At 42.1% G+C, this 144179-nt stretch overlaps 2 protein-coding genes, 1 non-coding gene and 2 pseudogenes across 3 annotated transcripts; 4 read left to right on the top strand and 1 right to left on the bottom strand.

Annotated features, from left to right (window-relative positions):
- Positions 1–2455: 2455 nt before the first annotated feature.
- LOC101424602 (uncharacterized protein CXorf49 homolog) lies at positions 2456–6241 on the bottom strand. Its single transcript, XM_023583892.2, has 6 exons — positions 5036–6241; positions 4322–4478; positions 3808–3884; positions 3475–3552; positions 2748–2789; positions 2456–2638 (listed from the first exon to the last, which is right to left on the bottom strand). Exons 1-6 carry the CDS (start codon positions 6239–6241, stop codon positions 2606–2608), a joined length of 1593 nt encoding a protein of 530 aa, XP_023439660.1. The 3' UTR covers positions 2456–2605.
- Positions 6242–34920: 28679 nt separating this feature from the next.
- Positions 34921–35052, top strand: LOC111759791 (small nucleolar RNA SNORA38). Its single transcript, XR_002793680.1, has one exon. It is a non-coding gene; the product is annotated as a small nucleolar RNA SNORA38 (small nucleolar RNA).
- A 6286-nt stretch (positions 35053–41338) lies between these two features.
- LOC139437992 (phosphatidate phosphatase LPIN2 pseudogene) lies at positions 41339–51241 on the top strand (annotated as a pseudogene).
- Positions 51242–58675: 7434 nt separating this feature from the next.
- Positions 58676–108939, top strand: LOC131277126 (phosphatidate phosphatase LPIN2 pseudogene; annotated as a pseudogene).
- A 6536-nt stretch (positions 108940–115475) lies between these two features.
- Positions 115476–117528, top strand: LOC101425960 (uncharacterized protein CXorf49 homolog). The gene is made up of 3 exons (XM_058291097.1): positions 115476–116684; positions 117216–117372; positions 117473–117528. The coding sequence occupies exons 1-3, from the start codon at positions 115476–115478 to the stop codon at positions 117526–117528; spliced, it is 1422 nt and encodes a 473-aa protein (XP_058147080.1).
- The last annotated feature ends 26651 nt before the right edge of the window (positions 117529–144179 follow it).

Below are 144179 nucleotides of genomic sequence, written 5' to 3' on the forward strand. Positions count from 1 at the left end.
TAGGTGGAAAAAGCAGAGAGAGAGTATTGCAAGCTAAGCCTTACCAAATATAAAAAGGAAAACACATATCACATGACTAAATTGGATTTATCCCAGGAATACAAATTTAACTTTTAATATCAGAAAAGTAAGTAATATAATTATGCACATTAATGTAATAGAAGAGAAAAATCTTATGCATAAGAAGTATTTAGTAAAATTCAACATCCAGGCAATTCCACACATGTACATGACTGTTTAGTAATAAAATAAAAATACATATATTTAAAAACGTGGGGCAAAACAACTTTCAGAACTTATTTAGAGGCAGCAGAACCTAATTTTATTACCTCAACTGTGGTATCTTGTATTATGTACCCCAGGAAAAAAACATATTTTTAATCTTAACCCAGTCACATGGGTGTGAATTCATTTAAAATAGGATCTTTTGAAGATGTTGTCCTTAGTTAAGGTGGAACCCAGGTGGATGAAGTTGGGTCTTAATCCTATTACTGGAGGCTTTATGAAGAGAAAGTCACTTGGAATATAAGCAGGAAGTCAACATAACCCAGAGCAAAAAGGAAAAGATATTGCCAAGTGATGGGAAAGCAAAGGAATCCAATTGCCAACCAGCCCAAATACTATGGATCCCAGAAGGAAGCAAGCTTTCAAGCCTCTGAAACAATGAGACAATAAATTTCTGTTGTTAAGGCAACCCCCCCCCAAATTCAACATCTATTTGTGAAGTATTTTTAAAGTTTTTATGAACGCATACTGTTGTGTAACCACCACTATAAGCAAAATATAAAACATTTGCCTCAGCCCTCAAATTCCTTAATGCCCCAAGGAGCACATAAACTACCCCAAAAGTAAATAATGGAGCATCAGTTGTAACAAACGTACCGCTCTAAAGCAAGATGTTAGTAATAGGGGAAACTTTAAGTGGGGAGAGAAGGGATATATGGGAAATCCCTGTACTATCTGCTCAATTTTCTGTAGACCTAAAAACTGCTTTAAAATATAAAGTCTGTTAATTAAAAAAAATAATGGTAATAGAACTGAACTGTATTATATCAAAGGACCATTGTCTGGGGAGACAATATGGTATAAGAAGCCAGGTTCATATTCTGCCACTCTATCACTTCCCAGTTATGCGATCTTTGACAAGTGGTTCATATTTCTGGATGCCTGTTTTACCAACTTAAATGAAAATAACAATAGTACCTACCCCAAAGGGTTGTTGTAAATGTTGCATGAGTTAATGTTTTATAGTCTTAGAATAATGACACACAGTGCTCAATAAGTTAGACATTATTTCTTACATATTTCTGTGATGAACCGAATGAAGGTACTCAGGATGTGTGATTTGTAAGGGACATCAACTTAATATGGACTGTAATGTTCTGAACAGGAGTACATTTCAAAATCCCTTTGATTCCATTTCACAAACATTTTTGAAAACCCAACTGTGTAACCAGGTACTATACGGTGGTTTGCAGTAGATATATGACTAAGTTACACAAACTTCCTATGAAGAAATCTGTTTCTGTCCGCAAAGATGTTGCAGAGATGTATACTAAAACCTGGTGGGAAAAAAAGAGTAGTTAAACCCTTCTCCAAACCCCCACACCCTGGCAAACACTGATCCCTATAGTTTTGCCTTTGCCAGAATGTAATATAAATACAATCATATAGTATGCGGTCTTTGAGTAAGGGGTTTTTTATTAGATGGCAATTTTTAATCCCTGAAAAGACAAAGTGATTATTAGAAATGTTAGGATAGCAGTTACTTCCTGAGGAGTAGAGAGGAGGGTATGTTTGGAGTAGGGTAAACTGGAGGGTTTTTACAGTACTGGCAAAATTCTATGACTTTTCTTTTCAGGTACTGGGACTGGGAATTGAACCTGGGACCTCATATATGGGAGGCCAGGGCTCAACCACTGAGCTACAATGGCTCCCAAAGTCCTATGTCTTAATCTGAGTGGTGGTTATGAGGACTTCAACACTGCACAACCACAGGGGCACCCTTCACTCTGTAATCACGCAAATGGTGCACCCTGGAATCATGCAGGTATAGTTCACATGGCCAATCCTGGAAGCCCCTAGATACCTGGCTGTATCTGGCACAATGAGGACAGGTAAGAGGGATCAGACTCTGGAGGGCAGTAATTAATTCCTGTTGAAAGGGAAGAGGAATAGCAGTGATGAACAGGAACTAAGAAAACAAAAGAAGAGGAGATTAGGAAAGACCATGAAGAGGTAAGGGAAAGGAAGGAAATGCTAATGGGCAGGGCACAACCTACATGGTGCGGAGATCCAGGGAGCTACGGTGAACCTGACCGCAGGGCCCCTGATAGAAGCTGGCCTGGCTCCCCCAGAGAGAAGGCAGAACACGGAATGCAAGAGGCACTTTATACTTTAAAACAGCATATCCCTACACCATTCCTGTCCCCCAACACAAAGAGGGCAGACCATGGAATATGAGAGGTACTTTAATTTGAAACTGCTGTGATCTGGGGTGGGAGGAGTGGGGGGAGAAAAATGACGGGAAAGAGAGAAAAATCCAGTGGTGGTAGAACAGGAGGAAACCAGCTTGGCCATAGTTCCTGGGCTTGAAAGGTACCAGCTACTCCTCTGGCTTGGGGATGCTGGGTTCAACCTGTCAAACAGAAGAGAGTCAGGGAAAAGGCACAAGCCAGCCCGAGCCAGCCCATAGGCCCCCTGAATCACCAAGCCTGAGGAAGGGGTATGGTATGTGTAACACTCACGTCAAAGGGTCTGGAACTTGTCAGTGAGGCTCTGCAAGGCCGCTGAAACAGAGAAAGGCATAACCAGGCACTCTAGACATAGGAGTATGGAAACCCTTCTCCTGGTTCCTGTGGGGAAGAGCTGAACCCTGCAACTTGAAACCCCCTCCAAGCCCTATCCAAACAGCCTTGGGACTGACTCACCAACCCATCACCTGAATTAAGTGCAGAAATATTTCCTAAATGGGAACATAATGTACCAGTGGATCTCACACTTTGGTGTGTATCACAGCAATTCAGAACTAATTAAAAAACAAAACAAAAAGACCACAGGACTATACAGCACAAAAAGGGAACCCTAATGTAAACCATGGACTATAGTTAATAGTACAATAATAGTATTTCATCAATTGTAACAGATATATCACACTAATAATGGAGAGGGGTAAAAGGGAACTCTGTATACTCTATTTTTAAAATGCATACCCCACACCAAGTGACAGTTAAAGGGAAAATAAATGAGGTTATCTTCAAACGTCCTAAGGGAAGAAGACCTTTAGACTGTGCAGTGTTGGCAAAGTGTACCTGTACTTCTGAGAAACCATTCCTATTCATACACCTACCTAGACACAAATGTAGAGGAAGCTCCAGGTCAGGCCTGTGAGGTCCTACACCCACAGGAATGTTGGTCTCTGTGAGGCAACCTGCACCAGCAACCCATCCCATCCCTGTGTTCTGCACTACATACCCTAGTTGGCCCCTGGCAGAGGTTCATCATACCAAGTTGATGTTTAAGGTCATCAATTTCTTTCTGTCGCATGAGGCACTAGTCCAGTACATACCAGAGAAAGAGAAAGTATTAGTATTTTCCTGCCAACTCTCTCCCTTCTAACCGTACTTCCCAAAGCCCAGTGGCTAGGCTGGAGTGAAATCCTCAGTGGAAAGCAGGTGCTCTCCTCCCATGGGGTGGGGGAAGCAGGATGGGTAGCAGTGGGGCAGGGTGGATAAGTCAGTTTAATCTGGACTCACATCCCACCATCTAGATTGGAGTTGGGTTTCTAGGAACCAGAGAGAACTTTACCCCAGGGCAGCCCTGTGCTCCAGGTGGTTGCTGTTGCCTTTCCTGTCTTGGGGGAAGGTCAAGGGGCTCCTGGTGACCTGAAAGAGAACATAAAATCCAGCTGCTAGGCCTAAGAGTGAGGTAGAAAGGACTTAGCGGAATCTAAAGTGAGGCAGCACCACCCTCTACTGGCAGTAAGTTGCCCTTGCTCTGTCCAGCAGTTGCAGCCTTCCCTCTGGGCCTGCCCTCCCTGTTGTCCAGTCTCGGATCATCAGAGACTGTGGCCCCAGCCACTCCCTGGGATGAGCAGTTTCTAAACAGGCTCTAACACAACTCACCCCCACTGGCCAGACACTATACAGAGGACAATTTGGCTTAAGGTCAAATTGTCTATACCTTGTTTCTTGCGGTAGAGCTAATGGGTAGGCAAAGAGGACTGAGATCAGGGCTGAGGAGCCAGGACTGATAGAGCCAGAATTTACTCTTTGCATCACCTTTACTTACATACCCTACATACCAAACCCACCAGACTCACCTGAGTGTGCAGGCCCTCTGGGACTCATGCCTCCGTGGCTCAGGGCCAAGGACTGTGAGCCTCCTGGAACTTGGGGTCTCCTGGTCTTGGGGTCTACACTGCTGAATTCGCCATGATGCATGGACAGGCAAGATATGCCTGGCCTTTTTGTTGGAAGCTAAAAAAAATTTTTTTTTAACTATTTGGGATATATTTGTGTATGTGTACAAGTATGCAAGGGCTAGGATGAGGCAAGAAAACAGTGAGGAATTAAGAGTCTAATCTCCTTACCATTTTCTTCCTCAGTCAGCCTCGGACCAGGAGGCAGAGCTGAGCAAGAAAGAACAGAGTGGGAGTAAGAAAGCTTAGGCTCCTTCAAGAAAGGCTTGGAAAACAGCTTGGAAGTAGGAATTAGGGAGCTGATGAACTTGAACACTAAAGCCTGCAGCTCATCCTCTAAGGGGTTGGCCAATCAAAGGCATTTAACAGCACTACCTTCTTTCCCAGCCACTCTCTGGAGAGAAGGCCAAAAATGTGCAGTGTTCAGAAGAGTGCCTGGCACATATTCAGTGCTCTCTTCATATTTTCTCCTACTAAAATGATTTGGCATCCTAATAACTCCAGGCAACGAATGCCAACAGCTGAGGAAAGAGAAGAGGGTATATGTATGAAGATGCATATGTTGAAGGTGTGGATGGGGGTGAGGGGGTGAAAGGAGTAGGATGGCTCACTCACTTGGCCCCTTGGGACTGGATCTCTGCTTTGGTCATTATCTTCTCCTGTTACCAGCTCAGAATTCCTTGGCCTGCATACCACAGGTTTCTTCCCAGCATTACCATGTTTGGACTGTTTGGTTCCCGAATGGACCAAGGAGTATTTCCTGGATCTCCCAAGCATTGGAAGACCAGAGATTGGGGGGAAGGTGGCTGGAGCCAGGATGCCTCCTGAGACTCTCTGCCCCCATGTAGGAAAGGCCTGGGATTTTCTCCCCAGGGTAACTTTGGAGGTACCACTGCTGGATTTCTTCTCCTGGGCCACCTTCCTCTTAGGGGTGGCACGGGGCAGGCTGCCTGCAACAGCAGCTCCTGGATGGCTGGGCCTGCTGCCTGTCTTTGCAGAGACCACACTATGCATTTTCTTAGATGAAGAGAGCTCAAGCTCCCCAACAGGCTGCCACTCAGTGGCCAGCACCAACCCACGAGAAATAGAAGCCTGGAAAGAGCTTGGCACATGAAAGATGTTCTTCCTGACTTGCGGCTTCAAGTGTCTGGATGTGTCCCCAGGATCCTCCAGGTTGCTGGGCACTGTTTGGCTGCCTTCTTTGGGGTAAATGTTCACCTTCATCATCTGCATCTCACTGAATTCATCTGATGACTCAGTGTGGTAAAGGGCGCTGGCCATGCCTTCTGTTGAGGGCCGCAGGAGATCTTCAGGGATATTAAGCTGACTCTTCGGGCCTTTTCTAGAGTTTCCCCAGGACCGGCCTCCTGGAGAAGCCTGCTGCAATTCCTCACAGCTAGGGGAAGGTGCGCTTCTACCACTGGGACTTTCGTCTAGGTCTGCCCACATGCTGGACATATGAAGGGCCCTGTTTTTCTGGGATGGGTTTCTCCCAACCCCCAGTGCCTCTTGATCAGTCAACTGCTTCCCGATACCCGCAGTCTCCTCAGCAAGACGGGGCGTGTAGTCCAGAGCATCCTCCTGCTCATCAGCCGGCGAGCCAGGTCGGCCTTCCCGGCCCCACAGCACTGCCCCTGCCCCTTCCATCACTTCTCGTTCAGCCTCGAGCCCCTCGGAGACCGGGAGCCCACCCTCCCCCTCGCCACTCCTCGGAGCCCCCACATCAAGGCCGTGTCCCGGTTCCCGGCTGACCTCGCCACGCTCCCCGCCCTCTGGGCAGAGACCTGGTTCCCAAACAGAGTCCTCATCAGGCGAGCTCATGTTGCCAGGGGGCGGCCACAGTAGGGGGATGAAGAATGTCCTTTGCACGCCAGAGAGGCAGAGGCTCCCGAAGAAGCCAGGCGGTCCTATAGTACACAATAACCGCTACTGCTGCACGGGAGCACCACAAATAACGCGAGACCACTTCCGCGAGCCTTCGAGGCTCCTCCCCTAGCCAACCAGCACGCTCCTTGTTGACCAGCCCCACAAGGTCCTCTCCAATAAGCACAAGCGCTATTGGTTGCTTCCAAAGTCCATTGTTTGCCCGAAGCCAATCCAGTGGCTGCATCCCCCTTTCTTGGCTGTGATCCCACTGCTTTTTGCCGTTCCTTCCCTGGGCACGAATCGTCCTTCAAATTGTAATGGCGTCTCTGATCACTACAGTTACCCCTCTGCAAAGGCAGGAGATAACTCTACCAATCTGGTCGGGTTGGGAGAAGGGATTGTAGTGAAGGTTGTCTCAGGGTTCTGAGGCAGAAAGTACCTGCAAGCTAATATTCCAAACTGAGATGCACGACCCGGTAGGGAAATGGGCAAAGGACACCAACAGTTAGTAGTTAGGGGTTGGGATACCTTTTGTGTAAAGGGCCAGATAGGAAACGATTTAGATTTACGTATGGTCTCATGGCAACTGCTCAACTCGGTCTTGTTGCCGAAAGCAGTCACAGAGGATGGGTAAACAAATGGGCCTGGTGGTGTACCAGTGCAACATTATTGCCAGGAGGGTTTGGCTGGCAGGATGACGTATATCCTGTGCACACCACTTTCTTCTCCCCTTCCCAAAGGTAATTAAAAGGAGAGGGAATCCACATGGCCAATGGACATGCCAAGAGATGCTCACCATCACTGATAACAGAGATGCAAACTGAAACTGAAAATCCGTATTCACACACACCACAGTAGGGTGTATATACTATTATTATGCCCATTGTGGGAAAGGGTTACGTTTGTGGAAGCCAGAGCCAGCTGTGCCAGTTGAGGAAGGAGGGAAGGGATTCTAGCGGCTTTGGCACACCAGGAATTTGGAAAGTGGCACCCAAACGAGGGCGGGGGGCACTGGTGAGTGCTGGGGGTGGGGCCAGAGAAGGGCCAATGGTGAGAAGTGGGGGTGGGGCCAATAGTGAAAATGGTGCCAAATTTGAAAAGTGCACCAGGAATGAAAGCAGCACGCAGCCCACTCAGCCACCAGGGTGTAGAGAGCACGGGAGCAGCCACTGAGAGTGAGAACAGGAAACTTGGATGCCTTGGATAGGCTGTAACCTCTGAAGTACCTAATCAATGGGGAACAGGGGAGGGACCTGTGTGTTAGGTTTAGGGTATAAAGGTCAGTATTTCTTGCTGTTTGGGGTGCCGTCTATTTTATCCCGGTTGTGCACCCGTTCTTGCAAGATAGTTAATAAAATTCTTTTCTCCCCACAATCGGGTGAGCTTTTGTTTTGTTACAGGTGTAGCTTTCTTTCTAACAATCTTGGTGGCTCATCCAGGATCCAAAGCTTCGGAGGGGGACCCCTGGGGTGAACGAGGGGAAGGGGCACCCCGCTGATTGAGCTGTCTCAGACTTTGCCGTTGGGGGCCCGCCTCTGACAGTTGGAAGAACCTGAGATCATACGCTTAGATCTGCTGATTGTGGATGAGAAAAGGGGAAGAGAAAACGTGCCTCTCACTGACCAGGTAAGCCTGTATATGGGGCCAAGGTAAGAAAAGGGACTGTTAAGTATTGCCTTGGTGGTGGGGAAATTCTGATGAGTCTGGGCTTGAAAGAAGCCCGGACAAGACTCAGAATGGGGAATAGAGGCAGTCGGCCGACTGGGGTGGGGTTATCTGTAAGATCCCCCAGGGACAATCCTCCAGTTAGTCCATTAGGAAGGATGTTGGAACATTGGACTGATAATGATCAGACCAAGGGAAAGGAAATGACTGCCCGATGTATTCTGGCCAAACTATGGGGCAAATGAGGATTGGTTCTGTGCCAACCTTGCTTTCATAATTCTTTTTGTGTTTTTCTGTTTGTTCAGTGTATGTTTTAATACTTTTGGGTGGCAATATTAAGTTGACAATGAAAATTCTTAAAAGAGCTCTATTCAAATGGCTAAAAATAAAAAAGGAACTTACCTTAATAAATAAAGTATGGAAATCTTGAAATGCCTAAATTGAGAAGAATGGTTTATTATTTTTTCACAGAACAGAATGAGGGATATGAGACTTAAGTAGATATAGAAAGGCATAAAAGGTTTGTGGGAGTGCTGAATAAAATTTGATAAGTTTGTTTAAAAGAATATGTTTTTTCCTAAGATAAGATAGCTGGTTTTCATAAAATCAGGGTGGAAGCATATAGGACAGAACTTGAATGCATATGGCAAGTTGTAGAAGGTATTGCAGAAGGAAGCATTAAACAAGGGAATGTGTTTTGTGAAGGCGGAATTTGTCTTGAGATGAAGCAACTATTGTCTATGTGGTTATGGATGGTTATAAGAAGTTTGTAGAAGGACTGTTTAAACCAAAATGTTTGAATGTCATTATTAAACAGAAACTGAATTGGTTTTAATAACAAAAAGTAGCTTCAAAACAGGAAAAACCAGCAGAGGCCAACTCAATGTGCATATTAAAGTGGTGGTAAAGGAAGATAATCTTGATTCCATTGGACATCTGTATTGCTGAAGTAAAATACTTGTTAATTAATGTCATCATGGTGAAGGCGTAGAAGTAAAAAATCTCCATGATGATGAAGGACGCTATGCATCAAGTCAGTGGAATACTAGATCCTACCATCCTAGCTTTTATCTAGGGTCAACGGTACTGCAGCATGCTGGCTGTGTGAAGGACATGCTAAATGGAGCAGTGATTACTGGAAAGCTGTGAGTAGAACTTAAACATAATTAGTATCATGGCCTGTAGAGACAACTTGTATGGTGTTGCAAGCCTGGAGCTTAGATCTATTAATTGCAACTCAAAAAGAAACTTATGCATTTATGAGTGCATTGATTGTTATTAAGTACTGTACCTATATCTCTCCTGTTCTAGATATATGCTTGATGATTATGGTGATATCTTTTTTAGATCATATGCAGAGGGATATTGAACATGTTAAAAGGTCTTGGTAAACTTCATTTTCTAAGTAGTTAATGAACATGCTTAATCCAAGTCTCCCTCCTAGCTCATATTCTAAAACCTGAGGAGGACTAGCAAACCTACATGCCGTCCTGCCAGGACTAAGCATTTTCCCACCAGGAAGGAAACAGTAAACGAGGTGGCTGGGATCCACTTCAGCTAAACCCCTTCAAGATGGTCTTTGGGTAACCTTTCCTCACCCAGGACCTGGAAACCAGTTTCTGATGAAAACTTGCAAAATAAAGCCCATCAACTTTAAGAAGTTGCAGCCTTTAGGCACCTGGCCTTTTCTATTTTTGTGGCCCAGTATCCTTTCAATGATACCTTATATCTTCAAAATTCTAATTAAGTTTATTTCTTCCATCTTCTTAGCCATACAGGGATTTCAGCCAGTTTCACCCGGGGTCTCATAGTCATCTTCCTCCAACCATGATAGAACAGCAAGAGGGTTTCACACCTTGCCAGGTAAGTCCCACTGCTCCTGACCAGCAGGAAGCAGTTACAAAAGAGTGACCATCGTCCTTCAGCATCCTTTTAAGAATGAAGGTGTAAGCTGTCAGGGGGAGATAGAGGTTTAAGAGGGACTCAAACGGGCACTGGTGCAGACCCTTGTTCTAGCCGTCCCTTCCCTTGAGAAACATTCCCATCTGTTTGTTACAGTGATAAAGAGACAGCCTTAGGGGTTCTGACCCAAGTCTAGGGAAGTCAAAGGAGACCTGTAGCCTTCCTTTCCAAAATCCTAGATCCTCTCTCCAGGGGATGGCCCAGATGCATTCAAGCTGTGGTGGCAACCACTTTCCTGGTAGAAGAGAGCAGGAAGCTGATTTTCAGAGGAGCCTTAGTCGTTAGCACTCCTCATCAGGTCACAACTATTCTGTCTCAGAAAGCGGGAAGGTGGTTGACTGATTCCTGAATTCTGAACTACAAGGCTATCCTAATGGAAAAAAATGACTTGGTATTGACAACAGACCATAGCCTAAACCGGCCTCCTTCCTTTGGAAGGGATCTGACCAAATGGAGGCCCCTGAGCATGATTTTTTAGACCTGATTGAGTTCGATCTGACCTTGGGGACCTTTCCCTGCACTTGGGGAAAAAATTCATAGATGGGTTCTCCAGGGTCCTGGAAGGAAGGAGCACAATGGCTATGCAATTGGAAAAGGATAGTACAGTCTACACTGACTCCAAGTACACCTATGGGGTAGTCCACACCTTTAGAAAAATTTGGGAAGAAAGGGGATTGATTAACAGCAAAGAAAAAGGGCTCATCCACAGGAAATTAATAAAACAAGTATTGGAAAATCTACTTTTATCAGGGAAATATCAGTGGTGCATATAAATGGACACCAGAAAGGTCATACGTTTGAAGCAAAGGGCAATAGGTTAGCAGATGAAGAGACTAGGAAACCTCCCTTAGTTCCCCCTTTGAAGTTGATGATCCTGATACCCCCATTGCCGAAGAGTTCAGGGTCCCCACATTCTCTGAAAAGGAGGTGAAAGAGCTGGAGCAGTTAGGAGTGACCCTGGATGATCAAGAGAGGTGGCTCCTCCTGGATGGTAGGCAAATGTTGAATAAACAAGTGATAAGAGAGGTATTAGTAGTCTAACACCAAGGGAGTTACTAGGGGTACAGGCTATGTGTGATCTGGTTCTTAAGTATTTTGGATGCATGGGCCTTCATACTGTAGCTAAACAATAAGTGAACAATGTATAATTTGGCAAAAGTTCAATAAGAAAGTCTTAAGGAAGTGAGAACAAGGGGGACAGGAGCTGGGCCTCAGGCTATTCCAAAGTATTCAGATTGATTACACTGAAATGCCCCCAATGGGTCAGCCAAAGTATATTTTGGTTATTGTAGATCATTTGACAGGGTAGGTAGAGGCATATTCTCTGGTCAGCTACAGCATCAGGAATTTCTAAAATTATCCTCGAACAAATCATTCCTTATTATGGGTTAGTGGAAAATATAGACCCAGACAATGGTAGCCACTTTACCTCCCATGTACTCCAGAATATTATGAAAAGACTAGGTGTCACATGGAAATTCCATACACCTGGGCACCTGCTGTCTTCAGGGAGAGTGGACAGAATGAATCAAACTTTAAAGAAGCATCTTTCTTTTTTTTTTTTTTTTTTGATTTTTTTTATTGACTTTGTAATAATATTACATTAAAAATATATATGTGAGGTCCCATTCAACCCCACCCCCCCACCCCCCCTCTCCCCCCCCAACAACACTCGTTCCCATCGTCATGACACATCCATTGGATTTGGTAAGTACATCTTTGGGCACCTCTGCACCTCATAGTCAATCGTCCACATCATGGCCCATACTCTCCTCCATTCCATCCAGTGGGCCCTGTGAGGATCCACGATGTCCGGTGATCACCCCCGAGGCGCCATCCAGGGCAGCTCCACGTCCCAAATACGCCCCCACCTCTCATCTCTTCCTGCCCTTCCCCATACCCATCGTCCACCATGTCCACTTTTCCCAATCCAATGCCACCTCTTCTATGTGGACATTGGATTGGTTGTGTCCATTGCACCTCTATGTCGAGAGGAGGCTCAGATTCCACATGGATGTTGGCTGCCATCCTCCCATTTTCAGTTGTAATCACTCTAGGCTCCATGGTGTGGTGATTGTCCTTCTTTAACTCCATCTTAGCTGAGTGTGGTAAGTCCAATAAATCAGATTGTAGGTGCTGGAGTCTGTTGAGGCTTAGGACCTGGCTATCACATTATCAGTCCAGAGATTCAAATCCCCTAACTATATCTTAAACCCCAACGTTAACTGCACCTCCAGCAGATTAGTATGAAAGTCTTATGAAGGGAGATCCCATCTGAGTCCAGATTCATCACACATAAACACCATTTCCAGAGAGGGGCCATCTGCCCTGGTAGTAAACCCCATCGGCCATGACCATAACTCTCATGGGTCTCTTTAGCCAAGAAGCATCTTTCTAAGTTAGTCTTAGAAACAAATTTACCCTGGATTAAGTGCTTACTCATAGCCCTATTGAGAACCAGAACTGCCCTTAGTAAAGAATTGGTAATCTCTCTTTATGAAATGCTTTTTAGCTTGCCTTTTCCTAGGAGGACTGGAGACCTCCCTTCCTTAGAGTTGCAGGATCGCTTCCTTAAGAATTATATACTGGCTTTGTCCTCTACTTTATCATCACTCAGGCTTCGTGGCTTGCTGGCCCAGACCCTGCCTCTCAAATTCACTACCCATCAATACCAACCCGGCAGTTGGATCCTAATCAAGTCATGGAAGGAGTCCAAACTTCAGCCAACCTGGGAAGGACCCTATCAAGTTTTGTTGACAACTGAAACTGCAGTCCAGACAGCAGAAAAAGGTTGGACCCACTACTCTCTAGTAAAAGGACCAGTACCTGAACCGGATGAAGTACCCAACAACACCATCCAAGTCCAGGGAAATAACTCCAGCTTTGGATCCCTTAAGGATCACTCTTAGAAGGCAATAATCGGGAGGGCATATCAGAAAGCAGGAGGGACTGCTCAGATTCTATATCAGTGAACTTTGTGGGAAGATATCCCTCCACTTAGAGGGAAGGCTATTATCTATATTCACCTTGTCTAGTGCCTTAAGAGACTAGCAGATGAAGGATTTAATGTTCCTTAAAATGAGAATAATTATACTGACTATGATGTTTCAGATTCAGATCATGACAAATCCCATTAAATTGATGGTAAATATAACTGAGGGTCTAGAGTCCCAGACTGTGCAGTTAGATGCCTGTCAAGTAATAGACTGTGGGAATTTGGAGCACAAGTGATGGCTGAGTGGGGAAAATAAATACCTATGCCCAGAGTTAGTGGGGAGTGGTTACAGACAAGCCCTGCCCCCCCTTGTCCCTCCATGGATGATGTATGGCAGACTATCCAGTATAAGGGGTGGACCGTGAATATGGGATGGGTCTCACCAAGTTTGAGGCCATTAAAGGGTAAAAATATTCTTTTATAAAGGTAATACCCCACCAGACTGCAAAAGTTTTCAGTAGTAATAACTTTTACTAGTTGTAATAGTTATCCAGTAGTAATAACTATCAAGAAGGCAGACTAATTAGAAACTGGGAGCATTACCAGGGACCAAGTAGTCGATAGAGTATATGGAATGTGGTGGACATTACAGGTAAAGATCCTCTGGGGAGTTTCCATATTCGAGTCCTTCCTCCTCCTGTAGATATGACATCAACAACGCCCTCTCCAGATAACCCTTTAGAGATACCAAGGGTAAACCCACCAAAGGTCAGTTTGCTGATGCAGAATGATCCCAAAGCACTCAGGATACTTAAGGCAGAATATTTAAAGCAGGCCATAGAAATAGAGACAGGATATGGGGATGCAAATGCCTGGGTAGAATGGGTCAAATATACAGTCCAGAGTCTGAACAAAAGCAACTGTTATGCTTGTGCAACAGGCCGACCCACAGCTCATATTGTACCCTTTCCAATAGGCATGGAAAAGCATGAAAGGGAGTTTAAATGCATAGTGCTCCTCTTCCAGAATACTACTCCTGGTGAAAATTGTAGTACATGTCCTCTCTCTTCCCTCCTGTCAAAAAGGGAAACACCAAAGCTGAACTGGCATCCTGCCTTGGTCCAGGAAGTTACTCTGCCTGTTTCTCTAGATGGGGAAAAGGGCTCCAGGACCTTGGGACCATGGCCTTGTATATACGAGTATGCAATGTTAGTGAGGATAGTATTAGCAATTTCTCCAGTTTGGCCATACCCTGAGCAGGCCTTTGGTGGTACTGTGGAAAAGGCATCCCCTGAACAGTGTTACCTGAGAAGTGTGGAGGAACCTGAGCTCTGGTTCAATTGGCCATCCCATTTACCGTGGCATTTGAAAAAGAAGAAGAAACACAAAACCAGGGAAAGAGAACAAAAAGAAATTTACTTGGTTCCTTTGATGACCGAATTTATCTAGGTAGTATAGGAGTTCCCCAGGGAGTCCCTAATGAATTTAAAGCTAGAAATTAGGTTGCTGCAGGATTTGAGTCATTCTTGTTCTGGTGGGTCACTGTTAACAAAAATGTGGATTGGATTAACTATGTATGTTATAATCAACAAAGATTTATCAGTTATACTAGGGATGCAGTTAAAGGAATAGCAGAACAGTTTGATGCTACTAGCCAAATGGTCTGGGAAAATAGTATAGCCCTAGACATGATGCTAGCAGAAAAAGGAGGCATCTGTGTTATGATTGGAGGTATTCGCTGTACCTTCATCCCCAATAATACAGCCCCAGATGGGACTATCACTAAGGTCTTGCAAGGCTTAACAGCCTTATCTGAAGAGTTAATAGAAAATTCTGGTGTTGACAACCCACTCACAGGATGGTTAGAGAGCTGGTTTGGAAAATGAAAGGAGTGGCACTGTCTGTTCTGACTTCCCTTATCATTGTGGCTGGGATACTCACAGCAGCTGGATATTGCATCATCCCATGTGCTCAAGGGTTAGCTCAGAACTCATTGAAATGGCCCTAACCAAACAGAAGCCCATACAGTACAAGCCAAACAACTTGTACCCCCTTAAAGAGGAAGATCTCTATGATGAAGAATGTGAGGAAGCTCTTAGCAGATTTGAGAAACTAATTACGAAAACTAAAAGAGTTTAAAAGAGAGAGGGGGGATTTGTGGGAAAGGGTTATGTTTAAATTTTCACAAAGTGGAAGCGAGAGCCAGCTCTCCTGCTCGAGCAGGGAGGGGAAGGGTTTCTAGCGGCTTTGGCGTGCCAGGAATTTGAAAAGTGGTGCCCAAACGAGGGGGGGGGGGAATGGTGAATGCTGGAGGCAGGGCCAGAGTGAGAAGGGCCAATGGTGAGAAGTGGGGGCAGGGCCAAAAGCAAAAATGGTGTCAAATTTGAAAAGTGCACCAGGAATGAAAGCAGCTCGCAGCCCACTCAGCCACCAGGGTGTAGAGAGCACAGGAGCAGCCACTGAGAGCGGGAACGGGGAACTTAGTTAGACACCTCAGATAGGCTGTAACCCGTGAAGTACCCAATCAGTGGGGATTAGGGGAGGGAACTGCGTGTTAGGTTTAGGGTATAAATGTCAGTGTTTCTTGCTGTTTGGGGTGCTGGCCATTTTATCCAGGTCGTGCACCCATTCTTGCAAGATTGTTAATAAAATTCTTTTCTTCTCCACAATCGGGTGAGCTTTTGTTTTGTTACAGGTGCAGCTTTCTTTCTAACACCCATATACTATTATTATGCCCCAATACTTTTCCTAAGAGACTTTCTGACATTTACTTTCTGACATATACTGGAGAATCGGGGCTATACCCTGATATTTCAAGGCCTATTGGAAACAAAGTTTGTGGTGACATTGATCTTATAAGAACAATGTGTGATGATGGTGACTCCTCAGAGTGGGGACATATGAGGCCAAGGTAATAAGTGAAGTCAGGGCTAGAGTCAGGCTGACAGTGAGCCAACTGTTTACTTGGGCTTACACAGTGGACATTTCTTCAGTTCCTATGTGACTAATTGTAACTGATATACCAGGCAGTTTGTTAATTTCCCCCAAACTGGAGCACTGGCTTGTATAGAATAGTAATTTTCTAGGGCTTCTGTAACAAAGTATCAAACTGAATGGCTTAAAACAATAGAAATCTATTCTGTGACAGGAAGATAGAAGCCCAAAATCATGGTTTCAGCAAAGCCATACTCCCTCTGAGAGCGTAAGGAAGAATATCTACCATTCTTCTCTCCTAGTATCTGGTGGCTACAGCAAATATAGCATGCTAACCATTGTGCAAATAAAATACATTATCTATTTGTACATGCTGGGATATGCATGCAATAACTTTGGAAGGATATATAAAAAACAATTAATGACCTGGAAAAAAAGGATTGAAGTCCAAGGGTAAAGAAACTTACTTTTTAGGGGAAGCAGATTTGGCCCGCCTACCACATGGGAGGTCCAGGGTTCAAACCCAGGGCCTCCTGACCCATGTGATGAGCTGGTCCACACGCAGTGCTGATGCACACAAGGAGTGACATGCCATGCAGGGGTGTCCCCCACGTAGGGGAGCCCCACATGCAAGGAGTGCACCTGTAAGGAGAGCCACCCAGCACGAATAAAGTGTAGCCTATCCAGGAGTGGTACCACACACGCAGAGAGCTGATGCAGCAAGATGATGCAACAACAACAACAACAACAACAAAAAGACACAGATTCCAGGTGCCACTGACAAGAATACAAGCAGACACAGAAGAACACACAGTGAATGGACACAGAGAAGCAGACAACTTCGGGGGGGGGGGCGGTGAAGGGGAAAGAAATAAGTAAAAAATAAATCTTAAAAAAAACTTTTAAAAAAATTTAATTTAATTGCCTTTTTAAAAAAGTTACATAGATCACAAAAAATGTTACATTAGGGAAGTGGCTGTGGCTCAATCAGATGGGCTCCCGTCTACCATATGGGAGGCCCTGTGTTTGTGTCCCAGGCCCTCCTTGTGAGGGCAGTCTTGCCCACACGCTGTGGAGAGCCGCTGGCCTGCAAGCGCCGTGGAGAGCTGACTCAGCAAGGTGACGCAACAAAAAGGGAAACAAGCAAAAACGCAGAAGAACATGCAGCAAATGGACACAGAGAGCAGAGAGCAGAGAGCAAGCAAGCCACAAGGGGAAGGGGAAATAATAAAAATAAAAAAATACAGACACAGAATAATGAACAGTGAATGGACACAAAATGCAGAGAGCAAGCAAAAAAAAAAAGGTGCAAAGGGTGGGGGGTGTTACATTAAAAAATAGAAGAGGTTCTCATATACCCCTCACTGCACCCCTCCCCTCCCCTCGCATCAACAACCTTTTCCATCCTTGTGGCACATTCGTTGGATTTGGTGAATGCATTTTGGAGCCCTGCTGAACCACATGGACTATAGTTTACATTGTAGTTTACACTCTCCCCCAGTCCATTCAGTGGGTTATGGCAGGATATATAATGTCCAGCATCTGTCCATGCAATATCAATTAGGACAACCCCAAGTCCCAAAAATGCCCCTCATCACATCTCTTCTTCCCTCTCCCTGCCCTCAGCAACTACCGTGGCCACTGTCTCCACATCAATGATACAACTTTTGCAATTGCTAGAGTCACAATAGTTCTATAGTAGAATACCAGTAAGTCCACTCTAATCCATATTTTATTCCTCCATCCTGTGGACCCTGGGACGGTGATGTCCACTCCACCTCTAAATCGAGAGGGTGCTTAGATCCCACATGATTGATGGATGTGATTTTCCTGCTTGCAGTTGTAGGTATTCTTGGTTCTCTGGTGTGGTGGTTGATTGTCTTCACCTCCCTGTTAGCTGACCAATGTAAGTCCCATGAACCGGAGAGTAGGAATTGCAACTCTGCTGAGGCTCAGAGCCCAGGTGGCACATGGACAGTCCAGAGATTCAAGTCTCCTGAGCATACACAAACCCCAGCCCCAATCACAGGTTCAGTAAAAGTGACAGAAGAGGCATGTGTAGAGAGGTCACATCTGACTCCAACTCCATCACACATAGGAGCACAAATTCCAAAGTAGGGCCCACTGGCAAGGCAATGGACTCCAGAGTCATCTGTCATGACCAGAGAACCTGTGTGTCTCCATGGCCCTCAGGAGCACCAATAGCTGGGGTTGTATCTACTTTGGCTTTCTGTGGGATCCTGCTGAGACATGATAAGCGCAAACCCTCTGATGACCTCCTGACTCATTTTGAAGTCTCCTAGCCATATATACTCACTTGTCTTTACCATTTCTCCCTTTTATTCAAGGTCTTTTTCTAGTTGCATCACCAGCTGGTGATGGTAGTAATACATTGGCATCAGGGAGGCTCATCCCCAGGAGTCCCACGTTGGGAGGGGAAGGTAATGCTGAACTTACTTTTCATTATATGTCCTTATGTACTGTGTGACCATGTGCCTATGTTATACCATAAAAAGTAAAAATTACACCACTATTCTATTTTTAAAGTGGAGGGAAAAAGTATCTTGTTAATGGGAGAGGCTAAATACACAGGAGAGAGCCAGGTAATAGAGAGTGTATAGCTCCTGAGAAGGCAGCAGGAGATGGGGGTGAAAACCCAGGGACAGGATCAGCCTGGGATACAAAGGCACAGGTCTTCTCAGGGAATGGAAAGGAAGGGGAGAGGATGGAGCAGGGACAGAAGGTGTGTACATGGTCTGTCAGGGAGATGAGTGAGTTCCTGCCTGACACCCTTTCCTCTGGGAAATGAGAAGCAAGTTCTGCTGAGTGAGGGGAGTTGGAGGTAGCAGATACCCAAGGATGAAGAGAGTGAAGAAGGTGTGGGAAAACCCTCGGCATTCTCTCTGTGGTGCAGGGAGGGAGGAAGGGAATGGAATTGGTAAACTGGAGCCTTCAACTTCATCGCTCAGTAACGTTTCTCAACAGGGCTGGTGCATACAGGAGACTTTGCTATAATTTGTTACACCTTCCATGTCTGAAGGGCTGTACCATTCTTTTAAAACAAATCAATTTTATTGGTACACATTAATACAGCATAAATCCATCCAAAGTGTACAATCAGTGGTATTTGGTATAATCACATAGTTGTGCATTCATCACTTCAATCATTATTAGAGCATTTTCATTAATCCAATAATAATGATTTAAAAAGCAAAGAACAGACAAATAAACTAACAAAAAACACTCATCACCTCTCAATCTCTCTATGCTTCCCCTGCCATACATAGCTGCTATTCTGTTTCCATCTCTCCGGTTTATTTGTACTTATATTTTGTAAAAGAGTCATACCCGTTGTAGCAGTTTGATATGGTTATGAATTCCAAAAATAGATATTAGATTATGTTTGTAATCTGGTCTGTACCTGGGCATAATTAAGTTATGATTAGGGCTTTGATTGGGCCACATCATTAGGGTGCTGAGTCCCCACCCCTTGGTGGGTGGAAACTCACAGATAAAAGCCATGGCAAAGGACAGAGTTGAGGGTTTCTGATGTTGGAGTTTGATGCTGAAGCTTAAACTGGAGTCCAGAGAGAAGCAAGACCCTGGAATGGAGGAACCCAGCAAGCCTGAACTGTCGCAGATGTTGGCAGCCATCTTGCTCCAACATGTGAAAATAGACTTTGATGAGGGAAGTAACTTATGCTTTATGTCCTGTTATCTGTAAGCTCCTACCCCAAATAAATCCCTTTATAAAAAACAACCAATTTCTGGTATTTTACATTAGCATCCCTTTGGCTGACTAATACACCAATATAATAGCTCTGCTACTTACAAACAACATGATGTAATTTCCTCATTTCTAATCATTTTCAAAGATTTACAAACGCCCTTTTTACCAATTCTGCACAGATTAACCCTCAGCTTTCCATTCTCTACCCTCATTCTATTTTCTGATGACCTATATTCTAGTTATTAACTCCATGAGTTTACATAATATATTTAGTTCATAATAGCACAATCATACAGTATCTGTCCTTTTGTGTCTGGCTCACTTCACTCCACATAATGTCCTCCAGGTTTACCCATGTTGTCATATGCTTTGCAACTTCATTTCTTCTTACAACTGTATGCTAATCCATTGTGTGCATACACCACAGTTTGTTTATCCATTCATCGCTTGATGGACTCCTGGGTTGTTTCCATCTTTTGATAATTGTGAATAATGCTGCTCTGAACATTGCTGTGCAGATGTCTGTTTGTGTCACTGCTCTCAGTTCTTCTGGGTATATTCCTAGTAGTGGTATTGCCAGGTCACATGGCAAGTCTATATTCAACTTCTTAGGAACTGCCAAACAGTCCTCCACAGTAGCTGTACCATTCTTAATTCCCATCAACAGTGAATAACTGTTCCTATCTCTCCACATCCTCTCCAACACTGAAATGATATATTATTGTAGTTTTGATTTGCATTTCCCTAATTGCTGGTGAGGCTGAACATTTTTTCATTTGTTTTTTCACCATTTGTATTTCTTCTTTGGACAAATGTCTATTCAAATCTTTTGCCCATATTTTAATCAGGTGGTTTGTCTTTTTATTGCCAAGCTGTAATCTCTCTCTCTTTTTTAAAAGATTTGTTTTTATTTATTTCTCTCCCCTTCCTGCCCCCCCCCCAGTTGTCTGTTCTCTGTGTCCATTTGCTGCGTCTTCTTCTTTGTCCACTTCTGTTGTCAGCGGCATGGAAATCTGTTTCTTTTTGCTGCATCATCTTGCTGTGTCAGCTCTCCGTGTGTGCGGCGCCATTCTTGGGCAGGCTGAACTTTCTTTTGCGATGGGCAGCTCTCCTACGGGGTGCACTCCTTGCTTGTGGGGCTCCCCTGTGCAGGGGGCACCCCTGCATGGCATGGCACTGCTTGCGCACATCAGCACTGCGGGTGGGCTAGCTCCACACGGGTCAAGGAGGCCCCAGGTTTAAACCATGGACCTCCCATGTGGTAGGTGGACGGTCTTTCTATTGGGCCAAGTCCGCTTCCCTGTAATATCTCTTTATATATAATAGATATTAAACCCTTATTGGATATGTGATTTCCAAATATTTTCTCCCATCGAGTCAGCTGCCTTTTCACTCTTTTGACAAAATCCTTTGAGGTGCAAAAGTGTTTAATTTTGAGGAGGTTCTATTTATCTATTTTTCCTTTTGTTGCTCATGCTTTATGTGGAAGGTTTAAGAAACTATCACCTACCACAAGATCTTGAAGATGTTTTCCTACATTTTCCTCTAGAAGTTTTATGGCTCTTGGTTTTATATTTAGGTCCTTGATTCATTTTGAGTTAATTTTTGTATTAGATGTGAGATAGGGGTCTTCTTTCTTTCTTTTGGATATGGCTATCCAGTTCTCCCAGCACCATTTGTTCAATAGACTGTTCTGCCAGTGAGGAGGGTTTGACAGCCTTGTCAAAAATCACATGAATGTAGATGTGAGGATTTATTTCTGAGTTCTTGATTAGGTTCCACTGGTCAATCTTTCTGTCTTTGTGCCAGTACCATGCTCTTTTTACCACTGTAGCTAAGTAATGTGTTTTCAGGCCAGGAAGTGAGAGTCCTCCAACTTCATTCTTCTTTCTTTAAAAAAAATAATTTAAAAAAATTTTTTGAAATACATCACACATACATAAACAATAAGTGTATAGTAATAGTTGTGAACTTACAAAACATACATACATAACATTATACAGAGCTCTCTTACCGCACCCTACCACCAATACCTTGCATTGTTATGGAACAATTTTAACTAATGATTAGAGAGCATCCTCAAAATATTACTTCTAACCAAAGTATCTTTCATTTGGTGTATTTTCCCCCAATCTATCCTATTATTTTTTTTTATATCATTTATACAAGAACATGCATAAACAATAAGTGTATAGTAAAAGTTGTGAGCTTATAAGGCAAACATGCATAACATCATACTGGGGTCCCATACATCAACCCACCAGCAATACCTTGCATTGTTGTGAGACATTTGTTACAAATTTTGAAAGAATATTGTCAAAATCTTACTACTAACTATAATCCTTACCTTTTTTCCCTCCCAAATCACCCTATTATTATTTTTAAATATATTTTTATGACAGAAGTTGTAAACTTACCAAAAAAATCATGCACATGTGTATAATTCCCACAAAACACCCCTCTATCAACACACCATACCATGGTGGAAAATTTGTTACGGATTATGAGATAATATCATCAGACTATTACCAGGTCCATAGTGTGCATTTGGCACACTTTTTCCATACTTCCCCATTATCAACACAGTACACCTTTGGCATAGATGCATGTATATTACATTATTACTGTTGACCACAGTCCATAGGTCACTCCATTTGTATTTTTTCTCATGCTTCTCCACATTCCCACCACCCTGCGATAGTGATGAACATCTGCTCTAGCTAGCAAAGGACACTCTTGCATCTGTATCATCAACCACAATTCTCATCTACCTCTTGGTTTACTGTGCTACTCAGTTCCTAGATTATTCTCTAGCTATCTTTCAATTGGCATTTACATCCCTAGACTACCCTTTTCAGCCACATTCCCATTTATAAACCAACTATTACTATAATGTGTTACCATCAACTCTATATATTTTCCCACTTTTACAGTAAAGTTAATTAAAACTTCTACATACATTAAGCATCAATAGTCCATCTCAGTCTTCCTCTTATCTTCTTTAAGAATCCACAACCTACCACCAGGTCTTGAAGATATTTTCCTAGAATTTCTTCCAGAAGATTTACAGTTCTTACTTTTATCTTTAGGTTTCTGATCCATTTTGTGTAAGGTATGAGATAGGGGTCCTCTTTCTTTTGTCTATGGATATCCAGTTCTCCCAGCACCATTTGTTGAATACACTGTTCTGGTTAGTGAGGAGGGTTTGAAAGCCTTATCAAAAAATCACATGACTGTAGATGTGAGGATCTATTTCTTCTGAGTTCTTGGTTCAGTTCCATTGGTCAATCTTTCTATCTTTATGCCTTTATACCGGTACCATGCTGTTTTTACCACTGTAGCTAAGTAATATGCTTTCAAGTCAGGAAGTGAGAGCCCTCCAACTTCATTCTTCTTTCTATTTATTTATTTATTTATGTATGTATGTATTTATTTATTTTAAAGATTTTATTTTTTATTTATTTCTCTCCCTTCCCCCCGCCCTAGTTGTCTGCTCTCTGTGCCCATTCGCTGTGTGTTCTTCTGTGTCCACTTGTATTCTTGTCAGCAGCACCAGGAATCTGTGTCTCTTTTTGTTGTATCATTTTGGTGTGTCAGCTCTCCGTGTGTGCAGCGCCACTCTTGGGCAGGCTGCACTTTTTTCCATGTGGGGTGGCTCTCCTTAAGGGGTGCACTCCTCATGCGTGGGACTCCCCTATGCAGGGGACACCCCTGCGTGGCACAGCACTCCTTGCACACATCAGTACTGTGTGTGGGCCAGCTCAGGTTAGGAGGCCCTGGGTTTGGACCCTGGACCTCCCATGTGGTAGGTGGACACTCTATCGGTTGAGCCAAATCCGCTTTCCTCATTCTTCTTTTTAAAGAGCCCCTAACCCTTTCATATAAATTTGATAATTGGCTTTTCCATTTCTGCAAAAAAGGTGTTGGGATTTTAATTGGGATTGTGTTGAATCTAATGTCATTTTGGGTGGAATTGATATCTTAATGATATTTAAGTCCAGAACGTGGAATGTCCTTCCATTTATTTAAGTCTTTTTTGGTTTCTCTTAGCAATGTTTTATAGTTTTCTGAATACAGGTCCTTTATGTCCTTGGTTAAACTTATTCCAAAATATCTGATTATTTTATTCACTATTATAAATTGATTTTTTTCTGATTTCCTCCTCAGATTACTCATCACTTGTGTATAGAAACGCTATAGAGTTTTGCATATTAATCTTGTACCCTGCCACTTTGCTGAACTCATTTATTAGATCTAGTATCTTTGTTGTGAATTTTTCAGGATTTATTATACATAGGATCAAACCATCAGCATATAGTGAAAGTGTTATTTCTTCCTTTCCTATTTGGGTGCCTTTTTATTTCTTTATCTTGCCTAATTGCTCTAGCTAGAACTTCTAGCAAAATATTGAATAATAAGAGTGACAGTAGGCATCCTTGTCTTGTTCCTGATCTCAGCAGGAAAGCTCTCAGTCTCTCACCTTTAAGTACAATGCTGGCTGTGAGTTTTTCATATATACACATTACCATGTTGAGAAAGCTTCCTTCTATTCTTATCTTTTGGGGGTGCTGTCTTTTTTTAATCAAGAAAGGATGCTGTATTTTGTCAAGTGCCTTTTCTGCATTGGTCGAGAGGATTATGTGATTTTTCTTCTTCAAGTTACTAATGTGGTTTATTACATTATTTCATTTTCTTGTGTTGAACTATCCTTGCATATCTGGGATAAAACCCACTTGATCATGTTGTATAATTTTTAAAATGTGCTTTTGGATTCAGTTTGCAATTATTTTGTTGAGGAATTTTGAATTTATATTCATTAGAGATATTGGTCTGTAATTTCCCTTTTTCATGGTATCTTTATCTGGTTTTAGTATTAGAGTGATGTTGGCTTCACAGAATGAGTTTGGTAGCATTCTTTCCCGTTCAAATTTTTTTTAGAACTTTATTTATTTATTTGTTTGTTTATTTATTATTTATCTCCCCTTCCCCACCCTCTGCCCCAGTTGTCTGTTCTCTGTGTCCATTCACTGTGTGTTCTTCTGTGTCCGCTTCTATTGTTGTATTGTTGTCAGCAGCACCAGGAATCTGTCTCCTTTTGTTGCATCAGCTCTCTGTGTGTGTGGTGCCATTCCTGGGCAGGCTGAACTTTCTTTCGTTTGGGGCGGCTCTCCTTACGGGGCATACTCCTTGCGTGTGGGGCTCCCCTATGCAGGGGACACCCCTGCGTGGCACGGCACTCCTTGTGCATATCAGCACTGCGCATGGGCCAGCTCCACATGGGTCAATGAGGCCCTGGGTTTGAACTGCGGACCTCCCATGTGGTACGCGGACACCCTATCCATTGGGCCAAGTTGAGCAAGATTGTTATTAGCATCTTCGAATGACTGGTAGAATTCACCTGTGAAGCCATCTGGTCCTGGGTTTTTTATCTTTGGGAGATCTTTGCTGACTATTTCCATCTCTTCCCTTGTGATTGGTTTGTTGAGGTCTTCTCTTTCTTTTAGGGTCAGTGTAGGTTTCTTTTGTGTTTCTAGGAATTTGTCCATCTGCTCTAAATTATCTATTTTTTTTTTTTTTGGCATACAGTTGTGAATAGTATCCTCTTATGATGTGTCTTATTTCTGTGAGGTCAGTGGTTATGTCCCCTGACTCCTTTCTGATTTTATTTATTTGGGTCTTCTCTCTTTTTTTCTTTGTCAGTCTACATAAGGGCTTCTCAATATTGTCGTTGATCTTCTTGAAGAACAAACTTTTGGTTTTGTTATTCTATTGTTTTGTTGTTGTTGTTGATATTGTTCTTATTTCTTTTATTTTCACTCCGATCTTTACTATTTCTTTCCCTCAGCTTGGGTTGGGATTAGTTTGCTGTTCTTTTTCTAGTTCCTCCAGGTGTGCAGTTAGACCTGCAATTTTAGCTCTTTCTTCTTTTTTACTGTAAACACTGAGGCCTATAAGTTTCCCTCTCAGCACTGCCTTTGCAGTGTCCTATAGGTTTTGATATGATGTGTTCTCATTTTCATTCATTTCAAGATATTTTCTGAATTCTCTTGCAATTTCTTCTTTGACCCACTGATTGTTTGAGTGTGTTGTTTAATTTCTATATATTTATGAATTTCCCCTTTTTCTGTCCAGTGTTTATTTCCAGCTTCATTCCCTTGTGATAAGATATGGTGTTTTGTATAATTTCAATCCTTTTAAATTTATTGAGACGTGTCTTGTGACCAACCATATGTTCTATCCTGGAGAAGGATCCATAAGCACTTGAGAAGAATGTATATGCTGCTGTTTTGGGGTGTAATGCTCTATAAATGTCTGTTAGGTCTACTTTATTTATCATCAAGCTCTCTGTTTCTTTGGCCTCTGTCCAGATGTTGTATCCAATCCTAAGAGTGGTGTATTGAAGTCTCCAGCTATTGTTTTAGAGACTTCTATTTCTCCCTTCAGTTTTGCCGGTGTGTGCTTCATGTAGCTTGTGGCACCCAGGGTAGGTGCATAAATATTTATTATAGTTATTTCTTCTTGGTGAATTGCTCCTTTTATTAATATATAATGACCTTCTTCATACCTTAAAACAATTTTATATTTAAGGTCTATTTTGTCTGATATTAGTATCACTACTCCAGCTCTTTTTTGTTTCCTATTTGTGTGGAATATCTTTTTCCAACCTTTCACTTTCAACCTGGTTGTGTCCTTCTGAGGTGAGTCTCTTGTAGATAGCATATAGATGGTTTATTATTTTTTAATCCATTCTATCATTCTATGTCTTATGTGTGGGGAGTTCAAGCCATTAACATTCAATGTTACTACTGTAAAGGCATTACTTTTCCCTTTTTATCCTTTGGCTTTCTATTGTCGTATCTTACTATTGTCTGTCTTTTTATCCTTTAATTTACCCTTCTTGTTTTTTTCCTTTCAGGCTGCAGAACTCCCTTTAGTAACTGCAACTCAGTTTATACAGACTCAAAATGCTTTTGAAATCTATGTTAACACAACCTTATTGGTTCCTTGGGACTGCCTTATTGCAATCTATGGTGGAATATGCCACATTGTATTCATCTGTTTCCTTGCTGGTGGGAATTTGAATCCTCCCAGTGTTTCCAGTTACCAATATCCTTGCTCCTCTGTCCTTATACACACAACACCAGTGTTTCTCCAGAAGATGTGCCCCACAGTGGATATGCTGGGTCATAGGGGGAATGGATGTTTTCAGTTCTAATGCTTTCAGTTTAGAGCTCAGACTCTGGAGCCACACTGCCTGGCTTCAGTCCTGCCGTGATTCTGACAAGTTGAAGGACCTTGGGCAAGTTGCTGAACCTCCCTCTGCCCGCTTCCTCACCAGCAAGGTGGCGATAATAGTCAGTACTTCAATCATAGGGTTGTTACGTGTCTTGGTTCATATGTATGTATAGGGATTAGAAGGGTGTCGGGACCATACTACATTTCATATAATTTGGTAATCATAAAGTCTGACAAATTATCCTCAGAAATGTCTGTCACAACTTGAATGCCTGCCAGCAGTGTGCAAAAGCACTGATTTCCACAAAACCTCTCCAACCCTTGGAATTAATTTCTTTAATTTTTGCAAATGTGGTGTGTGAAAATGAATTTTCAGTTTCAGTTTGCAGCTCCATGACAAGTGTTGATGAGCCTCTTTTGGGATGTACTCGGGCTCTTATGATTTCCTCTTCTTTGAATTACCTGGGGAACTGGGCAAGGTGTGAGTTTGTGTTCGGGGGAGAGGAAATAAACTCTTGCCTGTGGCCCAAACCACGAGCAAAAACAACTGAGATGAGCAGTTGCGATGGAGACCTGAGACCACAAACAGGAGGTAAACCTAAATCATTTCCTGTTCGGCTTTTTACAGAAAAGTTACCCTGATCCCTGACTACTAACTGTTGGTGTCCTTTGCCCATGTCCCTATTGTCTCCTTTTGAAATACTGACTTGCAGGTACTTTCTGCTCTAGCAGTTTCACATCCATCACTACATTCCCTTCTCTCAACCCGACCAGATGGGTAGTTTTCTCCCTGCTTCGCAAAGAGGGAACCAAAGCACTCAGAGACACGACTCCAACCCCAAGGTAGATTCATACCCAGGGGAGGGGAGGAGGGGCAGAAAGAGGTGGGACGGGAGACAAGAAAAGGAGATGCAACCACTGGATTGGCTTCGGATAAATGATGGGCTTTGGAAGCAACCAATGGATCCGGTGCTTACTCGTGACATTCTTGCGGGGCAGGCAAACAAAGTCCACACTGGTTGGCTGGGGGAGGACGAATGAGAAGGTTCGAGCCTCGAAGGCACATGGAATCTGCCTTACATTGTTTGTGGCTCTTTAGTGTGGCTGAGGGGGTGCTAGCGTCCTCTCCTCCAACGGCTTGGCTTCTCCCAGGCCTCCTGCGTATCTGGTATACCAAGGACGTTCTTCAGTCCCCGACCGGGGCCACTGACTGGCAACATGAGCTCCCCGGATGAGGTGTCTGTTTGGGGAGCAGGTTTCTGCCCAGAGGGTGGGGAGCGGGGCAGCGTTAGCCGGCGACCTGGACGCGACCTTGACTTGGGGGCTCCTCGGAATGGTGCGGGGGAGGGCGGGCTCCTGGTCCTGGAGGGTCTCGATACTAAGCAGGAAGTGATGGAAGCGGCAGGGGCAGTGCTGTCGGGTCAGGAAGGAGGACCTGGCTCCCCGGCCGACGAGAAGGACGCTCTGGACTACACACCCCATCTTGCTGAGGAGAATGCGGGTATCGCGAAGCAGTTGACTGACCGGGACGCACTAGGTGTCCAGAGAAATCCGTCCCCCGAAAGCCGTCCCCTTCAAATATCCACCATTTGGGAAGAATTAGAGGAAAGTCCCAATGGTAGAAGCGCACCTCCCCCTAGCTGTGAGGAATCAGAGCAGGCTTCTCCTGCTTCTCTAAACCTGAGTGCAGTGGAGGAAGCCCAGATCTGGGGAAACCCTAAAAGAGACCCTAGGAGTCTGCTTAATATCCCTGTGGATCTCCAGCGGCCTTTGGCAGAGGGCATGGTCGGGCAACCTCTTGGCCTTGAATCATTGAATGAGTTCAGTGCAGTAAAGGTGATGAGGGTGAACATTTATGCCAAAGAAGGAGGCCAAGCAAAGTCCACCATCCCCGAGGATCCTGGGGACACACCTAGAAACTTTAATGCGCGTGTCAGGGAGAACTTTTTTCACATGCCAGGCTCTTTTCTGGCTTGCAGTCCTCATGGGTTTACTTCATCCACGGGATGGCAGCCTGTAGGAGAGCTTGACCTCCCATCTAAGAAAATGCATGGCGTGGTCTGTGGGAAGAGAGGCAGCAGGCCCAGCTACCCAGGAGCTGCTGCTGCAGGCGGCCTGCTGCAGGCCATCCCTAGAAAGAAGGTGGCCCAGGAGAAGAGATCCTTAGGTGGTGCCTCCAAAGATGCACTTGGCAGGAAACCCCACACCTTTCCTTCATGGGGACAGAGAATCTCCAGAGGCACATTGGAACCACCCACATTCCCCCCTATTTTTGGTGTTCCACTGCTTCGGAGATCCAAGCGATACTCCTTAGTGCCTTTGGGATCCAAGCAGCCCAAACACAGCAATGCTGGGAAGAAACCTGTGGCGTGCAAGACAAGGGAGTCTGAGCCCATGGCCGGAGAAGATAATGACCCAAACAGAGATCCAGTCCCAATGGGTCAGGTGAGTAGGCCATCATTCTCCATTTTCCACATGCCATCATTTGCATACCCAACATTTATCTTGACACATGCTCTTTCTGTCCTTTGCCAAACCATTGTCATTGGGCCCCTAAGGATATTAGGATGTCAAACCAGGGTCGTTTTAGTGGTAGCAAACATTAAGAGAGCACTGAATAGTCGCCAGGTACTGTTCTTAATGCATTACTCGTTTTTGCCCTTCTTTTCAGAGAGGGGTTGGGAATGAAGGGAGCGCTGGCAAATGCTTTGAATTGGCCATCCCCTTACAGCAGGGGTTCTTAACAAGGAATCTATGAATTTCAATTGAAATTCAAAAAGAACATTATTCTCGTTGGGATGTGTTGGTGCGGGTGTGATATATTTATTAAATAATACACAGTATAGTGTGGACGTAGTAAGGGGTCTATGGTTTTCACCTGACTGGCAGAGCAGTCCATGGAACAAAAAAGGTTAAGAACCCCCGCCTTAGAGTTTGGGCTGCAAGCTTCAGTGTTTAGATTCATTAGCTTCTTTTTTTTAAATTATTTTTTTCTTCTTTATTTTCTTTTAATGTTACATTAAACAAATATGAGGTCCCCATATACCCCCCACCTCACCCACCCAACATCAACAACCTCTTCCATCATTGTGGCACATCTACTGCACCTGGTGAATACATTCTGGAGCACTGCTGCACCACATGGAGAGTGGTCCACATTGTCGTCCACACTCTCCCCCAGTCCACCCAGTGAGCCATGGCGGGACACACAGTGTCCAGCATCCATCCCTGCAGCACCACCCAGGACAACTCCAAATCCTGAAAATACCCCCACACCATATCTCTTCTTCTGTCTCCCTACCATCAGAGGGTGTGGCCACCCTCTCCATATCACTATTACAATTTCTTCCCTTACTAATCATGGTAGTTCCCCAGCAGAACACCAGTAAGTCCACTCTAGTCCATGGGATTCATTAGCTTCTTGATTCCTATTTCCCAGCTGTTCTCCAAGTCTTTCTTTAAGGGGCCTGGGCTTTTTCACTGCATCACTGTTCTCCCTATCTCAGCTCTGCCTCTTGATTTGGGGAAGACTGAGGGAGAAAATTGTCAAGGAGATTAGCTTCTCAATTTCCATTCCACTTCTGTGCCTCATCTCAATCTCTGCAGACACACACGCACATGGGTACATCCCAAATCAGACAGAAATTTTTGTTTCAGCTTCCAAAAAACCGATTAGAGCCATCTTGCCTGTCTATGCATCATGGAGAAGGCATCCATGGAGACCTCAAGACCAGGGGCCGCCAAGTTCCAGGAAGCTCACAGCCTCTCATTCTGAGCCAGGGAGGCATCAGTCCCAGAAGGCCTGCACCCTCAGGTGAGACTGGTGGGTTTGGCATGTGGGGAAGGGAGAAGGGGAAGTGAAGAAGGAAAATTCTGGCTCTGTCAGTTCTGGCACCTCAGCCTTGCTCTTAGGCCTCTCTGCCTACTCATCAGCTTTCCCACAGCAAGTAGGGTACAGAAAGATTTGGCTGTAGGCCACACTGTCCTCTTTGTGGGGTTTGGCCAGTGGGGGTGAGTTGTAGCAGTGCCTCGAACTCCAACTCCAGAAGTAGTGTTTCAGAGGAACAGAGCTTTTTGTGTTAGGGACTGTTCAGCCACACTGCTTATCCCACGGGTTGGCCGTGACTGTAGCTTGGGACCACAGTCTTCAAAGGGCTATGAATGGACAATAGCAAGGGCAGGCCCAGAGGAAGGCTGCAGCTTCTGGGCAGAGCAGGGGCAGCTGCTTGCCAGCAGAGTGTGGTTCTGCCTCACTTAAGACCCCACTAAATCCTTCCCACCTCACTCCTTGGCCTGGCAGTTGGATTTTTTGTTCTCTTTCAGGTCACCAGGAACCACTTGTCCTTCCTCCAAGACAGGAAAGACAACAGCAACCACCTGGAGCACAGGGCTGCCCTGGGGTAAAGCTCTCTTTGGTTCCTAGAAACCCAAGTCCAAACTAGATGGTGGGATCTGAGTACAGATTATACCGATTTATGTTGTCTTCCTACTCCCAAACACCCAGCTGACAGAAGGAGAATTCCTCCTTTCCATTGTGGATTTCTTCCTAGTCGGGGTACTGGGCTTCAGGATATGAGATATGGAGGGGACAGGTAGAGGGGAGGATGAGGAAAGAGTTGGCAGGAATATACTAATACTTTCTCTTTATCTGGTATCTGCTGGTCTAGTGTCTGGTGCTACAGAAAGAAATTGATGACCTAAAACATCAACTTGGTATGATGAATTTCTGCCTCAGCCAGGGGCCAACCAGGGTATCTAGTGCAGAACCTGGGAGTGGGGTGGGTTGCAGGTGCAAGTGGCCTCCGAGAGACCAACATTTCTGTGGGTGGAGGACCTAGCAAGCCTTGCTCTGGAGGCTTTTCTGTATTTATGTCTAGGTATGTGTATGTATAGAAATGTATTGTCTGAATACATGTACTGTTTATCAACAAGGTCTGGAGATGTTCTTCTCCTAGGATGTTTAGATATACCTTATTTTCTCTGCTAAATAAACTGTTTCTTAGTGTGGTGTGTGCACTATTTTTAAAAAATAAGCTCTGAATTTTGTGATGTGCACAAATGTTTGATATCCACTGGTATACTGTGTTCCCATTTAGGAAACATTTCCACACTTAATTTAGGTGATGGGTTGGTAAGTCAGTCCCAGGGCTGCTTGAATGGGGGCTGGAGGTTTCAGGATTCAGGGTTCAGTGGCTCCCCACGGGGACCAGGAGAAGGGTTTCCATACTCCTAAGTATTGAGTGCCTGGTTATGTCTTTTTCTGTTTCAGCGGCCATGCAGAGCCTCACTGACAAGTTCCAGACCCTTTGATGTGAGTGTTACATATACCATACCCCTTCCTCAGGCTTAATGATTCAGGAGGGCTGTGGGCTGGCCCTGGCTTGGGCCTTTTCCCTGACTCTGTTCTGTTTGACAGGTTGAACCCAGCATCCCCGTGCCAGAGGAGTAGCTGGTACCTATCAAGCCCAGGAGCTGTGGCCAAGCTGGTTTCCTCCTTTTCTCCTACCACCCTTCTTCCCTACATTGCCTTTCCCTCATCCTCCCCCCCCTCCCAGTTCACAGCATTTTCAAATTAATGTACTTCTCATAGTCTTTGGTCTGCCCTCTGTGTGTTTGGGGGTGTGGAGCAGTGTGAGGTTATTCCATTTAGAATAGTTTTAAAGTAAAAGACTTTTTGCATTCTGTGGTCTGCCTTCTCTCTGTGGGGGAGCCAGGCCAGCCTCTACCAGGGCACCATGTAGGCTGTGCCCTGCCCTGTTAGCATTTCCTTCCTTTCCCCTAACTCTTCATGGTCTTTCTTAATTTCCTTTTGTTTTCTTAGTTCTTGTTCATCACTCCTATTCCCCTTCCTTTTCAGCAGGAACTAGTTACTACCTTCAAGGTCCTGATCCCTCTTACCTGTCCTCATTGTGCCAGGTACAGCCAGGTACCTATGGGCTTCCAGGACTGGCCATGTGAGCTATACCTGCATGATTCCAGAGCATGCCTTTTGCATGATTACAGAGTGAAAGGTGCCCCTATGGTTGTGCAATGGGAATCCCTGGTAACTACCACTTAGATTAAGAAATAGAACTTTGCCAATACAGTAGAAACCTTTCTGTTTGCCCCACCTCAGTAACAACCTCCTTCCTACTCCTCCATGGTAAGAGCTATTGTGACTTTTCTGTAAGTGTTATCTTTCTTTTAAATGATTAAAAATTACTCTTTAATAATTTTCCTTACCCTGGTGTTAAAATTAAATTGGATGTGTAAAATAAAATTACATTCATAAGACGTACTACACCTACTCATATAAATGTTTGCACATATATATACATATATATGTATTTATATACACGTGTACATGTGGAATACAAAAAGCTACAGATAAAGGAGTAATTATAAAATGATTAAGCCATGTAACTACTAATCAGAACAAGAAACCATGCACTGCAGCTTCAGAATTCCCTTATGTTTTCCTTGGTGTAAAAGAAACCTAAATCAGTAGACTGTAGGACTTCATTTATGTGACCTTTTGGAAAAGGCAAAACTATAGGGACAGAAATTGGTCAGTGTTTTCCAGAGTATGCACTTCTTGAGAAGGGGTTTAGTACAAATGTGCATTATTTTCCTTAGCATTTTTTTTTGTGAAATGTAACATGCATAGAGGAAACTGCACAATATAAGTGTCTAATAAATGTTTAGAAAGTGCAAAGCTATATGAATATCCCATGTCACGTTGGAGAACAATTTCAGGGTCCTCAAAAACTACTGATTTTCCTGACTGATTTCAGCCCCATTCCTTCCTCAAAGAGGAAAAGTCTGTCTACTTTTTGATCATCATATTTGCACTTTTATTTCTGGCTAAATATCCTTAAATGATAAGAGTTTAATGATACCAGTTATTTACCTTTTTATGAATGGAATCATGAAATATATTATTTCTTGCTTGCACTCAGTGTTAGGAATTCAGCTTTGGACATGTGTGTTTGAGATGTCTATTACACCTCCAAATAGAGATGTTGAGTAGCAGAATTCTGGGTCTGGGTTGGAGGTCAAAATATGGGAGTTATCACACTATAGATGTTATTTAAAGCAAGCTCCTCTATCACTTCTGAAAAGAGTATAGGTAGGGAAAAGAATGGGACCAAGGACTGAACCTTGGGTCCTCAAGAATTCTGGGAGAAGGGGGAGGAAATGAGGACTGAGAAAAACGACCTGTTGTGGTGAAAATAGACTCAAAAGTGGTACAGAGTAAGTTTATTGAGCTAAAGTTGCGTTAAAGCAGGAGCAGCACCATAAGATTTCTGCTCAAAAGGTTGACTTGGGGAGCAGCTTATATGATGCTTGAGACAAAGGGAAGGTATAGGGGGGGAATAAGCAGGGATAAGGGGGGTATAATTTATTCTTGATATGTGCTTTTCAAGGTTATGGGGCTGTTTGAGCAGGGTGTCTTGAGGCTCAGTTCATTACCAGCAAGCAGGATGCTGATACAGGGTTGTGGCTATCTGGTGAAGATTAGCAGGCCTTGCTGGTGTCAGCTTGAACTCTTCATTACTGGGGCAGGGGGTTTTATCAGCACTGCAAAGGATTATTGGTATGTCAGCTTGCTTCACTTAAACTCTGTTTCTTTTTTATAACTCCCTGGATAAAATGGAAGCTCAAGCAAATCAAGGTGGTTAGTAAAATCATTTATCTTTCCAATTTCACAGACCAATGAGATAGGAATAAACCTAAGGTTTTCTACTCCTGGTAATGGCAGACTACATAAATTAGATAAACCCTTCCACTGGGAACTACCAGAATGAGGTAGGGAAAAAACTGTCTTAAGGCATTGGGATTTAATGAGACAGTGATAAATTATAGGGTCACAATCCAGAGAAGGAATATACTCAGGTGAACTCCATCTTTGGGGATGCTTTTCCCCCAGGGGTGTCTTTATCAGTTCCATGTAGCAGCTGGGTATTTATGAAGCTGAGCAGTGCTTTCAGTTTGAAGAAATAGGTGGACAGCAACTGGAATCCAGGGCTTGCCCAGAAAAGTTGGCATGATAAAGTTTCCCAGCTTTGGTTTGGAATCCCAAAGAGCTATGACCCAGGAGTAAGGGTATCCATAAATATACCAGTTCCAGAAGAAACCAAAGCGAGCTTCCCATAATCTCCATTTTACAAACTGATTTAAAATAATTCTGAACCCTCCTACAAAGTCATACCTGTTGTTTCCTGTCCTTGGACACATAAAAATTGATGGCAAAGAGATGTGGACTTGGAGAAGTCTGGAGCCAGCTTACTCCCCGCAGGCTCAAAATCACCTTTTCCCACACAGAAAATTTTTTTAAAATTCTGATTTCATGGTACCCAGTGATCCCTGCTAAAAGGAAAAGTAAATCCTCTCTAAAGGAAAAAAAATTCTAGAACTCAAACATCCACAGTTTTTCATATGCGGTGTTTGACATTCAACAAAAATTACCACATTCACAGAGAAAAGGCTATATCACTGACAACCAAGAAAAATAATAGAAAATAGAAACAGACCTATAGGAATCTAGATAAAGGAGTTGTAAGGGAGATATTTAACTTTTATGCTTATGGGATTTAGAACTACATTGCTTGTGTTAAAAATTTCACTCTGCCTCTTTTGAACTTGGTGATCCTGGTCAAACTCGTTAACTATTCTGTGTCTCAGTTGTGTCATTTGTAAAATGGAAAAAATAATAGAACCTATCTCACTGGTTGGAGCAATGAATTAACATGCTTGGAAAAATGCCAAGAACAGTGTAAAAGCTAGTTATTATTAAAATCTGAGTTTTAGACATGATATTGAGTTGATAATGTATATGAGGTTTTATAATCCAAGTTTTTCATTTAACACTGTATCATAAACATTTGTCCATGCTGTTAAAAATAATTTTTGTATGCTTAATATGTCAAGGAAATAAATGACAAGATGTAGAATTTTGGCAGAGAAATGTAAACTGTAATAAAAGAACCAAATGGCAAATCTACAACTAAACAAAATAAGTGCAAAGTAAAGAACTCAATTCATTGGTTTAATTACAGATTAGTGCAGAAGAGAGAATTAGTGAACTCAAAGATAGGTTATAAAATGTTATCCAGAATGAAGCTGAGAGAGACTTGATGAAAAATACAGAGGGAAGGGCAAAAAGACAGAGATAAAATGATAATGTCAGTATTCCCAGAAGGAAAAGAGAAAGAATATTACAGAATCAGTGTTTGTAGGGTTAATTTTCCAAAACTGAGAAAATATATCCAGACGTAGATTCAAGATTCCCTATGAACCCCAGTCAGGATAAAGCAAAAAAAAAAAAAAAAAAAAAAAAAAATCTAGGCACCATATAATGAAATTGCTAAAAACTAAAGGCAAAGAGAAAATCTTGAAAACATTCAGAGAGAAAATATTACCTTCAAAGGACATAAAATTTGACTTACTCCTAACTTTTCAACCAAAACAAAAGAAGCCTGAAGACAGTGGAATAATATCTCCCAAGTGCTGAAAGACAATATCTGCCAACCTAGAATTCTATATATACCCATGTATTAGTCAGTCAAAGGGGTGCTGATGCAAAATACCAGAAATTGGTTGGTTTTTATAAAGGGTATTTATTTAGCGTAGGAGCTTACAGATACCAGGCCATAAAGCATAAGTTACTTCCTTCACCAAAGTCTATTTGGAGCAAAATGGCTGCCGACATCTGTGAGGGTTCTGGCTTCCTGGGTTCCTATGTACCTGGGGCTTGCTTTTCTCTGGGTTCAAGGTTCCTTTCTTCCTGGGGCTGGCTTCTCTTTCCTATGTGAGCTTACTTGCCGGGGGTTCTGCTTAAGTCTTCATCATCAAACTCTAACATCAAAACTCCAACATTAAAAGCCCTCAACTCTGTTCTTTTTTTTTTTTTTTTTTTTTTTTTTAAGATTTATTTATTTATTTAATTCCCCCCCCTCCCCTGGTTGTCTGTTCTTGGTGTCTATTTGCTGCGTCTTGTTTCTTTGTCCGCTTCTGTTGTCGTCAGCGGCACGGGAAATGTGGGCGGCGCCATTCCTGGGCAGGCTGCTCTTTCTTTTTCACGCTGGGCGGCTTTCCTCACAGGTGCACTTCTTGCGCGTGGGGCTCCCCCACGCGGGGGACACCCTTGCGTGGCACGGCACTCCTTGCGCGCATCAGCACTGCGCATGGCCAGCTCCACACGGGTCAAGGAGGCCCGGGGTTTGAACCACGGACCTCCCATATGGTAGACGGACGCCCTAACCACTGGGCCAAAGTCCGTTTCCCTCAACTCTCTTCTTTGCCATGCTTTTTATCTAATCATAATTCAATTGAATTATCTAATCATAATTCAATCATAATTCAATCATGCCCAGGTACCAATCAGATTACAAGCATAATCCAATATTTCTTTTTGGAATTCATCAATAATATCAAAGTGCTACAACCCATCAAAAGTATCTTGAAGAATTTAAGTGAAATCACATTTGCTGAAGAATACTGAGAGGATTCACCACCAGTAGACCAGCACTAAAGGAAACATGAAAGGGTGCTCTTCAGGCATAGGGAAAATGATTATAGATGGGAAGTGAAAAATGCAGGCAGAAATGAGGAAAATAAAAAGGATAAATGAGGGAGAGGGGAGAAGAGAAAAAACATTGACTCTAATACCAATAATAATGTCTTGTGAGATTTAAACATATGTGAAAATTAAAATACATGACAACCCCCCAGGTACTGGTTCTCCTGAGGGCTATAGAGACCTAAAGGTTCTATGGTCATAGCAGATGACTCTGGAGTTCAGTGCTATGTCAGTTGGCCCTACTTTGGAGTTTGTGTTTCTGAGTGTGATGGAGTTGGACTCAGATGTGACTTTTCTACACATGCCTCTTCTGTTACTTTTACTGGACCTGTGGTTGGCATTTGGGTTGGTGTATACTCAGGAGACCTGAATCTCTGAACTGTCCATGTGATGGCCAGGCCCTGGGCCTCAGCAGACTTGCGGCTCCTACCCTCTGGTTTGTTGGACTTACCCTGGCCAGCTGACAGGGAGGTGAAGACGGTCAACCACCACACCAGGGAGCCAAAAGTGCCTACAACTGCAAGTAGGAGAATTGCATCCATCATCCATGTGGAATCTAAGCCCCCTCTTGATATAGAGGTGGAGTGGACATAACCATCCCAGGGTCCACAGGATGGAGGAATAGAGTATGGATTAGAGTGGATTTACTGATATTCTCCTATGGAACTATTGTGATGAGTCATGGAAGAAATTGTAGCATTGATGTGGAGAAAGTGGCCATGGTAGTTGCTGAGGGTAGGGAGAGGGAAGAAGAGATATGATGTGGGGGCATTTTCAGGACTTGGAGTTGTCCTGAGTGGTACTTCATGGACAGATGCTGGACATTGTGTGTCCTGCCATGGTCCACTGGGTGGACTGGGGGAGAGTGTAAACTACAATGTAAACCACTATCCATGGGTGCTCCAAAATGTATTCACTAAATGCAATGAATGTGCCATGATGATGAAAGAGGTTGTTGATATGGGAGGAGTGGGGTGAGGGGGGTGGCAGGTATATGGGGACCTCACATTTTTTTAATGTAACATTTTTAAAAAATGAAAGAAGGTAATTAAAAAATAAAATAGATATTAAAAAAATATGTGACAACAATAGCACTGTATTAGCCAAAGAGGTGCTGATGTAAAGTGCCAAAAGTATGTTGGTTTTTATAAAGGGTCTTTATTTGGGGGTAAAAGTTTACAGTTAAAAGGCCCTAAAGAGTGCAACTCAAGGTACCATAAGAGATACTTTTTCACCCAAGTCAGTTGCTACATGTTGAAGTAAGATAGCAGAACTGGTTTCTCCTTCCTTCTTCCTCTTAAGGCTCTATGCCACCCCCCCCACCCCCTACCCCCCCCCCCCCCTTCCGCTTCTTCTGATCTCAGCTGTAGGCTGGCATAGGGTTTTTCTTTCTGGCCTTTCTCAGCTCAGCTGTTCTGTTCTCTTCAGTTGCAAACTATGAGGCAAATGGCTCATCTCTCTTCCTGGGGAGGCAGGGTCAAAGTTCTCTGAAGTGTCTTTGGAGCTCTCTTTCTTCCTGTGCCTTCTTCTGTGTCTTCTTGAATGAGTGTCCATTTATATAGCCCTCCAAAGGGGTGGGAAATAAACCTGAGTTACACCCTACTGATGTGGTTGAATCAAATCTTAATTTAATCAAAGACATATCAGCTGATCCCACAGAGGATCCCACAGAGGAACCAGTGGAATTCATAAATAATACCAAACTGCTACAAGCATGTAAATCATGAAATGAGTTTGTGTTCTTGCCCTTACATTGAAATAAGATTTTTTGTGTGTGTGTGCTTTAAAGTTCTCCAAGCACTTTTTATTTCCCTCACCTCATCCAAGTTTCACAACAACCCTGCAAAGGAAGGAGATAAAGCCACTATTATCCTATTTGACAGAAGAGAAACTAAAGTTTTGGGTGGCTGATATTTTGTCCATCTGCACAGTGATGAGCTGCAAAACTGAAATTTGGTCTCAGGTCTATCTGACTCCAGAACCTGTGGACCCCCACCATGTGATTCTCACCTCTTGAAACCTGCCCCAAAACAGATTCCCACCAAGGAAAAAGCAAAGAAAAAAAGAATGCAGTAAAAATAGTGAGCCCCCAAAGTATGGCACTTGAGTAGTGTGTGGGTGCTCCTTTAAGAACTTAACACACAAAACCAACAGCCAAGGTGTTCAGCCAAAAGAGAGAGAGAGAGAGAAAAAAAGGCATATTTCTAGCCTGCATAACCATTTCTAGACTGATTCCCACTAGCAGCCTCCGAGGCGAACAGCATCTCACTGTCTGGCCTGAGGTCTCTCACCTCAACCCACCTCCCCGGGTTAGTTATGACAGCGCAGCTCTGACTCGTGTGCAGGCGAAACCCCAAAACTCAAAACAAGAAGTGAAAAAAAGTGGAGCCACATCCTACACACCCGAGCATTCCGCACAATGTCAGTTCCAATGTCGCCTGGAACGGGATCTTAGAAGGAAGCAGAATGGGGTGCACATTCCTGTGAACCCACCCGCCCTACTCCTTCCCACCCAGTCCTTGGGGAAGAATAGTAGTAGCTAGCGCAGAGGATTCCTTATTAAGCCTGGGACGGAGCCAAAAGCAAATACACCCCAGGCGCCCTCGCGCAGAGGATTCCTTATTAAGCCTGGGACCGAGCCAAAAGCAAATACACCCCAGGCGCCCTCTCCTAAGAACAGTTTGTCTTTCTAAACTCTCCACCCGGCCCTTCTCTCTTGCTCTGCTGGGCCTCTCCTTGGCGCAGACGGACGGGAATCGGCGGTGGGGAGGGAGCGTAGTAAACCTGAGGAAAGTCTGAGGGTAAAAATCGGGCCATCCGCAAAGCCAGCCGCGCTGCCCCGCCAGGTGTGTGGGGCTCGATGCCGGCGCGCAACCCCTAAGCGAGCTCGGAACCTGGTGCCCGCGGCCACGTCTGAGGTTGGCAAGGGGGCACTGCCCATCGCTAAGCCGTCCCTGGGGCGTGGAGCCGAGCCCGCCAAGAGAGCACGCTTCAGTTTGGGCAGTAATAATATTCCTGAAAGACGCCAGGGAAGCGAAGGTCGGGGCGATTCGCAGCTTTCAGCAGGGAGTGGGGCACCTCAGCCCGGGGGTGCAGGGAACCCACTTAGTTCATCACCCTGGGGATCTCAGGGAGGCACGCGGGGGGGCCCAAACTACCTCGGCGACACAGCGGAAAGAAGGGCTCCATCCTCAACTTTCTCGGAGGTAACTGCTCTACTCCGCGGCTCGCCGAACCCTGCGGGCACACCGGGTCCCAGTTTAGGAGAGAACCAGGGACCCGACTCCCTCTCCCCGCGCACAACACAAGCGAGCCGCGACCCGTAGACCCCTTTTCCGCCCCCGCCAACTTGAAAGCATCTCGCAAGCATCTCGCTGGGATTCTGCTTCCTTCTCTGGTCCCGCAGCGGGCCCCCTGCCCCGGCTGCCCGCATCGGACCGAGCCCCCGGCGCCCCAAACGCCGCGGCTGCCGCATCCGTATCCTCCCGCCCCGGCCTAGCCTCCGCCTAGCCCAGCCGGCTCCCCACGCCCCAGCCCTACGGTGCAGCTCGGCTCGCGCCTCGGCCGTGCCAGTGCGCGGCACGCGTCGCAGCCAACGAGGCTTCTCCCCGGAGGCGACCCCGCACGGGGCTCCCGGCTCCGGACAAGGCTCGGCCGGTCCGGGTACTGGCTCCCCGCCGGCTCGCGGCTCCCGCGCCGACTCCGGCTGCCGCGCGCGAAGAGGGAGGGGGTGGGGGGAATCTCCCAGCAACTCCAACTCCAGGCGCTAGAGCTCGCGCTGCAGCCGCGCGCCCGCCCGCCGGCCCCCGAGTGCCGAAATAATAAATATTTGAAGTCCATTCCTCTTCAGTAACCAGGGAAACACAAAGGAAAATCCTATACCTCTCCATGCCCACCAGAATAGCTAAAATGAAACAGACTGACACTGCCTAGCTGGTAAGGATGTGGAGTTAATGGAATTCTCACACATTGCTCATGGTATATTCAGAAAGTGACACGTACAAAAAGTCACCAATCTGACAAAGAGACATGGGCAAGCAGCGTTGTAATAGTCTTATTAATATTTGTTACAAATTTGAAAGAACTCGAGTATGTATCAATGGTAAAATGGGTAAATAAATTACGGTATCTTTACACAGTGGAACACTAAGAGCTGCACTGTCTTATACAGTAACCACTGTTTGTGGCTCCTTTAAATTAAATTAATTAAAATAAATTCAGCTCTTCAGTATCATTAACTACATTTCAAGTGCTCAATAGCATCATTTGACTAGCAGCTACTGTGTTGGACAGTGGAGGTACAGAACATTTCCATTAATGAGATGGTATTTTGGACAGCACTGCTATATTTCAGGGATCAGACAACTTTTTATGTAAAAGGGCCCAGTAGTAAATATTTTAGGCTTTGTGGGTTATATGGTCTCTGTCACAACTACTCAACTCTGCCATTGCATGAAAGCATCCATAGATGATACATTAATGGATGAGTATGGCTGTTCCAATAAAGCTTTATTATTTATGGCCACTAAAATTTTCATTTCACAAAATACTATTCTTTTAATTTTTTCTTTAAACTTTTTATTTTGATATAATTTCAAACTTACAGGACTGTTGCAAAAATAATACAAAACCCATTCAAATAACTCCAACACACCCTCCCCTCAGATACCCAGATTCAACAATTTTAACACTTTGCTGCATTTCATATTTGATATATCATTCTACCTATCATTTGTGTATCTATCAATCCCTCCTTCTCTATTTTCTGAACATTTGGAGAGTAGGTTGTATGCATATGCTCCTTGAACATAAAATATTTCTATGTACATTTCCTAAGAACAAGGACATTCACTTTTGTAACCACCTTAAGTACAGTTATCAAGTTGAAGAAATTTAACACTGATATAAAGCTTATAGTCCATATTCTAATTTTTTTTCATATGTCCCAATAATGCCTTTTTAAATCCCCCTCCTTGTGGCTTTTTGCTTGCTGTCTGCTTTCTGTGTCCATTTGCTTTGCATTCTTGCCTGTCTGTATTTTTTTTTATTTATTTGTGCCCCCCCACACACACACACTTTGCGGCTTGATTGCTGACTGCTGTCTGTGTCAATTTGCTGCGCATACTTCTGCGTTTTTGCTTGTCTCTTTTTTGTTGTGTCACCTTGCTAAGTCGGCTCTCTGCGGCCCTTGCAGGCTGGCAGCACTCCGCAGCGCCGGGGCCAGTGGCTCTCCACAGCGTGTAGGTGAGCCTGCCTTCACGAGGAGGCCCCAGGACACGAACCCAGGGCCTCCCATATGGTAGACAGGAGCCCAACTGGTTGAGCCACAGCCGCTTCCCCCAATAATGCCTTTTTGAACTTTTTTCCTGCATTACTAGATCCAGTCTAGGATCATTTAATTGCGGTTGTCTTTTAGTTATTTTTTTAAATTGTGGGAACATATGTACAACATAAACTTTTCCACCTCAACCACTCCCAAGCTACCATTCATTGGGATTAATCACATTCACCTGCTGCACCACTGTTACCACCACCCACCACCAGAACCCTCCCATTCCCAAACAGAAAACTTACACCCACTAGGAATCAACTAACCATTCCTCCCCCACCCTGCAAGCTGCCCTGTGCTCTTCATCTCCATGAGTTTGCATATTGCAGCCATTTCTTATAAGGGGAATCATACACGATCTGTACCCCCTGTGGTTGACCTTTCTCACCCAATATGTCTTCAAGGCTGACCCATGCAAAAGCATGCATCAGAACTTCACTCCCCTTTAAGGCCGAGTAATATTCCCTTGTATGCGTATACCACATTTTGCTTATCCATTCATCTGCTGATGGACGACAGGGACACCTCTACCTTTTGGCCATCGTAAACAATGCTGATATGAACATTGGTGTGTAAACAAGTGGGCAAGTCCCCACTTTCAATCCTCCTGGCATATACCCAGAAGTCAGACGGCCAGCCCACATTGTAGTTCAATGTTTAACTTCTTTAAAAATCACCAAATTACCTTCCTTCCACAATGGCTGCACCACCTCTATGCTGAGATCAGCTCAGCAATAGGTTTGCACGAAGGGAAGGCAACACAGAACTGAAGAAACAAAAGGACAGAAAGAAAGACACAAGAGAGAAATTAAAGATGGGACCGGGGGCTCAATAGCTTCTGGAATTGAGAGCCTGGACCCTAGCTTCCACATCATATTTATTAGAAATTACAAAGCAGTAGTTATCTATATTTATTTTCAAGGCTGCTTGACATTAAAGCTGCAACACCTGCACTGCTAGGGAGCAGGACATAACAAAGTTCAAACGTCTCCACACACAATTTTCGCGCTGACCAGACAGCATTCCATCTAGTCAAGGCTGATGTTCCTAAGCCCACACTTGTTATCTGCGTTATGGAAACGTTTCAACTTCAAGCCAGGTTCCCACATTCAAAGTCAAGCTATTTTCCCACACCGCTACACTACCATCAACAATGTACAAAGGGTCCCCATTTCTCTGCATCTTTTCCAGCATTTGGTTCTTACTGATTTTTTTAAAGATTTTGTTTATTTCTCTCCATTCCCCCCGCCCCCATTGTCTGCTCTCTCTGTCCATTTGCTGTGTGTTCTTCTGTGTCCACTTGTATTCTCATCAGGCGGCACTGGGGATCTGTGTCTGTTTTTGTTGCGTCATCTTGCTGTGTTAACTCTTCATGTGTGTGGCACCACTCCTGGGTGGGCTGCAGTTTTGCGCAGGGTGGCTCTCCTTGTGCAGGGGCCACTTCTTGCATGGGGGGGCACCCTTACGTGGGGGCATCCCTATGTGGGTCAGCACTCCTTGCGTGCTGCAGCACTGCACATGGGCCAGTTCACCACTCGGGCCCTGGGTATTGAACCCTTGGACCTCCTATATGGTAGGTGGATGCTTTATCTGTTGAGCCACATCCACTTCCCTGATTTTTAAATAATAGCCATTCCAGTGAGTGTGAAGTGGCATCTCACAGTGGCTCAATTTTTGAATTTTCCTATGGTTAAGGATGTTATGTATATTTTCATTTGCCCACTGGCCACTTGCATATCTTCCTTCGAGAAACTTGTATTCACATTCCTTGCCCAGTCCCCATCTAGTGATGATGAACGACCTCAGACTTTGTTTATTGGGGGAATATTTTAATCTCTCCCTCACTTTAAAAAAATTTATTGAAACATATAATTTATACATGAACATACATAAACAATAAGTATATTAAAAGTTGTGAACTTTCAAAGGAAACATGCATATCATCAAACAGGGCTCCCATACATCACCCCACCACCAGCACATTGCATTGTTGTGAAACATTTATTACAAACTATGAAAGAGCATTGCCAAGATATTACAACTAGCTATAGCCCATATCTTGTATTTGGTATGTTTTTCACCCAACACACCCAGTTATTAACACCCTGTATTAGTATTATACATTTGATATAGTTCATGAGAGCATGTTCTCATATTTGTCCTGTTAACTACAGTCCACCTTCCACCACTGGATTCCCTGTGTTATACAGTCCTATGCTTTGTACGATCCATCAGAGTGCACGCTCAGTGACTCTCATTTTCATTACAGAGTTGTGCTGTCATCACCTTAATCAATTTTAGAACTTTTCATTACTCCAAAAGGAAAAATCTCATTCTCTCTTATATCCCCTATAGTTTTCTCATAGAATTGATATCGTTTTTGTCAATGCTGCAAAAATATTACAATATTATTGTTAACTATATCCATAAGTTACATCAGTTGTAATTTTACCATATATCCCCATATTCTTAACACTTTGTAAAAGAACATTCTTATTACCCGCACTATTAAGCATATTATTAACCACAGTCTTCATCCACCACTGAAATCACTGTTATAATACCCTAGATTATTCTCTAGTTTCCTATCAATTGACATTTATGTTCACCTTTCAGACACGATCACATTTATAAATCAGCAGGGTTAATTATTCTCACTATAATGTGCTACTACAACTTTATTCATTTCTGCACTTTCAGAATTAATCTTATTAATAATGCTAAATACATTAAACATCAGTTCCTATTCTCAACCTATCTTCTCTTTCCTAGTAACGGATACTCTAGAGTACTTCTGTGAGTTTATTCATAGTATTTAATTCATGTTAATGAGACCATACAATATTTGTCCTTTTGTGTCTGGCTTATTTCACTCAACATAATATCCTCTAGGTTCATTCAGTTTTTCATATGCATCCAGATTTCATTTCTTCTTATAGCTAAATAGTATTCCATCATATGTGTATACCACATTTTGTTTACCCATTCATCAGTTCATGGACACTTGGGTTGGTTCTATATTTTACCAATTGTGAATAATGCTTCTACGAATGTCAGTTGTCAGTTCATGTCCTTGCTTTCAGTATTTCTGAATATGACCCTAGTAATGGAATTGTTGGATCATATGGCAGTTCTATAGTCAGTTTCTTAAGTTACTACCAAACTGTCTTCCACAGAGGCTGCACCATTCTACATTGCCATCAACAGTGAAGGCGTGTTTCTATTTCTCCACAACCTTTGCAGCCCTTGTAGTTTTCTATTTTTTTTTAATAATGGCAATTTTATAAAATGCAAAACTGGTATGTTGTAGTTTTTTAAAAAAGATTTATTTATCTCCCCTTCATTGTTTTGCACTTGCTGTCTGCTTTTGTGTCTGTTTGTTGTGTGCTCTGTCTGCTTGTCTTCTTCTTTTTCTCTTTTTGTAGAAGGCACCAGGAACTGAACATGGAACCTCCCATGTGGGAGGGAGGTGCCCAATTGCTTGAGCCCCATCTGTTCCCTGCTTGTTGTGTCTCTTGTTGTGTCTCCTCATTGTGACATCTTGTTGTATCAATCATTGTGTCATATCATTGTGACACCTTGTTGCATCAGCTCACCATGCCAGCACTTCACGTGAGCTCACTATCTTGCTCATCTTCTTTAGGAGGCACCGGGAACTGAAGTCAGGAACTCCCATGTGGAAGGCAGGTGCCTAACTGCTTGAACCACATCCACTCCCCCTCTTATTTTAGTTATGGTCTGCATTTCCCTAATAGCTAGTGATGTTGAACATTGTTTTCATGTACCTTTTGACCATTTGTATTTCCTCTTTGGAGAAATGTCTATTAAGTCTTTTGCTCATTTTTAAATTGGGTTGTTTGCCTTTTTTGTCATTCAATTGTACCATATATTTATATAACGTGGATATCAAACTTTTATTGAATATGTATTTTCCAAATATTTTCTCCCTTTGAGTCAGCTGACTTTTTACTTTCTTGATAAAGTCCTTTGAAGCAAAAAAGTGTTTAATTTTGAGGAGGCCCCATTTTTCTATTTTTTATTTAGTTGCTCAGACTTTGTGTGTGAGGTATAAGAAACTACTGCTTACCACAAGGTCTTGCAGATGTTTCCCTTTATTTTCTTCTGGAAGTTTTATGCTGTTGGTTTATATTTAGGTCTTTGATCCATTTTGAGTTAATTTTTGTATAAGGTGTGAGATAGGGATCCCACTTTTTTCTTTTATTTTTTCTTCTTTATTTTCTTTTAAATGTTACATTAAAAAGATATGAGGTCCCCATATACTCCCCACCCCCCCTACCCCACTCCTCCCACATCAATAACCTCTTCCATCATTGTGGCACATTCACTACACTGGTGAATACATTCTGGAGCACTGCTGCACCACATGGACAGTGGTCTACATTGTAGTCTACACTCTCCCCCAGTCCACCCAGTGGACCATGGCAGGACACACAATGTCCAGCATCTGTCCCTGCAGCACCACCCAGGACAACTCCAAGTCCTGAAAATGCCCCCATATCATATCTCTTCTTCCCTCTTCTTACCCTCAGTAGCTACCGTGGCCATTTTCTCCACATCAATACTACAATTTCTTCCCTTACTAATCACAATAGTTCCCCAGCAGAATACCAGTAAGTCCACTCTAATCCATACTCTATTCCTCCATCCCGTGGACCCTGGGATGGTTGATTATGAATATCCAGTTCTCCCAACATCATTTGTTGAGTATACAAAGCCCAGCTGGGTGGACTTGACAGTCTTGTCAAAAATCATTCCACCATAGATGTGAGGATTTATTTCTGAGTTTGCAATTTAGTTCCGTCAGTCAACATGTCAATCTTTTTCTTTTTTAAATAAATTTTTAAAAAGATACATAGATCATACAAAATGTTACATTAAAAATATAAGAGGATCCCATGTACACCCACTCTCCCACCCACTCCTCCCACATTACCAGACTCTTTCATCAGTGTGGTACATTCATTGTATTTGGTGAATACGTTTTGGAGCACTGCTACACAGCATGGATTATAGTTTACATTGTAGTTTACACTCTCTCCCAGTCCATTCAGTGGGTTATGGCAGGATATATGATGTAATGCATCTGTCCCTGCAATATCACTCAGGACAACTCCAAGTCCTGAAAATGCCCCCATATCACACCTCTTCTTCCCTCTCCCTGCCCTCAGCAACTACTGTGGCCACTGCTGTCAGTACCATACTTTTAAAACCACTGTAACTCAGTAATAAGCTTAATGACAAGAAGTGAGAGTCCTCCAACTTCATTCTTCTTTTTTAAAGAAATTTTGGCTATTTGGGGTGAGTTACACTTCCAAATAAATTTCATAATTGACTTTTCCATTTCTACAACTAAGGCCTTTGGGATTTTTATTGGGATTGCGTTGAATCTGTAAATCAGTTTGGGTAGAATTGACATCTTATCTCTCTTTAGTCTTCCAATCCATGAACACAGAATGTCCTATTTATTTAGTTCTTCTTCAGTTTCTTTTAGCAATTTTTGCATTTTTCTAAATACAGGTCTTTTATGTCCTTGGTTAAGTTTATTCCTAAATATCTGATTCTTTTAGTTGCTATTGTTAATGGAATTTTTTTCTGATTTCCTCCTCAGATTGCTCATGACTAGTGTATAGAAATGCTGTCACTTGCTTAATTCGTTTATTAGCTCTAGGAAGTTTGTTGTGGATTTTTCGGGATTGTTTTCGGTATAAGAGCATATCATCAGCGAATAGTGACAGTTTCCTTCTTCTTTTCTTATTTCTGTGACTTTTATTTCTTTATCTAGCCTAATTGCTCTAGCTAGAAGTTCCAGCACAATATTGAATAACAGTGATGACAGTGGGCTTCCTCATCTTGTTCCCAATCTCAGCAGGAAAGCTTTCAGTCTTTCATCATTAAGTACAATTCTAGCTAGCTGTGGGTTTTTCATATATGCACTTTACCATGATGAGAAAACTTCCATCTATTCATATTTTTGCAGTGTTTTTTTTTTTTAATCAAGAAAGGATGCTGTATTTGGTCAAATGACTTTTCTATGTCAATCGAAGGGATCATGTGGTTTTTCCTCTTTAATTTATTAATGTGGTTTATTACAGTAATTGATTTTCTGATGTTGAACCATCCTTGTGTACCTGGGATAAGTACCCACTTGACAGAGGCGTATAATTCTTTTAATGTGGTTTTGGATTTGGTCTGCAAGTATTTTGTTGAGAATTTTTGCATCTATATTCATTAGAGAAATTAGACTGTAATTTTCTTTCTTTTTAGTATCTTTACCTGGTTTTGCTATTAGCATGATGTTGGTTTCATAAAGTGAGTTTGGTAGTGTTCCTTCCTGTTCAATTTTTTTGGAAGAGCTTGAGTAGTTTGGTATTGGATCATCTTTGAATGACTGGTAGAATTCACTTGTGAAACTATCTGGTCCTGGGCGCTTTATCTTTGGGAAGTTTTTTTTTAAGTTACATATTTTTATTTAAGTTATTTAAGTTTATTTAAGTTACATATTTTTATGTAAAAGAAAAAAATAGTAAAAAGTAATATTGTTTTAAAGTTTTGTAATTTATTTAATTTTTAATTTATTTTTTGACTGAAAATCAGACAAATAAAACTTCATGTTAGCTTTTGCTTTCAATCTGTTGTAATATTACAGCATCATGTAGCCTCTTTGGTGACCCCTTCTACATTAGTGTGGGAATGAGAGTGCAAAAGGCAAGGGTGGCCTCAGTACTCCTTCACAACTTTCCTCTTATCTCCAAATAACCTATATTCTAGGTTTTAACTCCATGCATTTATTTTTCATATATAGTTCATATTATTGAGACTGTGCAACATTTGTCCTTTTTTGTCTGGCCTGTCTCACTCAACATAAAGTCCTCAAGGTTCATCCATGTTGTCATATGCATACTGATTTCATTTCTTCTTACTGCAGCATAGTATTCCATTGTATGTATATACCACATTTTGTTCATCCATTCATTGGTTGATGGGCCTTTGGGTTGTCTCCATCTTTTGGTAACTGTGAGTAAAGCCACTATGAACACTGGTGTGCAAATGCCTATTTGTATCACAGTTTTCAGTTTTCTGGATTTATTCCTAGCAGAAGAATTGTTGGATCATATGGCAGTTCTATATTTAGCTTCCTGAGGAACCGCCAAACTGTCTTCCACAGAGGCTGTACCATTTTACCATCTCACCAACAATGAAGGAATGTGCCTGTTTCTTCACATCCTTTCCAGCACTTATTGTTTTCTGTGTGTATTTTTATTTATTTATTAAGTAATGGCCATTTTATGCATTGTGACATGGTATCTCATTGTCCATTCACGAGGGCCCCTGGGCTCCGCTGAGTCTCAGGCTCCGCTGAGTCTCAGGCGGCATCCGAGGCAGCGGAGGCTGTGGGCGCGCGTGTCCTGGGGCGCCATCGGCAGACACCAACCCCTGCGCCCGCGAACACATCCTCCTGGGCAGCTCCTCGCCGCCAGCTTCTGGCTACCATCACTTCCCTTAGCGGCCCACTGGCGTGAGCGCGGCGGGAGACACGCCGCTGCAGTCTCAAACCGTGAATTATATGGGCCAGCTGGCTGGGCAGGTGATTGTCACTGTGAAGGAACTCTATAAGAGCACCAACCAAACCACCTTGTAGGGGTGCATTGATGTCACTGTGGTCCAACAGCAGGTTGATACCTATTTGTTTTTGTGTTTTCACCTCTGCTTTGGGAAGCTGGGGGTCCTGAGATGTAGGGAGAAATTGATCAATATGGAAGTCAGTGGCGATACTGTGGATCTTCACATGAAATTGGGTGACAATGGAGAAGCTTTCTTTATGGAGGAGACTGAAGAGGAATATGAAAAACTTCCCGCTTACCTTGCCATCTCACCAGTTCCTACTGAAGATCAATTCTTTATGGAAACTGATATCCCTTTAATGAAATCAGGTGGAAATGAAAGACCATCTCAGAGTTCAGACATCTCACACATCTTAGAAATGGAGATAGTTTTCACTTTAGGTTCTGTGAATAAGAAAAAAAAAAAACAGAGAAAGGAATACAAGCAAGACAGTAAGAAGGAAGATCAAGCCACTTCTGCTGCAGAAGACACATTTGATGTGGATTTAAGCTCTAATGATAAAAAGGGAGCCCTGTCAGCAAGAGGATCTTCAAATGTTTCCTTAAAGGAAGAAGACTACAAGGAGCCTTTGAGCTTCTATTCTGATGACCATAACCCCCCCCTTATCTGACGGAGATTGGTCTCCTTTGGACAATGCCTATTCCCAGGCATTGTGTCCTAAGAGCAATTCATAGCTGGAGGTGAAACCTGCTGAGAGCCTACTCAGATCTGAGTCTCAAATGGAGTGGGCATGTGAGCACAGGACAGCTATAATTACAATATCAGAAAATACTCATTTTTCATGTAACAGCGAGGACAACTTCATAAGTGAGGTTGAAAAGGATGCTTCCATTGAAGACATGGTCTGTACCATAGTGAAGCTCAAACCCAGAGTTCCATGTAAGTCGATGAGTGATGTAACTTGTGCTGCAGAACTTCTTGTACCTCCTCTTGAGATGCTGCAGATCTCATCTATGTGAGCTGCAGATCATCTTCCAATCCCATCATTACTTGAGGCTTCACCAGAATCAAAACCAGCAGCTAAAATAGACTCATGCTCAAAGAAGAAAGGTGTCTGCAAGAGAAGCCAGCACCAGGGAACTGATGATATTTACCTAGATGCCTTGAAGGCTCTAGAACCTGAAGTTGCAGCTCTCTATTTCCCTGAAAGTGAATCTGAACCTGGCTCCAGGCAGTGGCCTGAATCGGACATACTTTCTGGTTCCCAGTCCCCACAGTCTGTGGTGCTGAGACCAGCTTAGCAATAGGTTTGCACGAAGGGAAGGCAAAGCAGAATTGAATAAATAAAAGGACAGAAAGAAAGACACACGAGAGAAAACAAAGATGGGACCAGGGAGCTCAACAGCTTCTGGAACTGAGAGCCTTGACCCTAGTTTTCACATCATATTTATTAGAAATTACAAAGCAGTAGTTATCTATATTTACTTTCAAGGCTGCTTGTTATTAAAGCTGTAGCACTGGTAATGCTAGGGAGTAGGCCATAACAAAGTTCAAATGTCTCCACATTCAAACAATTTTCGTGCTGACCAGATAGCGGTCTGTCTAGTCAAGGCCACTGTTCCTAAGCCCACACTTGTTATCTGCATTATGGAAACGTTTCAACTTCAAGCCAGGTTCCCACATTCAAATTCAAGCTATTTTCCTACATCTCCCCCTTTTTTGTTTTTGCAAAGCAGTGAAGGCAGATTTGGAGATTTGTTGCTGCTTCATACCCCGGAGGGTTTGTAGCATGCATCTGAGGACTAAATACATACAAAACAGATAGGAACAGATAATTAATATACTTCTTAGAAGACCCCTTCCCCAACTCTTAATCCATATCATAGAGTTCAGGGATCTTAATCCATCCACAATTTCTGTCATAGTTTGTGAAGCAGGAAGCAATTGCAAATGAGCATGTTGAATTCTTGTTATTGGGCTTGTAATTGAGAAATATCTAAGTTTAAATTGTTTTTATGACCATGCAAATGAAGTTTCACTGATTTCTAAGGAATATCACTGCTATTATATACAGAGGGGTCACACAAAAACTAGATATATTCCAATCACATTATAGGCGTAAGCACATATTTACAGTTTGTAATTCTTCTACTAAGCTAAAAACTGCATTTTATACATAATCTATAATTGCAGTAGATTATACAACAACAAACAATAAGACTTCCAACTAGCAGACATTTAATGAATAGACTTTCATTTCTCACGGGCTTAATATTCCCAACCAGAAGGCTATATAGGCCAGTACTCAATAAAAAATGACCTAATTTTCCCCAATTTGTATAGTTTGAGGCATAGGCAGTGACAAATTATTGTTACTCCCCCATTTTGGGCTGTGCAGCACCTGGAATGTTAACTCATAACTCCAGTGCCTTCATTGGCCTTGCTGTTAGCATCTTTACTGGACCTGGGACTACAACTCAGTGTTGAATTTAAACTTAGTCCGTTGTGAGGATTCATTTTCTAGTCAGAAAATAGTAGCTGTCTTGTTATAAGAGTCCCAATGCAGTGAAAGCATACCTCATCCTTCCCAAGAGCAGGAGGGGACCAATGTCACAGTCATTGGAGTGAGCATGATGGACACTCATGGGTGATGTCCATGAGCTGTTGGCAAGTAACAGGCAGCCAGAACTGCTGGGCTAGGCACCACAAGGTCTGGTACTCAAGATGTTTGCCTTTCTGGCAGAGCCACTCTGCTTCTTCTCAGGTCTCAATGGTATGGCTCTGGATCTTCACAAAGGCATCTGCCTCAATAGTCCTGAAAGGGATGTTCGAAGAGTGTGCAGGGACATGACAGACAGTTACCTGTCACTGCTGACAGGCGTCCCAGATCTTCTTCCACAGATCTCTCCCCCAGAGGAGGAGTCTATTGTTTCTGTCTTGTTTTTAGTATTTGCAATCCACCCTTAGATAGGGATCACAGTCTTCAGAGTGACCAGACACTATTGGGTTTAAGTCTTTCACTTTCAGCCGGGCTTCTTATGCTGCACACAATTGCTTTTTTATATTGTACTTTTGGCCCCTTCCAGAAATGTGACTAAAACCCAAGGGGTACTTGTTTAGAATACTGCCTTTGCCACAAACCCCACCCAAAGCCATTATTGGGCTGGCCACATCCAAGTCACAGACTAAGTCATTGTCCACCTTCCCCCTCTTTTTTATTTTTTAAAGCATCCTGCTGGAGGGCCTCCTACTCCCATGAAGGACCTTCCCCTATTAACACATACAATGGTTTTAATATTTGAGCTAAGTGAGGGATGAAAGATTTTTTAGTATTCCAACAATATTACAAACTACATTAACATGAGAAAACATTGTACTTTATCAATTACAGCAGGTTACAGTTTCATCTTACCCAACTAAACAACATTTAAGAATTTGATAGAGCAGCAGGGACCTTGTAGCCTATCCCAATTGTTTGCCTATTTTAGGCTCTTAAGATAAGATACTATTGTCTCTGATGTTTCTTTTAATTCTGAAAAAAAGATTACTGGTTAATGTAATGTCATCAGTAGGGTTTCAGCCACAGATGTCTTCTACACAGCCAGATTCTTTGCCACCAGGCCAGAAGATGGTTGGGCTATGCATACAGCCTTGGGGAAGCACTGCAAAAGTCCATTGTTGACTTTTCTACAGGTAGGAGAATGCAGGCTGGCTTGACTTGCCTAAGGAAATACTAAAGAAAGTCTTAGCAAGTTTTAAAACAAAGTGATAGTGACATAATTGGATATTAATTTCTTGCAACAAACTAGCAATATTTGGGACTGCTGCATACTATAATGGTGTTACTTTAATTTATGGTAAGAGGTTGTTTTTGTGACACATACTATTTTTAATAATAATTAAAACCATGGTTAACCACATTGTAGTTTTATCTAATATTATGCTGAAACATTGGTTTATTTCCAGGAATTTTATACACTCTTTAAGTATTCATATGAATTTTTTACTCATACAACTTTAATTAACAGAAGGTTAAAGAATCCTTTTAATTTTATAACACTTTTAAACACTTTCCATTCAACTTATAACATATTAAAGGAACTTAACTATTTTATTACTTTAATTTTTTCAAGGTAAAAGAACAAATTTTTTGCAATAGCTTGAAATAAAAAGATACTTTTCAGGATCTGCCTTTGAGAAAGCAGGTTTGAACATTATGTTCCTTTAAAAGTGATGAGACTTGCTTCTTCTTAAAAAACCAAGGAAACGATAAGGTTAAAGTACAAGAAGCTATTTTGATAAAACAGAGTTTCTTTGTATACTGATTATTCAGGAGAAAAACTCTTTATAAACTTTTACTAAAACAGACTAATAACTTGAGAAACTTTGAGAAAGAACAAAATATTAACTTTGCATCAATATACTATTTGATACTAAAGCTTTTGTGTGTGTTCTTTTTATTTTTATTTATTTATTTATTTTAAGATTTATTTATTTTTATTTATTTCTCTCCCCCTTCCCCCCCCCCCCCCGCCCCGGTTGTCTGTTCTCTGTGTCTATTTTGCTGTGTTTTCTTTGTCTGCTTCTGTTGTTGTCAGCAGCACTGGGAATCTGTGTTTCTTTTTGTTGCGTCATCTTGTTGTGTCAGCTCTCCGTGTGTGCAGTGCCATTCCTGGACAGGCTGCACTTTCTTTCACACTGGGCTGCTCTCTACAGGGCGCACTCCTGCACGTGGGGCTCCCCTACGCGGGGGACACACCTGCGTGGCAGGGCACTCCTCACGCACATCAGCACTACGCATGGGCCAGCTCCACACGGGTCAAGGAGGCCTGCCGTTTGAACTTCAGACCTCCCATGTGGTAGACGGATGCCCTAACCACTGGGCCAAGTCTGCTTCCCAATACTAAAGCTTTTAAAACTTCATAGATAGACCCATCAAATCTTACTCAACTTTAACCATTAAAATTCCTTTTCCATGAACCTTCTGCACTTTCAGTACTCATTCAAGTTTTGTCCCACATTTTACTCTTTCTTAGTAACCAATCATTTTATTTTAGGACAAAATTATTTTCTGTTTCTGTAATAATAAAAACACATTCTATACATCCTACATGCATAAGTTACCAAAATGATTTTGGAAACTGTTTCCAATCAAACTTCTTACAACATACAATTACCATCAACACTAAACAAACTTGTTAAAATAATAATTCAGTTTGGTTATATGCACATATAACTTTTCTTTATTTCAAATACCTAGTAGCATGCAATACTAGAAAGAGTCTTTAGAAACAAGTTGGCAGGGGAGGCTGGCTGCCAACAACTTTTCCTGTTTTAAAATTACTTTTTGTTATTATCAATTCAGCTTCTGTTTAATAATGACTTCTTGCAATTAACCATGTAAACACTTTAATTCAAACAATGCTTCCATAAACTTCTTTTAATTATTTAAAACCATATAGACTATAATTATATTATTTTAAGACAAATTTCACCCTTACTTAATGTTACCACAATACCTTTTACAACTTGCCACATGCATTCAAGTCCCATCCTGCATATGTTCATTCTGATTTTATGAAAACCAGCCATTTTATTTTAGGGCAAAACACACCTTTTTGAACAAACATTAAATTTCAGTCAGCACTCCCACAAACTTTTTACCTTCTTTAATATTCATTTAAGTTTTACATCCTTCATTTTATCCTGTAAAGAAAAATAAACTATTCATTTCAATTTAGGCAAGAACTATTCTTTATGAAGAGACTTATAGTAATTTTGTTAATCAAGACTTACAATTTTTATCACTGTAGAGATCTTATTAACATTTAAACTTACATGTATTAATATAAGTGCTTATTTAATTTTGGGCCATTTGAATAGAGCTCTTTTAGAAATTTTTATTTATTAATTTACATCACCATCTGGAAGTATCAAAATATATACTGACATTGAACAAACAGACAAACACAAAACAATTACAGCATGCCAACAGAAACATAAAGTTTACTGTGGGAAACAAAGGCACAGTGGTGCTGTTTCCATGGTTATGCTGTTAACACAGGAATGCAGAAAGTAAACAGGACTGAACCTGTCCGGGGCTGGTAGAAAGATGAGAAAACACACTTTGTAGTCTGAGAGGGCACTAAGACCTTGTACTCTGAGATAAGATTTTAGTCCTCCAGCTTGTGAGAATTTTTAGTGTGCAGCTGCATGCTATCGCTTGTGCTTACAGTAGCTTGAGTATATATAATGCTACTTAGAAATAATAAAGTTGTCTGATGAGCTTGAGGATTCAATGCTCTCAGAACTCCTGATCCCAGTCTCTCTTTGTCTTTCATTCCCGATACCCTTTGGGCCAACATTCTGACAGTTTACAATTTGACTCATAATTCTTACTTTTCTGGTATAGCTGTTTTTAAGTTCTCCATCATTTCACATCTTAGATTTTACTGCTTTTAAGATTTCTTCTAGAATCCATGTTGCCTGTTACATGCAAGCTTGTTCTTGGAAACAATTTTATTAGTAATTAGCAACCAGTTAGAATAACTTGAGCAGCATAAATGCAGTTAAGCTCTTATTTAGCAGTTTAGACAGTTAATACACATTTTTTTGATTTTTTAAAAAAAGATTTATTTATTTATTTTTTATTTAATTCTCCCCCTCCCCCGGTTGTCTGTTCTCTGTGTCTGTTTGCTGCGTCTTGTTTCTTTGTCCACTTCTGTTGTCGTCAGCGGCACGGGAAGTGTGGGCGGCGCCATTCCTGGGCAGGCTGCACTTTCTTTCGCGCTGGGCTCTCCTTACGGGGTGCACTCCTTGCGTGTGGGGCTCCCCTACGCGGGGGACACCCCTGCGTGGCAGGGCACTCCTTGCGCGCATCAGCACTGCGCATGGGCCAGCTGCACACGGGTCAGGGAGGCCCAGGGTTTGAACCGCAGACCTCCCATGTGGTAGACGGACGCCCTAACCACTGGGCCAAGTCCGTTTCCCCATTTTTTTGATTATTATTCTTTAAGACTACACTGAGACTTGAAATTCAGGAGTAAGCTATTGATTCAAAACCAAAAATTCCTTTTAACACCTTGATTAAAATTTTGTACTAATTTTATTAATTTGGCTAAATAGGCCCAATCAGTATCAGCATGGAAACAAAACAGAACACCAATGTTGCCATATTTTCCTCCTCTTCCAGAGGTTTAATTCTGTTACCCCTCACTAGCCACATTATCATGTAGGCAGAATAAGGGGGGTTTGCACAGTTGCTGCCAGAATATTTTCCTTATCTTAGTTAACACTTTAACAGAGAGTTTTCTTACAAGCGTGATTTCACTAATAAGGGCCTTATTTAGCACTTTTGCCTGTACGGGACATTGTATTTGTGACTTAACCTCTCCTTGCACAAGTGGCTCAACATGATTTCCCTCCGTTCTAGCCTTCAAGATGCCCTGTTGTAAAGCTGACAACTTTGGTTGAGCGTCTCCGGGCATGGGAGAGGGAGGAGGTATCAGTGGAGGGGAAAGTGACTTTCTAAAGTCAATTAATGAAGGAGCTGAAGGCAAAAACTTTAGATTTAGTATCAAAACAAATTTAATAATAGTCCAAGTGGGCCAAATAGTAAGAGGAAGCAAAACACCTTGTACATGTAATTTTTAAACTCTTTTTTTCTACTCTTTCCTAATCTCCTAATTCTAAACTTCCTACTGCTGGGAACTATGAGCAATTTTTCTATAATCTGTAAGAGTTCTAAAATACAAGACTCACTGGCCTCAGCTCCTCTTGCCTTGAGTTGTTTTAGGAGACAGACATATGGGTGAACTCTCTGTTTTCCATCATAACCCTGCTAGAATACCCAAGAGTGTCCTTATTCACTGAGGACTTGGAAGGCCTTCTAAACCACTTGGGGCTCTGCACCATGACGAGACCTTTAGTTTTGCCTGAAGTGATCCTTCTTCCCTTTGCATCCCTGTTCAGGTGCCAGTTGCTGAGACCAGCTCAGCAATGGGTTTACACAAAGGGAAGGCAAAGCAGAACTGAAGAAATAAAAGGACAGAAAGAAAGACACGAGAGAAAATAAAGATGGGACCAGGGGACCCACTAGCTTCTGGAACTGAGAGCCTCGACCCTAGTTTCCACATCATATTTATTAGAAATTACAAAGCAGTAGTTATCTATGTTTACTTTCAAGGCTGCTTGTTATTAAAGGTGTGGCACTGGCAATGCTAGGGAGTAGGCCATAACAAAGTTCAAACGTCTCCACATGCAAACCATTTTCGTGCTGACCAGACAGTGGTCCATCTAGTCAAGGTCAGTGTTCCTAAACCCACACTTGTTATCTGCATTATGGAAACGTTTCAACTTCAAGCCAGGTTCCCACATTCAAATTCAAGCTATTTTCCCACACTGCAGGAAGTGCAGCTGTGGGCAATGGCACCAAATGCTTCTGGGATTCTGCCATGGATTTGCCTGATGTCACCCTTTCGCTTTGTGGGGGCCTCAGTGAGAATGGAGAAATTTCTAAAGAAAAATTCATGGAGCATATCATTACTTAACATGAGCTTGCAGAAAACCCTGGACTTACAGACAATCGTAATCTTGTAATATGGATAAATAACCTTTACTACAGTTGGGCTTTAGATGCACCTATGGTCCTTCTCTTGCAAGTATTCCAGAAGAGTTTGCCTAAGGCAACAGTCAAGTCCCGGGTCAAAGACAAGATGCCAAAGAAATCTGGTTTATGGTGGTTTTGGCCTAAGAGAGAAAGCATGACTAAACAGCTGTCAGCGGCCAAGGAGGGAAAATCTGAGACACCACAGATGCGCTGTTGAGGACAAAAGAGCCAGTCAATGCCAGGCTTACTGAGGGTAACTTGTCCAGCGATGAGGGCTCAAAGAGTATGAAGAGTCAATCTGTGTGACCCCGTCCCAGGGGAGCATCTGAGCCACACTGGCGTGACCTTGTACAAGAAGTCTCTGAGGCTCTCCTCAGATCAGATTGCAAAACTGAAGCTCTAGGGTGGCCCAAATGATGTTGTATTTAGCACCACAACCCAGTATCGAGGTATCTGCTGCTGTGCAGGGACCATTTACCTGTGGGACTAGAATGACAAGATCATCATTTCTGATATTGATGGAACTATAACCAAGTCTGATGCTTTGGGGCAGATTCTTTCACAGCTGGGTAAAGATTGGACTTATCGGAGTAAAGCTCTATCAGTAAGAATGGCTACACGTTTCTGTACTGTTCTGCCCACTCCATAGGCATAACTGACTGACCTATGGATACCTCTACTGCGTCAATGTCAAAGCCCTTTCATGCTGTCCCCCAGCAGCTTATTGTCTGCCTTCCCAAGGGAAGTAATAGAAAAGAAGCCAGAGAAATTAAAAATTGAGTGTCTAAATGATATCAGAAATTTGTTTGCACCATCAAAGCAGCCCTTCTATGTTACCTTTGGAAATGACCCAAATGATGTCTATGCTTACACCCAAGTTGGAGTTATAGATTGTTGAATATTCACGGTAAACTCCGCGGGTGAATTAATACAAGAAAGGACCTAAGGAAATAAGTCATCGTATCATAGAATGAGTGAGCTCATGGAGCATGTGTTTCAACTTCTCAATAAAGAAGAGAATTCTGCCTTTCCATGCCCTGAGTTCAGTTCCTTTTGCTACTGGCGAGACCCAATCCTTGCCGGGAACCTAGATGATCTGGCCTGAGGAGATGCCTCGTGGAAGTGGGGAGGTCTTCAATCACCCGAACTCACAAGACAGGAATGTGACTTTCCTTTCTTCCGGGCAGAAGATTGGGTTAACCTCAGAGCCACAAGAGCTGATGAGACAGAAGCTTGCAGTGAACATGAGCTCTCCCAAGCAGGGACCCGCAGCGCTCCCTGGGCCTGGGATTGCCTTCCTTCTTCACTTTCCCAGGTTGGCTTCCAGAGCTCAATGCCCTAAAGGTGAGGTGAGTGCTGTTACCTGTGTCGGTCACCACATGGGCTTTGGGTTGAATAATGTACTGGCTTCTCCTTTAGTTGCACAATTTTAAAGGAAGAAGAGAGAAGCTCAAAAAGAGTGGATGTGACAAGCCATTAACAGAGTGCAGTGTGCACCCCATCCCCCTGGGCAGTCAAGGGGAGGAGTGGGGTGAGGGGGTGGGGGTATATGGGGACCTCATCTTTTTTTAATGTAATATTAAAAAATAAATAAAGACCAAAAAAAAAAAAAAGATTCCATTTGTCTAAAACAGGGCATTCCACCAAAAATCAGAGTCTGCTGAATTTTCAGCCATAGGTGATTAGTGTGCCCGTTATCACTGTCTGTGCACATTCCTTCATCTGGACTCCTGTTTTCCTGCTTCACTGATATAGGACAGCTGTTTTTGTGTGCCAACGAAAAGGAGTCCCTGGTCTCCTGCATGAGTCCCTGCCTGGGCGTATTGCTTCCAGGTTGGGAGTCCATGCCTAGAAAAAATGAGGCCCTTGCAAACGTGGGTCCTAAGAGTGAAGCAGTATGGACTTCTGGTGAAGAAAATCACCTTGAATCATAGTTTCTTCTCTGTGGCCACTCCATATTGGAGAAAAACAGTACTCACTGGGACATGGAGACTGAGTACAGGGAGAAGGTTTATTGGAAAGCTCTTCCAGTGGAGAGGATCTGAAGGATAGACTTCAGCCCTCCCGCAGGTATGGCAGGGGTCTGAAGAGAGACTTCAGCCCACTTCTGGAAAGGGGGGATTTGAATTTATACAGTACATTCCTAGGTGGGGAAATGATAGTCAGTGGGAGGGGGTTGAGGTTCCAAGTGAGGTGCAGGGGCCAATAGGAAGTCCTAGAAGTGAAAATTTTCCCTTGTATGGCTAGCGTATAGTGGGTTAGGGAGTTAGGTTTTCTTGGAATGCTGGAGGAACAGGTGTTCCTTTGATATGCAGGGAGTGAAGGTCTCTGTCTTCCTTTATTCCCCTTTCCACGTGGTTTCTTTATTTAACCTTTGGGGAAGTGTCTTGCTTTCAGACACATAGGCTCTGAGGGAGGGGGCTTGTCTTTCCTCAATGTATGTCAACGGCAACTGAGTTACAGCTTGTTAATTTTTGCAAACCTAGTGAAGGGGAACCTCTAACACTCCATGACAGAAGAACATTAAGTTATTTTTTTAGATCTAGCCAGAAGAAACAGGCTTTGCAGTTATATGTTGGATGTCTGCAGTTAAAGTCTTAATAGTAGAAATCAGGTTTTAAAAATAATAACCCATCTGTTTTCAAGGAGGCCTCAGAAATGCAGACAGTTGTATTCAGTCCTGGAAAGAGTCCTTTTCTCTGGCCTTCTGCCTGTTCCCAGTGTAGGTGGGCTTTCTAAAATTCTTTGCTTTAGATTTGCCAGGGAAACACAGTGAAGCTCACTTCAAGGCCGCTGGCCAACAGTCTTTGGTTTTGGCATCTGGAGTCACAGCCATTGGGGGCCACTGAAGAGAAGGCTTCTGGAGTTCCCATCAATCCACTGCTCTGTGTCATCCCTTCAGCTGAGCACACCATGAGAGACCTTTCATGGGGGTGCCATGTACTTTCACTAAAACATAAAGGGCAGCTCAGTTTACAGACCTGTTGGATTGAGCTTGTGTCAACTGTTCCTGAACAGACAGTACCAGGGAAGGGCTGCATGCTATGAGCCCATCTCCAGGTTATCATTGGCAAGTAATTTTCAGGAGCCTGGCAAGATCAGGATGGGTGTTGACAATCACCTCAGTATTAAAATCAAGAGATCAGTTAGAAAGGAGGCTTTCATGGGACCAAAAATGACCAAAGTTCCTAGTATTCCATCAGTGAGGGAGCAGAAAGTGGCAGCTACAGGTATAGGTGCAATGTTCTTAGGGTGGTTTCATTTCTGACTCCCCTTTCCCCTGTGATTGTACTGATGGGCTCTTCTCACCCTAAATTGATACTGATCTACAGATGGAGAAAGAGGGGTGGTATTTTTTTCCAGATAGGAAAGTTGAAATGCCTAGACTTATTTCAGCCATTTTCCTCTAGTGTTGTTAGATGCAGAGACAATTTTGAAATCCCTTGAATACAATTTTCATTGGCACATGTCCCCAGAGAATAAATGACACATGCTTTCTGCAGTTCAAACGTTCTCACTTTAAATATTTCAGGACTAATTGTTTAATGTGTTTGATGAAAGTATTTATGTACAGTAGGTTAAGGAAACTAGGTTACATTTATATGAAATTCTATCTAATTAGTGAATTAAAATCCTAGTAGAGCAGATATGCAGTTGCTTTATTTTATAAATACTCTTAGCATGTTTTCTATAAAGCCTTTGGTTTAGAGGTAGGATGTGAGCTTTATGCCCTTAGCCTGAGCTTAGTAAGGTTTCTTTGCTTACGTGAGATATGAAAAATCTTAATACATACCTTCTTTAGTCCTTTTTAGGTTGTCCTTTTCTTGACAAGCTCTTCTCTTTGGACACATAGGCCTTCTTTAGAGGAACCAGGGTGTCCCAGCCTGGGTAAAAGTGTCTTGGTCCCTTCGTCCCAGTTTCATAGCAATAGACTGTCACTGCAGTCTATTGATCCAGTGGGTATATATGCTAATTAACATAAGTCTTTTCCCTTATTTAAAGGAGTCCCTCTTACTGAACGTAGATGACTTACTATTACTATAGTGTTATGAAAGTATTGTTTGTGCTAAAAATCCTTTGCCATTTGGTACAACAAATGACATTTGTTTTTATCTGTGAAAGAGATATGCCCTTTAGTGTGTTTGTACACAGATACTTCAGGTAGTGAGTTAATGAAGTAGCATCACACCTGCATTGTTTTCAGAGATGTGGAGTATCACAGGGAGGTGTAGGGCAGATTGAGCTCTTCCCTGTTGCTCCATTGATTAAATGGCACCTTAGCCCAATTCAGTCTGACTGTAGTATTTGCTTTTATGTCCTTGTGTTTTAAGCTTATACTTTTGGAAAAGGAGACATCTGCATCTTCATCAGGCTTTAGGAAGTACACATAGGCATGTTAACTTAGCCCCATATTTGAGTACTGTGTTTTGCTGTGCTTAATAAAAATACATCTGCATAGTTTTCAACTGGAAAAAGAAAATAAGTTACTAGCATGATGTCCTAAAACAAAAGCTGCTAAAAATTATAGGTAGTGTTTTTCAGTCTAGGTTCACCTCTACACTGTTGTCGGATCTTTGTGAAACAGCAGCTAACCAAATGCATGGAAAGTACCTCTGCCCTTAGAACCCCGCTTGACTTTCAGACCTGCACACAGCCATGCTGCAGTTCACTCTTGAAGGTACAGGCAAGACCTTTTATAAAACAAAATAAGCTCTTTCTCTCCTCAAAAGTTGGCAAACAGGCTCTTCAGGAAATTTTATCTTCTTTTCAAGTCTCATGTTTCTTTGAGAAGCCCTAATTTCCCATGGTTTAGAGCTTCCCAGGTTTTTATTGAAACTGATTAAAAATTGAGTTTTTATTTCAAGTAAGTGTTTACTTTCCAGGTAAAAAGTTTTTTGGTTTGTTTTGAAGGTAAGAAAAAGAGGGCTAACTTTGCTCTTTCACTTTAATAACTAAGTTCAGTCTATGATGAAGTATTTTATTATTAGACAGTAATGCCACTAATAAGTTTTAAACTTTCAGGAATTAAATGTAAACATCAGTACAGTACTCTTAGTTATGGTACAGACAATTGTCTTGAGATAAATGACTCACTCTGATGCAATGTTTGAAGTTCAAAACGAGATGTTACAACAATAAACAAATGTAAATTAAATGCAAAAACATTAAAAAAAACCTACTTAATGATGGGGAGGTTGTTGGTGTGGAAGAGTAGGGTGGGGGAATGGGGGGTCTATAGGAACCTCTTATGTTTTTTATAATGTAGCCTTTTTTTGTGATGTATGTATCTTCAAAAAATATAATTTACAAAAATGATGGGGTGGGGGGTGGGGAGTGGGTTATATGGGAATCTCTTATTTTTTTTTAAAAGATTAATTAATTAATTTATTTCTCTCCCCTTCCCCCCACCCCCCCACCCCGGTTGTCCGTTCTCTATGTCTATTTGCTGCGTCTTCTTTGTCCACTTCTGTTGTCAGCGGCACAGGAATCTGTGTTTCTTTTTGTTGCGTCATCTTGTTGTGTCAGCTCACCGTGTGTGCAGCGCCATTCTTGGGCAGGCTGCACTTTCTTTCACGCTGGGCGGCTCTCCTTATGGCACGTACTCCTTGCGTGTGGGGCTCCCCTATGAGGGGGACACCCCTGCGTGGCACGGCACTCCTTGCGCGCATCAGTACTGCGCATGGACCAGCTCCACACGGGTCAAGGAGGCCTGGGGTTTGAACTGTGGACCTCCCATGTGGTAGACAGATATCCTAACCACTGGGCCAAGTCCGCTTCCTCTTATGTTTTTTTAATGTAATGTTCTATATGATCTATTAACTTTAATTTTAAAAATTTAAAAAAAACACTTGATTTTGGGTGTATAATTTTTTTAAGTGCTTTTGGATTCAGTTTTCAAGTATTTTGTTGAGGATTTTTGTATCTATATTCCTTAGAGAAATTGGTGTGTAATATTCTTTTTTCATAGTATCTTTACCTGGTTTTGGTATTAGGTGATGGTGGTTTCATAGAATTAGATTGGTAGCATTCTTTCCTGTTCAATATTTTTGGAAAGGCTTAAGCAAGATTGGTATTAGATCATTGTTGAATGATTGGTAGAATTCACTTGTAAAGCCATCTGGTCCCAGGCTTTTCATCTTTGGGAGGGTTTTTCTTTTTTTTTAAGATTTATTTATTTATCCCCCCCTTCCCCTTCTCCCACCCTGCTGTTTTTGCTGTCTGTCTTCTCTTTTCATTTTATCTCCTCTAGGATACACCAGGATTTGATCCTGGGACCTCTGATGGGGAGAGAGGTTCCCTGTCAATTGCATCACCTCAGTTCCTGGTTTCTGCTGTGCTTCACCTTGACTCTCTCCTTGTCTCTCTTTTGATGTGTCACATTTTGCTGCATGACTCATTTGTGCAGGACACTGGCTCATCACGCAGGCACTCACGTGGGCACTCATGCAGGCACTGGTTCACCCCGTGGGCACTCACATGGGCACTGGCTTGCCATGCAGGCATGATTTCTCTTTTTCTTTTTCAGCAGGAGGCCCCAGGTCCTCCCATATGGTAGATGGAAGCTCTATCAATTGAGCCACATCTGCTTCCCTTTGGGAGGTTTTTGATGACTGTTTCAATCTCTTCATTTGTTATTGGTTTGTTGAGGTCTTCTATTTCTTCTAGGGTCAGTGTAGGTTACTCATGTGTTTCTAGGAATTTGTCCATCTCATCTATATTGTCTAGTTTTTTGGGCATATAGTTGTTCATAGTATCCTCTTATGAGCTCTGTTATTTCTGTGGGGTCAGTGGTAATGTCCCTCCTCTCATTTCTGATTTTATTTATTTGCTTCTTCTCTCTTTTTTTGTCAGTCTAGCTAAGACTTTCTCAATTTTGTTGATCTTCTCAAAGAACCAACTTTTCGTTTTGTTGACACTATTGCTTTTTTGTTCTTGATTTCATTTATTTCTGCTCTAATCTTTACTATTTCTTTCCTTTGACTTGGTTTGGGATTAGTTTGCTGTTCTTTTTCTAGTTCCTCCAGGTGTGAAATTAGATCTTCAATTTTATCTTTTTTTTTAATCCCCCACCCTTGTGGCTTTTTTGTGTGCTGTCTGCTCTCTGTGTCCACTCGCTGTGTGCTCTTCTGTTTTTGCTTGTCTCCCTTTGTTGTTGCATCACCTTGCTGAGTTGGCTCTCCATGGCATCTGTGGGCTTGGTGGTGCTCTGTGGTACTTGCAGGCTGGGCGGCACTCTGCAGCGTGTGGGTGAGCCTGCCTTCACAAGGAGGCCCCAGATGCAAACCCAAGGCCTCCCATATGGGAGCCTAACTGATTGAACCACAGCCGCTTCCCTCTTTCTTCTTTTTTAATGTAAGCATTCCCTCTCAGCACTGTCTTTGTGGTGTCCCATAGGTTTTGACATATTGTATTCTCATTTTCATTCATTTTAAGATATTTTCTGAATTCTTTTTCCATTTCTTCTTTGACCTACTGATTATTTAAGAGTGTATTGTTTAATCTCTATGTATTTATGAATTTTCCCTTTTCCTGTCCATTATTGATTTCTAGCTTCATTCTGTTATGATCAGAGAAAGTGTTTTGTATAGTTTTAATCTTTTAAAATTTATTGAGGCCTGTCTTGTGACTCAACATATGGTCTATCTTGGAGAAGTCTCCAAGAGAGCTAGGAAACAATATAGATCCTGCTGTTTCGTGGAGCAATGCTCTATAGATGTCTGTTAGGTCTAGTTCATTTATCATATTCAAGTTCTCTGTTTCTTTATTTATCCTCTGTCCAGATGTTCTGTCCAATACTAAGAGCAGTGTATTGAAGTCTCCAACTATATTAGTTAGGCAAAGGGGTGCTGATGCAAAGTACCAGAATTCTGTTGGCTTTTATAAAGGGCGTTTATTCAGGGTAGAAGCTTACAGTTATAAGGCCCTGAAGAGTCCAGCTCAAGGTTACTCCCTCACCAAACTCTGTTGCCATGTGTTGAAGCAAGATGGCATGTGATCTCTCCTGGTCTCTCCTTCCTTCTTCTCTTAAAGCTCCATGGGCCTAGCTTCTTCCAATCTCAGCTGTAGGCTGGCATAAGGCTCGTCTCTCAGGGCTTTTTTGCTGCTCTGGTCTTTTCACAAGGTCAGCTGTAAACTCTCAGACAAATGACTCATCTCTCCCCTGGGGTTCCAGGATCAAAACCGACAAAGTTCTTTCTTTCTTTCTTCTTCTGTGTCTTCTCCTGTGTGTCCTCTTGATTGAGTGTCCATTTATATAGACCAAGGGGGCAGACACTCAACCCTGAGCCATGCCCTACTGATGTGGTTGAATCAAGGCCCTGAATTGATTTAATTAGGTAAACTTAAAATCTTTGAATTTAAATTGATCAAAGCATATCATATCCAGACTAAAAGAGCAGTTTAGAAACAATCTATATCTCTTTTTGGAATTCATAAATAATATCAAACTGCCACAACAACTACAATTGTAGAGACATCTATTTCTCCCTTCAGTTTTGCCAAAGTGTGCTTCATGTATCTTGGGGCACTAAGGTTAAGTGCATAAATATTTAGTATAGTTATTTCTTCTCAGTGAATTGCCCCTTTTATTAATATATAATGATCTTCTTCATCCCTTATGAAAGTTTTGCATTTGAAATTCATTTTGTCCTATATTAGTATCACTATTCCAGCTCTTTTTTGGTTACTATTTACATGGAATATCTTTTTCCAGACTTTCACTTTTAATCTGGTTGTATCCTTGTCTGAGGTGAGTCTACTGTAGACAAAATATAGATTGTATTTTTTCAACCATTCTATTAGTCTATGCCTTTTGACTGGGGAGTTCAAGCTATTAGCATTCAGTATTATTACTGTAAAGGCATTATTTACTTCATTCATTTTGTCCTTTGGCTTTCTATTGTCATATTATGCTATTTTCTGTTGTGTTTTTTTCTTACCCTTTCACTTACCCTTCCTAATAATCTTCATTTCTCCACTCTTCTCCAAGTCTTTTGCCCTTGTTTTTTCCTTTCAGGCTGCATCATTCCCTTTAGTATCTTTTGGAAACATTCTATCAGTTTTTGTTTGTCTGTGAAGACTTTGAACTCACCCTCATATTTGAAGGACGATTTTACTGGATACAGAATTCTTGGCTGGCAGTTTTTCTCTTTTAGTACCTTAAACATATCATACTACTTTCTTCTCTCCTCTATGGTTTCTGATGTGAGGTCAGCACTCAACCTTATTGAGGTTCCCTTTAATGTGATGCTTTTTTTTCTTGTTGCTTTTAGTATCCTCTCTTTATTTCTGATATTGGTCATTCGGAATAGTAGGTGTCTTGGAGTAGGTCTATTTGGATTTATTCTGTTTGGGATGTGTTGTCTTTCTTGGATATTGATATTTATGTCTTTCATAAGGGTTGGAAAGTTTTCAGTCATCATTTCCTCAGATATTCTTTTTGCCCCTTTTCCATTCTCTTCTCCTTCTTTGACACTGATAATGCACATGTTTGTGAGTTTCATGTTGCCATTCAGTTCCCCCTGAGGCCCTTTTCCATTTATCCATTCTTTTCTCTTTCTGTTCTCCTGTCTTTTCCAATTCATATGTTCTGTTTTTGAAATCATGAATTCTGCCTTTGAGGAATTCAAATCTGCTCTTATGTGCCTCTAATGTATTTTTAATCTCATCCATCATGTCTTTCATTCTCATAAGCTCTGTCACTTTTCTTTTCAGGCTTTCAAATTGTTCTTTATCCTGATCCAGTGTCTTCTTAATATCCTTTATCTCTTTAGTCATATTTTATTTCAATTATTTGAGTTGTTTAGCTGTGTTGTGTGATTATCATTGGTTAATTTTCTTAAATCCTATATCTCTTCATGCTGAGATCAGCTCAATGATAGGTTGGCTCAAAGGGAAGGCAATTCAGAACTTTATGAAATAAAGGACAGAGAGAAAGACACCAGAGAGGAGATAAAGATGGGACCAGGGGACTCACAGCTTCTGGAACTGAGAGCACCGACCCTAGTTTCCACCTTGTATTTATTGGAAACTACCAAGCAGCTGTTTGCTATTAGAATTGCAACATCATCTACAATAATAGGGAACAACTACAACATCTGACAACTGCAATATCTACAACAGAACAAGTGTAACATTTACAATAAGGAACAGATAAGCCAGTTTCCCACAACATCTTCAGGATATTTGGTTTGTTCCTTTGGCTGGACCATCTCTTCCTGTTTCCTAGTACGGCTTATAATTTTTTTGCTGATGTCTAGGCATCTGAATATGTTGGTGAATTTACTGTGATAGACAATTTCTTTCTCTTGCCTATTGTTTTTTTTCATAGCTCTTCTTTGATATTTGTTCAACTTATTCAAAGTATTTAAAATTGTCCAGCTTTTTAAAAATTTTATTAAAAATTTTTTGGCTTTATATTTTTAATGTTACGTTAAAAAAAATATGAGATCGCCATATAGTCCCCACCCCCCTCATATCATTCCTCCTACATCAACAACCTCTTTCATCATTGTGGCACATTCTTGCATTTGGTGAATACATTTTGGAGCACTGCTGTACCACATGGATAGTGGTCTACATTGTAGTTTACACTCTCACCTAGTCCACCCAGTGGGCCATGGCAGGACCTACAATGTCCAGCAACTGTCCCTGCAGTACCACCCAGGACAACTCCAAGTCCTGAAAATGCCCCCACATCTTATTTCTTCTTCTCTCTCCTTGCCCTCAGCAGCTACCATGGCCACTTTCTCCACGTCAATGCTACATGTTCTTCCATTACTAATCACAATAGTTCCAGAATAGAATATCAGTAAGTCCACTCTAATCCATACTCTATTCCTCCATCCTGTGGACCCTGGGATGGTTATGTCCACACCATCTTTATATTGAGAGGGGGCTTAGATTCCCCATGGATGATGGATGCAATTCTCCTGCTTGCAGTTGTAGGCACTCTCAGTTCCCTGGTGTGGTGGTTGACCTTCTTCACCTCCCTGTTGGCTGGCTGGAGTAAGTTCATTAAACCAGAGGGTAGAGTTGCAGGTCTGTTGAGGCTCAGGGCCTGGCTATCACATGGACAGTCCAGAGATTCAGGTCCCCTGAGCATACAACAAACCCCAGTGCCGACCACAGGTCTGGTAAAAGTAACTGGAGAGGCTTGTGAACAAAGATCACATCTGAGTTCAACTCCATCACACTCAGGAACACAAACTCCAAAGTAGGGCCAACTGACATGGCACTGAACTCCAGCTGTCATGACCATAGAACCTGTGGGTCTCTGTAGCCCTCAGAAGAACCAATACCTGGGCTTGTATCTACTTTGGCTGTCTCTGGGACCCTGCTGAGGCATGCGTAAGACTGACCCCTCTGATGACCTCCCGACTCTTTTTTGGAGACTCATAGCCATATAAACTCATTTGTCCTTTCCATTTCCCCCTTTTATTCAAGGTCAGAAAGCATTTTTGACACCTGATATTACATGTAGGCTGAGATATTCTGCTGGTCTGAGTTAACCCTTTTATTCAAGGTTGCTTTCTAGTTACATTGTTGGCTGGTACTTGGTAGTAATCCCTTGGTGCCAGGGAGGCTCATCCCTGGGAGTCATGACCCACGCTGGGGGGAAGGCAATGCATTTACATGCTGAGTTTGGCTTTGAGACTGGCCATATTTGAGCAACATGGAGGCTCTCAGGAGGGAACTCTTAGGCACCCTACAGCTCTAGGCCTTGTTCTTATTTCAGGTGCACAGGCTCACAAGCATAGTCATTAGTTTCAAGGGTTCATTGTTGGACCATCCTTCTTTATTGGTCTTAGCCATTGCTCTTGGGGGATTGTTGCTGTTCCATTGGGGAATGTGATAGAACACCACCACCCCCGGCTAGGAACTCAGCACTCCCTCAGTTGTTGTTTTTAACTATAACCACTATGAAAATATCCAAACATTTTTTTTTTTTTTTAAAGATTTATTTATTTATTTAATTTCCCCTCCTCCCCTGGTTGTCTGGTTGTCTGTTCTTGGTGTCTATTTGCTGCGTCTTGTTTCTTTGTCCGCTTCTGTTGTCGTCAGCAGCACGGGAAGTGTGGGCGGCGCCATTCCTGGGCAGGCTGCACTTTCTTTTCACGCTGGGCGGCTTTCCTCACGGGCGCACTCCTTGCGCGTGGGGCTCCCCCACGCGGGGGACACCCTTGCGTGGCACGGCACTCCTTGCGCGCATCAGCACTGCGCATGGCCAGCTCCACACGGGTCAAGGAGGCCCGGGGTTTGAACCGCGGACCTCCCATGTGGTAGACGGACGCCCTAACCACTGGGCCAAAGTCCGTTTCCCTCCAAACATTTTTATGTACCCTGTATACATGCCCTGGAGAACTCCCTTCTCATCATGTGCTCCCTATCAATAACATCCCACACCAGTATTCCTCCCCTGCCATAGTTGCATCTCTCTGTAATCCAAAACTTCTTCGAAAATGAAACCTAATATATTGCCAGGTTCCATTAATAGTAAAATGGAATATAGTGATGGGTTTAAAGGTTAGATATAGAAGACATATTAATTTAGAAAAAATAAAGTAAAAATAAATTTGAGTATCAAAAAATTAAAAGGCGGCGGACTTGGCCCTGTGGTTAGGGCGTCCATCTACCACATGGGAGGTCCGCGGTTCAAACCCTGGGCCTCCTTGACCCGTGTGCAGCTGGCCCATGCACAGTGCTGATGCGCGCAAGGAGTGCCATGCCACGCAAGGGTGTCTTCCGCATAGGGGAACCCCACGCGCAAGGAGTGCACCCCATAAGGAGAGCCTCCCAGAGCAAAAGAAAGTGCAGCCTGCCTCAAAATGGTGCCGTCCATATGGAGAGCTGACACAACAAGATGACGCAACCAAAAAGAAACACAGATTCCCATGCTACTGACAACAACAGAAGTGGACAAAGAAGATGCAGCAAATAGACACAGAACAGACAACCGGGGTGGGGGGGAAGGGGAGAGAAATAAATAAATAAATCTTTTTTAAAAATTTAAAAATGAAAAAGCTTTGCTTTTGATGTTTTGCCTTTTGTCACTGCTCTAAGTGTTGCCCTTTATGTACAGTGGCAAGGTAATTTCTTCCATTTCTTCCTCAGTGTCTATGTCCTTTCTTTTCTTTTCTTTATTTTCTAATTATTAAGTTTGTCTTCATAAAAGTTTTAGATCACAGTAATTCATATATACAATATACAGTACTCCCACATATCCAGCATTGAACACTTTGTCCCTTCCCCAGCAATGATCTTTTTACATGTTCATATTATATTTGCTGCAACTGATGTACAGATATTGAGACAATAGCTTTCAAACAAGGTTACACTTGGGTTTACATTATGGTTTACATTTTAGCCTATAGGCTTTTATACATTTTTGGTGTACTTTAACGTGTCCTATATCCATTGTTGCATAATCTTGTGGAAAACTTCCACTGCGCCACAGTTACACTGATTTCATCTATTCAATACCTCTTTCCCCCTCCCCTCAGGGCCCACAGTGACAATCAATCTTCATTACTTGAAGGACCATATTCACAGATACTTGCAAAAATGTCGAGGTCTTGATATGCTTGATTGCCCTAACCCACTGGGAGCCACCAATTCTCTTGAGAGATTTAATTCTTTCTACTTGAGAACATCAGTCCTCCCCAGAATGTGGGTATACCTTTACTCTCATTGTGTGGGTCTCCATCCAATGATATAACCCACTATGACAAAATGAGCATTCATACACTCCCTAGAAGCCTGCCCTGTGTAAAATTCTCCCCTTCAAGTATCTTATTTATTTATTTTTAATTTATTTCTCTCCCCCTTCTCCTCCCCCTCCCCCCAGTTGTCTGCTCTCTGTGTCCATTTGCTGTGTGTTCTTCTGTGACTGCTCCTATCCTTGTTAGTGGCACCGGGAATCTGTTTCTTTTTGTTGCGTCATCTTGTTGTGTCAGCTCTCCATGTGTGCAGTGCCATTCTTGGGCAGGCTGAACTTTCTTTTATGCTGGGTGGCTGTCCTTAAGGGGCACACTCCTTGCTCGTGGGGATCCCCTACACAAGGGACACCCTGCGTGGCACGGCACTCCTTTTGGGCATCAGCACTGCACATGGGCCAACTCCACAAGGGTCAAGTTGGCCTGGAGATTGAACCATGGGCCTCCCATGTGGTAGGCGGATGCCCTATCCATTGGGCCAAGTCTACTTCCCTTAAGTATCTTAAACAGGTAACCTTCCTTATAATATTTTTGAAAACGTTTTCTCAACATTATACTTCCAACCACATACCTGACAATCTCCTATGTTCAAATGGTTCCCCCAGCCTCCCCCTATTTCTTGGGCCATCTGACCCATCCTCCCATCCCTAGCCCCCCTCAAGCCCACAAAGCCCCACCCAAAAGTATTCCTATGCCTCCCATTTTATCCCTTCCCTGTACAAATACTTACCTCCAGCTTGTCATAGATTTCACCCAGGTGTCAGCTCATAACCTTCCTTTAACCCCCAAATTCCTTTAAGTCTATCATCTTGTCTCTAGCTCTCTGAGATGGCTTGGTTTACTTATTTCATATCAGTGAGGTCATGTAGTATTTGTCCTTCAATGCCTGGGTTGCTTCACTCAACGTAAGGTTCTCAAGATTCGTCCATGTTATCACATGTGTTTATGCTGTATTCGTTCTTACGGCTGAGTAGTATTCCATTGTATGTATATACCACATTTTATTTATCCATTCATCTGTTGTTGGGCATTTGGGTTGATTCCAACTTTTGGCAATAGTGAATAGTGCTGCTATGAACATTGGTGTGCATATATCAGTTTGTGTCCTTGTTTTCAGTTCTACTGGGTATATGCTCAGCAGTGGAACTGCTGGGTCATATGGCAAATCTATAGCTAGTTTTTTGAGAAACTGCCAGACTGTCCTCAGAATGACTGTATCTTTCTGTATTCCCACCAAGAATGGGTGAGTGTTCCCATTCTTCCACATCATCTCCAGTGTTTGTAGTCTTCTGTTTTTTTCATAGCTGCCAATCTTATGGGAGTAAGATGGTATCTCATTGTAGTTTTGATTTGCATTTCCCTAATAGCTAGTGATTTTGAGGATTTTTTCATGTGCTTTATAGACATTTGTATTTCTTCTTTGGAGAAGTGTCTGATCAAATCTTTTCCCCATTTTTAAAATGGGTTGTCTTTTTATTTTTGAGATATAGGAGTTCTTTATATATGCAAGATATAAGTCTCCTATCAGATATATGGTTACCAAATATTTTCTCCCATTGTGTAGGCTTTCTTTCCACTTTCTTAACAAACTCCTTTGAGGTGAAGAAGGCTTTAACTTTGAGGAAGTCCCATTTATCTATTTGTTCTTTTGCTGCTTGTGCTTTTGGTGTGAAGTTCATGAAGCCATTTCCTATTACAAGGTCTTGTAGATGGTTTCCTACATTGCTTTCCAAAGTCTTTATGGTCTTGGCTCTTATATTTAAGTCTTTGATCCATATTGAGTTGATTTTTGTATAAGGTGTAAGTTGGTAATCCTCTTTCATTCTTTTACATATGGATATCCAGTTCTCCAGGTACCATTTGTTGAAGAGGCCTTTCTCTTCCAGTTGAGTGGGTTTGGTGGCCTTGTTGAATATTATCTGACTGTATATATGAGGATCTATATCAGGACTCTCAATTCAGTTCCTTTAGTTAGTGTGTCTATCCTCGTGCCAATACCATGCCTTTTTCAGTACTGTAGCTTTGTAGTATGTTTTGAAGTCAGGTAGTGTGATTCCTCCAATTTCATTTTTCTTTATAAATATGTCTTTGGCTATTCAGAGTCCCTTTCCTTTCCAAATAAATTTCATAGCTAGTTTTTCTAGTTCATTAAAGAATATTGTGTTGTTTTTTGGGAGATTGCATTAAATGTATAGATCTGTTTTGGTAGGACAGACTTCTTAATAATATTTAGTCTTCCTATTCATGAACAGGGAATATTCTCCCATTTATTTAAGTATTCTTTGATTTCCTTGAACGGTGTCATGTAGTTTTCTGTGTATAAGTCTATTACATATTTAGTTAAATTTATTCCTAGGTATTTGACTTTTTAATTTACTATTGTAAATGGTATTTGTTTCTTGATTTCCTCCTCAGCTTGCTCATTATTGGTGTACAGAAATGCTACTGATTTTTGTGCATTGATTTTATAACCTGTGACTTTTACTGAAGTCATTTATGAGTTCTTAGAAGCTTTCTTGTAGACTTCTCAGGGTTTTCCATGTATAGGATCATGTCATTTGCAAATAATGAAATTTTAACGTCTTCTTTTCCAATTTGGATGCCTTTTATGTCTTGTTCTTGCCTCAGTTCTTGAGCAAGTACTTCTAAGACAATTTTTTTTTAAGTAGAAGGGGTGATAGTGGGGCATCCTTGTCTTGTTCATGATCTTGGAGGGAAAGATTTTAGGATTTCACCATTGTAAATTATGTCCACTGTGGGTTTTTCATATATACCCTTTATCATGTTCATAAATTTTCCTTCTATTCCAATCTTTTGCTGTGTTTTTATCAAGAAAGGGTGCTGTATTTTGTCAAATGCTTTTTCTGCATCTATAGATATAATTATGTGATTTTTTTTCCTCCAATCTATTTATATGGTGTATTACATTAATTGATTTTCTTATGTTGAACCATTCTTGCATGCCAGGAATGAATCCCACTTGGTCATGGTGTATAATTCATTTAATGTGTTGTTGAATATAATTAGCATGTATTTTATTGAGGAGTTTTACATCTAGGTTCATCAGAGAGATTGGTCTGTAATTTTCCTTTCTTGTGGTGTCTTTGTTTGGCTTTGGTATTAGGGTAATGTTGGCATCATAGAATGCGTTAGGCAATGTTCCTTCCTTTTTGATTTTTTGGAAGAGTTTCAGCAATATTGGTGTTAGTTCTTTCTGGAATATTTTATAGAATTCACCTGTGAAGTCGTCTGGCCCAGGGCTCTTCTTAGTTGGGAGGTTTTTAACGACTGATTCTATATCTTTACTTGTGATTGGTTTCTTGAGATTGTCAATTTCTTCTTTTCCTCAATGTAGGTTGCTTATGTGTTTCTAGGAATGTGTCCATTTCCTCTAAATTGTCCTTCTTGTTGGAATATAGGTTTTCAAAGTATCCTCTTTTGATAGTCTTTATTTCTGTGGGGTCAGTGGTGATATCTCCTTTCTCATTTTGTATTTTGTATATTTGCATCTTCTTTCTTTTTTCCTTGTTAGTCTAGCTAAGGGTTTGTCAATTTTATTCATCTTCTCAAAGAACCAGCTCTTGGTTTTGTTTATGTTTTGAAGTGCTTTCTTATTTTCTGTTTCATTTAGTTCTGCTCATCTTTGCTATTACTTTCTCTCTTCTTCCTGTGGGGTTACTTTGTTGTTTTTTTACTAATTCTTCCAAGTGTGCAGTTAGTTCCTCAATTTTAGCTCTTTCTTCTGTTTAGATGTATGAATTTATGACTATAAATTTCCCTCTCAGTACTGCATTTGCTGCATCCCATAAGTTTTAATATGTTGTGTTATCATTTTCATTATTTTCCAGGTTGTCATTGATTTCTTTTGAGATTTTCTCTTTGACCCACTGTTTTTCTAAGAGTGTGCTGTTTAATTTCCATATCTTGGTGTGAAATCTGGGCCTCTGGCCCTTGCAGATTTCCAGCTTCACTCCACTGTGGTCAGAGAAATTATTTTGTATGATTGCAATCTTTCTGAATTAATTGAGACTTTTTGACACCTAGCATATGGTCTATCTTGGAGAATGATCCATGTGCACTGAGAAAAATGTATATCCTGCTGTATTTGGTGTAATGTTCTGTATATGTCTATTAGGTCCAGCTCCTCTAATATACTGTTGAAAATTTTTGTTTCTTTATTGATTCTGTTTTGAGATGTTCTATCCAAAGTTGATAGTGGTGTATTAAAGTCCCCCACTATAATTGTAGAGGCATCTATTCTTTCACTTTAGTTTTTCCAGTGTTTGCCTCACCTATTTGGAGGCGCCCTTGTTAGGAGCATAAATGTTTATGGTTGTTCATTCTTCTTGGAAGATTATCCCTTTCACTAATATGTAGTGTCCATCTTTGTCTCTCATAATTGTTTTGCATTTAAAGTCTATTTTGTCTGATATTAATATAGCTGCTCCTGACTTTTTTTGGTTATTGTTTGATTGTAAGAAAGTTTTCCAGCCATTCACTTTCAAGCTCCTTGGATCCCTGGGTCTAAGATGTGTTTCTTTCTTTCCTTTTTTAAAAATATTTATTTATTTATCTCCCCTTCTCCCACCCCCACCCCCACTCCCACCCCGACCCCCACCCCAGTTGTCTGTTCTTTGTGTCCATTTTCTGTGTCTTCTTCTTTGTCCACTTCTGTTGAGGTCAGCAGCAGGGGAAATTGTGTTTCTTTTTGTTGCATCATTTTGTTGTGTCAGCTCTCTATGTGTGCAGCACTATTCCTGGGCAGCCCGCACTTTCTTTCACTCTGGGTGTCTCTCCTTATGGGGTGCACTCCTTGCGTAGGGGCTCCCCTATGCAGGGGACACCCCTGCATGGCACGGCACTCCTTGCGCACATCAGCACTGAGCATGGGCCAGCTGCACACGGGTCAAGGAGGTCCGGAGTTTGAACCGCGGACCTCCCATGTGGTAGATGGATGCCCTAACCACTGGACCAACTCTGCTTCCCGTAAGATGTGTTTCTTGTAGACAGCATAGAGATGGGTCATATTTCCTTATCCAATCTTCCAGTCTGCATCTTTTGACAGGTGAATTTAATCCATTGACATTCAGTGTTATTACTTTCAAGGAATTATTTATATTAGCCATATTTTCTTTGGATTTGTGTTTGTCATATTTTGTTTGATTTTTTCTCTTTTTGCCTTTTTAGTTGTTCTTACACTCTTCTCCAACTCTGCCTCTCCTTTAGTACTCCCTTTAGTATTTCTTGAAGGGCAGGATTCCTGTTGACATACTTTCTTAGTTTCTGTTTATCTGTGAATATTTTGAACTCTCCATCATTTTTGAATGCTAGCTTAGCTGGATAGAGTATTCTCAGTTGGAAATTTTTTTTCTTTTTTGTACCTTGACTATTTCATACCACTGCCTTCTTGCCTCCATGGTTTCAGATGAGAAATCAGCATTTAATCTTATGGAGCTTCCTTTGTATGTTATGGTTCTCTTTTCTCTTGCTGCTTTTAGAATTTTCTCTTTGTCTTGAGCATTGGATAATTTGAGAAGTATATGTCTTGGGGTCGGCCTGTTGGGATTTATGGTGTTTGGGGTGCATTGTGCTTCCTGGACATGTACTTCCATCTCCCTCAGTAGATTTGTGAAGTTTTCATCCATTATTTCCTCCAACACCCTTTCTGTCCCCTTTCCCTTCTCTTCTCCTTCTGGGATGCCTATAATGTGTTTTTGTGTGTGTGTGTGCATTTTGCATTGTCATTCAGTTCCCTAAGTCCCTGCTGGATTTTTTCTATCATTTTATCGATCAGTTCTACTATCTGATTTCAGCTGCACTGTCTTCCACTTCACTAATTCTCTCCTCTGCCTCTTCTAATCTGCTATTATTTTCTGAGAGTGTATTTTTGATTTCTTGAATTGTGCTGTTCATCACCATCATATCCATTATCTTTTTGTGTATGATTTCAATTTCTTCTGTATTCTCTCCAAGTGTTTTCTTCATAGATTAATCTCTTCCTTCACTTCATCAAATTTGTTGTTTATATATGTTTTGAGAGCTTTAATTCCTTATTTGATGTTCAGCTCCTCTTCCTGGTTTTTAGTTTGTTCATTGGACTGGGGCATGTTTTCCTGATTATTGGTTTGGATTGTAGTTTTTTGTTGCTGTCTGGTTATCATTTTTTCTTGATGGGTTTAATCAGTTCCTTAGCTGCTTTGTATAGTCTTGGGGCTTAATTAGTTGTTGTTTTGAGTATGTGTTATGTCTTCCATTTGTCACTTTATTCTTCTTATTCTATTTTCTTTTTGCTGGCTCAGTTCACCTGAAGGAAAATATTAGGGCCAGGGAAAGCAAAATGAGTAAGAACAGAAAATGTATAATAGTAGTATTGATAGTAAATGTTAACAGAGGAACCATGTGAGATCTAGGAGAATGAATATTAGACTCATGCAAGCTGTGTAGATTTATAGCAGTAAGTAGAGTACCTATAATGAGACAGTCAACTGAATATGAGGGGGAATATAGCATGATTTCAAAGGCCAGTTTTTTTCATGAGAGAGGGAAACAGAAAAGAAAGACAATAATATAAAGAGTGAATTGAAGACAGAAAACAGAACAAAGGTATTAGAAATAAAAAGTCAGAAAATTTGGGGGCCAAATGAAGAGAGGTGGAATGTAAGAGAAACAATAAATGATGGAGGATAGAAAGATGTAGAGGAAAGGAGATAGTGTTGATGGCCAAAATCAATACACACAGAGAAGAGGAAATGGGGGATGAGGAAACACAGCAAATGTGAAGCACTCCCTGCAGCGCCTAATATAAAAAAAAAGAAGAGAAAGGAGGAAAAAGACAAAAAGGGGGGGGGGGGACAAAAAAGGGGGTGGGGAAGCAAGGAAGACAAAGAAAAGAAAAGAAAAGAAAAGAAAAGAAAAGAAAAGAAAAAGGGCCTTTGGGGAGTAAAGAGGAAGGAAAAACCAGAAGACAAACCAATAACAACAACAGAAATCCCCAAAGTTTCAAGCTAGGAATCCTCTTTGCAGTTAAATAAAATGCTTAGGAATCTGACATTCCCCCTTTCTCCCTTCCTCACTTCCCTCTCTCCCAGGGTAGCAGGAAAGCTGCATGAGGAGTCTTATAGGAGATTCAAGTGGGTCCTTGGTGAACCAACTCAATACAGAAGACAGTGACTCTATTTCCAGCGAGAGAGCACCTATACCTTACCAGGAACCCCAAATATGTTATTGGAAGCTTGGAAAGCATGTCCTACAGTACCTTTCCCTTAGGTGTGCTAGGGGAGGGTTAATTGATATTCTGACTCCTCCTTCTCCCAGTCCAAGTTTCCTATCCCAGGGCATTTAGGTAAATTGGGCTTTCTCAGCAGATTTACCTCTCCTTTCTTCCCAGGCTCTCCCCAATGCAGCTGGTATGCTCCTACAAGCTCAAAGAAAAAAAAAAGGGGGGGGGGTTACTAGAAAATTGAACCCACTCACCTATCCCCTCCACATCTCCCACCAAATCTCTCACACTCACAGAGTCTGTCCAAAACTGGCAGGCTAGGGCAATCAAGGTCCTCAGGGAGTGCTGGATTCGGGAGTGGGAAGTCCAGGATATTGTGGACTCAAGGTATGTGGGTCTATGGAGCATGGGCTACAGGGGCTTACAGGACACGGACCCTGGAACCATGCATCCAGGAAACACAGAGCTTGGGAACACCGCTGCACAACCAACAGTTTTCAGGGAATGCCACGGCTGCCAGTTCTAGGAGGAAGGGTCCCACCCACAACTTCTGACCTCTGTGTCAGAAACCCAAAATTCTACCTCTAGCAAGCATCACTTCTGTCACTGTCTCTCCAAATCGATATCCAGACACCTGTCCTGCAAGCCCCTGAAAGAGCCCACTCTCTAAAATTGCCCTGTTTAAGTTATCAAAATTGGGCCAGGTTTCACTAATGGGGCACAGATTTTCTTCCAGGAGTTAGGGTACAGAGAGACCCAAAATCAGTTTTTGTCCATGTAAATTTTAGACCAGCCAGCAGATGTCATTTGTCAGTGCACCTTTCCATGGAGGTGCTTCAATCTCTGCTTTTCTGTTATTGGTCTGATCAGAGCCAGGATTCAAAGTGGGTTCTGCTGGCTGAATTCACTGCAGAGAAGCCCCCTGACTTTTTCTCCCTTTTCCTTTGTAACAACTGGCAGGGAGGAAGATGTCTATTTTCCTCTCAGTCAGCTGCAATGAGCCAGGGGTTTTGCCCCAGTTTAATATCTTGGGGGTGGAAGAGGGGAGCCCTAACCAGCCACTGTGGGGGTTTGGGAACTCATGTTTGCTATTTTAGCTTCTTCATCTCTCTGTCTCTTACCCTCCTGGGAGTTGTGTAGCACTGTCCTGGTCTACTGACCCCCAAACTAGGTTCCTCAGACAGCTTTTGGCTCTTTCTCCATTTTTTTTCACGAGCCTGGGCCATATCTTCTTGTTTGTTAATTAGGTTCGTAATTTTTTGCTGACATCTAGGCATCTGGATATGTTGGTGAATTTACTCTGATGGTCAATTTCTCTCTCTTGTTTCATGGCTCTTCTTTGATTTTTGTTTCAACTTATTTTAAGTCTTTAACATTGCCTAGCTTGAATTATCAAATTAGGGCCAGGGATTCACTAATGGGGTGCAGATCAGATCAAGGGGACTGGGACAAGAGATGCCTATAAGTAGCTTTTCTCTTTGCAGTTTTTTTAACTGGCCAGCAGATGGCGGTCATCAGTGAATCTTTCCACAGGGGTGTCTCTTTTAGCCTCCATTTCCCTGTGATTCTGGTCTGGCCAGAGGCAAGATTCAGAGAGGGCTCTGCTGGCCAAACTTTCTGAAGAGAAACCACTCTCTCCTCTCTACTACACCCTTCATTTTCTTGGGGAGGAAGATGTCTGTTCCCCTCTCTGTTGGCTGCAGTGAGCCATGGGTTTTATCCAGGTCATTTGCCTAAAGGGTGGGGAATGGGTGCCATTCCCAGCTGCAGTGGGCAGTAACTCATGGTTTTCATTTCAGCTTCTATGTCTCTCTGTCCTTCACCTTCTTGGGGTCTGTGCAGCACTCTCCTGTTATACAGAACCCCAAATCAGACCCCTCAGACAGCTTTGTCCTTTATCCTATGTTTTTTTGTGAGAGAGTTGAGTCCTGCCTACCTAATCCAATGCCATCCTCCCAGAAATTTTTCCCTCACTTTTGAAAAACAGTTCTGAAGGAATTTTTTTTTGTTTGGCAATTTTTTACTGTCAGCACTTTAAGTAAGTCAACCCACTGCTTTCTTAACTCCTTGGTTTCCAATAAGAAACTGACAATAAATATTATTGAGGAGTGTGGCAGTTTGAGATTATTTTATGAATCGCCAAAAGATAAAAATTATGTCTGTAAACTAATCTATTCCTCTGTGTTGGATGCCCTTTGATTGCATTAAATTCAGTCGAGGGACCTTTAATTAGATTACCTGTTAAGATTGCTCTAGGGCTTTTGATTGACTACACAGTAAGGCTGACTCAGGTTGAGCCCCTGCCCCCTTGCTGGGTCTGATTTAAATGGACACTCACTCAGACAGACACACAGGGAGAGAGGCCCTGGAGAGAGAAGAGCCCTTTGCCCGATAGCTTACAGCTCAGTTTGGGAAGATAGCAGAAGAGCCCAGACTGATATAGGAGGCCTGGAAAGAAAGAAGCCCTATGCTAGGAGACAGAGGGCTACAGGATCACTTAAGCATGAAGCTCCAAGAAACCGAGCAACCTAAGAGGAGATGGTGAGCCTGGAGGGGAAGGCTGAAACCTGGGCAGAGATCAGCAGCCATCTTGCTTCACCATGTGGCAACACACCAGAATCAACAGTAGCTGACTTTGGTGAGAAGTATCTCAGACAATGCCCTGGTTTGGATTTTCTGTTCTTGGAACTGTAAGGTTTTATCCCAAATAAATCCCCTTTATAAAAGTGATCACAGATTTCTGGTACTTTGCATTGGCATCCCTTTGGCAGACTAATACAAAAATTGGTACCAGGAGAGTGGAGTTGTGCTGCTGCAATTTCTAAATATGCTGGAATAGTTTTATAAATGGGTAATGGGTATTTTTTTGAGGAATTGTGAGATGCTTACTGGATAAAACTTAGATTTCTTTGAAGGGAGACTGTTGGTAGAAATATGGACACTAATGAGACTTTTGATAAGGCCTTAAAAGGAAATAATGATGCCACACTGATGAAAGAGATTGCTGATGTGGGAGGAGTGGGGGTGGGGTGGGGGGTGGGGTATAGGGGAACCTCTTATATTTTCAATGTAACATTTTGTGTGATCTATGTATCTTTAAAAAAAGACAATAAAAAAGAAAAAAAATGATGAAACTATTATTGGAAACTGGAGGAAAGTCAGTCTTTGTTTTGATGTTGCAGAGAACTTTGCAAGATTGATTCCTGACATTAGATGGAAGGCAGAATTAAAAAATGATGAGCTTGGACATTTAGCTGATATTTCCAAAGTAAATGTGGATAATGAGGTCTGACTCCTCCTTGAACCTTATAGCAAAATGCGAGAGGAAAGAGATAAGCCAAGAAGTGAATTGTGAGGCATAAAGAAACCAGAATCTGATTTAGGAAATTCCAAGGTTCTGGAAATCAAGTCCCCAGAGGATAGTGACCCATTTGAGGAATGGACTAAGCTTGGAACTTATAAGTCAGGACTGAAAATGCAGTTATCCAGGAAAGACTTATGGAAAGTCTTACTGTCTGATGGCTTGGACCCCTGCTTCCTGTATGCTAAACCATGAACAAAATCACCATCAGCCTGGACTAAAAGAGACAGAGAGGGGTGAGAAGGAAGGGAAAATGGTTTTAGGAGGAAAACCATGGAAGCTGAGTTCTGGAATTAAGATATCCCCTTGGGCCAAGAAAGGGACCCCTCCATGTGTACAGAGTGAGTTTGTTCCAGCATTTGAAGAGAGTCAATGTTCCAGCAGAGGGTTTGGCAGTCCAAGGCTACAGAGAGGGTGGAGCTCATTCCCTACTGGTAGGGTAAAGGTAGGTCACCATCCCACTTCTCTGAGGGGGTGGGCTTGTTCCCCATAGGTTGAGGGTTATGTCACCACCACACAGCTTTTAGGGGGTGGGTCTGTTCCCCATAGTTTGGGGAGAGTTAGGTCACCACCCCACTGCTCTGAGGGGTTTGGGCCTAGTCCCCATAGATTAGGGAGGGTCAGGTTGCCATCTCATTACTCTGATGGGGCTGGACCTGTCTGCCAGAGATTAGGGAGAATGTTGCCACCACCTCACTGTACTAAGGGAGTTAAGACTGTCCCTTAGAGATTAAGGTAAGTGTGGTCATCACCCCAATGTTCTTGGAGTCTGAGGTCTAGAGCTCAGTCACCACCCAGATGCTTGATGAGGGTGGAACCAAAGGTTTGGCCATTGGGCAAGCCTGTGGAAAGGGTAGACCCCCATGAGGCCCCAGGGAGAAGAAGGAACCATCATTTTAAGGTGATTCTCAGACTTTGAAACCTAATTGAGCATGCCATGCAGGTTTTCAGAAAAGTTGAGGACCCATGACACATATTTCCCTCCCAATTTCTCCTTATGGTAATGAAAATGCTTATCCTATGTCTGTGCCTCATTTGTATATTGGATGTGTTGCCAGATTTTCTAAGTTATTTGCTAGTTACAGAAAAGAATTTAAGAACATGCCAGAGGGAAAAGAGGTGGCTTAAGTGATTAGGCACCTCCCTCCCACATTGGAGATCCTGGGTTCAGTTCCCAGTGCCTCCTAAAGAAAAAAACAAGATGAATAGACACAGCAAGTGTAAACAATGAAGGGGTGGGGAGAAATAAATAAATCTTTAAAAAAGAGAACACGCCAGTTTAGTTAGGCCACTAGTTTATTAAGAAAATGAGAGAACAGAAAGAAAATAACAGATTATGGGCCCCAGATATACTTGTGGGCTGGTCCAGACCGAGAAGAAAAAGGCAAAAAAAAAAAAAAAGGGGGTTAATTTAGTCTTTGTGCTGGCTTTTTAAACCATTTATTATTCCTCTCACTTGCTAATTTTGGGGAGGGGTCCCAGTTGTTTGCTGTTTTGATTGATTACTCCACCTGTCAATCCCTGGGGAGGCCCAATGATAAAGTCCCTTGGGCATATACTGGGCTTTTTCTTGACCCCAGATGAAATCCTTTTCTAAATGGGGGTTCTTGCAGGGCTCTTCCAGCAGCCTCAGGGGGGCTTCCATGGCCACATGTTTCACAGCTGTGGTTTTCTGCCAGGTTCCAGATTTATCTCCTCATTCCCTAAACTAGCCTGCTTCAAATACCCCCTCAGAGGGTTTACACCTTTATTTTTAAAGGGGTGCTGAAGGGTGATAGTCATTCTTCTGTAATTACTTCCTGCTGGTTAGGGGCAGTAGGTGCTACTTGACAAAGTACAAATCCCTCTTGCTATTCTATCATGGTTGGGGGAAGATGAAATCTGTCACCATGGGTGGAGCTGGATGAAATCCCCATATGTCCAACAAGGCATTGATTTTGAAAGAAATGAACTGAATTAGAATTTTGAAGATATATGGTTCCACTAAAAGGATACTGGACCACAAGAGTAGAAAGACCAGATGCCTGCAAAGGCTGCACCTTCCTGAAGTTGGTGGGCTTCATCTTGCAGGTTTTGAATGCTGCTCAGGACTATTACAGAGTGATTTACATAAAGACAACATTCCTCTTTAAGAAACAGATATGTTCCTCCCTGTACTGCTGTTAGCATGTTAAATCTCCTATGATTTTCCAGCACCACAGCAGCAAAGAAGTCCATTTGCTGTCTTAGAGCTTCTAGGGCATGGCTAGCTTCTTTTATGTTATTAGTTCACTCTAGGGAGAGATTGTAATAGACAATGGGGTTTTGTATAAATTGCCAATCCCTGGTTTCCATGGTGGTTTTTATACTTAGGATAGCTAGGAGAGGTATGAAGTGAAGCACTGACTTAGACACAAACTTACAAAGACAGTATAGGCAACAATAAGACAAGCATATGGTAAAAAAATAGACAGTACTTAAGAGAGTCATTCCTTTATCTTATAGGCTGTTCATTAACTACTTATAAAATGAATTAAGTTTACCAGGACTTTTAACATGCTTAATATCCCTCTACCTATGATCTAGAATAGAAAAGATATCACCATAATCATCAGGCATACAGGTATAGTACTTAATACTAATCAATACAGTAACTAATCCATAAGTTTCTCTTTGAGCTCCAATTTAATAGATCTAAGCTCCGGGTTTGCCAAACCATATATGCTATCTCTCCATGGAAGCAGGCCATAATGCCAATTACGTTTAAATTCTACTTATATCACTCTGGTAATCATTGCTCTGCTTGATATACCCTTCACACAGCCAGCATGCTGCAGTACTGTTGACCCTAGAGAGAAGCTAGGAAGGTCAGCTTCAGTATTTCACCAGCCTGGTGCATAGCACCCTTCAGCACTATGAAACAGTGCCAGTCTGGAGGCAATATCCATTGTATATCTGGCCATCTAGAGCCATTGCTGGCTGTTGCAAGAGTCTGATGTAGTATCCATCCCCTTTAGGGGCACAACCAGAGATGTAGTAGATACCTTTATTTTTTCAGGGGTCAGTGACCAACTCAGACAATAACTCAAATGGAGAGGCAAAAGGCAGTGTTTTTAAGGTCTGGTTTGAATGCACGAGAGAGTTTGACAATACTGAAGTTTTTCTTTTTTTATTCTTATACACTTTGTAAACACTTCCAATGCAATGTATTACATATCAAATGAACTTAACTATTTTAGTATTTTGCTTTTTACTTTTATACCTTTACCATGGTGATAGTAATTAACAGGTATTTTACTTTAGCAGTACAGGGAAAACTACTTTTCTTCACTATTTTATGAAAATCTAAGATTCCCAATGAAGTCAAGATTATCTTTCCTTACCACCACTTGAATATGCAGATTGAGGTGGCTTCTGACAGGTATCCCTTGTATGAAGTTACTTTTGCCATTAATATCGATTTAGGTTTATAATTAGTAATGGCTTTCTGGAATTAGCCATTTAAATGCTTCAGTTTAGAAGATACTTTTACAAACTTTTTATAATTAACCATAACCACATAGAATGGTTACTTTACCTTAAAATAAGTTTATTAAATTATAATTAGCAACCAATTACATTTACTTTATCCATTTAAGAGAGGGTAAATCTACATTTCTTTGGCTTAATTTCATTAGACATGAACTTACAACTTTCATCATCTTAAAGATTTAGTACATATAATGTTAATTTACTTACTTGGTATTCTACAGCCTTAGGGAGATAACATCTAAGCTTAATAAAATTGAAACTGTGAATAATCTTAAAAGCATACTGACTTCTAGGTTCTGGAAGAATTGTAATTGTTTATTTTAAAAGAAATTCCCATTGCTTTCAAGGACTTTTTCTTTACTTATTGAAATTTGGTAATAGGATTATTAACCACCCTCATTCTAAGGCTGTTAAAAGGTTTAAATTGGGGAATTATAGAACAAATTATGACTTTTTAAAAGACTTTTTTAAAATTTATTTTTTATTTATTCCCCACCCCCTTGACTCTTGCTTGCAGTCTGCTCTCTGTGTCCATTCGCTGAGCATTCTTCTGTGTCTGCTTCTCTCTCTTTGTTGCATCATCTTGCTGTGCCAGCTCTCTGTGGGCATGGGCCATCAGCTCTCCATGGGTGTGGGCCAGGTTGCCTTCACAAGGAGGCCCTGGGATGCAAACACAGGGCCTCTCATATGGAAGACGGGACAATTGGTTGAGCCACATCTGCTTCCTGACAAACTATGATTTTTAATTCCCCACCTTAGAAGACAGAGTTTCAATCTGTCACACCTTGTCCATCCCCCATACCTCTTGCAAAGAGAAGACCCCAGGGGCTGGGTAGGTCAAAGAGTTTGGGAAAAACTTTTTCCCTTTCTCAATAGTTTTTATATTCAGATTTCTATATGACTTTTCCATTCTGCCCGGTCTAATTTGAGTTCCATGAATGTTCATTCATAGGTACAGCCACATATTTGATTTTACAATTTGAATAGAGCTCTTTTAAGAATTTTCATTTGCTAATTTGATATTATCATCCTGAAGTATGAAGGTATATACTGAATAGGCAGACATGAATAGAGAATTTGCCACAGAAACACAGAACTCACTGTGTATAACTTTCATTTTCTTATAAAATAAGTTTAACTGTAAGATAACATTTAGAAGACTTCTTTGAAGGCCATTTTTAATTACTGTAATTTGCACTCTGACTGTGCAGTTTTGCACAAGAATTTTGTTCTTTATTTATTGGCTTATAAGCAAAAATTTCTCAATGCTTTAAGGCACAATTTTCCTTTACTTCAGAACTTTGCTTATTTCCCACTTTGACTTTGGAAGACCTTGGTTTAAAAACACTAATTCCAGTACACACTTACTGAGGTCATGGAAGTCTCAAGAAAACTGGTTTCTCTCATGAATTGCTGCTTTTAGGAACCCCACAGTAGAGGAGCCCCCCCCCCCCCACTTCCCAGTCCTCGGAGATAGTAGGACTCCTGTGGCCCCTGGCCTGGAAGAGTGGATGCTAAACCCTGAAGGTTAAGAATTCCACCAGGCAGCAATTTAGTCCACATTTGGAGCCACAAGATAAAGCAGGGTCACTAATACTAGTGGAAGGACAGGACAGAGGAGTGTCCCAAGTGTTCTTTCCCTGAGCCATAGGGGGCAGAAGTTGTCATGAAATAACAATAAACAAAGGCAAGGGGTGAGACCAGACCTGAAGTAACCATAATCAAAGGCAAACTCAGTTTATAATTACCATCACAATAGCTAACATAAGCAAGGGTGTGGTTAGACCTGAAGTAACCATAAACAAAGGTAAATTAGCAAAGATTACCATTACAATAGCTGAAGTCAAGGCTAAATCCACCCAGTTATAGAAATTTCAGACATTATCCTTCTGCATTTTATAATATAAAGATAGCTATATAATGATCTTAACTCTTAATTACAGTTTCTAGTTAAGTTTCAACTTTAAGTAAATTAGGTACTTTTATTAACTAAGCCACAAGAATTTTATTAGTAACAATTTTGCTAGGTTTTTCTGCTTTTATATCAAATCCAACTACAAGACAGTATTGACATTTAAAGACTCATTTTTAGGTTACCTTTCACCATTATCCAATTTGTAACAGGTGAACCTCAAATTTTATTTCCTAGGCACAAGCAGACTGACAAAGTTAAAACACATTTAAAAGTTAAACACAAAGTTAAGCACAGATTAAAAGAGAATAATTTTATCCCTAAGGATTTTCTAGGAACTTTCAAATATTAATTGATGGCATATGAGGAGTTTAGTAAATGGCTTAGATCTTGATCCACATTCACTCCCCTTTTTAGGTGCAATCTAGTTTAAAATTGAGAAGGCTGCTTCTAAATGGGAGTAAATGGAAATCTGAAGTGCATTTACTCATCTGTTTAAGGAGACATGACCACATGGTTTCTGGCCATCAGGTCTATCTGTCCTCTCCTTTTTCTTACACAGGTTTAACTGGAATTCAGGGCCCCATACAGAGGCTGCTTTTGGCTATACTGTGGCCACAGAGACCAGCACTAGACAAATTTTCCTGATTTCTGAGAAGACACCCCAAGCGGGAGTCTGCTAATAGGCTAGATACCATGCCCATTATTCTAAGAATGAAGAAGCACTTTTATTAACCAAGCAACTAGAACAATTTTAACCAAACAATCAAAACAATTTTATTAGTCAGCTTACCTGGGTCCCAGAGTCCAAGTCTGACTAAACCTCTTTTACCCTCCAAACTGAAGCTCCTGATCCACTTAAGTCTTAGGGAACGTTTGGCAGCTCTTGGAACCAAAGTGCTCAAGCCACTTAGGTCTTGGGGGATTGTTCTTGCCAAAATAAATGAAGTTTATTTTTCTTCACAGAATGAACTGTAGGATATTGAAAAAAGTGAAAAGTTTGTAGGAGTGCTGACTGAGATTTTGTAAGTTTGTTCAACAAAGTGTGTTTTATCCTAAGATAAGGTTTTCGTAAAATCAGAATGGAAGTATGTAAGGTAAAACTTGAATGCATATGGCAAGTTGTAGAAGGTATTGTGGTAGCATTGAGTAAGGGAATATGTTCTGTGAAGGCAGAGTTTGCCTTGAAATGAAGTAACTATACTCTATGCAGTTATGAATAGTTATAAAGTGTTTGTTAAAGCATTGCTTAAACTGAAATATTCAAATGGCTAATTACAAAATATCAACATTAAACAGAAACTGAATTGATGATTAGAAGCCACCTTGATCTGCATATTACAGTGGTAGTAGGGGAAAAAAATCTTAATTCCATTGGAAATCTTAAGTTTTCATAAAATAATGAGAAAAATAGTTTTTCCTGCATGGATAAAATAAAATACCTGCTAATTAATGTAATCACAGTTCCCAAAATCATTTTAGTAACTTAAGTATGTCGGGTGTTGTAGCAGTTTGATTTGGTTATGAATTCCAAAAATAGATATTGGATTATGTTTGTAATCTGATCTGTATCTGGGTGTGATTAAGTTATGATTAGGGCTTTGATTGGACCACATCATTAGGGTATTGAGTCCCCACCCACCAAGGTGTAAAAGGCATGGCAAAGGACAGAGTTGAAAGGTTTTTGATGTTGGAATTTTGATATTGGAGTTTGATGCTGAAGTCTTAAGCTGGAGCCACAGGAAGTAAGCTCACAGAGGAAAGAGAAGCCAATGCCAGGAAGAAGCAAGCCCTGGGTTTCAGAAAGGAACCTTGAACCTAGAGAGAAACAAGACCTTGGAAGGGAGGAACCCGGGAAGCCTGAACTCTCACAGCCATCAGCACCCAACTTGCTCCAACACACGAAAATAGACTTTGGCGAGGGAAGTAACTTATGCTTTCTGACCTGGTATCTGTAAGCTCCTACACCAAATAAATACCCTTTATAAAAAACAACCAGTTTCTGGTGTTTCGCATCAGCACCCCTTTGGCCCTTTGGCTGACTAATATAGGTGTATAGAATGTGTTTTATTGTTAAGGAGAAATATAGTAATTTTGTCCTAAGGTAAAACAACTGGTTTGTCTTAAGAGCCTGAGATAGGCAAACAATTAGGACAAGCTACAAAGTCCTGACTATCTAGCACATTCTTAAATGGTATTTAGTTAAGTAAAACAAAAACTGTTCCCCTGTTGTAACTAATGAAGTACAATGTTTTCTCATATTATTGGGATACTGAAAATCCTTCATCCCTCATTTAGCTCAGATATTAAAACCATTACATGTGTTAATCAAAAAAATTTGTGCATGGAAATGAGAGCCCTGCCCCCCACCCCGAGGCTGCTTTTAAAACAATAAAACAGGCTCAAGTAGTAAGGGGGTGGATCTTAACTTACCCTGTGATTTGGATGTAGCCAGTACCAATATTGGCTTTGGGTGGGGTTTGTGGCAGAGGCAACTTTCTAAACAAACACCGCTTGAGTTTTAGTCACAATTGTGAGAAAAAACCAAAGTGCAAGACAAAAACAAACGAACTGGTGTAAGCTGCCCTCTGTGGAGAAGAAAAATCTGTGAAAAAACATCTGGAACGCCTCCTGGCAGTTACAGGCAACTGTCTATCATGTCCCTACCCCCTCTTCTAACATCTCTCTTGGGGACTGTTAAGGCAAATACCCTCATGAAAATCCAGAGCCATACAATTGAAACCCAAAACCCACAGCGTGGCTCCACCAAAAAAGCAAATATCATGGATACCAGATCTTGTAGTGCCTAGGCCAGCAGTTCCAATTGCCTGCCACACACCAGCAGTTCATGAACATCACCCACAAGTGTCCATTGTGCTCACTCCAATGACTGTGACAATTACCTCACTGGATGAAACATACTGGCTGAGCACAGACTCCAGTAGCATGATGGCAAGTGGATTACATCGGTCCCCTCCCTCTCTCAGAAGGAGTAAGGTATGCTTTTAGTGCTGCAGACACTGCAATGGGACTCTTGTAACCTTGTAACTGAATCCTTACAATAATGGACTAAATCTAAATTACAAGTTAAAGTGCCAGCTGCCCCAAACCCAAAAGGGGACATAATAATAAATTGTTGTTGCCTATGCTTCAAACTATATAAACTGGGAAAAATGTGGTCATTTTGATCACCATACTGTTCTACGCAGCTCTGCTGGTTGGAAATCTTAAATCCATGAAAAGTCACTCAAAAACATTGTAATGAAACAACAGTTAATAATCTAAAGTCTCCTATTCCAGCTAAAACTCTATGTGTAGAAACCCATCAAATCGTGTAACTTCATTGTCAACCATTAATGCCATTAATGCCAAATGTATAATCTTATTATTCCTTCTCTCAGACTCCTGGAGGCAATAAAATCACAGCCCACCCTAAATTTCCTGATTAATTCCTATCCTTACCACAATTATAACTCTCATTCTTTGCTTATCAGCAGGTCCACACATCTTCCATGCAAGAGCTCAGTTTATCCAGACAGCCACCCAAGATGTCACCCATGATCGTGTACATGATCTTCTCCTGCTGCAAAAATACAGTGCCAGCTGCTGAGCCAGAAGTCAAAATATCTCAAGAATGAAAAAGGAACAATAACTAAATCCCACAATGCCTTCTTGCTCTCCCTCTCCACCCAACTCAAAAAGAATTGAAAATTTTGTCTCCCCTGACCCAGTGACAGATAACAGATAACCCCCAACCCCTGCCCCATCCCTAATCCAACAGAATGGTACTAGGCACCTGTGCAATTGTAAATAAAATGTATTGTTTTTATATTAACTGAACAGGTCAGATAAAAGAAAATCTTAAACTCTTGAAAAAAAACCATAGAAATCATTCAAAGAGCCTGAGATAATAACTATGGAAATCAATTATGGCTATCCTCATTCCTTTCTTATTTTTCTTCACCCTTAAAATCAATCCTTGGAATGCGGACTTGGCCCAGTGGTTAGGGCATCCGTCTACCACATGGGAGGTCCACGGTTCAAACCCTGAGCCTCTTTGACCTATGTGGAGCTGGCCCAGGGGCAGTGCTGATGCTCGCAAGGAGTGCCTTGCCATGCAGGGGTGTCCCCACGTAGGGGAGCCCCACGCGCAAGGAGTGCGCCCCTTAAAGAGAGCTGCCCAGTGTGAAAGAAAGTTCAGCCTGCCCAGGAATGGTGCTACCCACACGGAGAGCTGACACAACAAGATGATGCAACAAAAAGAAACACAGATTCCCATGCCGCTGACAATAAAAGAAGTGGACAAAGAAGAACACAGCAAAATAGACACAGAGAACAGACAATTGGAGGGGGGTGGAGGGGAGAGAAATTTAAAAAATAAATAAAATCAATCCTTTTACCCAGTTTAACACCATTACTAATAGTATTGCTGCTGCTTCTTTTTTTTCCTATGCAAACATAATTTCTCTTTATTTCAAATACACAATAGTAAGCAATACTGGAACATTGGGAGTCCACAATGGATGGTTTTCAGAAATATACACTTTCTTTAGTTTATTATTTTATCACTATTTCAGAGAGCTATATTATGAAACATTTATAAGAACACATTTTTGAAACAGTTCTCTAGAGGATTTCATGGCTAAACCATGATTGATCCGCAGGCTTAAAAAGCAGGTAGCATTTTTCTATTTTTTTCTCTTTTTCTTTTTTTTTAAATTTTATTTTATTTATTCATTTTTAAAAAGAATGTTACATTCAAAAAATATGAGGTCCCCATTCACCCCCTCCACCACTCCCCACACAGTAACACTCTCCTCCATCATCATGACACATCCATTGCATCTGGTGAGTACATTTCTGGGCATCGCTGCACCCCATGGCCCACACTCTCCCACATTCCATCCAGTGGGCCATGGGAGGACATACAATGTCCAGCAATTGTCCCTGGAGCACCACCAGGACAACTCCAAGTCCCGAAAATGTCTCCACATCTCATCTCTTCCTCCCATTCCCTGCACCCAGCAGCCACCATGGCCACTTTTTCCACACCAATGCCACATTTTCTTGATTATTAACCACAATAGTTCATGAATAGAATATCATTAAGTTCACTCTATCCTTACTGTATTCCTCCTTCCTGTGGACCTTGGCTTGGTTGTGTCCATTCCACATCTATGTCAAGAGGGGGCTTAGATTCCACATGGATAGTGGATGCAATCCTCCTGCTTTCAGTTGTAGGCACTCTAGGCTCCATGGTGTGGTGGTTGACATTCTTCAACTCCATGTTAGCTGAGTGGGGTAAGTCCAATAAATCAGAGTGTAGGAGCTGAAGTCTGTTGAGGCTCAGGGCCTGGCTATCATATTGTCAGTCCAGAGATTCAAATCCCCTAGATATATCTTAAACCCCAGCACCAACTACAATTCCAGTAAAGTAGCATGAAAGGCTTGTGAAAAGAGATCCCATCTGAGTCCAGCTCCATCATGCAGAAACACCAGCTCCAAAGAAGGGCCAACTGACATGGCAGTGAACTCCATCTGCCATGACCATAGAACCTGTGGGTCTCTTTAGCCTTCAAAAGAACCAATACCTGGGGTTGTATCTACTTTATCTGTCTCTGAGACTCTGCTCAGGTGTGCATAAGGGCAATCCTTTTGACAACCTCCAGACTCTTTTTTAGAGACTCATAGCCATATAAACTCATTTGTCCTTCCCATTTCCCCCTTAATTTAGGTCAAACAGTATTTTTAAATCCTGTTATTATATGTAGACAGGGATATTCTGCTGGTCTGCGTTGAACCTTTAATTCAAGGTCATTTTCTAGTTACGTCATCAGCTGGTACTTGGTAGTGATCCCTCGGTGCCAGGGAGGCTCATCCCCAGGTGTCATGTCCCACGCTGTGGGGAAGGCATTGCATTTACATGCTGAGTTTGGCTTTGAGACTGGCCACATTTGAGTAACACGGAGGCTGTCAGGAGGGAACTCTTAGGCACAGTGCTGCTCTAGGCCTTGTTCTTATTTCAGGTGTATAGGCTCACAAGCATAGTCATTAGTATCAGGGGCTCACAGTTGGACCCTCATTCCTTCCTGGTCCTTGCCGTTGCACCTGGGGGACTGTCGCTGCTCCCCTAGGGACCACGACAGGGACCCCCCCCCCCGGCCAGGAACCCAGTACCCCTCCCCAGCTGTTGTTTTTATTTCCACTATGAGTATATCCAAACATTTACATGCACCCTGGACACATGCCCTGTATAACTCCCTGTCAACCATATATCGCCTGTCAACAACATCCCATACCAGTATTCCTCTGCTGCCATTGTTGAAGCACTCTGTGATCCAAAACTTCCTGAAAAGTGAAGCCCAATATAATGCCAGGTTCCATTACTAGTAAAATGGAATATAGTGATGAGTTTAAAGGTTAGATATAGAATACATATTGATTTGGAAAAATTCTACATCCTATCTTTTTCTTTTCTTTTTTCCTAATTATTGAGCTTCTCTTCACAAGAGCCATAGATGACAGTAATTCATATATACAATATACAGTACTCCCACATATCCATTATAAAACCTTTTCCCTTCCACAGCGATAATCTTTTAACTTATTCATATCATATTTACTGAAACTAATGTACAGATATTGAGACAATAGCTTTCAGACAAAGTAACATTTGTGTTTACATTGTGGTTTATACTTTAGGCTATACAGTTTTCTAAATTTTTAGTTACCTTATGTTTTACATTATGGTTTACATTATTAGTCTGTCGTCCCCTATATGTTTTTGGTGTAATATTACATGTTTTATATCCATCCTTGTGTACTCTTGTGAAACACTTCCATTGCCCTCACAGTTACGTTGGTTCCATCTATTCAATATCTATATTTCCCCCTCCCCTTAGGGCCCACAGTGACAGTCAATCTTCATTTCTTGAGGAGCCATGTTCAGAGATACTTGCAACAGTGTAGAGGGCTTGACTTGCTCAACTGCCCTAATGCCCTGGGAGCCACCATTTCTCTTGAGAGATACAGTTGCCACTATTTGATGGCATTAGTCCTCCCCAGGATGTGGGTCTACCTTCACTCTCATTATATGTGTCTCTACCCAATGGTATAACCCACTCTGGCAAAATGAGCATTCAGATATTCCCTAGGAGTCTGTCCTGCGTCAGATTATCCCTTTTGAGTATCTTAAACAGGTAACTTTCCTAATTATATTTTGAAAAGGTTTTCTCAGCATTATACTCTCAACCAACACCTGACAATCTCCTATGTTCGTGTGTTGACCCACCCTCTCCCCAATTTCTTGGGCAATATTACCCATCCGCCCATCCCTAGCTCCCCTCAAACCCGCAAAGCCTCACCCAAAGGTAACCCTATGCCCCATTTTATACCTTCCTTGTACACAAACTTACCTCCAGCTTATCATAGATTTCACCCATGTAGATGTCAGCTTACATCCTTCCTCTACCACCCAATTTCCTGTAAGCCTATCTTCCAGTCTCTAGCTCTCTGAGGCAGCTTGCTTATTTCATATCATTGAGGACATGTAGTATTTGTCCTTCAATGCCTGGGTTGCTTCACTCAACCTAAGGTTCTCAAGATTCATCCATGTTATCACGGGTGTTTGTAGTGTTTTTGTTCTTAAAGCCGAGTAGTATTCCATTGTATGTATATAACACATTTTATTGATCCACTCATCTGTTGATAGGCATTTGGGTCGATTCCAACTTTTGGCGATAGTGAACAATGCTGCTATGAACATTGGTGTGCATATATCGGTTTGTGTCCCTGCCTTCAGTTCTGCTGGGTATATACCGAGCAGTGGAATTGCTGGGTCATATGGCAAATCTATGGATAGTTTATTGAGAAACCGCCAAACTGTCCTCCAGAATGGTTGGATCCTTCTGCATTCCCACCAGCAGTGGATGAGTGTTCCCATTTCTTCACATCCTCTCCAGCATTTGTTTTCTTCTGTTTTTTTTTCATAGCTGCCAATCTTATGGGAGTAAGATGGCATTTCATTGTAGTTTTGATTTGCATTGCCCTGATAGCTAAAGATTTGAAGCATTTTTTCATGTGCTTTTTAGCCATTTGTATTTCTTCTTTGGAGAAGTGTCTGTTTAAATCTTTTTCCCATTTTTTAAATGGGTTGTTTATCTTTTTATTTTCAAGATATAGGAATTCTTTATATATGCAAGTTATAAGTTTCTTATCAGATATATGGTTACCAAATATTTTCTCCCATTGTGTAGACTCCCTTTTTACTTTCTTGACAAACTCCTTTGAGGTGCAGAAGGCTTTAATTTTCAGGAAGTCCCATTTATCTATTTGTTTTTTTGCAGCTTGTGCTTTTGGTGTGATGTTCATGAAGCCATTTCCTATTACAAGGTTTTTTTTTTTTCTTTCAATTTTATTTATTTATTTATTTATTTTCAAATTCTACTCAATTTATTCATTTATTTAAAAGATATTACATAAAAAAAATATGAGGTCCCCATTTGCCCCCACTGCCCCCACCCCACCACTCCCTCCCCAATAACACTCTCCCCCATCATCATGTCACATCCATTGCGTCTGGTGAGTACATCTCCGGGCATCGCTGCACCCCATGTCCCATGTTCCACACCATAGCCCACACTTTCCCACGTTCCATCCAGTGGGCGATGGGAGGACATACAACATCCGGCAATTGTCCCTGGAGCACCACCCAGGACAACTCCAAGTCCCGAGAATGCCCCCACATCTCTTCTCTTCCTCGCCTTCCCTGCACCCAGCAGCCACCATGACTACTTTTTCCACATCAATGCCACATTTTCTCGATTATTAACCACAATAGTTCATGAATAGAATATCATTAAGTCCACTCTGATCCTTACTGTATTCCTCCTTCCTGTGGACCTTGGCTTGGTAGTGTCCATTACACATCTATGTCAAGAGGGGGGTTAGATTCCACATGGATATTGGATGTAATCCTCCTGCTTTCAATTGTAGGCACTCTAGGCTCCATGGTGTGGTGGTTGACATTCTTCAACTCCATGTTAGCTGTGTTTCCCTACACTGCTTTCCAAGGTCTTTATGGTCTTGGCTCTTATATTTAGGTCTTTGATCCATCTTGAGTTGATCTTTGTTTAAGGTGTGAGATGGTAATCCTCTTTCATTCTTCTACATATGGATATCCAGTTTTCCAGGCACCATTTGTTGAATAGGCCATTCTCTCCCAGTTGAGAGGGTTTGGTGGCTTTATCAAATATTATATGGCTATATATATGAGGTTCTATATCAGAACTTTCAATTGGATTCCATTGGTCTTTGTGTCTCTCCTTATGCCAATACCAAGCTGTTGTCACTACTGTAGCTTTGTAGTATGTTTTGAAGTCAGGTAGTGTGATTCCTCCAATTTCATTTTTCTTTTTCAATATGTCTTTGGCTATTCGGGGCCTCCTTCCTTTCCAAATAAATTTCATAGTTAGTTTTTCTAGTTCCTTAAAGAAGGCTGTGTTGATTTTTATTGGGATTGCATTGAATGTGTAGATTAGTTTTGGTAGGATAGACATCTTAATAATATTTAGTTTTCCTATCCATGAACAGGGAATATTCTTCCATTTATTTAGGTCTTCTTTGATTTCCTTGAACAGTCTTGTATAGTTCTCGGTGTATATGTTTTTTACATCTTTAGTTAAATTTATTCCTAAATATTTGATTTTTTAATTTACTATTGTGAATGGTATTCGTTTCTTGATTTCCTCCTGATCTTGCTCATTATTGGTGTACAGAAATGCTACTGATTTTTGCGCATTGATCTTATAACCTGTGACTTTGCTAAACTCATTTATGAGTTCTAGAAGCTTTGTTGTCAACCTCTCAGAGTTTTCTATGTATAGGATCTTGTCATCTGCAAATAATGAAATTTTGACTTCTTCCTCTCCTATTTGAATGCCTTTTATGTCTGGTTCTTGCCTCAGTGCTCGAGCAAGTACTTCTAAGACAATGTTAAATAGAAGGGGAGAGAGTGGGCATCCTTGTCTTGTTCCTGACTTTAGAGGGAAGGGTTTTAGGATTTCTCCATTGTATACGATGTTGGCTGTGGTTTTTTCGTATATACTCTTTATCATGTTCAAAACATTTCCTTGTATTCCAGTATTTTGGAGTGTTTTTATCAAGAAATGGTGCTGTATTTTGTCAAATGCTTTTTCTGCATCTATAGATATAATCATGTGATTTTTTTTCCTTCAATCTGTTTATAAGGTGTATTACATTGATTGATTTTCGTATGTTGAACCATCCTTGCATACCCGGAATGAATCCCACTTGATCGTGGTGTATAATTCATTTAATGTGTTGTTGAATACGATTAGCAAGTATTTTGTTAAGTATTTTTGCGTCTAGGTTCATTAGAGAAATTGGTCTGTAATTTTCCTTTCTTGTGGTGCCTTTGTTTGGCTTTGGTACTAGGGTAATGTTGGCATCACAGAATGAGTTATGCAATGTTCCTTTTGTTTCAATTTTTTGGAAGAGTTTCAGCAGGATTGGTGTTAGTTCTTTCTGGAATGTTTTGTCGAATTCACCTGTGAAGCCGTCTGGCCCTGGGCTCTTATTAGTTGGAAGTTTTTTAATGACTGATTCTATCTCTTTACTTGTGATTGGTTTGTTGAGATTATCAATTTCTTCTTTCATCAGTAAAGGCTGCTTATGTGTTTCTAGGAATTTGTCTATTTCCTGTGAATTGTCATTTTTGTTGGAATATAGTTTTTCAAAGTATCCTCTTATGATAGTCTTTATTTCTGTGGGGTCAGTGGTGATATCTCCTTTCTCATTTCTTATTTTGTGTACTTGCATCTTCTCTCTTTTTTTCTTTGTTATTCTCGCTAAAGGTTTGTCAATTTTTTTGATCTTCTCAAAAATCCAGCTCTTGGTCTTGTTTATCTTTTCAAGAGCTTTCTTATTTTCTATTTCATTTAGTTCTGCTCTTATCTTTGTTCTTTCTTTCTTTATTCTTCCTGTGGGATTACTTTGTTGTTTTTTTACTAATTCCTCCAAATGTGCTGTTAGTTCTTCAATTTTTGCTATTTCTTCTTTTTTGATGTATGAATATATGGCTATAAATTTCCCTCTCAGTGCTGCTTTTGCTGCATCCCATAAATTTTGGTATGTTGTGTTATCATTGTCATTTGTTTCAAGGTAATTATTGATTTCTTTTAAGATTTCTTCTTTGACCCACTGTTTTTGTAAGAGTGTGCTGTTTCATTTCCATATCTTGGTGTGAAATCTGGGCCTCTGTCCCTTGCAGATTTCCAGCTCCACTCCACTGTGGTCAGAGATATTATTTTGTATGATTTCAATCTTTCTGAATTCATTGAGCCTGTCTCTGTGGCCTAGCATATGGTGTATCTTGGAGAATAATCCATGTGCACTTGAGAAAAATGTATATCCTGCTGTGTTTGTGTGCAATGATCTGTATATGTCTATTAGATCCAGCTCCTCTAATATACTGTTCAAAGTTTTTGTTTCTTTATTGATTCTGTTTTGAGATGTTCTGTCCAGAGTTGATAGTAGTGTATTAAAATCTCCCAATATAATTGTAGATGCATCTATTCTTTCACTTAGTTTTTCCAGCATTTGCCTCAGGGATTTAGAGGCGCCCTTGTTAGAAGCATAAATATTTATGATTGTTTGTTCTTCTTGAGAGAGTGTCCCTTTCACTAATATGTAGTATCCTTCTTTGTCTCTCACAATTGTTTCGTGTTTAAAGTGTATTTTGTCTGATATTAATATAGCTACTCCTGCCTTTGTTTGGTTATTGTTTGCTTGTAAGATTGTTTCCCAACCATTCACTTTCAACCTCCATGAATCCCTGGGTCTAAGATGTGTTTCTTGTAGACAGCATATAGATGGGTCATATTTCCTTATCCAATCTCCCAGTCTGAATCTTTTGACAGGTGAGTTTAATCCGTTGACATTCAGTGTTATTACTTTCAAGGAATTATTTATGTTAGCCGTATTTTGTTTGGAATTGTGTTTGTCATATTTTGTTTGTTTTTTCCTTCTCTTTTTGTCTTTTTTGTTGCTCTTACACTCTCCTCCAACTCTGCCTCTCCTGTTTTTTTCTTTCTTCCTGCAGAACTCCCTTTAGTATTTCTTGAAGGGCAGGGTTCTTGTTGGCATACTCTTTTAATTTCTGTTTATCTGTGAATATTTTGAACTTTCCATCATTTTTGAATGCTAGTTTAGCTGGATACAGTATTCTTGGTTGGGAATTTTTTCTTTTAGTACCTTGACTATATCATAGCACTGTCTTCTTGCCTCCATGGTTTCAGATGAGAAATCAGCACTTAATCTTATGGAGTCTCCCTTGTATGTGATGGTTTTCTTTTCTCTTGCTGCTTTTAGAATTTTCTCTTTGTCTTGAGCATTGGATAATTTGACAAGTATATGTCTTGGGGTGGACCTGTTGGGATTTATGGTGTTTGGGGTGCGTTTTGCTTCCTGGACATGTCCATCCATCTCTCTCAGTAGATTCGGGAAGTTTTCATCCATTATTCCCTCCAACACCTCTTCTGTCTCCTTTGTCTTCTCTTCTCCTTCTGGGATGCCTATAACATGTATGTTTGTGTGTTTTGCATTATCATTCAGGTCCCTAAGTCCTAGCTGGATTTTTTTCTATCTTTTTATCGATCAGTTCTACTATCTGTTTGATTTCAGATGTACCATCTTCCACGTCACTAATTCTCTCCTCTGCCTCTTCTAATTTGCTACTATTTGCTGAGAGTGTATTTTTGATTTCTTGAACTGCGGTGTTCATCACCATCATATCTGTTATCTTTTTTATGCAGACTCTTTTGATTGCTACTTTAATTTTGGTAGCCAGTCCCACCTCATCTTTTGTGATTAAGTCCCACTATTTGGCTTCTGCCAGCATGAGATCTGATCATCCCCATGCGCAAGGAGTGCACCACATAAGGAGAGCTGCCCAGCACGAAAGAAAGCATATGCTGCCCAAGAATGGCACTGCACACACGGAGAGCTGACACAACAAGATGATGCAACAAAAAGAAACACAGATTCCTGGTGCTGCTGATAAGGATAGAAGCGGTCACAGAAGAACACACAGTAAATGGACACAGAGAGCAGACAACTGGAGGTGGGGGGAGTGGGAAGGGGAGAGAAATAAATAAATAATTTAAAAAATAGGTGGAGATTAAGACAATAACAGACAAACAAAATTGTGGGAGTTCTTTACCACTAGACCAGCCCTGCAAGAGATAATGAGAGTTCTTCAGGTCTAAAAGAAAGGGAAATAGACAGCAGATCAATGTCCCATGAAGAAATAAAGCTCTTCAGTGAGGATAATGGTATGGGTAAATATAAATGCCAATACTATTGTAGTTTCTGTAATATACACTTCCTGCAGAATCTAAAAGGCAAATGCATAAACTGTAGTGATAAGTCAGGGATTTTGGACTCATTATGTATAAGCATGTACTTTGTGACAAGAACTACTTAAAGGTGGGGAAACAGAGGAGCATAGGAACATAGATTGTGTATATTATTGAAGTTAAGTTGGTATAAAAATAAATGGGATTATTTAAATTTAGAATGTTAAATTGAAACTTCTTGGTAGCTAGAAAGAAAATATTGGACAATATGTAAGCTTATAGAAACAGAAATTAGAATACAGGTTGCTAGTGGCAAGGGGTTGGTGGAATCAGGCATTAATGTATAATGAGCATAGGGATTTTCTTTGGGGAGATCGGAAAGTTTAGTAATGGAATGTGGTGAGAGTACCACAATATTGTGAATATAATTAATTGCACTGAATGATATCCTTGGGAGTGGCTGAAAGGGTAAAGTTTACATTATATATATTTTATAACAATTTAAAAAAAGGAAGAGCATCTAAAGCAACAATGACAATTAAATGGGAAACATGAGCCTGGATGGGAACTAACAAGGGAGGGGAGAAATTTCAAAGAGACATTATTGGGACATATGAAAAATTGGAATGTAGACTGTAAGTTCTATATCAATCCTAAATTCCTCTATCTTGATACCTGTACTTAAGATGATTACCTCGGTGCATATCCTTGTTCTTAGGAAATGTATATGGCAGTAGTAAGTGTTCCAGGAGCATAATGTATACCACCTGTGACAGTTTGAATTGGTTTATTCCCAAAAGAGATTATGTTCTTGAATTAATTCATTCCTGTGGTTGTGTGGCCCTTTTGGTTAGACTACATCAGTGAGGCATGACACAGGGTGGGTCTCTGCCCTCTTACTGGAACTTTATATAAACAGAGACACAGAGAGAGACACACAGTAAAGGGAAGCTGCCATTTTTGATCTAGCCATGTGAGAGAAAGGAGAAATTAGGGAAAGGACTCCAGATTCACCTACAGCTGCAGAAAGACAGAGAAACCCCGAGAGGCCAAGAGAGTTCCCAGTGTCTGGTATCAGCAGAGCACAGAGGCATGGATAGAGGCCCTAGAGTGGCTAGGTACATAGAGAAGCTCAAGGTTGAGGACACAGCTCTGACATATGCCTGATAGCCCATAGTTGAGCTCTGGAAGAAATCAGAGCAGCTGAGACTTAGAGAAGAGGCCTGGAAAGAGACAAGCCCTATGTTGAGCTCTAGGAAAAACTAGATTCTGGAGGGGAAGGCAAGGAACTTGATAGAGATTGGCCACCATCTTGGCCATATGGCAGGACACCAGGATCTGACTTTGGTGAGAGAGCATCTCTGATGGTGCTTTGATTTGGATGTTTCATGCCTCAGAACTGTTAAGCTTTTATGCTAAATAAAATCTTCATTATAAAACCCAACCCATTTCTGATACTTTGCACCAGCAACCCTGTAGTCATTTGATATTATTGATGAATTCCAAAAAGAAATATTGAATTATGTTTGTAAACTGATCTTTTCCTCTGGGCATATTAGATTATACTGGATTCATAGGTTTACTTAAGTTATTATGTAAACCTCTTGTGCCAGTAGGGCATTGAGTCCACACCCACCAAAGGGTGGAGACTCAGAGATAAAAGGCATGGCAAAAGACAGAGTTAAGGGTTTTTGATGTTGGTGTTTTGATATTGGAGTTTGATGCTGAAGCCTTAAGCTGGAGCCCCAGGAAAAGAGGAACCCTGAACCCAGAAAGAATCAAGACCCTGGAAAGGAGGAACCCAGGAAACCTGAACCCTCACAGACTTCAGCAGCTATCTTGCTCCAACACATGAAAATAGACTTTTGTGAGGGAAGTAACTTGTGCTTTATGGCCTGGTATCTGCAAGCTCCTACCCCAAATAAATACCCTTTATAAAAACCAGCCAATTTCTGGTATTTTGCATGAGCACCCCTTTGGCTGACTAATACAAATCCTATGGCAAACTAAGACACTGCTTACACACAAGTGTTCAGAAAATGTATTGATAAATAGACAGACAGATAGATAGAATGATATAGCCAATGTGGCAAAATGTTAAAATTGGTTGATCTGGGTATCTGGTGGGGGTGTAGGGTTTTAGGAGTTTGTATCATTTTTGTACTGTCTTGAAAGACTGAAAGTACTTCAAAATATAAACAAAGAAACAAAGTGTTTGGTCAGCGTGTGGGACATATAAGCAAAGAGAATGTCCTAATTCTAAGTCAGTAGTGACCTATACAAGTTTGACAGTGGCAGTGATGGCTTAGAAACTGGCAGAGAACGCCCTGGCTATGGGGCTAGGGAAAGACTGAAGTATCTGAGGGACCACTGGTGATTATTATGCTTCTGTATCAGGACTCTGGGAGCATGCCCTTCTTCTTGTGTAAGTAGAAAGAAGAGTAAAGAATAATTAGTGAGTCCAAGAGTTGGGGCAAGTTTGGGAATTCTTTTTTTTTAATAAAAATATTTTATTGTCTTTTAAAAAATTACATATATATATATTTTAAATGTTACATTAAAAAATATGAGGTCCCCATATATCCCCCACCCCCCATCACCCCACTCCTCCCACATCAACAACCTCTTTCATCATTGGGGGACATTTATTGCATTTGGTGAATACATTTTGGAGCACTGCTGCACCACATGGATAATGGTTTACATTGTATTTTACACTCTCACCCAGTCCACCCAGCGGGCCATGCCAGGACATACAATGTCCAGCATCTGTCCCTGCAGCTTCACCCAGGACAACTCCAAGTCCTGAAAATGCCCCCACATCATATCTCTTCTTCCCTCTTCCTACCCTCAGCAGCTACAGTGCAACTGACTGGGAACCTCTCTACACATCAGAGGTCTTCAGGATCAAATCTTGGTGAATCCTAGCGGAGAGAAAATGAGAAGGGAATTATTGAGAGTTACAGTTTCCACTGAAGGGGTTCAGTTATGGATTCTTTAGTCATTTGGTAAAGAGGTGATGCTGTTAGGGAGAAATAGGGAATCTACATCCTACAGTAGTCAACAAATCCCAGAAAGACTCACAGTGGTCCTTTAGTCTGTGATAAGAGGAATTCAAGATAATGAGAATTCTTTGGGGCAAACCTTTTTGCCTTTTAAGTAATGTTATATCCAAAGTAGTGGACAGAGAGAGAACAAAGTTGTGTCTTATCCTTGGTTACCTTGTGGCATTTTTGGCCAGAGCTCTAAGAAGATATGGTCCCTGACTGACTTTTCATAGCTATATGAGTAGTGTAAACAATCATCTCTCTTTAAATGCTGAAATCACTTCTTTTAAGGCCTTCAACGGATTGGATGAGATATCACTCATTGCTCCTCAATTGACTGTAGATGTAATGAGCCATCTATGGAATCAAGTCACTGATGATTAAAGTCCATGAAATGCCCTAGTATTACAATTAACCCCAGTGCTTGCTTGACCAAACAACTGGGCACCATTACCTGTCCAAGTTGACACATTAATCTAGACAACATAGGGTATATTTCCACTTTTAGAGGTTCTGCACACCAAATATGTCCTACATTTGTAGAATTTCCTGTCCAAAGTGAGTCATGAAGAGAGTCATCTTGAGTTTTGTCAGGAATGATAGGACATGAAAAATCAGGATAGTGAACTGAATAAGTAAACAGAGATAAGAAGGGTAAGAATTTGAGACTTCAAGCATTCATCCCTTGGGGACACATTTTTTGTGAACGCCCCAATTCATAAGCAAATCACACTCCAAGTTTACTAGGGTATTAGAGCTGAGAAGAAAGTTGTGACCAGTGTTCAGAGGTCTCAGGGTAATGGCAAGGGGATGTGAGAGAAGTAAACCATGTAGAAAATTGTCAAATCCCACCACTGCCAGGGTATTATGACACCAAGGAAGGGGAATAGATGTTGCTTTAATAGTAGAATGGGTTGTGCCTGTGTCAGTTAGAAAGGTGGTTGGATGTCCTTCTTCTACCTGTAGAGTAACTGGGGACACAGGGCAACAACTTCCTCAGAGGGGAGGCATACATGACTTCCTTTCAGGTTTCTTCACCTGCTTTAATAGTGAAGCTATAAGCTTGAGTTGTGTATTTTCATTTTTTTTGAATGTGCTATTCTCATAATGTTGGACTAAATTCTGAAGTTCTATATTGGGGTATTTTTCCCATTGATATTTTTGTGGCAGATGTCTTGCACTTCTGGTCTTTATCCATTTATAAAACTAGTTGCTAGGGCTGACACTGATTGTTTAACTCAAGACCAACGTGTTCCTTCAAGGTGGTTTCTAATCTATGGTGAAAATTTGTGACTCACTCATTCTTTTATTTTCTGCAATTTTGAGTGTATGACCCATCAATCTTACTGTTGTAGACTAAAGGAATGGCTTCTAGTAATTTATTCAAGCAATTTTTCACCTAAAGCTTCAGGTTGTATATTAGAATCAGGAGTAGTCTGTGAACCTTTAAGGTCATTGTATTAGTCAGCCAAAGGGGTGCTGATGCAAACTATCAGAAATCTGTTGGCTTTTTAAAAAGATACATTTTTCCCCTAAATTCTCAATTTATTCATTTTTTAAAAAGACATTACATTAAAAAAATATGAGGTCCCCATTTGCCCCCACTGCCCCCACCCCACCACTCCACCCCCAATAACACTCTCCCCTATCATCATGTCACATCCATTGTGTCTGGTGAGTACATCTCCGGGCATCGCTGCACCTCATGTCCCATGTTCCACACCATTATTTTTTTAAGAGATACATAGATTACACAAAAAAAATATAAGGGATTCCCATATGCCCCACTCCCCACACCTCCCACCCTTCCCCAAATTAACAACTTTTTTCATTACTGTGGTACATTCATTGCAAATGATGAACACATTTGGAGCAATGCCTCTAAGAATGGATTATAGTTTATATTGTAGTTTACACTTTTCCCACTCAATTCTGTACGTTATGGCAGGATATATAATGACCTATATTTGTTGTTGCAGTGTCATTCAGGACAATTTCCAAGTCCCTAAAATGCCCCCATATTACACCTGTTTTTCCTTCTCCCTATCCCCAGAACCTCCATTGGCAATTGTCTCCACATCGATGATATAATTTCTTCCATTGCTAGAATCACAATAAATCTATAGTAGAATACCAGTAAGTCTACTTTATCTATATTTTATTACCCAATCCTGAGGATTCTGGGATGGTGATGCTCACTCCACCTCTAATTGAGAGGCAGACTCGATCCCATATGGCTTATAGATGGGACTCTCTTGCTTGCCATTGTAGACTCTCTTGGTTCCTTGGTGTGGTGGTTGTCCATCCTCACCTCCTTGTAAGTTGTCCTGGGTGAGTCCAATGAACCGGAGAGTAGGTGTTGCAGCTCTGCTGAGGCTTAGGGCCCAGCTGGCACATGGACAGCTCAAAGAGTCAAGTCTCTTGGATGTACACCTACCAAATCCAGCACCAACTATAGGTTCAAATAGAAGTGACAGAAGAGGCATGTGTAAAAATGTCACTTCTGAGTCCAACTCTGTCACATTGAGGACCACAAACTCCAAAGAAGGGCCCACTGGCAAGGACCAAACTCTGGAGCTCTGTTGGCTTTTTTCAAAGGGTATTTATTTGGGGTGAAAGCTTATAGTTACCAGGCCATAAAGCATAAGTTATTTCCCTCACTAAAGTCTCTTGCCACATATTGGAGCAAGATAGCTGCCAACATCTGCAAGAGTTCAGGCATCCTCTTCCTCTTTAGGCTTAGCGGTTGCAGCTTCTTCCAATATCAGCTGTAGGCTGGGATAAATCTCGCCTCTCTTCTGGGGCTCTTTCCTCTCCAGGCTCAGCTGCTCTGGTCTCTCCACAAGGTCAGCTGTAGACTATCAGGCTCTCTCTCTTCCTAGGGCCTCTGCCATGTCCATGGAGCCATCTATTCCTCTGTGTTCTTCTCCTGTGTGTTTACTTCCCAGGGCTCCAGCATCCAAAGACTTGAATTAACTCCTCTGCTGTGTAGTTTTCTCTGTGAGTACCCACCCACCAAGGGAGCAGGGACTCAACATCCTACTGATGTGGCCCAATCAAAGCCTTAATCATAAGTTAATCAAGTAAAAATGAAACCTCTGAATCCAGTACAATATATTATGCCCAGAGGAACAGACCAGTTCACAAACATCTATTTTTGGAATACATAAAGAATATCAAACTGCTACAGTCATTTTTCAAAAGAAACCTACTTTTTTCCTTTTTGAACCAAAGAGTGTTATCTCCTTGGCCCACTAACGAATGAATAAATAGGTGTAATTCAGGAATCATGGAGAGTTAAGTTCCCAATACTATTCTAAATTGATTGAAGAATTTTCGTTTTTCTTCTTTGGTTCAGGAAAATCCTTGGCAGTAGCATGTAATTCTGATTGAGACCAAGGTTTAAAAATGATCTTTTAGGTTCCCTCCCCCGCCCCGCCGCGTGCTCAAGCCGTGCGGGGCGACCCTCCCATCGCTGCAAACAGGGCGCTGCCTGCGGGGCGGAGCGTGCAGGTCGCGGTCTGCATCGTGAGCGCCGCCTGGGCGCCCGCCGCCGCCTTCCCGCTGACGCCTGGGGGGCTGGCTGGCACCTTCCCGAAGCTGCACAGCGGCCCGGTGCTGCTCTCCCTGCGAAAATACACATACAAGCATGAATGGATAACAGCAGAAAACGGTACTGGAACAGTGGGAATCAGCAATTTTGCACAGGAAGCCCTGGGAGATGTTGCTTACTGTTGTCTTCCTGAGGTTGGGACAAAGTTGAACAAACAAGATGAATTTGGTGCTTTGGAAAGTGTGAAAGCTGCTAGTGAACTTTATTCTCCTCTGTCAGGAGAAGTAACAGGAACTAATGAAGCTCTTGCAGAAAATCCGGGACTTGCCAACAAATCTTGTTACGAAGATGGTTGGCTAATCAAGATAACACTGAGTAATCCTTCAGAACTTGATGAACTAATGAGAAGCATATGAGATGAAGCATATGAGAAATACTTAAAATCTACTGAGGAGTGGAAGTGGAATGCCTAAACAAACTAGTCTGAAACAACTTAATCCAGCAATATTTTAAATTACTGATTGATAGAGATTTATAAAAGGAACTTTTTAGCAATACCAATATAAAAACAAAATACTTGTTCCAACTTTGCTATTGAAAGAAAATATCCGATAACTTTTTTTGTTTTTCCCCCCATAGCATTCTAATAGATAGCAAGTAAAAACACAACATGCATCTGTTTTTCACATCACCCTGTGATTCAGACTATGATCTACTTATATTCAGAATTCATGAAACTGAGGTAAAAACTCCTTGTAAAAAATTATGTAATTCAAAGGCAACATTGTTGCCTTAAGCCTTATATAATATTGTAACTATTGTTTATATCCATCCCTGGCTTTGGGTCAAAATAATGATATCTTCATCGAAAATAATTGGGAGTGGAGATAAATTTCTGTTATACAGTGTCACATGAGGAACAATACTATCTTAATTTTGCAATATACTGTGTTTGCATTTAAATTGATTCTGCTGCTATTTGTGGAAATGGTAATTTAGTCCAAAATCTGGTTTTCCTTAAGCAAAGATCTAATTGCGTGATAGCTTTAAGGACTTATTTTTTAAATCTTTGGTATAATAAAAAATAAATTCACTAACTTTGAAAAAAATGATCTTTTAGGTGGAAGAAGTGGGTTGAAACCAAGTTCTTTTTTTAGCAAAATTTTTTATTATCTTTTTTTAAAAAGATACATAGATCACACAAAATGTTACATTAAACAACATAAGAGGTTCCCATATACCTCACTCCCCACCCACCCCCACTCCTCCCACATCTGTTGAACTTACCCAGGTCAGCTAACAGGGAGGTGAGGATGGTCAACTACCACACTAGGGAACCGAGAGAGTCTACAACTGCAAGCAGGAGAATCACATCCATCAGCCATGTGGGATCTAAGGCCCCTCTCGATTTAGAGGTAGAATGGACATTGTCATCCAAGGGTTCACAGGATGGAGGAATTAAATATGGATTAGAGTGGATTTACTGGTATTCTAATATAGAGACCAAGTTCTTTGTTGCAGTGCTTCATTGGTCAGGGGAGGAGATATTCCAGTGAACCAGGTTGTATGGGGAAATTGAGGGAGTGAAGTGGAAGGTTCAGGAAGGCGAGAGTATAAGATCCCAGTGAGGGTAGTCTGGTCTGGAAAAGGCATAGGATATGGAGGGGTTGTGGAAGTAGAGGGTCAGGAGGGGGCAAGTTTGGATGACAGTGAAAAAGATTTAGTATTTTTTAGTGCATTGTTTTGGAACTTCAAAGGTCTGGTTTAGGTTGGATTCAGTTTCTCCTTTCTCAGGCTTCTCATACCAAGAAAAATATGCAGATCACTGAGAATCAGAAATCTTAAGAGTCCTTATTTTCTAAGGCCCCCCCCCCCATACTTGAAAAGATTGCTTTAGGACTTTTGATTGGGCTACATCAGTGAGGCATGACTCAAATTGAGTCTCTGTCCCTTTGCTGGATCTGATATAAACCGAAGCAAAGAGAGACACACAGAGAGACACAGAGAAATGAAGCTGCCATATTTGATCCTGCCGTGTGAGAGGAAAAACAACAGTTTTTCCCACAGCTGAGCTCTGGGAGAGAGAACTCAAAGACTGCTTAAGCATGAAGCCCACAAGAGGCTGGGTCCATGGAGTAGCTCAAGGCTGAAGAGACAAGCCCTATGCTTGGTTGCCCTCAGCTGAGTGCAAACCTCAGCAGAGATCAGAGGCCATCTTCCTTCACCATGTGGCAGCTGACTTTGGTGAGAAAGCACCTCTTAGGGTGCCTTGATTTGGACTTCTAGTGGCCTTGGAACTGAGCTTTTACCCCAAATTAATACCCTTTATAAAAGCCAACCTATTTCTGGTACTTTGTATCAGCAGTCACTTGGCAAACTAAAACAGGGAGGGAGACCAGAACTGTGTCTGAATTCAACTCCACTGAAACAAAGGGCTGGGGGTGGGATAATAGAAAAATACTACAGAATGTTGGGTGTATGTGTGTGGTTGATTACTATGATGGGTGAGTGATTTACTGAGTTTGCAATTAGGGCCATTTGGTTTGGAATGTTTTACTTTGCTCTGATTAGCTCACCTGAATCTTGTACGGGCTGGGGGAGAGAGAGAGGGAGAAAAGAAATTCTCTGGTTAGGCACCTGTTAGGTGCCTGGACAGTGTAAGGGCTGGGGTGAGAAGTATGGCAGGGATCTGGAATCAGGTGAAACCTATCTAAAGTTTAGTCAAGCTAAAGGGAAGTTAAAGCATCTTGATCAATCAATCATCTTTATCTTTGTTTTCTTTCCTTTCTTTTACTCATAATCATCTAACATAAAAGACATTAATAATAGTTAACTTTACATCACAGTATTTAAGATACAGGATATCAAGGAGAAGAGTAATCATCATCCAAGGACTTTACATCCTCTTCTGAGGAAAGGGTTAGTGCATATTTGATTGTATGCAGGATAGTTTTATAATGTTATATATAAGTATGACTTTATTATTGTCTTCATTTTGAGATTAAGTATGGTTTATATAGGAGATGTGTATGGATGCCAACTTGAAAAGGAGTGAACTGTAATTGTTAGTTTTAGGTGTCAACTTAGCTAGGCTATGATATGCTGATATTTAATCACACACTAATCTAGGTGTCATGATGAAATTATTTTGTAGATATGAGGTTGACATCTACATCATTTGAATTTAAGTAAAGTACAATAACCTCAATAATGTGGGTGGACATCATCCAGTCAGTTAGAAGGCCTTACAACCAAAAACTAGGTTTCCCAGAGAAGAAGAAAGTCTTCCTCAACATGACACCCTCTACTTCTCTCTGAGTATGTGACCTGCTGGCCTCTCCTGTGGATTTTGGGCTAAAACTTCAACATCACAATTAGAATTTCTTTGCCCTATGGAATTTGGCCTGCCTGATGGAATTTATACTAGCCAACCCTCACAATTGTGTGCGCTGATTCTTTAAGTTAAATTGCTTAATACAGATACATATATAATACAGATACATACATATATCCTGTTGGATCTGGATCTCTGCAGATCCCTGACTAATATATCACTATGTTTTTTAACTTTTTATAGTAATAACATATATATGAAGTGAAATTTCCAATTTTAATTACTTTCAAGTATACAATTCAATGATATTATTTCATGCACAAACTTATGCCCCCAGCACTCATTACAGAACAGCCATGGTAATTATTTTTAAAGGGGAAAAAATGGCAAGGATCTTGTTCAACAGGAGAGATTAAATACACAGGAGAGATCAGCCTAATCAAGAGTATAGAGCTCCTGAGAAGGCAACAGGTGATGGGGGCAGGGGAGCAAAACCCAGGGGCAGAACTGGCCTGGAACAGAAAAGACTTTTCCAGTAATAGAAGGGAAGGCAAGACAATGGGGTAGGGACAGAAGGTGTGTTCATGGCATATCAGGGAGCTGAGCAAATCCCTTTCTGATACCTTACCTTTTCTTTGGGAAGTGAAAAGCAAGTAATACTTTAGAGCAAGGGAAGGAGGATGTAGCAGGGTCTCAGGGATGAAGAGCATGGAGAAGGTATGGGAAACCCCTTGGGATTCTCTTTGAGGGGCAGGGAGGGAGGAAGGAAATGGAACTGGTGAGTGGTACACTGGAGGTTTCAACTCTATTGATCAATAAAGTTTCTTAACATGGTTGATGCACACAGAAGACTTTGCTGTATCCTTTGTTACACGTTCGGTATTTCTGAAATACTGCACCATTTTTTAAAAGCCATGGCAGGGACGGAGAAAGGGAGTTAAATGGACATGGGCAGAAAGTGTGGAGGGCCTATAGGTGGGTGATCACAAATTTATAATGGACCCAATGTATCTGCCCTCCTCCAGCAAGGTAGGCCTGTAAGGTGCAGGACCGGAGAAGTCAGGCAAGAGGCGTTCAGACACTCGAGGTCTCTACTGGAATCAGTCAGAGTAGGACGTAGGAGGGAGAGGCAATATAAAGACTGGTGGGAATGACTGGGAAAGAGAGGAAGGAAGGGTATGCAAGAAGGCAGGCCTGTTGGTGTAGGGATTGGGTCACAACCAAGGGAAATTGTAACCCTGTAGGGCTTTATAAATACCAAAGGAAGGATAACTCCTCACATATCAAGGAAGCTCAGCTGAGGAAAGATTGGAACCAGTAGTTCCAGTAAAAATATGACAATATTGGGCACCCACCCATCCACTGCTGCTGCTATTACCCTACAACCACTGTTAGATTAGATGTTTGGTGTGTCCTTCCAGACCTTTAAAACATATTTTTACATACAAATGTATGTATTCACAAACAATATACAGGATTGTTTTGTTTTTAAACTTACAAATTTGTATTCAATGCTATGCATTGATCTTCAGCTCAGTCTATACAGTCTCAAAGTGCTTTTGAAATCTGTACTAACACAACTTTGTTTGTTCCTTGACACTGCCGCATTGGGAGGAATATGCCACATTGTATTCAGCCATTTCCTCACTAATGGGATTTAAAATGCTCCCCATTTTTCCAGTTACCAACATCCTTGTGCCTATGTCCTTATACACACCTCACCAGTGTTTCTCCAGATGTTTCCCACAGTGGATCTGCTGGGTCATAGGGGGAATGGAAGTTTTCAGTTCTAATGCTTTCAGTTCAAAGCTCAAACTCTGGAGCCACACTGCCTGGCTTCAATACTGCTGGCGATCTCGACAAGCTGAAGGAACTTGGACAAGTTGCTGACCCCCATGTGCCTGTTTCCTCACCTGCAAAATGGCAATAATAATTGTTCTATCAAATCATAGGGTTGTTGTGAGGAATGGTTAATTTTTACCTACAGATCTTAGATCAGGGATTCTTTTTTTTTTTATAGATTTATTTTTTATTTATTTTCTCTCCTCTTCTCCCCTCCCCCCCCCGAGTTATCTGCTCTCTGTGTCCATTCGTTGTGTGTTCTTCTGTGACTGCTTCTATCCTAATCAGTGGCACCAGGAATCTGTTTCTTTTTGTTGCATCATCTTGTTGTGTCAGCTCTCCGTGTGTGTGGCGCCATTCCTGGGCAGGCTGCACTTTCTTTCATGCCAGGTGGCTCTCCTTAAGGGGCGCACTCCTTGTGCATGGCGTGGCAGGGCACTCTTTGTGCGCATCAGCACTGTGCATGGGCCAGTTCCACACGGGTCAAGGAGGCCTGGGGTTTGAACTGCGGACCTCCCATGTGGTAGGCGGATGCCCTATGCACTGGGCCAAGTCCGTTTCCCCAGACCAGGGGTTCTTAACAAGGGGTCCATGAGCTAGCTTGAATTTAAATAAAAAAAGATTATTCTTGTGGGGACATGTTGGTGCAGGTGTGAAATATTTATTAAATAATACACAGTATAGTATGGACTTAGTAAGGGGTCCGTGTTTTTCACCTGACTGGCAAAGTCTTAGAAGAATGCTGGGCGCATTCCACTTATTGTATAACTTGTTATTCATAGTTTCTACAGTGTGCAAAAACTATGGTTTCCTTATAACCTCTCCAACCCTTGGAATTGTTAAGCTCTTGGATTGTTTCAAGTGTGGTGTGTAAAAACAGACTTGTGGATTCACGTTGCCTCTCTGCAACAAACTGGTGATGGTAAGCATCTTTTGGGATGTACAATGGACATGGGGATTCCCTCCTCTGTGAATGACATCAGGGGAGGGGAGGGTGTGTGTGTAAGGGGCTGGGGGACAAACTCTGACCCACCAGTTAAACCCTCCTGGCAATAACATAGCCATATGTATAACATAACATGGTATACAGCCAGGCTGAACGGTCGCTTTCTGAAACAATGCCAGTTTGAGCAGTTGCCATGGAGACCAGAAGTAAACCGAAATCATTTCCTATCAGGTCTCTTACAAAAAAGGTACCCCATCCCTGATTACTGTTGGTGTCCTTTGCCTTCTTCCTTATTGGGTTGTGAGTCTCAGTTTGGAATATTGGCTTGCAGGTATTTTCTGCTACAGGGGCATCCGTATCCATGACTGCATTCCCTTCTCCCAACCCCATTAGAGTGTTAAAGTTTGGCAGTTTGGCAGAGGAGAAACTGAGGCTCTCAGAGAAACGACTCCACTTCCAAGTCAGAGTCTTGCCCAGGGGAGGAGGGGTAGAAAGAGGTGGGACCAGAGCCCAGAAATAAGGATGCAACAACCTAATTGGCTTCCGGTACATGATGGGCTTTGGGACTGACAAATGGTACCTGGACTTATTGGTGATGGCCTCTCTTTGCCAGCCAACAAGGGGAGCCCTGATTGGCTGGTGGAGGACGAATGAGAAGTGTGATTCTCGAAGGCGCTGTGAAGTGGCCATTCCTTGTTTATGCCGTTTTAGTGCGGCTGAGGTGGTTCCGGCGTTCTGTCCTCCTACTGCGTGGCTTCTTGCGGACCACCAGTCTTTCTGGCGTGCCGCAGACAGTCTTCAGTCCTCGACTTGGGCCGCTGACTGGCGACATGAGCTCTCCTGATGAAGTGTCTGTCTGGGGAACTGATCTTGGCCCAGAGGGCGGGGAGCAGGGAGGCGTCCACGGAGGACCCACACTAGGCCTTGATGTGGGGGCGCCACAGAGTGGTGAAAGTGAAGATGGGCTCCTGGTCCTAGAAGGGCTCGAGGCCAAGCGGGAAGTGATGGAAGCAGCAGGAGCAGAGCTGTGGGGCCCGGAAGGCCGACTTGGCTCACCGGCTGATGAGAAGGAAGATGGTCTGAATTACACACCCCATCTTGCTGAGGAGACTGCGGCCATCGCTAAGCAGTTGACTGACCGGGACCCACTTGGGTTCCGGAGAAACCTATCCCCGAAAAGCGGTGCCCTTCAGATGTCCAGCATTTGGGCAGACCTAGACCAGAGTGCCAGAGGTAGATGCGCACCTTCCCCTAGCTGTGAGGAATTGCAGCAGGTTTCTCCAGGAGGCCGGTCCTGGGGAAAACCTAGAAGAGGCCTTAAGAGTAAGCTTAATATCCCTGAGGATCTCCTGCGGCCATTGACGGAAGGCATGGCTGCAATCCCTTCTGACCCTGAGTCATCAGATGAGTTCAGTGAGATACAGACGTTGAAGGTGAACATTTACACAAAAGGAGGTGGCCAAGCAATGTCCAGCAGCCTGGAGGATCCTGGGGACATACCCAGACACTTGAACCCCCAAGTCAGAGAGAACATCTTTCACATGCCAAGTTCTTTCCAAGCTTCTATTTCTCGTGGGTTGGTGTTAGCCACTCAGCGACAGCCTGTTGGAGAGCTTGAGCTTTCTTCATCTAAGAAAATGCATAGTATGGTCTCTGCAAAGAGAGGCAGCAGGCTCAGCCACCCAGGAGCTGCTACTGCTGCAGGCAGCCTGCCCCATGCCACCCCTAAGAAGAAGGTGGCCCAGGAGAAGCAATCCAGCAGTGGTGCCTCCAAAGTTGCCCTGGGGAGAAAATCCCAGGCTCTTCCCACATGGGGGCAGAGAGTCTCAGCAGGCAGCCTGACACCAGCCACCTTCCCCCCAATCTCTGGTCTTCCAATGCTTGGGAGATCCAAGAGATACTCCTTGGCCCATTTGGGTACCAAGCAGCCCAAACACAGTAATGCTGGGAAGAAACCTGTGGCATGCAGGCCAAGGGAGTCTGAGTCAGTAGCTGGAGAAGATAATGACCCAAGCAGAGATCCAGTCCGAAGGGGCCAAGTGAGTGAGCCATCCTTGTTCTTTCACCCCCCTCCCCCATCTACACCTTCAATCACCTATCTTCACACATGCACCGTCTTCTCCTTGCTCAGCACTTGTCACTGGGCACCGAGGGTCATTAGGATGCCAAACCAGGGTCATTTCAATAGGAGCAGATATTAAGAGAGCACTGAATGTGTGCCAGGCACTGTTTTCAACATTTCACAGATGTTTTGGCCTCCTCTCTGGAGAGGGTTTGGGAAAGAAGGGAGCACTGGCAGCTGATTTGGATCTGCCAACCCCTTAGAGGTTGGGCTGCAAGCTTCCTGGTTCCTCCTTTCCACCAGTTCTCCAAGCCTTTCTTGAAGGGGCCTGGGCTTTCTCACTGCTACACTGTTCTCCCTGGCTCAGCTCTGCCTCCTAGCCTGGGACTTACCCAGGGAGGATGTCATAAGGAGATTAGCCTCTTGATTCCCCTCCCAATTCCCTGCTTCACTCAGCCCTTACACACATGTGAACACACACACAGTCAGCCAGAACTTTTTGTTTTAGCTTCCATCAGCCTGGCCAGAGTTACCTTGCTCGCCCATGCATCGTGGCGAGTTCAGCGGTGGAGACGCCAAGACCAGGGCCCCCCAAGTTCCAGGAAGCTCGCAGGCCCTGGCTCTGAGCCACGGAGGTATCAGTCCCAGAGGGTCTGCAGCCTCAGGTGAGTGTGGTTAGTTTGGTATGTTGGGAGATGGGGGAAGGGGAGGTGAAGAGGGAAAATTCTTGCTCTGTGAGCTCTGTCTCTTCATTCCTGTTCTCAGGCCTCTCTGCCTACCCATCAGCTCTCCTGCAGGAAAGAGAATGCAGTTGGCTATAAGCCAAATGGTCCCCTGCATGGGATTTGGCCAATGGGGGTGAGCCGTGGCAGTGCCCAGAACTCCAGCTCCAGAAGCAGACTTTGAGAGGAACAGGGCTTTTTGTGTTTGGGCCTCTTGAGAAACACTACTCATCCCAAGGGCCGGCTGTGGCTGCCACTCTTCCAGTGGCCTGAGACTGGACAACAGGGAGGGTTGGCCCAGAGGGAAGGCTGCAGCTGCTGGGCAGAGTGAGGGCAGCGGCTTGCCAGCAGAGGGTGGTGCTGCCCCAGTTTAGACACTGCTAAGGCCTTCCCACCTCACTCCTAGTCCTGACAGCTGAGTTTTGTGTTCTTTTTCAGGTGACCGGGAGCCACTTGTCCTTTCCCCAAGACAGGAAAGGCAACAGCAACCACCTGGAGCACAGGGCTGTCCTGGGGTAAAGCTCTCTCTGGTTCCTAGAATCCCAAGTCCACTCTAGATTCTGGGATCTGAGTCCAGATTAAACTGATTTATGTACCCCCCCCCACACTACCAACCCACTCCCCCTACTGCACATGGGGAGAGTACCTCCTTTCCATTGAAGATTCCATTCCATTGTGCCACCAGGGTTTTGGATTTGGGGATGGAGGGGCCCAGGGTAGAGGCGAGGAGGAGGAGAGAGTTGGTAGGAATATACTAATATTTCTCTTTTTCCATTATCTGCTGGGCTAGTGTCTTATACGACAGAAAGAAATCGATGACCTTAAACATCAACTTGGTATGACAAACCTCTGCCTGGGCTGGGGCCAACCAGGGCTTCTACTTCAGGACCCAGGGGGTAGGGTGGGTTGCAGGTGCAGGCGGCCTCAAGAGACCAACATATTGGTGTGTGCAGGACCTTGCAGGCCTGGCCTGGAGCTTTCTCTGCATTTACATTTAGGTATGCGTAAGTATAGAAATCATTTGTTGGAACTACAGGTACACTGTGCCAACAAAGTCTACAGGTCTTCTTCCCTTAAGAGATTTGGAGATAGCTCATTTATTTTTGTTTTAACTGCTTCTTGGTATGGTGTATGTATGGATTTGCTTGTTTTTTAAGTAGAGGACACTGAGTTCCCTTTTTCCCTTTGCCCTTATTACCACCTTGTATTAATGTGGTATATCTGTTACTATTGATGAAAGAATATTATTATAATTGTACTACTAACTATAGTCCATGTTTTATATTAATGTTCCCTTTTTGTCTTGTACAGTCCTATGGTATTTTGTTTTGTTTTATAACAAGTTCTGAATTGCTGTGATACACACCAGAGTTTGAGTTCCACTAGTACATTGTGTTCCCGTTTAGGAAACATTTCCACAGTTAATTCAGGTGATGGGTGGGTGAATCAGTTCCAGAGCTGCTTGGCTAGGGGCTGGAGGGGGTTGAGGTTGCAGGGTTTGGCTGTTCCCCACGGGGACCAGGAAAAGGGATTCCATACTCCTATGTCTAGAGTGCCTGATTATGCCTTTCTCTGTTTCAGCGGCCTTGCAGAGCCTCACTGACAAGTTCCAGACCCTTTGATGTGAGTTTTACACATACCATACCCCTTCCTCAGGCTTGGCGATTCAGGAGGGCTGTGGGCTGGCCCTGGGTTGTGCCTCTTTGCTGACTCTGCTCTGTGACAGGTTGAACACTGCATCCCCATGCCAGAGGAGCAGCTGGTACCTTTCGAGCCCAGGATCTACAGCCAAATTGATTTGCTCCTGTTCTTCGACACCCACCAGGGTTTTATCTATTTCCCTCTGTTTGTCTCCTCCCCACCCGACCCCTTTTCTCCAGTTCAAATTAAAGCAGTTTCACATTAAAATACCTCTCATATACCATGGTTGCCCTCTGTGTTTTGGAGGGTGTGGGAGCAGTGTGGGGGTGGTTTATTTTGTTCCAGAGCCATTTTAAAGTTAAGTGCCTCTTGCCTTATGTGTTCTGCCTTCTCTCTGTGGAGGAGCTGTGCCAGCTTCAAGCAGAGCCCTGCGTTCAGGCTCACCAAGCACCCTAGGTCTGGGCACCATGTAAGCTGTGCCCTGCCCCTTAGTGTTTCCTCATTTTCCTCTACCTCTTCATGTTCTCCTAATATCCTCTTCTTTGTTCTTTTAGTTTCTATTCATCACTGGTGTTCTCCTTCCCTTTCAGCAGGAACTAATTACTGCCTACAGAGCCCCAATCCCTCATCTTCCCTTCTTTGGATCAGTGTCCTGGGTCTCCCCAATCACCCTTTCTTTTCAGTCATGGGCATCTTTGCCCTCGCCATGGCTGTATGTCGGTTTGTACATTTTGCAGTTATTTCTACAAGAATTAAGCAGTACAATTTTGCTCTTATTCCCCTTGCCAGTCCCAGTTCTTTTTCTCACACTGGTGCTACCATGTACTTGAATTATTCAGCCAGAAACCTTCAGTCATTTTTGTTTCCTGTTGAGCCTTAAATGTTGAAACTGAGTTACCATATCCCTCCAAAGTTTCAGCAGAGTAGTGGAAGCAGAAGTCACATCACAGTGGGTTGTGGAGCAAAGGGAAGGTACAGGGAACACTGAAGGGAGCAGATTAAACTTGGGGGTGGGGGTGGGGGAAATGAGTCCGTTCTAATGCCTCTGGGCCAACTTGGGGAAGCTGCCACAGGAAGTTAGAAATGCATTGGTTGTGATGGGAAGGTACGTGTTGTATGTACGTTCCCACAATTATAAAATGAGAGAGCAACTAAATAATGACAAATGTAGAACATGATTCTGGATGGGATAAGAAAGGATGGGAAAAGTCTCAAAAGGACATTATTGGACATGAAAAATTGGAATATAGACTAAACTTTGTAACAATGTTAAATTTCTTGAACTTGATAATTGTACCTAAGGTGGTTACATAAGTAAATATCCTTGTTCTTGGGAAACGTACATGGCAGTGTTAAATATTCAAGGAGCATGATGTAGACAACCTACACTCCAGTGTTTAGGAAATTGGTTGATAAGTAGATAATGGATAGATAGAATAATATGGCAAATGTGGAAAAATGTTAAAAATAGGTGGGTCTGGGAATCTGTTGGGTATGTTGGAGTTCTTTTTAAAAATTTTTTAAAAAATTAGATTATGTAAATGTTACATAAAAAATATAGGGGATTCCCATATACCCCACCTCCTCCCCCTTCCATACTTTTCTCCATTAACAACATCTTTTATTACTGTGGTACATTTGTTACAGTTGATGGACACATATTGAAGCATTGCTACTATGGACTATCAGCAGGGATTCTTAACCAGGGGTCTGTGAGCTTGAATTGAAATTTTTGTGGGGATGTGTTGGTGCAGGTGTGATATATTTATTAAATAATACACAGTATAGTGTGGGCTTAGTAAGGGATCTGTGGTTTTCATCTGAGTGCCAAAGGGCTCTGTGGAACTGTTGCCAGATTTCCTCTAGGTTCTTCGCTATGTTATATAAAAAGTTAAGAACATGCCCATTTAGTTAGGCTAGTAGTTAACTAAGGAAATAAGAGAAGAAGAGAAAATAACAGATTTTGGTTTCCCAGGTATACTTGCGGGCTAGTCCAGGCAGAGAAGGGAAAAAAGGACCAATTTTGCCTCTGTGCTTGCTTTTTAAACCATTAATTATTCCTCCCACTTGCTAATGTTTGGGGGAGGGGTCCCAGTTGTTTGCTGTTTTAATCGATTACTCCACCAGTCAATTCTCTCGGGGGGGCCCAATGATAAGGCCCCTTAAGAATATCCAGGGCTTTTCCTTGATCCCGGATGAAATCTCATTCTAAATGGGGGGGGGGGGGCGGGGAGGGGATCTTTCCCCCAGGGGGAGTGTCTGGTGGAATTCTATGGCTCTGTGTTTCATGGCTGTGTTTTTCTGCCAGGTCTCAGATTCGTCTCCTCATCCTCATTCCCTTAACTAGCTTGCCTCAACTTCCCCCTCAGAGGGTTATACCCTTATTCTTAAGGGGTGCTGAAGGGTGATGGTCATTCTTCTATAACTACTTCCTGCTGGTTAGGGGTAGTAGGCCCTAACTGACAAGGTGTAAAACTCTTGCTACACTTTTGCGATTGGGGGAAGGCGAACCTGGTACCATGGGTGGAGCTGGATGAAATCCCTACATGTCTAATAAGACATTGATTCTGGAAGAAATAGTTAGAATTTTGAAGCTATGTGGTCCCACTAAAAGGATACTAGGAAAGACCAGGTGCCTGTAAGTGCAGCATCTTCCCAAAGTTGGTGGGCTTCATCTTGCAGGTTTGGAATGCTGTTTAGGACAATGTCAGATTTATATATAGATAGCATTCCTTTTTAAGGAACAGACAGATTCCTCCCTGTGCTTCTGTTAACATGTTAAGTGCCCTGCAATTTTGGAGCACCACAGCAGTGAGAAAGTCTGTTTGCTGTTTTAAAGCTGCTAAGCTGTGGCTAGTTTCTTTTAAGCTGTTGGTTAGCTCTAGGGAAAGATTGTAATAGACAGTGGGGTTTGGTTTAAATTGCCAATTCCAGTTTTCCATGATGGTGGTTATGCCTAAGACAGCTAAGAGGAGGATAGGAGGCATTGCCCATTTAGTTATTGTACAGGGAGAAACTACAGGAAATGAAAACAGACAAGATTTTTAAAGGGTTGTCTGGCTTGCCTTCCCCCAGCAATAGGCATTTGGGCTAGAGTTAGAGGAAACAGCTGGTTTTGACACAGACACTACTTGGCTTTGTCTCCTGAAGAGGTATTTCAGGCTGTCTAATAACTGGCGCTCATACATCCTATTAGGTGCTTCTTCTGGTGAGCTGGTACTTTCAAGGGCAGCTGGCTTCACTTGGGATAAGTGCACCCAGCTGGCAATTCCTCTAACTTTAACAGATGTGGGAGTGATTAAAACCACAGAGTAAGTTCCCTTCCATTTTAGGTCTGAGAGTGAGGCCTGTACTCCTAGCAGGTTTTGATCAGGACTTGACCTTCAGGTTTAACTTTAGATAAAGATAATTTATGGTTGGGGCTAGGAAGGATCCTGGATGACTTGTTGAGTTGTTCCTAGGTTGATAAAATATTTTGTGAGTTCCTGGGTCACCTGATCTAGTACCAGGTCCTGGGTGAGGAAAGGTCACCCCATAGACTATTAAAGGGGCAAGGCTGGGTGTGGGTCTTTTGGAACTCAGTGCAGCCTCAGCAAAGCCATGGGTAGATTGATAACCCAAGGTGATGTAGTCTCCTGGCGAAGTTTGACTAGAATTTGATTCAGGGTACAGTTCACTCTTTCTACTTTCCCTGAGGATTGGGGTCTTTAGGAGCTATGATGATGATGTTTAATTCTGAGGGCAGCTGATAGACCTTGCATTATTTTGCTAATAAAGGCTGGCCCATTATTACTTTGGAAGGACTTAGGCAGTCCAAACCTGGGAACTATTTCCTTTTGGAGAGCCTTAGCCATTTCATTTGCCATTTCTTGTCTAGTGGGAAACACTTCCACCCACTCAGTAAAAGTATCGAGCAGTACTAAGAGGGACTTATAGCCCTGGCAAGATGGCATGTGGGTGAAGTCTATCTCCCAGTCCTCCCCAGGGTATGATCCCCATAGCTGGACAGGGGGTTTAAGGGAGGATGGTTAAGTCTCCTATTGTTTGGGTCCCTAACTGCTCATAGGGAGCAACTCCTGGTAACCTCCTTGATTATTTTTACCAGGCCCTGATCCTCAAAAACTCATTTGGTTAAGCTGGTCAGGGCATAGCTCCCTAGATGAGTGGCTTGAGGAAGTCCCAGCAGGTAGACTTGAGTGTCCTTAACAAGTCACCCACCAGCTTCCAGGGTGGATCTTAGGCTAGCCACCCTGGTTTGCTCATCCTGGGTATACTCTGGAGCCTCAGGTAGTGGGATAGGTGCTGGGATAAGGAGTAAGAGGGAGATCTGGGTTTGTGCTGCAGCTTTAGCATTTCCCCTTGCTATAGCAGTGTCTGTCTTCTGATACCCTGGATAATGCATAACTGCTATTTCTTGGTGTAACAGAACAGCTTCTAGTAAGTCTAGGATTTCCTGCCTGTGTTTAATAGGTGATCTACTGTTAGTAAGCAAGCCTCATTCTTGCCACACAGCAGAGTGAGCATGAAGGATAAGGAAAGCATACTTGGAGTCTATGTAAATGTTAACTCTCTTTCCACCTGCTACCTTTAAATTTCGGGTAAGGGCAATCAGCTCTGCCTTCTGGGCTGAAGTTCCAGGAGGATGGGCTTGGTCCTCTATAGTTTTATTTATTTTTTCCTCTATAGTTTTAAATTGAGAGACCACAGCATAGCCTGCCTTTTTAATTCCTTCCCTAAGAAAACTGTTTCCATCTGTGAACCACTCAACGTCTGTGTTTGCTAGAGGTTTATCTTTTAAATCTGGCCTGCTTTAGTAGTTTTGATTAAGAGTCTCAAGGCAGGAGTGGAGCTGCCTCAGGAGCTGACCTTGGACCCTCTACTGTAGCAGTGTGGCTGGGTTGAGGGTCTGACACACCCTTAGTTGCACCTCAGGGGTCTCTAGGAGCCTGGTATTTAATCAACTGGCTACCTGTAAGCCATTGGTGGCTCCTGGCCTCAAGCACGTCTTTCACCTGCTATGGGGTGAAGACTGTGAAAGGTTGCCCCCAAGTTAATTTAGTGGCTTTCTCAATTAAGAGGGCTGTTGCTCCCACTACTCTAAGGCAAGGTGGCCATTTCTGCACTGTGTTATCCAGAGGTTGGGAAGAAATAAGCTACTAGTCAAGAAATCTCACCCAGTTTCTGGACTAACACTCCTAGTTTGGCAGGGGATTAGTCTGTCATTCTCCAAGAACTTTTTGACCATGGGCTGGAGGCCATTAACAGCTTCCTTCTTGAGGGGGTGCTACTTTCTATGAGAGTAGGGCTGGTTGGTATTATAAGCAATGGAAATGGGGAACTTGGAGGGCCCTTCCAGATATCACCATTTCCCAGACAATAGGATTTACTTTACTGTTGATTTCCTGGGGTATAGCTGTTGAGAAGACACTCAGTTCCTTCTCTAAAACAATGGCTACATACGGAGTTCCACGTTCTTCCCTTGAGCACTGGGCTATAGGCATCCTAGAGGTTTTATTCATCCCTACTAGTTGGATGCATGTCCCAAGAGTATGAGGTAAATCCCATCACAGTAAAGGGGTGGGACATTCAGGGACAATTAAAAACTAATGCCTTACAATTAGGTCTCCTATTTGGCAGAGGAGAGGCTCAGTAAAGGATCTAACTTTAGATTTACTGTCAACATTCATTACTGGACAGGTTCTGGGAAGGGAGGTTTGGAGTAACAGGTCAGAATTGAATAGGTGACTCCTATATTAATGAAAAAAATCAGTTTCTTTACCTGCCACATCAAAGGTCACCTGGGACTCATCTAGCTTGATGTTCCATGGAGTCATCCAAGGAGCCACTTTTTGCCCCAGGCCCCCTCAGTCCTACCCAGTGGCCACTGCCATTAGAGTCCTGGGCTGTGCTCTACCCCCCTTTGGGATTCAGGGCACTTCTGAGACCAGTTGCCTATTTTCCTGCACTGGGGACAGGGGCAGGGGGAGGTGGGCTCCTTTTGGGGTTGCGGTGGTTTAGGGCAGTCTTTTCTTCCAGTGGCCAAGCTCTCCACAGTTGAAGCAGGATCTTGATGTTTTAGAGCCTGAGCTGGGGTGATGCTGAGGTGGCAGGCTGCCACCTGTGGCAACTGCCAAGAGATGAGCCTTCTGTCTGTCTCTCCTACCTTTGATTCCTTGATGGCCTTGTCACCGTTGTTGAATATGGAAGAAGTTACTTCTAAAAGAGAATTAATTGGGGTTTCAGGTCCTAGTGCTAGCTTTTGGAGCTTCCTTCTAATATCTGGAGCTGACTGGCTGATAAAATAGGTTTTAAACTCAATTTGTCTCTCCAGTGAGTCTGGATTAACTTGGGTATACTTTCTCATAATTTCCACTAGCCTCCCTTAGAACAGGTCAGGGTTTTTCTTTTCTTCCTGGGTTACTTCTTGCACCTTATTATAATTAACATACTTGATACATTTTTTTTTTGTTCCCTCTAATACACATGCTATCATATGTTCTCTTTTACTTATGTCTCCTTGTCCCCTTTGGTAGTTCCAGTTAGGGTCAGTCTCTGGAACTGCCACGACCCCTACAGCATGTTGCTGGGACTGTTGGGCAGCCGTCTTATCGGCATGTCCCTGGACCTCCTCCCAAATGTGTTTTTCTTCAGGGGTGCAGCATGTGGCTAAGATAACATGCATGTCTCCCCATGTTAGCTCAAAATTTAGGATTCACTGCTGGAATTCCTCATTAAATTTAACTGGGTCCTCTGAAAACCACCCCAGTTGTTCCTTACATTGAACTAAATCTTTTGGGGAGAAGGGAACATGGTCTCTAGTTGATCCAGCATCTCCATTTCTGCTTCCCTTATTGGGTAGAGGCCATTCTTGAGTCCCATAGTAGGGTGGAAAGATGCTTCACTCCTAGTGTTACCAGATTTTGTCTAGGTTCTTGACTATGTTGCAGAAATGAATTTCAAGAGCACATCACATGAGTTAGACCAGTAATTTATCCAGGTAGGGAGGGATAAGAAATGGGAAAAAACAGAACAGGAGTCCCAGGTAGAGAGGAAATGGCTGAAAAGTGATAAAGCAGGCTGATTTACAGACTATAATTCCCCATTGTAGGTTATAAATACCCAAGTGTTACTTGTGTGGCCACATGGCAGAAAAAAAATGGTGAGAGTGGTGCGCAGAGGGCAGGATGGTTCACAGGCGAGAGAGCGCTCGAGAAAGGGAGAGCTCAGGCCTGGTGCCTGCTTTCTGAAGTGTTAATTATCCCACTCCTTTGCTAATGGCAGGGGAGGAGTTCCAGCTATTTACCATTCTGATTGATTATCCCATCCATCAATCCCTCAGGAGGAATCAATGATAAAGTCCTTGGGCTTCTCCTGGCTTCTGGAGGAAGTCTTTGTTCTGAATGGCAGAATCTTTTTTTAAAAAAGTATTTCTAAAATATTTTTCTATTAAATTCTTATTTTTTAAAAGATTTATTTATTTCTCTCTCCTTTCCCCTCTGCCCCAGTTGTCTGTTCTTTGTGTCCATTGCTGCATGTTCTTTTTTGTCTGCTTCTGTTGTTGTCAGCGGCATGGGAATCTGTGTCTCTTTTAGTTGTGTCAGCTCTGCCTGTGTGTGGCGCCATTCCTGGGCAGGCTGCACTTTCTTTCACGCTGGGCACGGGGTGCACTCCTTGCGCATGGGGCTCCCCTACGTGGGGGCACCCCTGCATGGCAGGGCACTTCTTGTGCGCATCAGCACTGCGCATGGGCCAGCTCCACATGGGTCAAGGAGGCCCGGGGTTTGAACCGTGGACCTCCCATGTGGTAGACGGATGCCCTAACCACTGGGCCAAGTCTGCCGCCTCCTTTTTAAAGGTACATAGATCACAAAAAATATAAGAGCTTCCCCCATACCCCACCCCACCCCACTCCTCCCACATCAACAACCTCTTTCATCACTATGGCACATTCGTTGCATTTGGTGAATACATTTTGGAGCACTGCTGTACTGCATGGATAATAGTTTACATTATAGTTTACACTCTCCCCCAGTATATTCAGTGGGTTACAGCAGGATATATGATGTCCAGCATCTGTCCCTGCAATATCATTTAGGACAAGTCCAAGTCCTGTGTCGGAGTCGCGGACCCAAAGGGTATCAGGAATGAAAGACAGAGATTGGGATCAGGGGATCTGAGAGCATTGATTACTCAAGCTCATCAGACAAATTTATTAATATCAGGGGCTTCTTTATATACCCCAAGCAATTGTGAGAACCAGCAACTATCTTAGCTAACTATTCCCATAACTTCATTAATGAAAACACAGTGCACAGTGGATAAGATAGTAACTAAAGCCCAAGATGTTCTATTATGTTATTGAAACAAATATAAATCTTGTTGCCAAGGTTACTTGAGATATCAAGTCTGGGTTCTGCTGGAACATTATGTTTCCCAGGGAGATTAGCTACCTGCACGTATATCTCTAGGGACAGCATGACCCAGTGGTCAGAAAGTAACTTGCTGCCATGGAAACAGCATGCCTTTGTTTCCCACAGTTCTGAAAATACCCCCACATCTCATTTCTTCTTCCCTCTCCCTGCTCTCAGCAACTACCTTGGCCACTTTCTCCACATCAATGCTACAGTTTCTTCTAGCAGTTTACTAGCCACAGTAGTTCTATAGTAGAATAGTAAGTTCACTCTAATCCATATTTTATTCCTCCAGCCTGTGGACCCTGGGTTGGTGATGTCCACTCCACCTCTATATCAAGAGGGGGCTTAGATCCCACATGGTTGATGGATGCAATTCTCCTGCTTGGAGTTGTAGATACTCTTGGTTCTCTGGTGTGGTGGTTGACCATCTTCACCTCCCTGTTAGCTGACCTGTGCAAGTGCAACAAACTGAAGAGTAGGAGTTGCAACTCTGCTGAGGCTCAGGGCCCATCTGGCACATGGCCAGTCCAGAGACTGAAGTCTCCTGGGTATACACCAACACCAGCTGAATGGCAGAATCTTGTGGGCAGGGGTCTTCCAGCAGCCATCTTGGGGTTATTGATGTCCATGTGGACTTCTTGCCAGGTTCCAGGTCCATCTATTGATTCCGTATCTTACTAGCTGGCTTCACTAGTGACTCCCACTGGGCTAGCTATGGGCATGTGAGGGAGGGAGGCAGAGACTGGATGGGGAGAGCTGAGGAGGGGATCATCTAAGATATTATCCTCCTCAGGTTGCATCTTCTCTGGGAGTGGTTTCACTTCCGGAGCATACAACCTGCAAGATCCATTTAAATTCGTGTCCTGATATAGAGCCATGAAGAGTTGGACATATGGAATCTCTGACTTCCCTTCTCTTTTACACAGGATGTATAACTCCAAATGGGTCATAGTTTAGAGTGCCATTAACAGGCCATTTTGGGCCATTTTCAAGGCCATACTTTGGCCATGCCGTGTTGCAGAAGGTCAGTTTCTCCTTTTTCAACTCTTCAGTGGGAAGAGTTGCCCAATTCTCAAGAATACATTCCCAGTTGTAAGAAACAGAGATTGAGTTTAGTTTTCACATAAAGGAAGAAAAAAAAAGTTAATGTAACCTGGTAGCTTATTGCCTCAGTCTCCCATTCCCGGGTTAAGCAGGAACAAAGGAAACCAGCTTCAGCCAGTCCTATAGCCAGTAAAACAAAGATGTACAAGAAAGACCTAAGATAATACCAATTCAGCACTAAATTCCATTCCTTATTTGGCAAAGGAGCAGGTAAAGAAACTAAAATGGTTGGAATGTGATGGGGGAAGTGGTTAATCAAAAACTTGCAGGGAAAGTTAGATTTCTCAGAATAGGCTCTAACTCTGACTTATCCAATCTATGGAGAAACAGTGGAAGGGCTTGCATGCTAGGCTTAGGGATATAAATTGTGTCATTTTTCTTTGTTCGGGGCACTGGCCATGTTTTCTGGTTGTGCGCCCCTTCTTGCAAGGTTGAAAATAAATTCTGGGAAGCGGATTTGGCTCAATGGATAGAGCATCTGCCTACCACATGGGAGGTCCAAGGTTCAAACCCGGGGTCTCCTGACCCATGTGATGAGCTGGCCCACGTGGCACAAGGAGTGCTGTGCCATACAGGGGTGTCCCCCATGTAGGGGAACCCCATGTGCAAGGAATGTGCCCTGTAAGGAGAGCTGCCCAGCACAAAAAAAGTGCAGCCTACCCAGGAGTGGGCCTGCATACACGGAGAGCTGATGTGGCAAGAATACAAGTGGACACAGAAGAATACACAGCAAATGGACACAGATAGCAGACAACTGGGGGAGGGGGGAAGGGGAGAGAAATAAATAAAAAACCTTAAAAAAAAAAAAGAAGAGAAATTCTTTTCTTCTCCACAATGGGGCTGTTGTAGAATTTGAGAGTTCAATTATTTGCGTATAGAGAGGCCAGGACTCAGGAATGATTTTGAGAAGGAAAAATGGTTTATTGACAGCTGGCCAGACTCGGGAGCTTTCTGTTTCAATCCTGAGCCCTGAACAAGATTTTTGAGTCCCTTTTATACAGAGAGGAAAGGCCAAATGGTTCTTTTGTTTCAGTTCTCAATAGGCTTGAATGAGCATATATTTTTCACATCATAGGTAAGCTTTTAGCATGGACTTCATACATTCTAGATAAGCTTTTAGCACATTTGGTTTGCATTTCCCCTGAATATCTGAAGTTTATAGACTTTGCATTGTTGAACTGTTTCCTGGAGTCATTGCCATGGTCACCAAGGGCAGGACTGCAGCCTCTTATCATTCCACACCCACAAGTCAGGACAGACAGCTTAGGTTAAGGTTATCTCTGAAGAGACAGCCTCCCACCCATAGCCCACATCAGGGTGAGACTTATTTTCTTCCAAACAAATTTCTCTCTTACACAGTGGGGAGTCTGCTGGTATGCTAGAGGCTGCACCCATTATTCTAAGGCAAAAGAACTTTGATTAACCAAGCAACTAAAACAATAGTATCCAAGCAACTAAAACAATTTTATTAGTCAGCTGACCCAACGTCCCAAAGTCAGAGTCTGACTAAACTTTCACCCCTCACATTAAAGCCCCCAAAACAGACACTGACCACTTGGGGGTTGCATAAATTTTGGAAGACTTTTGGAGCTGCTGCTCTGGTCTCAGCTTTCTAAGAATTAAGAGCCCTGCCAATGGGCATCCCTGTGGCTGAACTAGGTCTTCGAAGATGCCTGAACCCAGAATTCAAACCAAAGCCCCCAAGCTGGATTTGTGAGAGACAATGGGAGCAGTTGCCCCCCAATGGAGGCCTCCAGAATACAAGATTTTTTCCTAGCCCAGCGCAAAAGAAAGTGCAGCCTACCCAGGAATGGCGCCACACACACGGAGAGCTGACACAAGAAGATGATGCAAGAAAAAGAAACACAGATTCCCGTGCTGCTGACAACAACAGAAGCGGACAAAGAAACAAGATGCAGCAAATAGACACAGAGAACAGACAACCGGGGTGGGGTTGGGGGGGGAAGGGGAGAGAAATAAATAAATAAATCTTAAAAAACAAAACAAAACAGTCTTACATTACAGCCCCACCTAGGAGGTTTTTTTTTCCTTCAGTAAACAAGGCATTAAAAGCCTATTAAGCTTTAGAGATCAATTGTTCTAGCCAACAGCCTGAGGCCCTGAAGCAATAGCCTCCCATGCCTGGGTGCTTACAAAAACTTCGTTAGCAAGTGCATTTTCATTTTTTAAGACATTCTAAAGCGTTTAAAAAACTTGAAATGAGAAATTCAGTAGTAGGAAGATTAAATGCTAAGTTGAAGTGAATTATGAACACAGCCACAGCCCCTGGTCTGTGACCTCCCCTGGGAAAGGGAACATGGGCTGTCTGGTGGCACCCATCTCAGCCCCACCCACTGCCACCTTCCCGCCCATCCCAGACCCTGGACCCAGGTGGGGTCCATAGGAGAGTGGGTCAAGGTATAAACATGTTGGGAGGTGAACATGTACAAGCCCCTGAAGCTTTCTGCTATCGCTGCCACTGGGGGTGAGGGAGTAACTGCCAGCTCTGGGAACTGGGGTAGCTGCTAAAAAAGCTGGGGCTTTAGCATAGACAGGTTGCATCCAGGCCAGAAAAAGCGGCTCTGCTGCACCCGGAGCTCTGCCTAGGACCCTCTGTCTTGGCAGGGCCCTACTTTGAGCCCCCACCCTTCCAGCCTGGGTGCATGGTGCAGACATGGAGGGGTTCCACAACCCAGCCTTTCCTTCAGCCTGTGATTATATACTGTGGGGGCCCATGGGGGAACCCATTTAAAATGGATAACCAAAAGATGGCATTAAACAGGTTGTAATTCATAGCTCCCCTTTTTGGGATTGAGGAAGATTACCTGCTTCTCCTGGCTGGCTGATGAATATATGTTGCCAGATTTCCTCTAGGTTCTTGGCTATATTACATAAAAGAATTTAAGAACATGCCAGTTTAGTTAGGCCAATATATAACCAGATTTTGTCTAGGTTCTTGACTATGCTGCAGAAAGGAATTTCAAGAGCACATTGGGTTAGTTAGGCCAGTAATTAAGGCAGGGAGGAAAGAGAAAAGGGGAAAAAATAATAGATCATGGGCCCCACGTAGAGAGGAAGGGGCTGAAAAGTGATAAAGCAGGCTCATCTACAGAGTACAATTATAAATGTCCAGGTTTTATTAGCATTGTAATCATGGCAGGGGGAAAATGGTGAAAGAGGGGTGCAGAAGGCAGGAACAGGCACGGACCAGAACCGGGACAGGCACCGGGACAGGGCGAAGGCTAGAGAGAGCAGGAGGGCAAAAGGCCTTGGTGCTTGCTTTTTTAAGCCATTAATTATTCTGTCCCTTTGCTAATGGCATTGGAAAGTTCCAGCTGTTTCCTGTTTTGATTGATTACCCCACCCATCAATCCCCCAGGAGGGCCCTATGATAAAGTCCCTGGAGAATATCCCTTCTGAATGCGGAATCTCATGAGGGTCTTCCAGCAGCCATCTTGGGGGTACCAAATGACACTAGGACTTCTTGCCAGGTTCCAGATCCACCTGTTGATTCCCTACCTAGCCTGCTTCAAGTAGTTTACTAAGGAAATGAGAAAAGAGGAGAAAATAACAGATTTTGGGTTCCCAGGTATACTTGCGGGCTGGTCCATGCATAGAAGGGGAAAAAGGGCCAATTTTGCCTCTGTGCTTGCTTTTTAAACCATTAATTATTCCTCCCACTTGCTAATGTTTTGGGGAGGGGTCCCAGTTGTTTGCTGTTTCGATTGATTACTCCACCAGTCAATTCCCCAAGGGGGCCCAATGATAAGGCCCCTTGAGAATATCCAGGACTTTTCCTTGATCCTGGATGAAATCTTGTTCTAAATGGGGGGGTGGTTCTTGTGTGAGTCTTCCAGCAGCTTTCTGGTGGGGGGGACTTTCCCTTGGCCGGGGGAGGGGGGAATTCCATGGTCATGTGTTTCATGTCTGTGTTTTTCTGCCAGGTCCCAGATTAATATTTTCATTCCCTAAACTAGCCTGCCTCAGAAAAAACAAGGTTAAGAACTCCTGGTTCTAAAGTTTACATTATAGTTTACACTTTGTCCCCACAATTTTATAGGTTTGGACAAAATATACAGTGGCCTCTATCCATCATTGCAATGTCATGCAGGACAATTGCAATGTCCCCAAAACGCCCCGTGTTATACCTCTTCTTCCCTCTCCCTCCCCTCAGAACCTCTGGTGGCCACTACTTTTATATCAATGATACATGTTCTTCCATTACTAGAATAATAATAAGTCTTCTTTAGTCCATGGTTGCATTCCCCTCTTATATTTGTTCATTCTTCAGTCTTCAGGATTTTGGGATGGAGATGCCCACTCTGTTTCTGGTTGAGAGGGGACTTAGATCCTATGGGGCAGATGGATGGAACTGTCTTGCTTGAAGTTGTAAATACTCTTTTTTTGAGATGGGCATTATCATCATCTTTTTGTCTGTTGTCCTGGGCACATCCGATGAACTGGAGAGTAGGTGTTAGCTGCAGCTCTGCTGAGATTCAGGGCTTAACCAGCATATGAACCCCTGGAAGATTTAGGTCTCTGGACACATATTTAACAAGTATAGTGCTAATTATAGGTTCAAATAAAAGGGGCAGAAGAGCCATGTAAAGGGAATTATAAATGAGTCTAACTCTGTTACATTGAAGAGCATATATTCCAAGGTAAGGCCCACTGCAGGGTGCCAAATTCTTGAGATGGTTATAGTGCCCTGCTTATAGTGTCTAGATGTCTCTAGAGCCCTCAGGAGCCCCACTGTTTAAGGCACTGTTTTCTGTGGCAGTCAATAAGATCCTGCTGAGATGTGCATAAGCCTAACCTTTGGAATGATCTCCCAACTCACCTTGAAATCTTTGAGCTACAAAAACTCATTTGCATATGTTGGAGTTCTTTGTATGGGGCTTTCATTGGTTTTGTAAGGGTCCTATAAGTTTGAAAGTATTTTAAAACAAAAAATTTGCAAACAATTGCTACCAAGAATTTAAATAAGTGAAATAGCTGGAATATCCTGACAGTACAACCAGATTCCTCTTTTCCTCATTCAAACCTGTAATCTCATCCTCCCTTCTCACATCCTTAGTCAATAATCCATAGAAACAGATGTGGCCCTGAAAGAAGTGGGCATTATTACCAATTTGAAAATTGTCTCCTGTGTTATATTCTTTCAGCTTTATTTTTAGGAGCTAGCTGTTTCTATTGAATGACAAATACGTGTCTACAATAGGGAAAAAACTGCTTTGTATATTAACTGACCACAAAATTTATCTAATAGAGGCATTTTTATCTTTCAGGAAATGGAATGGAATGTCATTATAAATAATTATTCCTTCTACCCAGAAAAAGGCCATCCATTCTCATGGTAAAGCCCACTACTAGTAGATATTGATGAGCTTAAATGCAGATATATTTTTTAAATATCCATGGGAGTAAGCTTCCTTTGCAAAAGCAACTTTTTTTCATTCTCTTTTGAAGTTTGAGATTCTTAGAGTATATTATTTTTGATGTTGACATGCAAATGAGAATTATAAAATTAAAATACTATGTTTATGGCTCTGAAGCAGGCTAGTAAGATAGGGAATCAATAGATGGATCTGGAACCTGGCAGAGAGTCCATGTGGATATCAATAACTCCCAAGATGGGGGTTGGCGGACTTGACCCAGTGGTTAGGGCGGCCATCTACCACATGGGAGGTCCACGGTTCAAACCCCGGGGCCTCCTTGACCCATGTGGAGCTGGCCCATGTGCAGTGCTGATGCGCGCAAGGAGTGCCCTGCCATGCAGGGGTGTCCCCTGCGTAGGGGAGCCCCATGTGCAAGGAGTGTGCCCCGTAAGGAGAGCCGCCCAGCTTGAAAGAAAGTGCAGCCTGCCCAGGAATGGCGCCGCACACACAGAGAACTGACACAACAATGTGACACAACAAAAAGAAACACAGATTCCCATGCTGCTGACAACAACAGAAGCAGACAAAGAAGTTGCAGCAAATAGACACAGAAAACAGACAAATGGGTTGGGGGGGAGGGGAAGGGGAGAGAAAAAAAATAACCCCCAAGATGGATGCTGGAAAAATCCCACCCCGAAGATTCTGTTATTCAGAACAAAGATTTCTTCTGGAAGCCAGGAAAAGCCCAAGGAATTTATCATTGGGCCCTCATGGGGAATTGATGGGTGGAGTAATCAATCAAAACAGCAAACAGCTGGAACCCCTCCCCTGCCATTAGCAAAGGGGTGGGATAATCAACAGTTCAAAAGTCAGGCACAGAGTCTAACCCCTCTCCCCCACCACTCTCTTGCCCCTGGACCTGTTTCTGCCCTCTGCATGCTGCTCTTGTAGAATTTGAGAGAGGTTCAAATATTTGTGTAAAGAAAGGTCAGAACTCAGGAATGATTTTGAGAAGGAAAAATGGTTTATTGTTGGCCAGCTGGACTCGGGAGCTTTCTGTTTCTAACCCGAGCCCCGAACAAGACTTTCGAGTTCCTTTTATACAGAGAGGAAAGGCCAAATGGTCCTTTTGTTTCAGTTCTCAATAGGCTTGAATTAGCATATATCTTCCACATCCTAGGTAAGCTTTTAGCATGGACTTCAAACATTCTAGATAAGCTTTTAGCACAATTGGTTTGCATTTTCCCTGAATTTTTAAAGTTTATAGAGTTTGCATTGATAAACTGTTTCCTGGGACTGGAGTCGTTGCCATGGTTACCAAGGGCAGGGCTGCAGCCTCTCCCCATCCCACACCCACAAGTCAGGACAGGCAGCTTAGGTTAAGGTTATCTCCAAAGAGACAAAGAACCTCCCACCCATAGCCCACACCATTTCCCCCCTTATGCTGAAGCTTAACTTGCTAAGCTTTGGCATAATGATTGTTGGAGCTATGAGGTGGATGGCTGTTTGTTGTTTTGATTGATTACTTTACTTATCAATTTTTAGTGTAGCATCCAGGACTTTGTTTTTAGTAGTCTAGAAGTTTTCATTCTGGACAGCAGAATCCTGGGGCAGGGCCCCCCCTGCGGTCATCCTGGTGCCACTGGTGCTCATGTGGATTTCCAGCCAGGCTCCAGATCCTTCTATTAATTTTGTTTTATCTTTAAAGAGTTTACACTTTTAATCTTAAAGGGGTACTGAAGGGAGATGACCTCTTTTCTGTAACTGCTTCCTGCTGGCCATGGGCTGTAGTCATTGCCTAACAAGGTGTAAAACTCTTCTTTTATTTTAACTGGAGGAAGATGGATCTGGCATTCTGTATGAAGTTGGATGAAGTTTTCACATGGTTAATAAGATGTTCACTCTGAAAGAAACAAACTTAATTAAAAATTTGGAATACCTGTTTTTAAAAGAGGACATTGGATTACAGAGGTAGACAAGGTTAAGTGCTTATAAAGATAGCACCCCTTTTTAAAAGCTGGTGGGAACAGTATAAATATATATATTTTTTCTGAGGTATTTTTAGAGAGAAATTGCAATAGATACTTAGCTTTGTTTTGAAGACGCATTTCAGGCTGTTTAATAATTGGCACTCATGTGTTCTGTTAGATGCTCCTGATGAACTGGCACATTTGGACAATTGGTTTCATTCAGGAGTAGTGTACTAAGATGGAAATTTTCTTAGTTTTTAGCTGTGGGAGTGGATCAGAACTACAGAATAAAGTTTTGTTTTTTGTTTTTAGATTTTTTTATTTTATTTTTTTATTTATTTCTCTCCCCTTCCCCGCCCCCCCCCCCCCCCCCGCCCAGTCTGCTTCTGTTGTTGTCAGTGGCATGGGAATCTGTGTTTCTTTTTGTTGCGTCATCTTGTTTCTTTTTGTTGTGTCACCTTGTTGTGTCACCTCTCTGTGTGTGTGATACCATTCTTGGGCAGGCTGCACTTTCTTTTGCACTGGGCGGCTCTCCATACGGGGTGCACTCCTTGCGCGTGGGGCTCCCCTACACGGGGGACACCCCTGTGTGGCACAGCACTCCCTGTGTGCATCAGCTCCGTGCATGGGCCAGCTCCACACGTGTCAAGGAGGCCCGGGGTTTGAACCGCAGATCTCCCATGTGGTAGACGGATGCCCTAACCACTGGGCCAAGTCCGCTTCCCTAAGAATAAAGTTTTTTTTACATTTCAGTTTTAATTGTACAATTTCTGGCAATTTTGACTGTTTAATAGGTGACCCATTATTAGCAAGCAAGCAAGCTTCATTTTTGCTACACAGTAGAGTACACTAGAATAGTAAGTTGGCTGAGCCTGGCTAAGACCGTTGCCTTATTTTATAGACATGTTTATTGATTATTTAGAAAATAAAGTTACCAGGAATTTAATATGTCTAATATACTTTTGTACCTGATCCAGAATAGAAAAGATAATGTTATAATTATTAGGCATATATTTAGTACAGGATGAAAGTACAGCACTTTAATATTAACTAATGTATTAGGATTCTCAGTTGCAATTAATAGTTTTAAATTTCAGGATTGTAATACTTTACATGTTATCTCTCCATGGGAGCAGACCATAATGCCAAATGTGTTTAAGTTTTACTTACAGTATCCTGGTATCATGGCTCCACTTAGCATGTTCTTCACAGTGAGCAAGTCGCAGCATCGTTGATCCTAGATAGAGTTTCCAGTATTCTACCAGCCTGGTGCATAGTGCTCTCTGGCACTATGGAACAGTACCAGTCTGGAGGTGATATCCATTGTACACTTGGCTGTACCGGGTCATCATTGGCTGCTACAGGAGCTTGAAACTGCAACATAGTTTCCATCGACTTCAGAAGCAGAACCAGAGGCTGATATAGCAAATATTTCTAATTGAGGGGTCAGTGACCAGCCTAGCCAATAACTCACATGGAGAGACAACCTTTAATGTATTTGAGGCCTGGTTTGAATGCATAAAAGAGTTTGACAATGTTAAAGTTTATTCCTTGTTTATATATATATTTTAAACAATTTAATGCAACACATCATATATCAAATGACTGTTTACTTATACAATTTTACCATGAAGATAATAGTAGGTATTTTACTTTAGTAATAGAGGGAAAAACTATTTTTCATTGTTAAAATGAAAACAAGATTCCCAATAGAATCAAGATAACTTTTTATTACCATTTACTTAAATATGCACCTTGCGGTGGCCTTCAGACAGGTTTTATTACCATGAAGTTATTTTTTTGCAACCAATACCAAGCCAAGTTTTTAGTTAACAATGACTTCTAGAACTAGAACTATTTAAATGTTTTCAGTTTGGAAGATGTTTTACAAACTTCTCATAATTGACTGAAACCACATTGACTAGTTACCTTACATTTAAATAAACTTATTAAGTTACAATTACTAACCAAAGAAATTTACTTTATTTCTTTAAGAGAGCATATCTACAATCTTTTTTCTTTAGCTAAATTTTATTAACGTGAACTTAAATTTTTATTACTCTAAAGATTTTGTACATATAATGTTGATTTAGTTAATGGGTAATTTATAAACTATGGGAGATTAAACTCAAGTTAAATAAAATTGAAACCATTATAGTTTATGCAAGGAATGTTCTCTTTTTTCTTTACAGGAAGCTAAAACTTCTTTTCTTTGTTTAAGTTAGGAAAATGAATAATTTTTAAAAGCATACTGACTACCAGGTTTCAAAACACATTACACAATTACCTAATTTGTTTAATCATAATCCAGGAAAGATTTCTCCATAGTTTTTTGGACTTTTTTTTTACTTACTGAAATTGGTCAACAGAGCCACTATTTATCCTTATTTTATGGCTGTCAAAAGGTTTAAACTGGGAAATTACAGGGCAAACTGATTCTTAATTCCCCAGCCTAGTAGATTGGTTTAATCTGTCACACCTAGTCTTGCCTTCAAAGCTCTTGCAGAGGAGGCCCTTTCCCAATAGTTTCTATAATCAGATTTTTATATTACTTTTTCATCCTGCTTAGTCTAATTTGGGCTCCAAGAATATTTATTCACATATATAACTGCATATTTAATGTTTAACAATTTGAATAGAGCTCTTTTAAGAATTCTCACTTGTTAATTTGATACTATCATCCTGATATATGAAGACATACACCGAGCAAAAGGTAGACACAAATAGAGTTAGACACAGAAACACAACTCATTGATGTTACTTATAATTTGCATTATTTTATATACTGTTTAGCTTAATTTGGTTTCCAGAAATATATATTACTTATATAACTGCATATTTAACCTCAACAATTTTAGCAAATAGGCAGACATGAATAGTTTGACACAAAAACATAACTTTAGTTACTTAAAACTTCCATTTTTTAACAAAATAAGTGTGGCTGAAAAACATTTCAAAGACTCTTGAAACTTTTTAAATTTGCACTAGGACTGCGCAGTTCTACACTATGACCATGCAGTTTTACACAAGAACTTTGTTTCTTAACTAATGGATTGTAACCAAAATGTTCCCAATGTTCTAACACAATTCTTTTTTGTTTTAGAACTTTATATTTTACCTTGAATTTAGCAGAATTTTGGATGAGCAACAAGATTAATTCTTGAAGCCTCAGGGAGACAGACTGGTTTCTCTCATGAATTGCCACTCTTAGGAACACTGACAGTTAAAGCAGGAGACTTCCTTTATTCCCCACAAACCTTGGAGATAATAAAACTCCAGTGGTCATTTAACCCTATGGGCTAAGAATTCCATCAGGCAGCAATTTAGTTTACACTTGGATTCATGAGAGCAAGCAGGGTTACTAATACCAGGACAGGAGACAGGGATGTCCCGGTCTTCTCTGGACTGTAGGAGCAGAAGCTATTATGAAATAACCATAGGCAAAGGCAAGGGGCGAGGTTAGGCTTGAAGTAACCATAAATGAAGGAAAGGTTAGTTTAGAATTTACACTTACAATAATAGTTTCAGACTAAATTCACTCAGTTATAATTTTCCACTGTTTTATAATATAAATGCATCTATAAATGATCTTAACTCTTAGTTACAGTTTTCATTAAGTTTTAACCTTAAGGTAAATTGGACACATTTATTAATTAAGCTACAAGAATTTTATTAGTAACAATCTTGTGAAGTTCTGCCTTTTCTTAGTACCACAACAAATTCTCATCTGCAAGTTATGCATTTAGTTTACCAGCAAGAGAGTATTGGCATTTAAAGATTCATTTTAAACTACTTTTTAACATTTTTTTAACCATGAATCTTAGGCACCAGCAACTGACAAAAGCCAAATATAGATTTTAAAGTGGGGTTTCATTCCTTTTTTTTTCCCTCTACAGTCTCACAACCCTGAAGTTCCTAGCCAGACCATTGAAAAGGCTATCAAGTGATTAGAGGTCTATTGTTTCAAGTGATAGCCTCCTTTCTTCAGACAACTTTACAGTTCTAAAACATTTCAAAGTACTTCTTCAGTCTTACAGAGAGAGAGATTCCGAAAAGTAAAGAACCTGGGCAGAATGCAAATGTATTTTTGGCTTTTGACACCCAAGGGAGGGAACTTTACTGCATTTATTTTGATTCTGCTTTTTATCCCTTCACCTTCCCCCTTCCAGGCAGTCAGGTGCACAACAATCCAATAGAAATGTGGCTTATGAATAGAAGGTGTGGACTCACTGGAAAAGGGCTAGCCACTCCCCACTTTCCAGCTTTCTGCCAAAATGGGCAGGCAGAACCTACTCAAATTTGGCACCCCTCCCGGGGACCCAGCCACTCTGACTGGGGCAGCCCCAACAAACCCAGGTGTGTGGCATGGACACAGACAGCCTTCAAGCTCCGGCAAAGGGGCAGAACAGAGACGAGGCAGCAGAGCATGTGCAAACATCCATACTCCGCAAACATCCAGACTCCTGGGTTTTGTCCCATAATCAATTCACCACCTTGCCAATGGCAAGGGAGGGTTCAAGCTCAATTAAATTCCACTACTTTACATAACCACACAACTCCAACACCAGCATTGAGCTGACACAGACAGAAGCACAAAGGTCACTAATCTGACCGGCAAGTTCTATATATATGTTTTTCCAGCATGGCTGCCCCCACAGCCATCACAAACCTTAGAGAGAACACTTAACTTTTTTTTTTTAAGATTTATTTTTATTTATTTAATTCCCCTCCCCTCCCCCAGTTGTCTGTTTTCTGTGTCTTTTTGCTGCGTCTTGTTTCTTTGTCTGCTTCTGTTGTCATCAGCGGCACCGGAAGTGTGGGTGGCGCCATTCCTCGGCAGGCTGCTCCCTCCTTCGCGCTGGGCGGCTCTCCTTATGGGTGCACTCCTTGCACGTGGGGCTCCCCTACGCGGGGGACACCCCTGCGTGGCAGGGCACTCCTTGCGCGCATCAGCTGCGCATGGGCCAGCTCCACATGGGTCAAGGAGGCCCGGGGCTTGAACTGCGGGCCTCCCATGTGGTAGACGGAAGCCCTAACCACTGGGCCAAAGTCCGTTTCCCAGAACACTTAACATTAACATCTGGTATAAAGACAATTCATTTGCAATTCAGCACCATAACAAAAGATTCCAGCTAGACCTTTTTCACTGTTTAACTTTACACCCAGACCAAGTTTCACTAGAAAAGCTGATCCATTTTCCTGTAACCAAGTTTTTTAAAATCCAGACCAATTTCCAGGATGTTAGGACTCGAATCTATAAACCAACCTTCCTATTATAATCAAGTCTCCACTCCTTCAGTGGATATAAGACCAGTACCAGATTCTAACATGCAGTTAGATGAACCCAAAACACCAGGCTTTTTCCTGGTTTTTCTCCTTTTTCCAGACCTAGAGAGAATGGCTTCCCCCCAGTTTTCTGGGGCTACTAGGGTTCTCTCAGGAGGTGATCAGCCTCCCTCCCTAGCAATTAAAGCTAGGGTTTTCCAGACTGTGCTCACCTGGGGAGTCTTACCTTCTTCCATGTTCAGAGTTCTTTTTCATTCCCAGAATCTTTCTCTTCAGACCTTCCATTGCCCTCGATTTTTGTTGGGAAGATTCTGGTGGAGCCCACATCTTTTCTGGATTAAATTTAATCCAGGGGCACCCAGATTTGGGGTTCACCCGAGTCCTCCCAGCTTCCTTGGGGATTTGGAAGGGGCAGCAAAATGCTACCATCTCTGGCCTTCATTTGCAGTCCTGGGAGAGCCCCCAAAAATGTTGTAGAATTTGAGAGAGGTTCAATTATTTGCGTATAGAAAGGCCAGGACTCAGGAATGATTTTGAGAAGGAAAAATGGTTTATTGATGGCCGGCTAGACTCGGGAAATTTCTGTTTCTAACCCGAGCCCCGAATAAGACTTTCAAGTTCCTTTTATACAGAGAGGAAAGGCCAAATGGTCCTTTTGTTTCAGTTCTCAATAGGCTTGAATTAGCATATATCTTCCACATCCTAGGTAAGCTTTTGGTATGGACTTCATACATTCTAGATAAGCTTTTAGCACATTTAGTTTGCACTCTCACCATTTTTCCTCTGCCATGTGGCCATGCAAATAAACCTGGGGATTTACAATCTATAATGGGGAATTGCAGTCTGTAAATCAGCTCTCTCTATCACTTTTCTGCCCCTTCCTCTCTACCTGGGACCCCTGTTCTCTTTTTTTCTCCCATTTCTCTTCCATCCCTACCTGAATAAATTACTGGCCTAACTCACCCAGCATGCTCTTGAAATTCATTTCTGCAGCAAAGCCAAAAACCTAAATAAAATCCAGTAACAGGTGTTCTGTCCTTCTATTTGAACCCATAATCAGTACTAGAGTTGGTAGGTGTATGTCCAAGAGACTTAAATCTTTGAGCTGTACATGTGTCAGCTGGGCTTTAATTTTGAGGAAGTCCCATGTATCTATTTGTTCTTTTGCTGCTCATGCTTTTTTGTGAAGTTCATGAAGCTGTTTCCTATTACAAGTTCCTGTAGATGCTTCCCTACATTGTTTTACAAGGTCTTTATGGTCTAGGCTCTTATATGTAGGTCTTTTAGCCATTTTGAGTTAATTTTTGGATAAGGCATGAGTTGGTAATCCTCTTTCATTCTTTTACATATGGATATTCAGTTCTCCAGTCACCATTTGTTGAAGAGGCCATTCTCTCCCAGTTGAGAGGGTTTGGTGGCCTTGTTGAATACCATATGGCTTATACATCAGGATCTATATCAGAACTCTCAATTCAATTCCGTTGGTCAGTATGTCTATCCTCATGCCAATACCATGCTGTTTTAACTACTGTAGCTTTGTGGTATGTTTTGAAGTCAGGTAGTGTGATTCCTCCAATTTCATTTTTCTTTTTCAATGTCTTTAGCTATTTGAGGCCTCTTTCCTTTCCAAATAAATTTCATAGTTAGTTTCTCTAGTTCATTAAAGAATGCTGTATTGATTTTTATTGGCATTGCATTGAATCTGTAGATCAGTTTTAGTAGGATAGACATCTTAATAATATTTAATCTTCCTATCCATGAACAGGGAATTAGCCTGGTTTTGAAATTTAAATAAATGCATTTATATGGTATGTATTCTCTTTGGCCTGGTTTATTTTTCGCTCATCATCACATTTGTGAAGTTCCTATATGTTGTTGCATATTATTGCAGTGCGTCACGCTCATTGTTGTATGGTATTACTTTGTATAATATATTACAATTTTCTTTTCCATTCTGCTGTTGATGGACAATTGGGTTGTTTCCACTTTGAGGCTATTATGAAAATACAGTCTCTTCCACATGCTTACATATCTAGTAGTAGTATTGCTAGGTTATAGGGTGAGTGTATATTTAACTTAGATTTTACCAGTTTTTCAAAGAGGTTGAGTCAATTTATCCTCCCACCAACAATGTGTGAGAGTTTCAATTGATATTGTAGTCTTTTTAATTTTAGCCAGTCTTATTGGTTTGTAGTGGTGTCTTGTGGTTTTAAGTTATGTATATCTGTTGACAAATATAGTTGAGCATATTTATGTACATATATGTGTGTGTGCCTGTTTATATATTTACATATATGCTTGCTATGTATGGCATATGTATGTGTTCATGCCATTTGAATATCTTCTTTTGTGAAATTCTTGTTGAAGTCTCTTGCCCATTTTTCTATTGCATTGTTTGTTTTTCCTTATTGATTTGTAGGATTCCCTTATACATTCTGGATATGAGCCCTTTGTCAGCTATATTTTACAATGATCTTTTTATACTCTATACTTTGTCTTTTTACTTTCTTAATGATAACTGTAGCAGTTTGATATTGTTTATGAATTAGAAAACTAGATATTGGATTATGTTTGTGAACTGGTCTTTTCCTCTGGGCACACTATATTGTATTGGATTCAGAGGTTTCACTTTTACTTGATTAAATAATGATAAAGGCTTTGACTGGGTCACGTCAGTAGGACATTGAGTCCCTGTCCCCTTGATGGGCAGGGATTAATAGAGAAACTGCACCACAGAGAGGGGAGATGAGAGTTTTAATGCTGAAGCCCCGGGAAGTAAATACACAAAGAAGCAGATATGTGAAGAAGGAGAGAGTCTCCAGAAAGAAAGATGAGCTGGTAGCCTGGGTCTACAGCTGGCCTTGTGGAGAGAGCAGGGCAACTGAGCCCAGAGAGAAATGAGCCCCAGTAGAGAGACAAGATTTATCCCAGCCTACAGGTGATACTGGAAGAAGCTG

This window comes from Dasypus novemcinctus, chromosome X, assembly GCF_030445035.2.
Source record: "Dasypus novemcinctus isolate mDasNov1 chromosome X, mDasNov1.1.hap2, whole genome shotgun sequence".
NCBI classification, from domain to species: Eukaryota; Metazoa; Chordata; class Mammalia; order Cingulata; family Dasypodidae; genus Dasypus; species Dasypus novemcinctus.

Excerpts from the sequence above, each read along its gene's own strand:
- LOC101424602 (XM_023583892.2), bottom strand. The coding sequence starts at position 6,241 with ATGAGCTCGCCTGATGAGGACTCTGTTTGGGAACCAGGTCTCTGCCCA. Across the intron at positions 3,885-4,321 it reads CAGAGGGCCTGCACACTCAG|GTCACCAGGAGCCCCTTGAC; the intron begins GTGAGTCTGGTG and ends GTTCTCTTTCAG. Across the intron at positions 3,553-3,807 it reads GAGCACAGGGCTGCCCTGGG|TGCCTCATGCGACAGAAAGA; the intron begins GTAAAGTTCTCT and ends GTACTGGACTAG.
- LOC101425960 (XM_058291097.1), top strand. The coding sequence starts at position 115,476 with ATGAGCTCTCCTGATGAAGTGTCTGTCTGGGGAACTGATCTTGGCCCA. Across the intron at positions 116,685-117,215 it reads ATCCAGTCCGAAGGGGCCAA|CTTCCATCAGCCTGGCCAGA; the intron begins GTGAGTGAGCCA and ends TTTTTGTTTTAG. Across the intron at positions 117,373-117,472 it reads CAGAGGGTCTGCAGCCTCAG|GCCTCTCTGCCTACCCATCA; the intron begins GTGAGTGTGGTT and ends TCCTGTTCTCAG.